This window comes from Falco peregrinus, chromosome 4 (genome assembly GCF_023634155.1).
Source record: "Falco peregrinus isolate bFalPer1 chromosome 4, bFalPer1.pri, whole genome shotgun sequence".
NCBI lineage: Eukaryota > Metazoa > Chordata > Aves > Falconiformes > Falconidae > Falco > Falco peregrinus.
In genome coordinates, this window is record NC_073724.1 from 98,096,838 (window position 1) to 98,239,373 (window position 142,536).

Consider the following 142,536-nt stretch of genomic DNA (forward strand, 5'->3'; position numbering starts at 1 on the left):
CATTTCTTCATCTGTTGAGGTCCCTGTGAATGGAGGTACAACCAACTGGTCCATCAATCCCTCCTCCCCATTTTGTACCCTCTGCAAATTTGCTGAGGGTGCAAGTTCATTAATGAAGATGTTAAACGGTATTGGACCCAGTATGAACCCTGGGGTACTCCACAAGTGCCTGGCCTCCAGCACAACTTTGTGCCACTGATCACAGTCCTCTGAACTCAGCAGTTCAGTTAGTTTTCAGTCCACCTTACTAGTCACATATCTAGCCTGTACTTCATCAGTTTGTCTGTGAAAATAGGCAACTAAATTCAGGGTAAATAAAGGCCACAGCTCTCTCCTCATCCACCAGTCATCTCATCTTAAAGGGCTACCAGGCTGGCCAAACATGATTTTACTTTCATAACACTCATAAATCCATGCAGACTTCTTCCAGTCACCTTGATCTTCTTCATATATTTGGAAATGGTTTCCAGGATTACTTGCTTCATCATCTTCCCAGGGATTGTGGTGAGGTTGAACAGCCTGTAGTCCCCAAGATTTTCTTGCTTTTCTTGAAGATAGGAGTGATATTTGCTTTCCCCCTGTCCTTAGGAGCTTCTCATCACCACAACCTTTCAAAGCTATTTGAAAGTGGCCTTGGAACTACATTAGCTGGCTCCCTTAGTGCTCGTGGTTGCCTTCCATCAGGTCCCATGGACTTCTGTATCTCTAGTTGGTTCAAATGTTCCCTAAACTGGTCCTCCTCCAGTAAGAGTAAGTCTTCCTTGCTCCAGATGTTCCCGTGAGTCACAGAAGCCTGGGATTGCCTTACCAGAATGACCAGGACAAAGGCAGTATTGGGTACATCAGCCTCTTCCACGTTCTTTCTTGCTGGATCCCCTCCCCACTTCAGCAGCAGGCCCATAGTATACCTGCTGATATATCCATAGAAGTCCTTCTTGTTGTCCTTCACATCCCTCATCAGATTCAACTCCAGGTGGGCTTTGACTTTCCCAACCTCATCCCTGCACATTCCCACAGTGACTCTGTATTCCTCATGGGTGACCTGCTCCTGCTTCCACCTCTTGTGTTCTTCTTTTTCATGTTTGGGTTTTGTCAGGACCTCCTTGTTCATCCATGCAGACCTCCTGCTGCCTTTGCTTCATGTCCTGCATGTGAGGATGGACCATTCCTGAGCTTACAGGAGATGATCCTTGAAAATCAACCAGCTCCTGGGGACCCCTCTTCTTTCCAGGACCATAACCCATGGGATCCTTCCAAGCAGCAATCTGAAAAGCTTAAACTCTGCTCTTCTGAAGTCCAGGGCTGTGGTCCTATCCTTTTCCCTGCTCACTTCTCTCAGGATCTTGAACTCCACCATCTCATGGTTTCTGCAGCCAAGGCTGGCCCAGCCCTCACATCCCTGACCATTTCTTCCTTGTTTGTGATTCTGAGGTCCAACATATCATTTCCCCTTATCATCTCTTCAGTCATCTGTGGCAGGAGGTTATTGTCAGTATACTCCAGAGATGTCCTGCTTGTACCCTGTTGTGCCTGTCCAGCAAAAACTGGGGTGGTTGAAGTCTCCCATGAGGACTAGGGCCTGTGAATGTGCAGATTCTTCCAGTTGCCTGAAGAAATTCCTTTCTTTGTTTGTTTGTTATTTTGATAGAGTAGCAAGTATTTAAGCAAAGATGTTTTATTAAGAAATTACTTATATCCATTCTGCTTTGCTTTCAGTCATTTAATACAATTTTCCAGATCTTTCATCTTTAATGCCGACGTTCTCCAGAGAGGAAGGGGTTTGGAAAATTTGAGTAAAATTGGGTTATTCCTGCTTGAAAATGGAAAGCGCACACACCCCACCACACAAGTTTATTTGAATCTTTTCCTGAGCAGCCTCACAGCAGAAAAGAGAGGCAGCTGAAATTTGGCAAAGACTTGCAACCCCCAGAGAAGATGCATCTTTCAGTACTCCGGTAAGAGTACTGGATTCAGCACTGCCCAATTTTGTGCCCACCAGCAACCCACTGTCTTTGTTTTGTACAGGTTTTCCTTGCAGCGTCTTTCATATTAAGGAGGCCTATGCTGCATGGGTGATGGATGCAGAGCTTAGGACATGGCCAGCAAACCTGTTGTCTCTCTCCAGGTTTTCCCTTCCTCTGCTTGCTGAAGTCTCTGCTTATTTGCTTGAGGCCTTGGTTCAAATTAAGAGTGCACCGATGAGTGGAGAGAGGTAACTCCAGCCTAACGATGTCTCTTCCTGCTCCCGCTCTGAAATGCCTCCTGCCTTCTCCTCCTCAGTACCTCCCAGCTCCATTTTTCCTATCCATCCCCAAGCTTCTTCCCCTTGCACCATGAGATGTGCAGCATCCTCTAAACAATGACAAGTGCCCAGGAGATGCAGATGACCATCATGGTGGCATTGGGAAGAAGAAAGTGAATTCAGCAAGGCAGGGACAACTCCGCAGCACCCATCCCCCTCCTGCTTCTCAAATCCACCTAATCCCTTCTCCAACCCCATGTGGTAAACCAAGGAAATTTTTTGGCCAGCCCTGTAGCCCTGGGGCTATACATTGCACATAGAGCAAAATGCATACAAGATGGTGGGGAGTCTGTTAGATGTCCACACAAACATTATTTTTACACCATTGATGCACATGGCCATCTTAACTGTACATTTAAAATAAAGAGTGGAGGTAAAATGCAAGTGCTGGCTAAGAAATAAAACTTCTATGCGAGGAGATTGAGTTTCAAGTGGTTTGTTGGAGGGAAAAGCCTGTGGCTGGCTGTGAATGGCCAAATGCAGGACAAGTGGCAAAGAGCCAGGAGAAGTGAGAAGTGCCTGCAGCGTTTCACCTAAAGGACCACCTACGTGCGCCTTGTGCCAAGTGCTGTTTTGCAGATGGGGTGGAGACAGGGTGTAAATAAATGAGTTACATAAACCACGCAGAGTTCATGTATGAAAAACCAGTGATGCTGGATGTCAGCTGAGCTGCCATGCAGCCGGTGGGGCTGCTGTGTCTGATGTCTCTGGTAGGACTCAGCTGTGCTTTCTAGGGCATCTGTATTCTCATTTAAGCCATCCTGTCCCCAAGAACTCAACGGAGAGCGCAACCGGTGGAGACTCTGTATTTCACAGCCACTTGCTCTGTTACAGGAACATTTCTGGCATCCTTCTGACCACAGGCTCATCAGTGAGGTCCAAAGCATCCCAGGGAACCTGGCAACCAAATGCCTCGATGAGAAGAAAAATCGTAGCAGTAGCGCCATTAGGCATAGGGCTGCTGCCATCTGTTGGCTGAAATCTCATGGGGAGCTGGGAGAATCCTTGAACCACTGGTGCTAAGATGTAGATCTACTGAGAAAGGATATTTTTAATGATGAATGTGATGTGATCATGTTTTATATATTGGAAGGGGGGTGGTAAAAAGATTTGTCTGCATTATTACATTACATACTTGCTGCCCTGTATATTGGTTTGAGTCCTTTGCTGAAGCGTAGGGTCAAAGCTTTAACTTTTTGAGCTGTGAGTCTACAAACATTTCTTTTCGCGGCAGTGCCAGCTTCAGCAGCTTGTGCTGCTAATTATTCGAGGCCACTCCACAGCTGAACACCATTTTTGGCACAGGTCCATAGACCAAACAAGCAAACTGATATGGACTGGGAATAACCACTCCACATTTTTTTTTTTTCCTGCATAAGTTTCCAAGACACATCTGTATGTCCTCCCACAAACACAGCACAGCTGAGTGAGGAGGGGCACCCGCAGAAGCTGCTGAAAACCTCCCTGCTGCTGTGAGAAATTCCTGCCTGTGTCATCAGGGCTTTCAGCAGAACAAAGATCTGTGGCCACTTCCCACTGTAAAAGTTTGGGATGAGCCTATAACATGACTGTTCCATAGGTCTCTCCAAAGGCTGTAGCTGTCCAGATTTCTGCCTCTCTTCCTTCCAAGCCCAGAGCAGCTCAGAATTCACATTCACTGCCTGAAGCTCTTCCCTGTTCTCTGGCTAACCGTCACAGCTACGAACTGTCACAAGTAAATCCTATAGACTGAGCAGCCCTGAGCGATAAGTGTTCACCCTTCAGCTTTCTCCACAGGTCTGCTAAACAAATCTACACATACCAAACATTTCCAGAGTGAAGTGTTTCCACAGTAAGTGCAATTGAACCTGCAGTCTCCTGCATTCCCAAATGATCTGGGTATTAGTTGTTCACACTCACATTAAACATCCCCAGCTGTAGAGCAATGCCTTGTGGTGTCCTCTGGGCTCTCCCTGCCCACCTTCTCCTCTCTGCACTCTGCCAGGCTTCACTTGCAGCTACACATGACCTGCCTGGTAGCTCACACCCAACAAAATCTCTTTCGAGGTTCAGAAATAGCTACTGAACATATTGAAAAGGCACGATACATACTCTGGGATGCTTCTGGGCCCTTTCACTGGAGATGTGCATGGGCAGAAGCACCAAAATTTGTAGCTAAAAAACATGTCTCTTACAGGGTTGCCAAAGTTTGGGTTTGACCTAGGGATGGGTAGGGAGGGGGGCAGTTTCCAGATTTCTTTCCATGTAGGTTGAGTGGAAAGTGAAATAAATCCCTGAACCTCTCCTTGTGACTCCCGCCGACTTGGGTAGATGAGAGATTCTTCCTCACACATGATCTGGCAGTTGTTGCTCCTCGCGCTACTCCAGTCACACTGCAGCCAGAGGTCGCATTTCTTCTGCAGTGTGACCTGGCTGGTAGGCTATTGCACTAGTATTTCCCACTAACTTCCAATGGTTGAGGCACATTTTGAAATTTTAGGAAGTTCATTTCAATTTCTGTGTGAACTTGGCAGAACTGCTGGAAACTAGATGGAGAAGAGCCAATTCCCCCAGTTATTTAGAACTCCAGCTGAACTCTTGCTCAAATTGTAGGAAATACTGAAGAAAGACTCACATGCTGGAAGCGTGCCTGTGGCTTTCAGCAGAGATTTAAAGGAGAATTAGCTGGCTAGGGTAAACGCTGCCTTACTCATTCTTGTAAGTCACAGCTCTTAATTCTTATTTTGCTTTTTGTGCAAGAATTACAGGCTGAGGGTATGTTCTTGTAATAAGCCAAATAGATGAGTACCTACAAGGCTTATCTCAAAATTGTCAATAGCCTAGAGACATATACACGACGGTTATGACAACAGCGATAAAGAAGAGATATTGGGCCATGATCATCCTTCTCCAAGCCACTGCTCAGTTTCTGGTTCATTCCTTCATTCAGTTTTGCATGCGGTCCACCTAGCTCTTTCCAAGGCAAAGCCCAGGTAGGACCCTGGTGAGGGCTCACTACCCATTATATGAAGAAAAAAATGTATCTAAAACTATTCTACTAACAGTTTGATCATACTCCCCCTAGTTCTAGTTTGTGGGCTATGGTGAATAACCATTCTGAATTCACCGCACCCATCGCATTCATGATTTTGCAAATGTCAGTCATAACTCCCAACCTCCTCCTCACCAAAACCTTGTTGGTCTCTGCTTACAAGTTATTTCATTACCATGACCGTTTTAGTTGTCCCTCTCTGCCCTTTCTCGAACCCCATCCCATCCTGGAGAGGACATAGCTTAGCATCAGTGGGAATGTCTTCCATGCGGGTTATGCAGTGCTGTTCCCTAACTCAAGCCATAGTGGCCCTGTATGAAGCGTGCTCCAGCCTCTCAATCTCATGGGCCACCTCATCAGAGAAAAACTTGGCTGTTCTCATGCACTGCCCTGACTACATCTTACTGCACAAGTCTCCATGGGCCACCATGAACCCTAGAGAGAAACTCCTTCCAATTAGGTGAAAATTTATGACAAACAGAGGTGAGTTGACCCCACTCATTCCCTTCTATGTACAGAGTGAAGTAACACACAAAGACACCTAATGGCATAAAGAATAGATTGACTTTTTACTCTGCCACTGCCCTTCTAAGAGGACAGAGGAGCACAGGGCAGTGGCCGCCGTGTCTGCTGCTCCTCGAGGGATGCTGTGCTGTGGCTGCAGCATGGTGGGGACAGCTGCCCAGTTTGTGAGGCAAAGGATGGGTTTGGCTGTGAAGGAGATTTTCTGGGGTGTCTCACAAGGTAATAACAAAACTAAAACCCAACAGGCAACAGAAATGAAAAAAAAAACCAAAACAACCAAACCAAAACCAAACCCCTCCCAGGGCCAGAAGAGCACTCAGTGGTTACCGAAGATTTTTCTGGTAAAGAGCATGACTAATGTTTTTCCTGAAACTCCTGGCCCCTTTCCAGCAGCCAGCCACCTACTGTCACCGTTTGACAGCCCTGCCATGGCTGTGGGGGAGCAGCTGCTCCCCAACTCCCCTCAGTGAAAGCCAGGGGCAAGTGAACCTCCTGCCAGCCAGGAAAATCAAAACGTTCAGTTTTGCAGAGTCCTCGGGGCTCTGCTCAGCCCCAGCCCCTACATGGGGCATGAGTGAAATCTGCACAGAAAGCAGCTGGCCTGGACCCTGGCAAACGTGCCTGTGCAAGCCCACGCCAAGAAGGTCTCCTGAGGGCTGGAGGTAATGCAGCGTGTGGCTGGGGTGCTGTGAAGGGGGATGCGTGTGGCCAAGGCTGGCTCTCCGGCTCCACAGCCCCTCCGCTTTGGGTGGAATTCCAGCAGAATTGCCTTCTGTGCATTTGTAGAAGTGTTGCTATGGCCCTTGCTGCAAGGCTTGGACCCGATGGAGAAAAGAAAAATGTGGTTATGAGGAATAAGTGATTTCTTATAGATTGTTTTTGTTTTACTCAACCCATAAGAGTTTGGGTTTTACTTCTGTGATGCAAAATACGTCCATCCTTAGAAGAAGCACAGAAAAAAGCAATGCCTGTCTAGCTACTTTACTGTTGGTACTTGCTGGTGGTGTGCCAAAGGTCTTAAGGTGGACAAAAAGAAATTAGTGTCACTAAGAAATAGCTCTTGCACATAATCTGTGACCCTTACCCAGGGTCAGAGCTGAGGCACAAGACGATGGGCCCGAAGCCAGCGTCTTTACTTGTTCTTGTGTCCCAGGTGCTTAGGGACATGGTTTAGTGATGGACTTGGCAGTCCTGGGTTAGCGGTTGGACCTGATGATCTTAAAGGTCTTTTCCAACCTAAATGATTCTATGACACAAAAGTGAGCCCAGTTTTCACGAACAAGGTCAGGTGTACCCAGGTCCATGCTGGCTATACCCAGTCTCTGCCATGGGATTTAGTAATGGTCACAGGTCTTCCCTGCCCCACGTGCTGGAGCTCCATCAGCTTTAGCTGACAACAGCACTCAGCTGGCATAAAGTGGAAACAAGTGTAGAGAAAACACAGGCTTTTGTATCTTCTGGGTCTTCTGAATTTAAATTTCTGTTTACGTAAGAGTCAGCCTGCTCCTGGACAGATTTTGCCTTGCTTGCTGCACCCCCAGCACATCCCCCAAGGAGATGTTAATTCCTGTGGGCTGCAAACTTCATTCCCTAAATCAGAAGAGCAATTTCATCTAACTCAAGAGAAGAGTGGAGACAGGGAGAGGGGTCAAAGCTGCAGGAGGGACTGACAATGGGGTGAATTAAAATGGGGCCAGATATGGCTGTGGTAGCAATGAGGGGCAGCAGAGCCCTGCTGACATGATGCACAGCGTGTGCCACGCCAGGCAGCAATAATGGGGTGGGGGAGAGCAGCAGCCCCGTTAGCGTCCCACATCCTCCCTCCCGTAAATCTGCCTCCAACTGACAAAAGGCAATGTGCTCATCTATTCCCAGTGCTGAAGGTGCTTGTCCTTTCATAAATCTAACTGGTATCTATTTTCCTGTCTGGACTCTAGCTGTGCAATGTTTGGCCACACCAAGAATGAAATGGGAGCAGTGTACATTTCCAAGAGGTAAATATATTGCTAATGCTGCTCTGTTTTCTTTATCCCTCACTTTCTTAGATGTTTAATACGTACCTGCTAACACCAGGTCCCATGAGAGCTCAGTGCTGCAATAGCTCTCTCTGCCTTCTTATCTTCGCCTTCCTAGAAGGACCTTCTGAGGGTATTTCTAGACGTTAACCAACAGTTCCCCTGCAGGGCTTGAGTTTGCTGTTGGGAGTCACTGCTTTTCCTTCAGAGTGCTCCTTCAGTGGAATAACATGGTCTGCTATAGCTCTGCCATAGTTCTGCCGTACCTTAGCATTCACTCAGGACAATCAGATGCAGTTTAGGACATCTGCATCATTTCATGATGGGTTTCTGCCCTGTGCTGACCCATTTCTCTGTAACCCCTTTTGCCTGTGTGTTTCTGTGTGTGAACCATCTCCACTATAGAGATACACACCTATACATATAGAATAGATGTATTTCTGGTGAAAGACAGGTCTGATAATTGCATAAATAAAGGAGTATAGGAAATGGAAATAAAATCAATGTACCCAAGGAGGAAATAAGTGAGTCACTGATATGAAATGCACGCTACACTACTGACAGGTGTTTTAATATAGCCTGTGAACAAGGGATTTATTTATAAGAAAAAAAGCTAAGACAAAACCTCAGAGTCTAATTATTTACCCAGCTATGCAATTATTAGTTATAAATCGCTAAAATGGCTGAGAAAGTGTTTGGGGAAATGCCAAGTCTGGCTCTGTGTGAAATGCTATTGCTAGGAACTGTGTTATTCCTACCGATATATTATGGCCAAAGACATCAGAGACTTTCCATTTTCTGGGAGCTCTGCCTGTTTGCAGCAAGAAATGTGCTTTCAGTGATGGCTTTAATATCATGTTACAGGCTCCGGCCACACAGGGGAGGAGGAATGGAGGTAGTTGGACCTTTCTGGATTAAATGTCTATTATATGGTTGCCAGGGACAACAGGGGACTGGGTTTAATGACCCAGGTGGTCCCTTCATATTCTGTACTCATATCCTCTGCTATTCAAATGGTTCCTTGGGGATCTGCCTGATCAAATATGAGCTGCACTAAATCCTGAGACCCGTTGGAAGAGCATTGGCCTAAGTGATACAGTATGTGCTGAGGCAAAGAGGAGTGTGTGTTAGCCAGGCTCAGCTTATCCTACCCTGGCCCCAAGGCTACAGTGTTTGAGACACAGGATGGTGACAGGTCCTCAGGAGCAGGAGACACAGCTCTGCTTCCCTCCCAGCCACTGCACAGGGGGGTCCTTTGCTAGAAGCTGGCACTGGCTCTGTTTCGATGCTCTCTGCTCCTTCCACACAAGGCACACCTAATCCTGGAAGGTTCCTGTACCCAAAATCTCAATGTCACTAGACATTTCACAGAATCACAGAATGGTCAGGGTTGGAAGGGACCTCTGGAGATCATCTAGTCCAATCCCCTGATAAAGCAGCTTCTCCCAGAGCAGCTTGCACAGAGTCATGTCCAGGCAGGTTTTGAATGTCTCCAGAGAAGGAGACTCCACAGCCTCTCTGGGCAGCCTCTTGCAGTGCTCTGTCACCCTCAAAGCAAAGAAGTTCTTCCTCGTATTCAGATGGAACTTCCTGTGTTGCAGTTTGCACCCGTTGCCCCTTGTCCTGTCACTGGGCACCACTGAAAATAGCCTGTCCCCATCCTCCAGACACTTACCCTCAAGGTATATTTTTATATTGTATACATTTATGTATACAATACATTTGTATATATTTGCCAGTAATAAACTCCATAATGTAACCAGTAGGGTCTCCTGGCATAACAAGCAGGGTACCAGTGCAAGAATTTTGGCTATATGCCATAAATTTAGCTTTACCCACATAGATGGTGAATATAAAGAATGAATTCTGTACCCTTGTATAGTTCCCACAGGGCTATAACACGACTATACACTGATCGTAGGGGTATCTTGCGCATACACCCCCATATTTCTACTGTGATTTATAATGGAAGACCAAGCAACTAGGCCAATAATCAACTTTAGATCCCTTGTTAGTGTAAACATGTTAAAGTAGTCAAGCATAGGAAAAGGCCAGCTAGCATTTGCCATCTGGGTTAGAAAATCCCAGACAGCAAAAGTAGAGGACACTGCTATGTTGGGAATTAAAACTTATGAAACCTTGCCCAATTGACATTTGCCGTGGCTCATCGCAGACAGGTTTGAACTAGGTTTCCAAAGCTGTCCACATATAGATGCCTCCTGGGATGTGCAGCCTTCCTAGGCTTGCTACACCTCCACTATAAAACAAAGAGCTGCAACACAGGCTGCACTGAAGAAAGGATTGCTGAATCACCCTCTGTGTTTTCTCAGCCCAGAAGGGAGGGAGGGAAGCATTAAGGATCCTGCCAAATGTTGCCCTGAGTCACACTTCCACAGATGCTGCCACTGTGTTTGTGCTGGCTATTCTGGAAGCATGCATCTGATCTATGTTTGCCCTGAGCCTGCATTCGGTGGCATTTTTGCTGAAGGAGGCCGAGCACGGGATGCAGTGGGTGCAATGGTGCAGGCTTCAGGTGCTCTGGGTGACACCGCATGGTGTATGCACCGTCTCTAATGCCTTCTGCCTGGCTCCCTCCAGGGCTGCTCCTGCCGTACTTTATGAAAAAACCCTGGGTGAAGGTAACACATAAATGGGGGGCTCCAGCCTGCCATCCCCACCACCTTCTGAGTGTCTTGTGCCAGCTGCAGTGGGTCCAGCAGCATGGGCTGGCATGTGCAACCAGTCCTGCAAGTGGCAGTTCAGACACAGCTTGACTTCCTTCTCACTCCAGCCCCCACGTAACAAGGCAGTCTCAGAGCAGAGCTGCTGCCACTGCCTACAACGCTAAATTTGTCCTTGACAGCAAAGATTCAGGGGGTCAGCACCATGTGTGATGTGGTCTAGGTCCAGGGAAAGGGTGCTGAGTACCAGCAGTGACATGCAGCAGCAGTGGAGGGACCTCAGGATGGGAGTAGTGATGTTTGTCTGTTTGGGTCACCTTTCCGGGGTGTGAAGGATGGAGAGATGAGAGGACAGTCGCTGAGAGATGGCAACCTCTGCACTCAGCGGGCAGGTTGACTCAGAACATGTGAAGTTGCATCCTGGAGGTTTTGCCCCATGTTGCTTTCAGGTGACAGCAATACAGGAGGTCAGGGCAGGTTTTGCTTGTGTGAGGTTCCCCAGGTGGATTAGGCATGCCACCGGGTTGCTCACTCAGTGGGGTGCTGCTCGATGCCACCGCTGGCCCCAAGACCTGTCTCCTCACCCAAGCCACAAGGAGACTGTTCACACCTGCCTCGCTGCTGTTCCTACCCTTGGGGCAGCAGCTGTGCGGAGCTCTTGCACAAGGACCCTGCCTTGTTCTGGGCTGGCAGATGGGTCCTCTCCCCGGGGAAACGTTAGGAGGAGGATAGCTCTCCACTGCAAGCGCTGGAGCAGGCTGGTGACATCCAGGCTTGAACACTGTGTGTGTCTGATGGTCACCTGCTGGTGGAGGGAGAGAACAAGCCCAGCTATGGTTTTAAGGGCCTATGGACCAATCTTCTTTCATTTTACAGTGCTGAATTTTTCATGCTACACTAATAAATCCCACTTGTACCATCCTATAGTCATTTGCTGAATCGTTTGAAAAAGGAAGAGATTTGGCAGGGGTGTCCCTTAATTGATCTGCAGCATGCATCACCCCACCTCAATGGAGAGCCATGGTGCACTTTGCAAAATTAGCTGGGAGCAGAAATTTGTCAAAATGTGAGATCAGCTGTACTGAGTCAAACCAAAAATTCTTGTTGACATGATCCTGCCCCTGTGGCTGAGAACAGACCCCTGTGAACAGGTGTAAGCACAGGGCAAACACAGCGATACTCCCCAAGCCTCCTATGACTTCTGGCTGCATTTAAAAGCAGCATTTGAACCCGCACAGGATGACACCACTGTTCTCAAGTCCTAACACCATAACTAGCCAGGCACCATCCAAGTGCAACCTCAGCTACACGGAGCCATGCACAGCTCATAGCCCCAGACAGGCTGTACCCTTCCCACCCTGCCATTAATGCTGCAACAGAGCTCTCAGACTCTTTCTACAGACCGTTGGTACCCACAGGAATGGGTGGTCTTCTGCTATTTGAGGGGGTGGAGTGGCCCAGGGACAGATCTGCTGGGTGCTGTACCCAAAGCAAAGGTGAGGATGAGACACCAGGACCAGGACTGGGAAAGAAAAGGTTGGGAAAGCACAGGGAGTTAGGAACCGTCTCCTTCCAGTGCCTGCAAGCTATCAAACGTGCTCAGTGGTGTGTGAAACTGCAGCCTTGTCGTGTGATGTGCAACTTCAGGTCTCGACTTTTGCTCGCCACTTACTGTTTGTATGGTGAGAGACTCGACCAGATCCCCTCACACACCCTTGGCAGTGGGAAAGGTTAACCCAGGGCAGCCCGGCACATCACGCAGATGTCAGCAGGTCTGGAGTGCCCATCCCCGCATCCCCCAGGAAGCGCACGCCCCGCACATCTGCCCTGTGCACGGTGGGTGCCAGGGACATGGCCCTGGTGGGGTTCTGCAGTTTCAGATTAGGATGTTGGGCACAGCTGGCAGCTCCTCAGACCACACAGTGAGGGTGGGGGGAAACCAGAATGTGTCACAGGGGATCTGGGGGCGCAGAGGGAAGGAAGGGGAGGGGTGATCCTGCCTGCTGGAGCAGCCCACCATGGAGTGAGAGGTGATGCAGGACACTCAATGCCTTGGAGGCCAGGGCAGCCTCTTGCAAACATGTTTTACAGCGAAATACTGGAGCTAGGTACTGCTGAGGTGCAAACACGGTAAGCTTTCAGCTCCGAGCTTGCAGTGTTGGAGAAATGCCAGGCTCAGGGGGCTGCATGCTGTCCCACAGGGAAGTGGTGGCTCCGGCAGGATGGGGACTTGCTGGCACCTCATGGGAGAAAACAAGGCACCTCGCCAGGGGGGCTGGGCTGTAGAAGGGTAGGGATGTATCACTGTTTATCTACCTTCCTGCTTTTAATTTCTCTTCTTTCATAAAAGGTTGTTTCCAAGATAGTGTGGCTTGTGTGTGAACAGGAAAAGTTCAGCTTTTGCCAGGGAGCTGGAGCTGATGTTTTTTTAGCAACCTCTTTAAATTTGAGCCCAGATTGTGCTGCCGCCAGTAAAGCTCAGTCAGAAGGGTTACATTCTCCTCCTTCAGGGAAAAAAAAAAAAAAAAGTAATAAAAAAATGTCCAGCCCATGTTTGAGAGTACTTTTTCTGAAATAAAGCAGCCCCGGAGCTGTTAAACCAGCAGTGGGTGGGACAGGCAATGAGTGGTAGGGGTATTGGTCCCTGTGACATGTCCAGGCAGAGTTTCCTGCTGCTATTTTCTATTTGTGAGCTGTGTTACTAGCATGTCATGGGTGACAGCACATGACATGTGCCCTGTCAGAGATCTGCAGCAGAGACTGCAAGCTTGGCAGAATCCAGATACATCTTTTCTGCACTGCATGGGATGCTGTGTCAATCCTACAGACAGCATGAGCTGGGTGTTGGCTTTTGGGTGACTGTGATAACTTGGCATGAATCAGGGGAAGGAAACCTCACCCACGTAGGAACGCATCAGCACAGCATTTACGCTTTGCAGAGGGGAAACCCCGCAAGCTCCGCAAGTATTTCTGTAGCAGTCCCTGCTTGTGGCACTGGGGATCAGGGAGCTCAGATGGGTTAAAAAACAGCCAATAAATGGGGAACAAAAGGTTGTTTTCAGCCTGGCTCACCAGTCAGCTCTGCCAACAAGCATGTTGACTGGATGGAGAGACGTGGAGGGGACACCAAACATGGAGAAGGATGAATGGGTACAACTGGCACTGAAGGGGATGCTTGGGAAGCCTGATGGCAGCAGGGAGAGTGGGCAAATGGGATTTGGGAAATGAGGTCAGAGCTGAGCTGTGGGGTTATGCCATGAAAACTGTGATTTTCTGCTCTTCAGCACTGCTTCTGCTGAAGGCACATGGAGCGAGATACCACAGTATTGTTAAACGTAGCTCCGGACTGAGCTGTAACTTAAACTCTGATAAATGACTGCCTGCTTTTGTTTATGGCTGAAGCTGCCTAGTCTGAGAAAAGGAAGTAATTCTGTCCACCAGCAAGGCTACGTGGTCCCCGTGAAGGTGAGAGAGCCCAGGGACAAGCCAGTTGGAAGAACCACAGCCCCACATCTGCTGGTGGGGACACGCCCCATCCCCTCCCATCTGCTGAGGGCAGTGGGAAGGCTGTCACCGCCTTTTGAAAAGAAATTCCTTTGCTGCAGCACCAACAAAAAGCATGTAGCAGCTGGCCAGGAGACATCATGCTGCTCTTCTTAATCCCAGAGTACTGAAGGGGCCATTGCTGGGTCAGACTGGCCCCCTCTGAAGTGCTGTGCCAAGAGCACAGAAAACATTGTTGGGGGATGAAGGCAGCGGTTGCACTCTGTGGGGAAAACACAGGAACAATAAACCAGCTATATGCTTGTATGAAGTGGCAAGTATCAGCGCAGCAGGTGGCAGCCCCTCTCCTCAGCCTCCTGAAGCATCCCCTGGCCTTGCAAGAGGGTCACGACACATGATCAGTCAAACGGCACTGCCACAACCGTGAGCTTAACTCCACTGCAACGCCACCACCCCTTTATCATTTTAGGTGCAAAACACACCGTTTGCTCTCTGCACCCCACGTCATGGCTGGCTCTTTGGTGTCCGGTCTCCTTCCCCTGGGGACAAGTGGGAAGCTCTCAGCGGGCAACACCCCAGCAGCTCAGTAGGCAGCCAGCACGAAGCTCCAGGAGCTCATCCGTCTGATGAAATCACCTCGCAGTATGAAGACCTTGAAATTGAAAAGTTATTTATTCCTCCTCTAAAGGGAAAAACAGCTCACTGTGGAGGCTGTTTGTCCTTTGGGGTAGGAATCTCACTTTTGCCAGCTTTTGTGTCTCTATGCGCTGGCTGGGAGCAGTGAGATGCTCCGGCAGGCAGGAGATGGAGCAGCTCTGATGGTTTCCTGCCCACAGCCTCCCTCTGGCAGGGCAGGTACACGGCGGGGCAGGAGTCAGGCATCAGCCTGAGCTGTTCCTCTCCACAGGACATGCTTTCCTGGGGTTCACAACAGTGCTGCTAAAAGCAGCTCTTCTGCTGCAGCCAGTTATCGGTGCAGAGGCTGCTTCTCCATCCTAACCCCCCCAGGCACCAAACTGCCTCCAGAGAAGCCACAGCTGAGATGTCCTGCGCCCTCCCTGACGACCCCAGGGACAGCAGTCTTCATCACCCAAAGGGACTGTGAAGCTTCTACATGTCCCGCAGGTGCTCTGAAGGGACATCATGGCCTCCGAGGTCCTTCCTTCTCCCAGGAGGCTCCATGACCTCTGCCAGCATGCTGGTGGGCTCTGCAGCTCACAGAGGGGCTTTTCCATGGGAACACTTATCCTTTTCACCCTGGCTGGGACATGAGACCAATTTTAAACCACCCAGGGAATGGTTTTACCACTATTCACATTCTGTACTGCCCTTTCCTTATCAAGGGTGGATTATTTCCAAGGATTCCCTGCATGGCCTAATGCTGCTGCCGCTGCAGTCTGCAAAAGGCACACCACTGACTTGGGCCAGTGCTCAGTGCCTTGCAGCATTCCACCCTGACAGGGCATTTGAAAGGTTTCTCTGAATGTTAAAGCAGCTGTTCTGCTAGGAGAAAGTAATCCCAGAGCAGGTGAGAGCTGAAGAAGCTGCCCAGGGCCAATCTTTGCTCCCTGCCAGCAAAACTGCTCTCCCAATCCTGAGATTCATTTGGAAACTTGACTTGGCACAGACATGACTCAGATCAAGCTGATACTGCAGAGGCTGATTTTTCAAGTTCTGGGAAACAGGGAATCTGGGAAATATTGCAGGAAACCCTTTGTGGGTGGTACTCACAGATTTCTTACCCCACTTGGATGTTACCTGCTTGGTCAGATCCTGTGCTAAGCGGGGCTGCTCATTTGGGATGGGTAGGATAGAGGTTCCGCTCCAGGGCTGGGCCTCCCATGTGCCAGAATAATAAAAAATAGCATTTAATAGCAACAATGCATCTATTCAGAAATGTGGATGCTGTTGCATCACTGTCAGGCTTCAAACCTCAAAGAAACAGCTCATCCCACAGCCAGAAGCACCGGTGTGCCAATAGGGCCAGGTTTCCACTAGAGGGTTGTAGTGCTGTACAGAAGCGATGCGGTTACTGTAGCAGGAATATTGTATGTACTCCAGGCCTTTGTCAGCAGATCAAAAGCATCCTGTGACAGCCAGGCTTCCAGCAGTCTCTGCAGTCTTTGATGCACACAGCCTGCAAGCTGCGAGAGGGCTGGTGCCTGAGCAACCTGCTTCCCTGCCTTCCCTGAAAAGCCTCTAGCATTCACATGACTCAGCACCTTATATATATGTATATATATATTCTTTTATATATATATATCTATACACACACAGGTATAGTAAGTAAACACACCATGTCTATGCGTATACACACGCAGACAGTATGTTTGTGCACCTGGGATTTTGATGCATGGACAGTCATGCAGCGTGGCTGTGGCATGCCATGGCAAGGAACTGGGGCACTGCTGATGGAGCAAAGCCCACAGCCTGGCAACACAGCAAACGGGACAATTAGCAGCATTGGCACAATCAGCAGGATGGGAAAGCGATAGCTGTTTGCATACAGCCTTGGGTCGCTGTGCGCGGCACCAAACGTGGGTGCGGGCCCCTAGAGCTGGCAAGCCAGCCTTCAACGGGAGAAGTCAGAGGGGACCATCACTTCTACCACCAGCCATGTCCCCATGTCCAGTGCAGCTCAGCAGGTCCTAGTAGGTTCATATGTATGTGACCCCAGTCTGTGCCCATACATCTTTTACAGTAGCATGTGTATTTTGACATATGGACATGTAGAATCACAGAACCACAGAATGGTTTAGGTTGGAAGGGACCTTTAAAGGTCGTCTGGTCCAACACCCCTGCAATGAGCCTATGTTTGCAGCTTTCTGAGTAGCTGGTGTGCAAAGTGCTGGCAGCTGTACTACCCAGACCAGGGTGGTTTTACTGCCGAAAACAACAACTGGAGTTGTATAACACAGCGGGGAAAGCCCAAATAGCACTGACGTTTCCTTCCCTTTGCAGAAGGAGTGGGAAGGCAAATGCAGCCACAAGGCTTGCCTGTAACATGGGAAACACAGCGTGACGTTCACAGAGAATTTACATAGTGATCAATTTATGTGCCACCTGTTTGCCAGATACTATCACCATTTCCATTTATAGCTAGATGGAAAATAGATTTTGCCTACATTTTCATCTCTTTTGTTATCAGAAAGGCTTTGATGAAGCAAATAGATATCCCTGCAAAATAAATGATTACAGGAAAAGATGGAGCTTGGTTCCCTCAGAAGATGACCTGATCGTGCCTAAATACAGCTGTGTAGAAAGCAACCATCGAGCCAACAGAGAAGCCTATGAGTGCTGAGATAGATCATTTGACCCAAAATAGACATTTGAATCCTCTGCCCTTTATAGCTGGCTGGAGGAGTGCCTCCTCTCATGCTAGCAGGGGACATCAGAAGGAGGTCAAGTGAGATGCTTCTTGCTATAGAGGAGAAAAAGGCACCAGGGGAGACACTCAGCTGCCGAGACCTGCAGGGTGGACACATAAGGTTGGGAGAGTCACCTCCCACAAGCGACGGTCTCCATCGACAAGCCTTAGACCTCTGGGAGACCAGGCTGGCTGCAGAGCTGGGACTGTGGCGCTGGTGAAGCATTTCCTCCTGAACCGGGTGACATCTGCGGTGGCAGTGTGAGGCTTTGCTGATATCAGCAATGTGGAAGAGCTCTGTAAGTCCTGGCCACAGGGGTTACTCCGCTCCTCCTGAGGCGCTGCCATCCCTTGGGCTGACCCCACAGGGCAGAGGGGTGGGGATTCACCACCAAGGATGGGCAGCTGCTCATGAGCTGTGGAGGGAGAGAGTGGCAGAGAAGTGTGGTGTGAAGGGTTTGGAGTGTGTTACCATCACTAGAGATGGAGGGGAGGGAAGGAACGTAACTGCTGTACCCAGGAATAAGGTGTGTCTGCAGCTATAATTTAGAGGGTTATGTTATGTTTTTTTGAATTACCTATTCTAACCAGTGAGAACATTTATTAGCTAATCATGGTGCAGTACATAGGTTTATTACTAATCTCTCACATCTAAAATTCCTGCAGAAGATTAAAAACTGAGAAACGATATCTGTTATTTCAGCAGTGCAAATGGACAGGTGCAGAGGAGAGCAGCTGTGCACAAGCACCTCTGCCCCATCGGGCAGCAACGAAACCCACCAGCCTTGGTGTGGTACAAAGGCAGGCGGCGTTCTGTGCTTGCTTTTGCCAACAACTCTGCAAACCCTCTTCTCACATAGCAAGGAGTCTCTGTCCCTCCCAAAGGAGTCATAAAATACAGCTTTATCCATCCTGCATTCAGTAATCAGACAGGCTTAAGAGCTTAAGAACTCATAGGGTAGCAATGTTTAAAAAATTGCACCAGCCTATTTGTCTACCTCGGTTCGCTTCTCCAACCAAACCACTCCTCGGTACGGACTTGTAGGGGCACATTGTTAGTGCCAGAGGAAGAAAATTGAATTTGCTAATAGAGAGGGAGTTGTTAAACTTGCGTCCTTGCGAGGCTGTGCCCAGGGCAATTAGCAGCTTGCACAAAGAGCCAGGCACTGCTCCTCTTGCTGCGCTCACCGGCCAGCTGCTGAGCCATGGGGCGTCAGGATCATGCAGCAGGCAAAGAAGATGGGATCAAACAAATTTCATCCTTTTAAACTGTTTTATTAAACAAAGCCAAGCAAAACAAATCCAACCCCACTGTCAATAAACCAGCTTCTCATTTACGCAAGATCCCTTTCCACAGCTCTGGGAGAACAAAAAGGCTGAAGTGCAAATGAGATCAGTGTCAGGAGCATTACGCACATGAATATTTATCAAGGAAGACCAGACAGGGACCAATTTGCCATCTTCCTGCAGCAGCAGGAGCTCAGTCATCAACAAGTGGGAGGGAAATGGTAGGTGAAGAGGCTGGTCCGTGTCTTTGTGTGGGCAGGGGCATGCAGGATGCTGGCAAGAGGCTGTGCCTGTGCATGAGGATAACTGCAGGAGTCATCGGTCAGGGACGATTCTGAGAGGCTCCTGTGTTTGGGGACTAAAGCTAAGTACAATGCAGTTATGAAGCAAGCATACAATGCCCCAGTCATGCAATCAGCTTGTAAACTGCAGTTTAAAGAAAAAACTCTAAAGAACTAACTGGAAGTTGTTACCATTCCTTGGGCACGCTGAGTGCTCACGATAAATCTTTTTCCTGAAGGAAAAAGCAAGGTTAAATCAAACTACAAAGCCCATCAAGCATGAGATTTACAGCAATCTAAAAGGGTTACAGGTTCATTTCTTAAACAGTTGAATTATAGCTGCTTCTGGGTATTGATACATTAGCCATGCTGACCCTCTCAGTGCTGCAGGGAGCTAGGGTATGAGCAGCAACGGGGAGATCGCGCTGGTTATCGTTTTTATATGCATTTCAAAGTCACTTCCAAAAAAGAAGACGAGGTAGTAGTTGAGTATTCCAGCCACGGACATGAGGAACAGGAACAATATGATGCGCTTTCCAAACAAGTAACCAGGAGTGCTGAGGAGACAGAAAGAGTGGAAAGCAAGTCATTAACATACATCACCTCACGGGAGAAGTCCTCAGGCTTCGGAGTCTGCTGTTGAGACCAGCTGAAAGACCTCAGGCACTGAGACAGGGGGGCAAATTGCTGCTCTGTCTGGCATTGCAAGGCAGCTGCAAGGTCTGAAATGCCATTTTCAGGATGCATTTGGGTCTGGCTTTGGCCTGCCGTGCTCAGCGTAAGCTGCTGCTTGCTAAAGCGGCTATTCAGAGGGACTTGTATGTTTTCTCAGCCATCACAGGCTGGGATGACCTTGTTCCACATGTGTGTAATGAGCTTTATTAATAGCAAAGGATGATCTTGCACAAATAGTAGCACGAACATGCAAATTTGTGTGTTTGCAGAGGCTGTGGGCAGAAGCTGCCGAAGCAGCCGCTCCGTTCCTGCAGCTCCCCTGACCCCAGTGCTGCTGCACGTCTCCCACAGCTCTCCCCATGCACCCAGAAGAGTAGGGCTTTCCTGCCCTACCCCATGCAAGCACCCATCACAAGCAGCACCATGAGCTGGCAGCTGTGCCTGTACAAGTGGCAGCATCTGGTTCTGCTGCCATTGCATCCCAGATTTTGCAAAGAGGCACTGCAAGTCCTTACCTCTGAGTCCTTTCCCCGAGGTAGCCCACAAAGTACTTCTGCCTCACAAACAAGTACATCAGGCCAGCAAAGGCAGCAGGAGCTGGGTAACGGGTAAAGCAAGGTGTTAGAAACCCCAGCCCAGGTGTCACTGTACCTAATGTCCTCACCTGCTGCCTGGGCCAGACTGGGAAAGGGGAACCTGCAGCCCTGGGTTTCAGGATGAGCTCTGGAATCGGGATGGAGACCTTTGCATGGGAAACCAAGCACTTGCCTTGCCCTCGCTCTGACTTTTCTGAAAACTTTTTGGGTATAATACTGCACACAGCTTTGCCCAGTGCTGAGCACACACTCGTCCCTGTCAGAAACCCAGTGTGGGTCACGCTGGGCTCAGGGAGGAGGGTGCCAGCTCAGGCACTGTCTTCACTGGAAAGAAACAGCAGCCAATAGATGCGCTAGTCTAGGAGCAGGTAGAGGACAGCACTATGGTCCTGTACTCATTTCTGAGCCCAAAAAAAGGGGCTTTCCCCACTAATCCTAGTTTTCCCCAGACCTGCAGGGAAAAGCCCCCTTCTCCTGGTCAGGAAACTTCTCTTTTCCAGAAAGAATAGCCACAGACCCCAGGAAAGTACTCAACTTTAGGTAACCTCAAATTGCATTCAAGGCGATCATATTTAGAAGTGCAGGTACATACTCCTGGGCTGCCCTCAGCACTGGGAAGGGCTGGCAGCTCTGGCAGTTTAGTCAAATGAGCCCGTTTTGAGTCCCGAGGGTGAATAATGTGGCATCCGGCATCCAAATACTAAACCCTCCACTAAAAACCCAGGGATCTCACCTGTAATGCCTGTATGGGAATTGTCCCTGGCCTGGACTGTCCTGAATCATGTCTGGGAACACATCTGTTGGCATAAACCGTGCCAGGAGTGTGCTGCCACTGCCACCGCATATGTAGCTGCAGGACAGACGGGGGAGACAGGTTCCCCCGCTGCAGGAGGATTTGGTCCCTGGAAGTGTAACCTCCAAAGCACCCACCATCCCTTGCTGAAAGCGGTGCAAGGATGAAAGGAAAAAAACCCTAAATGAGTGTTACCTTGGCTGCAGAGAAGGCCAGCGCACCAAAGCACAGCGAGAAACGTAGGGTACGCATGTCCGCAGTTCTGGCTGGGAAGGAATTTATATGACAGAGGTCAGAACACAGGAAATAGACACAAAATCAACATTACACCAGCAAAGAATGGTGGGGTGTGAATTAGGGCTGTGCTAACACCATTGCAGGTGGGTTTTTACTGCGGAGCGGTGGGAGGCCCCTGAGCTGCCCGCAGCAGGCAGCTGCTGGGGGCTGGCTGGCATGTCCATGCCTGAAAACCGCGGCTGCCTCACCCCCGGTCTCCTTCCCTGCTTCCTCCCCCGGATAATGGATGCCTTTGTCCTGCCCAATGAGGCAAGCAAACCGTTCCACACACATGCCTGGCACCTGCGAAAGCTGCTTTCCTCCTCTTAACAGGTTTGATTATGGCACGTGTATAATAGATGCCGTGTGCTTTATTGGCTTGGAAAATACTCGTAATTAAGTCATATTAATCAAGTTATTGGCATTGAAAACTGCATGCGACCAACAAAAGGAGAATCACACCACAAACATGAGCATCTCACAGAGTTAACGTGTCTTTGCAGGGGAACAGGAGTGGTTTCCAGCTGCCTCGTCCAGTTGGCAATGCTGTCTGAGGGGGAAGCACCCTGCCCTTGGCAGGGGTTGCACACTTGTGAAGGGCAGCACTTGGACATTCCATCCAGTCTCAAGCACATTTTCAGTACTTCACGGGTAATAATAAATATTTTATGTTCTTTTCTTTCCTGGGTTGGAATCAATTTTCCCCTCTGATCTTTCTGAAGGGATGTCAAAGACAAGAGGTACAAGTGTGGTGGAGAAGTGGAGAGCCACGTGCTGACCGAGCTGCCCAAACTGAGGGGTTTGTATGAGCTTTGCCACCAACCTGCTCCTCAGCAAGCTGGCACCTCTCTGCCAGCTCTTTCCTTTTGAGATGCAGTGCCCTTGGGAACATTGGCTGTGCTGGTATCACGCTTCCAGCATTAGCTACTGCTGGGTGAACTGGTTCCCAAATGAAGGGCCATGGTACTCATCAGGGCTGTAAGTCCAATATAAGTATGGTACGTGATGTCCAGAAGGGAGCTGGGTTCACCATATTGGAAAACCATGGGTCTGAACACAGCTGCAATGCACACAGCAAGGGAATGCAGCCAAAGCCTTCATCTGAGGGCATTTGGAGCCCACCTCTGGACGCCAAAAGGGTTTGTATTAAACCCTAACGAAGAGAGAGACAAACCCCGCTCTGCCACCACCGGCTCCTCACAGCTTGCCTACTCACTTGGCAGTGTAGACGCGGTCAAAGGCAGAGGATCCTGGCCGCTGGAAGCCCTTGCCGTTGCAGTGTTTGCTTTCATGCTCCACTTTGCTAGCAAAAAAAGCTGTTAAAAAACACAAAGTATTCAACCTGAGATGTAACTTGGAGTTATTGCAGAAGCTGGGCTTTGTAGGCTCAGCTCTATTCTCATGAGCATCCAGGCTGGATGGCAGGAGAGGAGGTGGGTGTGCAGGGGTGCAGGATGTGGCCAGCATGCTAGATCTGTCACCAAGGTATAATCGAACCCTCTGCACAAGGGTGCAGTGCGATGTGACCTCAGACATCCCCACATGCCTGTACGTGACTGGTAGCCTGCCCTCATCTCTGAGCCCTGCTTCATTCCCACACGGCACTTCTGGCAGCCTGCACCTCTCTCTGCTGCAGAAGTACAATCCTGACTCGGCCCTTTGAGCCCTCAGTGGGGACAAAGCTTTCCAGTCAGAGCTGCCAACCTCAGATCTCAGCCTCTAACAGAGCAGGGAGACAAGGGAATCTATTCTCTTTTAGTGATACCCATTTGCCAAACCAGGGACATCCTGCAGGGCTGCTCTATTTTCCAGAAAGGCCCATTGAAAACCTGGTCCTGAGGGCTGACCTCGCTCTGCCCATCTTGTGTGTATCCTCCTTTAAAGCAACAGTGTTGTGTTAGGGTGCTAGCTGTCGCAAAAACGCAGCACCTCAAGATAATGTGTCATATGCTTGACAAACACATTTTATCTGATGACACCAAACCAGAGACCATTAAATCATGTGTCTAAATACACCAGACAGAGCCCCAACAGGCTACAAGCTGCAAGCTTTGTATTGTTGTGCATCCCATCTCAGTGTACCCAAATCACCCTATGGTTTAGAATATTAACAAAAGTTATATATAAAAGATAACCCATCAGGAAAGATGTTATTATAGCAGTAGAAATGTGACTTGATAAGCTGCAGGATTTCATCCCTGGAATGTGAAGTCACCTCTTTTATCCCCTTACTGATGCTGTAAGTATGTTCTTTGTACTTCCATTGCCTTCACTACAAGCTACTGAGTTTTTTGCTTTCCTAAACTGAGTGATTCCCTAGGTACATACATTCTTTCTCTGGAAAAACCCACAGTGCTGGAAAACCCACAGTGCTTTAAGCCAGCGTCCCCACCCTGAGCCAAGCTACAGACCCTCCCACTGCCACCAGCACGGAGCACTGGTTGGCTCCTGGAGGACCTGGCCCTGGGGGACCCGGAGCCAACACCATCCAGTGGCACAGGCACTGCAAGCTCTCAGCATCTCCACCTGCCCACCACCCCAGCCTTTGGCATGGGGTTATTAACCTGCTCAGAGGGTCTAGGAGGACCTAGTTGAAGAGGACTAGGTTGAACAGCATTGTTTTGTCCAGTGCAAAGCTGCAGTGATGAGAAACCACTTCCTGCAGGTCTGGGACTGCATGGGCTCACCGGGATATGCACAATACCTTCTCTCTTCCTTTTAGCATGTATGTGAAATTACTAGAAGATGCCACAGCTTCAGAGAAAGCCGAGAGTAAGCTATATATACATATATATATAAATCTCACCACTGCAGCAGGTGCTGCCACTTCCCAAATGCCAGCAAGCCACTGCAGAGAGGCTCTGCGATGCTGAGAGCCATCAGGCTGAACACAGACATGTCCAACATGACAGCTGTAACCAAGGACAAGAGCTTGGAAGTGCCAGTGGTGACACTCCAGGTGCACAGCATCTAGGATGAGAGCTGGGCAGGCCTGGGGGTGCTGGGTCTCCAGGGAAGGATCTGGCTGTGGAGTTCCAGGCATCTGTCCTGGAAGCTTTTGCCGTCTCTGATACGGTGTATGGATCCTGGGCCAAAGGACTGGACAGTAGGGCAAAGGCACGGTAGGGTTATCATGTACACCCACACTGTGGATGAGGAACAGGCTTTGTCTCACTTCAGAGATACTGAGGAGTAAAAGCTGATGAATCCTGAAAGCTGATGAATTGCAACATCTTTCTGATGCAAAACCAAAACCTAAAGCTAAAGGCATGACTCAGTGGCATCCGGCCGCAAGAGTCATTCTGTGGGATATGGAGATTCCCAACCTGAAGAAAGTGGCAGTAAATAGACATCAGACTGGGGCAGCACCACAGCCCACCTCCAGCTTCAGGAATAACAGCATTCACCCAGACTATTTTCTAATCCTGCACCAGATGCAGAAAAGCATACAAACCCGAATTTGCATCATATTGACTTCATGTACTTAAAGACAGTTAAGCTGAAGCCCAAATGCTTTGCTGAACCAGAGCCATAGCAAGAGTTCAGTACAACTGATGTCCCTTGACAAGCATTTCTACTGCCTTAATTATTGCATTCATTGCAGAACTGCATGTCAGTATGGTCTTTCTAGACAGAAATCCTGGGAGAAGGAAAACAGATGATGCAAGGTCTGAAATCATGGCTTAGGGCTGTGTGCCACTCGTGCTTGGCATGCTAAGTTCTCTGCCAAGCATCGTGCTGCCTGCTTGCAGCAGTTGGGTCAATAATCTCACAGACAAATTTCCATGAGATAAAAGCGTGTGTCAGGCTGGAAGGCAAATGCCCAAGTTTCAGAGTCAGAGGAGAAAACCCTGAATATAAAGCCATTTGTTTAAATAGCAAGAAATATATATTTGACACATTCAATTGCAGTATGTGCTGTGATCTCAATGTGCCATATTCTGGTGATGTCACATGCTGTGCATTTACCAGAAAACAGTATTGGGGTAAACGATGTGGCATTTAGTGTCTATGTCGAAACTAAACCAGTCTGCATCTTTTTTTTTTTTTTTTTCTCCCTTGCAGCCAGGCTTGTGTTGAGGCTCCCACCACTTCCCCTCTCTGCAGCAGCCCAAGAATAGCCCATTTCCTAGGACCAAATGTGGACTTTGCACTCAGTGGGAATCTCCCATTTGTACCAAGAAGCCTTCACAGGAGATTTTCAGCACTTGCATCAGCCCCTCATCCCAGTTCTGACTCTTCTTGAACCTGGGTAATATCAGTGCAGCTGGGGCAAAACTCACTCCCTTCTCAGTACTCTGGGCAGAATTTCCTGCTAAAGTGATTAAGTATTTGTAAGAGATTATGATCAAGTTGAAATCAGATTTGCACAAGAGAGAAATTTGAAACTTGTTGTATTATTTAAAAAATGCTGAAGAACAGTTGAGACTACAGAGGTCTGAATAAGAGCTAAAAATGGAAACTTCTCCCTTGCAGGAAATGCGCAGTGTTCTTAGGACCGCAGTTAATTGAGATTAGTTGGACTGTAGGATGTGGACATGTGGGAATACAGGAGATCTGCCTGTCCACAAATAACCCAAACAGAATCCTGCAATGAGTTGACGGAGTTTTGCCCCATTGACCAAACTCTGTGCAAAGGTCTGAGCCACCGCAGCGCCCCGGGGCCCTGGCCCCTGCCCATGGCGGCGGGGTTCCAGCTGGAGAGCAGCCTTGGCGGCCCACATCAGGGGCTTCAGCCAGGAAAGGAGGTCTCGGTCCTCAAATCAAAATACATATTTTCACAGGGTACCCCAGTATATTAGTCCTTTCATTAGCTGGCATATGTACAACAAATTCACTCTAGAATAGCACAGAGTAGGACCATGTCACTGCCAAGACACTGCGACAATGGCATGCAAAATCACATGCTTTGAAAATAATTTCCAAAGCCAAAGTCATGCCTAGGCACACTTACAACCAGAGGTTATCTAGCCAAAGATCAGATCAGCATACATCATCCCGAACTCTTCCCAGCTCCCTTTTAGCCTTTAAATAAATGCTTATTTTTGTCTTACCATTCTGGACAACACTTATCAAGGTGACAATGGCGAGCAGGACAACGCTTCCCACGGTTTCCTGGTCCATTTTGCAAGCAGGCTGTCGGGGTGGATGTTGCAGCCTCGGCAGCAGCTCAGCCCTACGAGCACAGAAGGAGGAAGTGAAGGTCTTTCTTATCTTGAATCATGAAACACTTCCTATGGCTTCACAGGAGAGTGGCAGCACCCAGGTGCCTGTCAGAGCAACACAGCCACAGGCTCGCCCGCTCGCTCAGTCATCACACACAGACGAAGCCCAGAGAAACAAGAGATCCTATGTTTGTGATCTGAGAGGGTCTATATTGTGGATAGGTATCTATTGTCCTTCCTGTACAGGAGCAGAATAGCAACCTTGATATCTAAAGTATGCCTGAACATTTGGCTAGCTGTGTGCAAGAGCAGAAAGGCTGGAAGAGACCAGCCAGGCTGTCATGGCATTGCCTGCAAGTGCCCGACCACCCCACAAGTGTCTGGGAGGAGAAATAACTTTGGTGAGTCTCAACAACACTGCTGCTCTCAGACATGTGTCCTCCCTAGTCACATCTCCATCAGCCTCGCCAGTGAGGAGACCCCAGGTCTCCAGGTTGCAAGCAAAAAGGCCTCCAGGTTGCAAGCAAAAAGCTCCTGATCCATCTGGCGTATTTAAACAGGCAGTACACAAATGCTGCGAGCATCATGGGTGGGCACAGAAAACCATCATTCATTACCAGAGATAGATCCTGCATCCTTCCCCCTACAAATAACTCCCTGGAAGACAGTAACAGCTGCCAGCATTCGGCATTTTACAGGCTCAGACTTCACAGTTGCACCCCAATTTTATCAGTCAAAGCCCAATATGGCTGAAGATAATTGCTGCAGCATGTGCACACCTCAGTGCTGACCCTGTGGTGAAGAAGGCAGGGAAGCACAGATTGCAGTGTTGGACGGCTGCAGAAAGTCCCGCAGCTTCTGTAAGATCATTGGAAAGCATCCTCAACCAAAGTGTATATCACTCGCTGACCCTAACTACTCTACTCTCTTTTGCCCATATTCTGATGGGGAAAAGCCTTATGGAAAATGCTTACCTTTAGTAGGGATTTAACACCAATAGAAGTAATATTTTCACTGGACAGAATCCTGGACAACTTTTTTCCTATCTGTCTGTGTCTACTCTGCCACATACTACCCAGAAGGTCTGAGTGCCACCTAGCATCCAAACCGTGTCCAGATAACTGGTTACCTCTCTGGATGGGACACAGCCTGGTAGAAGTTCCCAGCGGGAGCCAAGCTGCAAAATCCATCTTGTTTAACGAGGACATGTTTACCTGCAACAGTGTTTTTATTCAGTTTCTCTACCATGCAAATTATTATCATCTGTACTATTATATCTGGAAAACTCTGAAGTACTTTGGGTACAAGCAAATATACAGAAACATGCTGGCTGAGAGGCAGGCGATAAACATTTCGAGTGGTGACCTACTGTTAACTTAACAGGAAAAAGCTGTCTTTCTGGGACACCTTCCCTTCCCTGCAGTCCATGCAGACATGACTGTGTGAAAAGCAAGGCCATAAATAGTATCTAGGTTTAGAATTTTAACTCTTGGAAAATTTGCTTTAGGGGAAAAAAAAAAGCAAATAAAAAACAACAAACCCAAGAACAAAAAAAGAAGTACAATAGCACTTTGAGAATGCTTTTATTTGGACTGAAGCTCTCTTTGCCCCCACAAAACAGTCTTTTCTTACTTGACCATCAAAGTTTATGCTTTGTGGTCTACTAAGCACAGAATCGTAGCTGGTATTTAAGGATGGTATTTAATTCTAAGCTACTACTAATCTGAGGAGGAAAACCCATCACCTAAAGAGTGGTTACACAATTAAGCCAAAAGAGGAATATTGTCCAAGCAGATACCCGTTCTGTGACTGTGAAGAAAGGACCTGTGCATGGGCTCGGGCAGGCAGGAGTGAGCTGCTGATGGGAGAGGGCAAAGGAGACAGCACAGGTCCTCAGGGTATCTGCCGCAGGACCACTCCTAGTCATCCTCCCACAGCAGACACAGATCCTTCTCTTTCTTCTGCCTGTGTTATGCTGGTGTAAACCTACCAGGCACTTGCAGCTTGCTTTTGATTTACAAGGGGCAGTAAAAGCAGATGAGCCTGATCTGAGATCTGCTCCAACTTCCATGAAAATGCACACACTTCCCTGCTTTCAAAGGCTTCCTATAGGTGACTTCAGTTTGGCAGAAGCATCATATTAAAGGGGGTAGGAGTCAGGCTGCTAAGGTTTGAAGTTGCCATAATGCAAAACAAAAACCTGTACCAGGAGTTTATGCCAGCGGGTTTTCGAGCTGGCCAGCCCAAGCTTCCAGCCCACAGCCCATGTGCTTGCCAGGTTGCGAGGGCTGAGCAGCTGATGCCTTCGTTTTTTCTTCATCTCACTCTTTTGTTTTCCACATCTTTGCTTTGCTGCTGCTCAGCACCTCTTACATCATCCTTATCCCTGCTTTGCTCTTCTGCTCTGCCCCTTCTGATTCCCCCCATCCCCTGGCACTTCTTGGCACCAAAGGACCCTCCGGCGGCACTGGCGCTTTGCTGGAAACCCAGCCTGTTACTGCTTTTTGCCAAGGCTCGCTCCAAAGTCACCCCTCACGTATGCATAGAGGAAAATAGGGCTTCACCCTCCTCCATGCAAAACAAACCCCCATGACATCAACTCCAGGGCTTGCTAAGCTGATTTCTGGGTGTGCAGGGGGAAAAAAAAAGCTTTGCCAGTGAGAATCTGTTTGGTATGGCTGCTGTAAAATAAGAACTGTGGCGTTTTGGGTGTTTTTTTTTAAGTGCAACATCACTCTGAGGGTTTTCCTTAAGGCAAAGCAGAGGAAATCAAGAGGGTATGAGAGATGTAGAGGAAGTTCCATCTCTTTACTGTGGCAGAGCAACACTGTTGTAAGTATGGTGGGACAGAGCAGAAATCCCTTGCCAGGAGTATTATCTTTTCATACCCCTTAGGAGTGGCATAGCTGCAGGATGGAAGGAGGTTTTGGCAATTTTTTTGGCAATTTGGGGGATTGCCTTGGCAAGGAAGGGCTAAGGTGGGGCCAAAATGAATCTGTGAACAGCTTATGTCATATCTACACATCATATTGTTCCCTCTCCCTGAGACCTAAACATCTGGGTGGCTCTTGCCTCCTCTTCTTTTGCGGGATACACACAAGATCACTGTCTCAGTCAGGCAAAGTTGGCACCACCATAAAACCCTGTCCACCTGGTAGAAAGATCAGTGCAGGACACCTCCATCATATTCCACTTGGCCATTTGAAATAATGGATTTTTCTTAAGAAGATAAAAAATAAAGGGGGTGGTGGGGTGGTGGTGGTAGACACCTTGGGGATCAGTGCCTGCATCAGCTGTAAGCCCCAGTTGTGGTCGGTGCTCTCCAGGCACAGGTAATTCTGTGCTTCAGCAGCTGCTGTCAGACCCCAGCCCTTCTGCTTGCTGTATTGCTGTTTGACATCTACATCGTCCTGTCTGAGGGAGATAACCTTGACACAGTGAGCCATGAAACTCATGAAAATGTGCAAAGCCAGCGAGCTTTTCCAGTTGTGCTGCAAGGCTTCCCACACATTAATCTCCTCCTCTGGAAATCTTGAACAGCCAGTCAAAATAATCCTTTTGTAGAATTGCTTTCGTACTGAAGAGGAAAGGACTGGGAACACAGATCTATAAATATCTTTTGGGATGTTCATCTCTCCTCTCATGCATGCTGCTCAGTGCTTGGCTGCAAGGACTCCAATGAAAGTGCATCTCCTTGTAAAATAAAAGCTGCTGCTGTGAAGCTCCCATATACAAATGTCAGGCGACACACAGCCATCATGCTTTATCATAAATGCAATGGGACACGAGCCTCTTGAACTGGTTGGTTGGTATTAGCACTGTGCTTTGCAAACTTAAAGCACCACAGAACCACCAACTATATAGTACATCTACATAGGCGTGTGTGACTACCTGCCATCACGTCAGTCTGCTTCAGCATCACATCCTCTCCGAAGCCTGACAAAAACCTGAAGGAGAGCATAAACAGAGCTGGAAACGTGAAGTGCAACAGGGCACGCTGCAGCTTTTTAAATGCTGTCTGCATTTTGCACGGCCAAGAGAGTGACACCATGGAAGCAATCAGAGCACTGCCTCAAAAACCCATCCTTCTCCACATTTCCCAAACTTCTTCCTTTTCATTACTGCCTCCACACTCCATTTGTACAGGTTCTGCTCAAAACACAGCACCTGAAGACAGAGCCCATGGTCCCCCCGGTCCCTGGCACAGCCTCCTCCTCACGCTCCGCTCCGTGTCTCGCCCACTGCTCTCCCGGCTGCGTTCCTGCCTCTCCGGCGAGCCCTGTGTGACAGAGCGTGCGCGCCGGGCTTGACGGCCCCAGAGCAGCTGTTTGGGTTCATCTTTATTAAATTTCAGCAGGTTGAGCCTGGAGAGGAGCTGCAATGTAGTGAGACTAGTTTGAATCTGAGTCCCTCCAGCAAGGTGCTGGAAGCCCGCCTCCAGCTTGGGCATGCTGGCAGATTTGGTATCTTCCCTGCCATCAGGAGACCAAAGGATGGAGCGGGGGCACAGGACAGCACCTTCTGAGGCCTTTTTGGCAAAGCCCAGGAGTCTCCCAGGAAGCTATTGATCCGTAGGGTTTGAGTGGTGCCCGGTGAGTGGCAGAGCCACCTTGTGGGGATCTCCTCTGTCATCTTTCCCTTCCTTGCTCCCAAGAAGCAGCTTCTCAGCAGCCATTGTGCAATGGGTTTGCATGGCAAGGTTTTGGTAGCAGAGGGGCTACAGGGGTGGCTTCCATGAACTTTGTGAGGTACCTGCCGGCCCATTTCTCCAGCCCACCCTCTGGATAGCAGCTTGACCCTCTGGTCTCACAGCCACTCCTCTGAGTTCTCTGTTGTCTGCAAACTTGCTGAGGGTACACTCTGCCCCATCATCCAGATCATTAATTGAGATGTTGAGGAGCATTGATCCCTGGGGTACACCACTAGTTACTGGCCTCCAACCAGATCATGACACTGGCCACCACCCTCCGGTGGTGTTCAGCCAGTTTTCAATCCACCTCACCACCTGCTTATCCAACCCATACACCAACGGATTCTCTGTGAGGATCTTACAGGACACTTGGTGAAGCCATACTGACTACTAACAATTTCTTTGTCCTTGATGTGCCTGAAGATGGTCTCCAGGATGAGCCGCTGTATCACCTCCCCAGGGATCAAGGTGAAGCTGACTGGCCTGTAGTTCCCTAGGTCATCCTTCTTGCCCTTCTTGAAGTTGGGGGTGGCGTGCTTTCTTGGTGGCAAGTCCTTGGGCACTTCTCCCAGCTGCTATAATCGATCCAAGATCATTGAGAGTGACCTTGCAATGACATCTGCCAGCTGCTTCAGCACTTGTGGGTACATCACATCAGGGCCGACAGACTTATGTACGTGTAGGTTGCTTAAGTATGCCCTGACCTGGTCCTCATCCACCAAGGATATGTCTTCCTCACTCCAGCCTTTGTCCTCTGTCTCTGGGACCTGGGATTCCTGAAGGCAAATTACACTCCTTTGGCACAATTTCATTTTCACAACTCACATTGGCTGTCGTTTTCACCTTATTACCTTTTAGGTGGCTGCGAATTGTTTAAAAATTTGTTTCATAGAATTTTCAGAGCTGAAGGGAGGCTGCTTGGGCAGCAGATTCCTGGGTGTTCCCCTCCACTCCCCTTGGAGATGTTTCTTTTGCCATGGCTCATTTCTGTCAGTGTTCTCACTATCCATCAGCTCCTGCAAATCAAATTATCAAAGGTCTTTCAATTTTGTGGGATGAATTTTGTCTTTTGTTCCTCGAGTCTGTGGTCACAACTAGTCCTTTTCGTATCGAGATTGTGGAAGAAAAGGTGCTGGATACTTTGGCCACGTGTCAATAGGCTGATGCTTGGGTTTGTGTTCCTTGTCCTTGGTGTATGACCGTGGGGTTTCTGCTTGCCAGCACCATGGTCTGTTGTCTCAGCACGAAGCTTTCAGGCTCTCACTCGCAACTGTCCCACCAACAGACCAAACTTGGAACGCTGTTCCTTTTCTGCTTGTCTGCTGCTCGCCTGTCCCTTGCTCCTGCGGGAAAGGCCGCGGTGACAGCGCGGGGGGTGGTGGGGGTGGGTGGGAGGTGGTGGTGTTCATGTTCTTTAGATTAAAAAAGCAAATCACCCCCAAACCCGGTGATTGCACCCCCCCACCCCCTACCCCCCCCGCCGCCCAAGGCGCTGTAGCACAAGCCGCCGTCCCGCCGCCGGAATGCCAAAGGGACGGGCGGGGGCGCGCCGCTTCCCGCGGGGACGCGCAGCCACGGCCCCCCCCAAGCCCCACCCCGGCCGCCGCAGGGATCAGGAGCGGCGCGGTGAGCAGGCTTGCCAGCGCGTCTCTGTGGCGCAATCGGTTAGCGCGTTCGGCTGTTAACCGAAAGGTTGGTGGTTCGAGCCCACCCAGGGACGCAAAGCACCACTTTTCAGGTGCTGGGGTCTTTTTTTCTCCGCTGCGAGGCCGGTTTCGCAGCGGCGGGGTCGTATTATTTTTTGCCTGAGTCCCTCGTTGAGCCCCAGGGCCTCGTCCGCCGCCGGGAGGAGTGTCAGTGGCTGCTGCCGGCGCGGCGGCTGGGGTGCCGCTCTGTTGCGCGCCGCCATGCTCCCTGCGCCCGGTCAAGGGGCGCTGCAGAAAAATAGGAGTCCAGCGGAAGTTTCCGTAGTGTAGTGGTTATCACGTTCGCCTAACACGCGAAAGGTCCCCGGTTCGAAACCGGGCGGAAACAGCATGTATTTTCTTTCCCTACGTCACCGCGGCTTTTGGTTTTCCCGGTTCCGCCTTGAAAACGCGCCAGCGGCCGTTGGACGGAACGGCTCTGCACGGCGTGGGGGAGGAACGGGACAGCCCCCGCGGGAGAAGGCAACAACCGACCGAGCTGGGGCTGGCGGGTCCGCGGCGGGGCTGGGTGCTGATGCTTCCCCCCCCCGCACACGCTTTCCCTTCGCAAACACTTTCACCCCGTCTGCCCGGAAGGACGGCCTCGGGGGGGACAACTGAGTCTCACCTGACACGGTCTGAACGTCATCAGAAAACTTGGGACAAAACCTTCGGAACAGTACGGGCCCGAGTGGGAGCACTGTCACCGCTTGTCCCCGAGCGGCCATAGGCGTGGAAGAGCGTTTGGTGGCTTGTGCGGGACCCGCTGGGGTGCTGGCCGCGGGGAACGCCAGGTCACAGTCACGTCTGCAGGGCTGCAGCACAAAGCACTTAAAAACTTCATCTTTCCCTAGCAAAGAGAGGCTCCAAGTCAGAGAGAAGAAAAAAAGCGAGCCGGATGCTCACTGAAATAGTTTAAAATGGTGTCTTAGAAAATCCAGATGCACAACTTCTCCCAGCTTTCCCCATGACTTCAGTCTCTCCCTCTGCTACACCAACAGAAAAAGCCAGGCAGCAAAGACATGGATACAGAAAAATGAAACAACCTACAGAAAAAGGTAGAGTTACAGCATGGGAGAACTGTAAAACACCATTTAAAGGCTCAAGTACATATTTCATACAGAAAAATTATGCGCCATCTTCTCTTTGAGCCAAAGTGGTTGAACACAAAGTCCACTAACGGATATAAAATAATTTGGGGCTCTCTGCTTCATCTAGCATTCTCCATCTAGCATTTGCGTTGGAAGGTTCTGCACCAGGACCAGCTGCCAGGACCAAAGTTCCATTTTGCTGGAGAGGCAAGGGGAGATGCTTCCTTGCCAGGTACATCCACGGCAGGTTTCCAGTGTATTGCCAACCCTTATGGCTCATGGGTTATTTTAACATCCTGCCTACTTGCCCTGTTTCTAAACTGGAAATCCGGGGACAAGATTACAGCTAGCCCAAACCCTGCCTTGGGCATTATAGAAGCCCCTGTAGATGGTCATTTGCATAAAAGAGTAATACAGACCCATGTCCAGGGAGAAATATCTCACGAGGGTTTATTTCTTCGGCCTCTCTAGAAAACATAAGCTGGAGGCACCTGGCCCCCAACAGGTAGGGGATGCCTTATGCTCCTTCCCCAGCACTTGCTCTCCTTCGTGAGTCCCGTGGCTCCGCCGCGTTCTCCTGTGCTGTGCTGCTTCAGCGTCTCCCTTGTACACAACCACACTGTGTTTGTGCATAGCAGTGCAAAACTAAGCATGCTGCAAACTTCATCAGCCTTGTAATCCTGTTAACCTTACTCTCTCTCTTGCTCCGTCTGCACACTGCCTCAGATCTATACTTAGACTGTAAGCTCTTCCACTCCGAGACTGAATCCTGGTGGACTTTAAATCACAGTGCACACTTTGAGCTGCATAATCTGCTTGGAAGGTTAACATGCTCTGCTCTGAGCACAAAGGGGCTCACATGGAGAACAGCAGCTGTTTAGGTTTGCAAGAGGAACACAGACAAGACATGATCACTCCCATTGATACACTGTCAGAAAGGGAATAGTTATTTAAAGCAGAAACCAATGCTGGCAACAGCCACCCATGAAAAACATCAAGATCAAAATCAGATTTATAATCAGCACCACAATGAATTTTTAGGAGTGCTCCAGCAGGTACACAGCTAAAAATCCATGCAGGCAGCTCCCTTGCAGATGGGCTGGTTTATTGTAGGCAGGATGTGAGAAGGCGGCCCTTTTTCCACCCCTGTACTTTGATTAAAAGTGTTTGAACATATGAAGCAGTAAGATCTGAATCAGTGCTACCTCCACCACAGAGCTGATTCTGACCTACAAGCTGTAAATCTGGTAGTGCCACAATTGTGCCTTTCCCAAATCAGAAGACACAGACTGACAAGATCACGTGATGCAAGAAGTGAAGAACGTGTAAAATACAATGCCTTGAACTGCTCGAAGCCTTTCCAAAAGGCTTTTGGAAATTTACCCTATAACACTGATAAAACCTCCAAAATACAGTGACTAACTTTTGCTCACTAATCGTATTTGCTATATGCCCACCTAGTGTATTTCTTAAGGACAGAAAACTAATACAACACTTGGTATTCTCTTTATGGCAACTAAAAAGTTGCATTTTAAAACTATTCTCAAAACAGGAAGTCCAGTAACCACCAAATTCCAAACTGTTTCTTTGGTCATGGGGTCTTCATCCAATCTCAGCTGAATTCTCACTTGCACAGGATCTGAGGCAGTAAAAAAATTACTGAAACAGACAAATCTGCACAGCATCATCTTTAGTTAATTATTCCAGAAAAAAACAGACAGCAAAGAACTTGCAACCCAAGAGATTTAGTTTCAGACTTGCTTTAATCTCAAATACTATTTATTTGCTTACGCAGCTTCTATACATACACATACCCATGCTGTATCCCACACGGCTGCAGACAGAGGACTCCTAACACCAGTTTGCAGAGGTGCTGCCAGTGGTGACCAGATTCTTGCTTCTCTCTAGGCATATATGCATAGTGGATGTGCCCCCATCCCCTTCTCTGCTTATTATAGTCCTCTCTCTTATTATAGGCCTTACCACCAGGACTCGCTCATCTTCTCTTCTTCGTGTTGCCCTACGCATTCTGCATCACGCCAATCCCAGGCTTGCTGCTTTGCTCACCCCTGTGTGTGTCATGCCCTGAGCCACTGGTGAAGGAGTTTCCACCTCACAGCTGCAGGCAGCTGCAATCCAGTCGGTCACAGATGGTATCTACACTTGAAGACAGCTCCCCACTGCTTGGGGAAACCTCTGCAAGAAGCAGTCAAGGTTGGAGGACACACTGCGCTTTAGCGGTTTGCATATATAGAACCCACTGGTTGGAAAACTCTGCAGAAATATCCTATTACCCCTCTCAAGTCTTGCAGAGGCACCTGTTTTATTCACTGATAAATCAAACTGTAATTTTAGTCACCTTTTTTTTTTTTTTTTTAAATAGGGGAGTTCAAACAGGCAAACATTTCACCAGCAGTATAGTGGCACTACATTCAGAAACCATTGATTTGTTCTCTGCTGTAACGTTACCAATTACAACATCTAAAACAAGGGAGCTCAAGTTCTTTACATAGACTTATATTTCAAGAATTAAACCCTTCATTGTCTGAAGTGCCAGTCCGATAAACTGGTACATAATTGCATCAGAAACAGCATGGCAAGGTGAGTTCAGTGCTACTGACAGTTTATCGAACTTTTTGAACCTGGTTCAAGCAACCCAAGACCATTTAAATCTGCAGTCAATGCCTTGTAGTAACAGTTCTGTTCAATTGCACCTCCTGGAAGACTAAGACTGAAGACTTCATGGTTTGGACTTGGGTTCTAAAACAATGATAAAATGCAGAACACCTCTAAAAATGGCTGAAACAAGGACTTGCTGATAAAATCCTTGTTATTTCCAAGTGCAAGAAAAATGTACAGCTAATCTGATTTAGCATATAATACCCTCAGCTCTGTGTCTAGCTAGACTCACAGCTAGCAAAACAAAAGCTATACAAACCAGAAACACCAAGATGTGAATTGCTCTGCTTACTCATTGCTGTCTTGCTACATTTTCCATTACTTTCCTTCTATTGACCTTGCCTCTCCTTGGCATGCTCGTATATGGACGGGGTGCACTGCTCTGGTTATGAAAAATTGAGTAACAACAGTAATAGGTGCTAACTTACAGTTAACTTTAATTCTTAGAAACCTTTCTTTTATTAGTGAATTTGCAGCTATTAATAACTAAAAGTCACATCTGATACTTTTTCTTAGTGCTGCAAACTCTGGCCCAAATCTTATTAATTTTACTTATAAAATAACCTGGCTCAGAAAAATATTCTACCAAATTATATTTTCAGTTACTCAGGATCAAAACTCAGTATATGCCATAACTTCAAATAGGAAAATTTCTACCTTATATCCACCCTTCCTTGGATCTGAGGGGTGTTGTGTATACATCAGGGTGAGCTTGTAGAACAGTAATTCCAAAAAGAACAGAGTCTCTAACAGAATACCAGGCTTGAGTTTAGTGTTGCAAATGATCTTTGTATCAAAGGATGCAAACATACATCCCTGATCACAGAAGGTACCTTTTTTTTTTTTTTTTAACATCAGACAAACTAAATTCAGGAGCTAGGTGATCCTGTAAAATAAATCACTACTACTTAAATAATACTTCTTACACCATCACATCATCAAGACTACTGAAGTTCATTACTTCTCAAACTTGGTAGAATATGGGTAAGTTTTCCACATTAAAAGCAGCAAAAGTTAAGACTCATAGGAGCTTTGAATTAAAATCATCATTATATCTGACAGCTAAAATAACTGCTTCTTAGAAAAATAAAATGCATTAAAACCTTATTTGTCTGCTACAATAAAATTTTAAGGAAAATAAAATACCACAAATATAAATTGTTCAAGTACAGCCAGTGTGCAATTAAATCAGTTAGAAAATATAATATAATAGTGCTTTGCTTCAAAATATACATAACATTGAAAATTACTTAAAACCAAGAAACCGAATATTTACCAAGTTTCAAACAGAGTTTCATCAAAATGAGGTAAATCTATGTCACCTGCCATTGAGCTTGGTCCTGAAATGAAAAACAGGTCTTCAAGGATATCTTCCCTTGTAGGACTTTCAAAGGCAAGTTTTTTCACACTGGGTTTGCTTATTGTATGAAGTTCCGAATTACTGTCCTTTACAGGACTGTAATAATTGTGGTCCTTGCTTGTCATTGCTGCAAGTGGCACACAGGTCTCACCAGACACTGTCATTGCAACACTGCTGTCCACCATTTCCATATACATACATTCATCTTCACTTTTTTGAGCTTCTAAGGAAGCAACAGTTGAAGTAGGGGACAGTAATTCCGCCAGTATTTCATCACCGTTACTATGGCTAGTGCACCCTGATACAGAGTTTGCGTTAAATTCAGATTCATTATCTGCAACACCAATCTGATATTGCAGTTCCCTTAAAAAGCTCTGCAATAATTCACTGTCACTGTGAGATTCAGTCTGTGGTTGGGTGCTTACATCTCCACTCACAGGTTTGTCCTGTTTCGTCTGTTCCACTGCTAGCCTGTCCAGTGAAGCCAACTTCTTCTTTTTAGCATTAAGTTTTTTCAACAGTTTTAGGCGAAGTTTTTTTGTTTTGTCACTATCTGACTCTTCTGTCTTCCCAGAGTTAAAGCTAGGTGAATGGAACTGAGTGACTTTACCTGAGGTACCCAATGTACTTCCTAACTTATTCCAAGCTGGACCTTCAAGAGTGGTATGACTTGCTCTTGGAAGACAAGTGTTTTGAGAAAATCCTTTGAAATTTGATAACGGATGAGTATTACTGTTCTGAGGAACCACTGAATTCGGGATCTCAGTTGATTTGTTTGTACCTCTGCTTTGAAATCCACCAAAGTTACTTGCTCCTTTGACTGGCAACCACACTTCACTTATTTTTTGCATTGAGGGAGTTTTGCAACTTTTCTCATTCTTGAGAGCTGAGGCACTTGAAGGCATAAAAGAATTATTCTTGTTTAATAATTTCTTTACCCAGCTTCCTACAAATCCTCTTTTTTGATCTTTGCGGGAAGGCTGAAAGGAATTATTGGCAGCAGAAGAATTGGTGACCTGAGAATTAACTATGATTTTGCTTGCATCTTTCAAGTCGGGTGATTCTTGTGTAGTATTCTCTACAGTTGAACACTTCTTGTTTAGTTGTAGTTGTGAATTTAATCCATGTTCTCTGTTAGGTAAATCAGTTCTGTCGCCTGTTCTTCGAGCAAGCAATGAGTCAGGTGGGTCAGGGTCATGTATTTTGGGCACAGGAGTAGAATTTGCTGGGTTCAACTCTTCTAGAGGTAAGCAAATGCTGGAATTTTCATATAACATGCAGTTATTGCTCATAGATAGACTAGCTCCAGCAAACTCTCCTGTACATGGAGCATTAGGTGAAAAAGCTGATCCCTGCTGTTGCAGTGTGACTGTTTCAACAACAGAGTTATTTCCCACCATCTGTCCGTTCAGCAACAATTTACCTTCTGAGTCAACTTGAATTTCTTCAAGCATCAGTGTTACAAGATCATCATGTGCCAGATTTTCTAAACCATGATGAACAATACCTTCATCCTCAGCTGCCTGCTGCTGTTTCTTATCTGGAGTTCTCACAGAATTTTCTTTGTGATGTTCTGCAAGTATTTTGTCTACAGTGTTACCAAAACCACAGTGTGACGCTGTGGAATTTGACGGTACATTATTAGGAAGAAAATCTTCAATATTTTTACTCTGGAATTGCGAATTCTGTTTTTCTGGCACACGGAATGTTTTCTTTTCCCAGATAACAATATGAATCTCTGAAGCAGGAACTTCAAATCTTTTATGTCTCTTGCAATATGGCCCCTTTAAATCATCACATTCAAGCCAAGTTCCTGAAAAACAAATAGCAACCAGTGTAGAGACTCAGAGACTTAAAATTTAAGTCACTACCTCAGATACTTGTCAAATATTTTTATTAACCCATTCCCCTGACAAGCAGAAAATAAAGAGTTTTTTTCTCCATTCTTTATTACATCAGAGAAAACCAGGATATTTCCACTGTAAAAAAATCAAACACAAGCAGAATTTCCAGCAATATTAATACATCAACCAAAAAAACAAAGCTAAGGGGTTTTTTTTGTCTGAGCTAATGATGCCGACATCTTGTCTGAAAAAAACCCACAGCCCTGAGGGAAGAACCATCTCTCAAATTAAGTTTCTTTGTGGACCTTTACATTGCCTGGCTGGGAGGCAGGCAGTTAAAAAGGAACTGTTCCTTTTAATAATCTGCCTCATCATCTGCAAATTGTTCATAGATCATGAGCAAATATTTTACAGCTTTAAGAATTTTAAAATAGATTATCTGTGAGGTACAGGATATTCCCAACTAGGCATTTCCCAGCGGCTCCCTCTTCATATTTAAACTCTGGCAGTATGATTTAGACAATTTTCATGTTGTCCCAATGCTTGATAAGACTGCACTCCATTCTTTCTACAAAAGCATGAGAATCAAAATACCAACTTTTCACCTTCACTGATTATGGAGTTCCCACTAATGGTATGACCATCGCACCACTAGTAACATTTCTAACACGGATTTGTGCCTCTCCCTGCCTCCTCAGGTGCAGTACTGTTCATAAACGAAAAGAAACTTAGTTAATGCTGGTAGTTTCATAGGTTCCCTCACTACCAGCCAAGAATGGATTAGTAACTGGCTTCAAAATAACCAATATCATTTGTCCCACAGCCATGCTCAGACAGTATTTTTTAACTTTTACAAAGTAATGAAGAGAAAAAACTCTACCCAAATAACTTTTGCCAGTGAGTACAGTGTAGGACAGAACGCTGCTGAACAAATCAGTTACACCAAACTGAAGCCTTCACCCTGAGCAACAAAGTTCCCACAATTATTCACAAAATTTTAATATGAAGTTTATAATACAGACGGAAGAAATCCTTGATATTATAAGATGGACTGTTGAGACTATTGCAGTAACCCATAACACAGTATTTGATATAGACTCATGAAGTGTTATAATAGAATTTATGTTTCTTACCATCCGGATTCAAAGACCAGGTTATGAAGTGCTTCTTATCTGTTTGGTACTGAACAACACATGTTATTTGGTAGGTGTCTTCTTCAAACTGAAATGAATAGTTCTTCAGGTTGTTAAGTGGCAAGCCTTCTACAAAATGTATCATTAATATTGAGGGTACTCTAATAAAGAAACAATAAAGAACCAGTTTATTAAAACGAAACAGTAGCAAAAGATCCTAATGAAAAAGTAAGGCAGCTCAAAGAGTATGTGGTTCCGCCTTTGCTATTCTGCTTTCACACTGGACTCTTCAGATTGCACAGTAGTCACAGGATAAGAATGCTCCAACTGGATATTCTATTTTGTTACAGATTAGGGGAAAAAACCCAACATCACATAAGGGATTTTGGTCATTGGGAAGTGGTGAAAAAACCCAGGAGACAGCTGTGGCATAACCACAGTAGGAAAGGACATTGTTCCCGAATCAAACTAGTAAACAGATGATCAAACAGCAGTTTTACCCAGCAATGGCAAGGGTTGTGAAAAGGCTGACACTGCATATCAGTTGTCTATATTTACTACTTGGTATTTTTGACCTGGCTCAAACACATGTGCTGGTCAGCATGTTAAACACTGCTCTATGTTTCATGTTTATTAAACACTATTTGCCATTTCAGCATTTAAGAACGATCTAGAATCTTTAAAAGTGAGTATTTATCAGAGTCTAAAGTTTAGCATCTCTGTAAACCCAAGATAATAGTTTGGTTTGGAAAGTGATACGTTCAATAACTGAAGTCTTAGAATTTTATGTATTTTATTTTCAAGTTCATATATGCAAACTTACTTTTCCAAAATCATCTGTCTTCTTTGAGATCTATCACCACAGTTATTACATGGTCCAACATGAATAGCGTTAAGTGGATGCCAATCAGCAATTATATTTGTGAACGTTGTTAGTGTTTTCCTACATCTGGACACACACAGAGAAAAAATAAGTTTAGTTGCTGATCAGAAAACAATAAATATACACACTTTGCCAGGAGAAAAAAAGTTATTAAAACATTATGCCAAAGCCAAATTCTCTTCATATTCATGCCATTTGTGTGAATTCCACTGTGACTGCATCACGTCCAAGTCAGCACTGAATTCAGTTCTGCCAAACAGTATCAGTCATCATTTGTTTTCAGCAGCTCTGTGGCCTTCAGTTTCACATTATTTGCTCTTTCTCCCTTAGCATGTTACCTTTGTTTCCTTTCCAGCATAAGATAGAGCTTGTACCAGGATCCACGTAATTTACTAGCTAATACAGAATCTCAAGGAGAGAAGGAAGCAGTAACAAATTACCTCAGAATCCATGTTATACAAGGTCTAGCTTTCAAAAACCAGTACATTCAGAGCAGAGATTACACAGAGGTTATATTGTATGAAAATACAATGTACGGGATATTAAAGTGAAATAACATAGTTTATTCATTCATTAGCCCCAGAAAGGACTTCCTTTATATTCAACGTAAGCTATTCAACTTTTAAAGAAAAAACAGTATGTAACAAAGCCTCTTGAACACATCCTATTAACCAGGACTACACATCGGCTGGCAGCGTAACAGCATTAATCGCATCTCACTTGGGGATCTACAATTTTATTGTATAAACCTAAGATAGCGGAAGGAAACAGGTGTTTTCAAATGATGCTAGCTGTCTTCTGAAGGTGTCTCTCTTTTTCTGATGACTCTAAAAGGAGTCTAAATTACTAGCTTGTACCTGCAGCTACAGAGAACTAAACCAATTCTAAAGAAATTCCTTCCCTGTAATACTATTTGAAAATAGGTAAATATGTATGAGAATCTGATTTTTTTGTAATCCAAATGAATATTACAGATATTCTTCAATAGCAAAAGTGTACTAGGACTATATTCTTTAGAACTGCAACAATATGTATACTCTCAGCAAAATATCAGAGTGACCATGACCAGGGACTCACACAGTTACCTATTATTTCTTTCTTAATTAAGTGATAACATGGTTTCCTAATATATGACATAGCAGTAAACTATTTGCCAATGCTAGCCTAAAAAAAGTAAAACTTCACCAGCAAGCTTAAGCTGTACAAAACCTGGAGATCTGAAGAAAGCCAACTATTATATGCAAATTTTAAAAGTGTAAGGTAGAACAGTTATATAGAAGCTACTTAAATAAAAATCTCACCGGTCCTGGTATTTGTAGCCACAACATAAACATTCAAACTTCCATGAGAAAGAATGCAAGAATAGTTTCTCAGCTTGTTGATCCAGTCGTAAGAGTAGAGGGAGCGCAAACACTGGGCTCTCCTTCATACCTTCAAAGATGGGGCAGAAAAAACAGCCACTGAATATTTGAAATCAGCTTGCAGTACTTCAGAAAGGAAGATAAGCTTAGTGCTATGATTTTCATTCCAGTTATCTGTTCAAGGCTGTACTTCTAATCCTCACAGCAAAGGGACTGATCCATGTTATTAGGTTGTTACCAATGATGATTTCATGACTACAGCATAGTTACAAAGATGAGAATATGCTCTCTAAAAAGTCAAAAACAGTCAAGGGACAAACCAGCTGATCACACTGTAAAGTATATGTATGTCACCAATAAAAACAAATGTATTTGCAAACTGTCTTGTATGCATCTGTACACGCTTATTTTTATGTACTGACATACAAGGCTTTACATGTAGAGTTTCCTGAAAGTAAATACTGCGATACTATGCTAATTACTTACCCAATTCACACTTAAGCTGAGGCTGAAGCTGTGTAAACATTCTGTTTCTGATTTCACTGAGGTAAGATTCTGCTTTTGGAAGAACATCTAAAGAAAAAAATACATATGCCTTCGTGTATTTATGTGTAACATCCCCACCCTTTCATACACGTGCCTAACCCTAACATGCCTCATACATACCCTAACATGCACTCATTCTCTGAAAACCGGTGCCTTTCAAACTGATCCATACTTGCTTAAAACTGTTGGTAAAATAGCCAGTGCTTGGTATTCACAGGTTTGAAAATTAGAGAAGAATTTACACAAGTTGTCGACATTTTACTGCAGCCTGCTAACCAGTAATTACTCAACCTGACAAATTATGGCTAAGAGCGTGTACCAACAGCTAGATAGTAACAACATTTAAGGATAGTGTAACCAGACATTACAAACCCTGGAGATTCAGAGATTAAGAGTGGATTTTAAAACGTAAACATTAAGATGAAGAGTCCAAAAATTTGCTTACATGCTTTCTAATGATGTTATACAATTCATAACAAAACATTTAAATGTATTGTTCCAGATTAAATACTGATTTCCTAAGTCAGCCTTTAAAATAGTTTTAGAAATACTTTGTGTGCTTTATGTATCTTATTATGTATTTTAAATTTACTAGTTGTTTCTACACAAATGCATTCTTTAAATGCAAGCAAGAATAAAACTTCTACTACACAATCATGATCATAACGTACACAAATTAAAGGAAGGATTTAGAATAGCTCTTGAAACTAATACTTATAAAATCTATCTATATATAAAAAGGTAAAAAAGTTTCTTGCATCTCAATTGCTTTTGATTGTTTTTAAGAACAGCTGTATGTAAAAGATACTGAAAAACTACACAGATGGGCAGAGTAAACATTACACCTATTCTCCACAACAGTACTCTTCATCCAATCTCCTATCCACTGTTCCCCAAATAAACTAACTGGGTTTGCAGCAATGCCTGGAAATGAAAAAGTTTAAGTTATCACAAACAAGACTATATTCCAACACTCAATATCCCCATTTAAGGGTTCTTGCACACCAGAGCTCCTTTGCAAATACAGCACAACAGAGGAGAAAGAAAAACATCTGAGACAGGCTCTGTGATGGTAGAATGCTTCCAGGTAATAGGCTGGAAACCTAAAATCAAACAGCCTGACTTTCTGGCAAGCAGATTACATGAACTACTTCAGAATCTTTTGGGGAATTTTTTTTTTTTGTTCCCCTCCAAAAAATAGTATGTCTTCTCTGCCACAAGGTGGATTAAACAATTTTTGATACACCTATTGTTTTTCCCAGAAAAGATATTAATTTCTTCAAGTTATCTGATGCTGTTCTTGGACTATAGTCTATATATATTCAACCACAAACTTTCCCTGGAATGTCTGTTGAAAAAAAATAAATCATGAAACGTACCGGCTAACCAGAGATCTGTATTAATTCTCTAACAGATGATGACTTAGAAGTTCAGACTTACGACACCAACAGGCCAGGTCAAGAGAACTAAGAAAAACACGTCTTAGTTTAAGATTCTTAAACTGAGTCCACAGCACAGAAAATGATCAAAGGCCGTACTAGTAGATTACAGTGTCACATCCTCCTCTGACTCCAGTTGTGCTGCCTGGAAGGTTGCCCCCAGCTGCTCATCACTGCCCCAGTGCCTGGAAGTTACAGTCCTTGAACCTATTAAGCTGCACTTGTGAGCACTCACTAACCCTTTCCAGACAAGGTTCCAGAACCAGGTTAATGCGTTTGCCTAATTTTGACTGAAACATGTTAGAAAGCACTATCACCCACACCAGAGCTTGTAGACCTCAGGGAAAGCATTCCTTCGAGTGCAGCTGCAGCCAAAAGAGAACATATGTTCACAGCTTTACTATTTTTGGTGTGACAAGGCAACTGCCCACTTATAAAAGGATATAAAACACAAGAGAAATTATTTTGAAGATTAAGATTAGAACAGCATCTTAATATGTTAACCAATAGAGGGGAAGGAAACAGGGTAAGGCTCAATTACATCATCAATTTGCAAATTCTCTGTGTGGGATATGACCCAAAAAAACAAATCAAGAGATGCTTAGTGTTTGATGCCTTCAAAGCGTGCCTGTTTGCCCCAAGAAAAACAATGTATAAGGTTACTAGGATTCTGCTAGATTAAGCACTCCACATTGTAAAGTCACAGTAATGGGTTGTAACTCATTTTTTTGTGATCCTGAAATAGAAGGAGGCATATTTAAGTGCACTGTACTAAATTCCACATATCTGTAGCAGGTAAGATCACTCTGAATACGAAGAAACAGCAGCTAAATTTACTCACCTTCTACTTTACTTCTTTTACAGGTATTCAGAAGCACAGTTGCTTGATTATAGTTTGTTAAGAGTTTCTGGAGTAAACATTTCTCATCATTATATTCCTCTGCTAGAGCACATTTTAATGTTTCTAAGTGTGCTAGTGCCGACAAAATACAATCTAACCAACAAAGATTATGTATGTTTCTCCACTGAAGACATAAATCTGTGTTATTAGCAGAATCTTTATCATCTTTGAGCAAAATTTCAGACGTTGTTGAGAAAAGTTCAGAATTTGGCAAGAGTTGTGTTTTGGGACTAGAAGTCCTAGGCGGACTTTGTTGATAGCTGTTGGTGTTGGCAGTTTTTTCAAGATCTGCCTTCTGCATGCGGGACTCCACATTGTTACTAGGTTTTTGCTGGTCATTTTGTAATACATCATGTAGGCTTGACTTGGGAATGCATAAACTATTCTGATAACATCTGACAACAGGGTCTGTATTGTTAGTGTGCTCAACTGTTACCACAGTATTAGTTCTTGATTTTTTTGGATGTGATTCAGAAGGAGAACAGTCACTGACATCACACAATTTCCTTTTCTTATGGACAGATGGAACTTGATGATTTTCTGAACCAGCAGAAATAATTATGCTGTTTAATGGTTTATAGCCAAGTGGATAGATACACTAAAGGAAAGAAAGAAAGTTACAGTGAGATCTACATAGCAATTTCAGGTGTACAGGAGCTAAAAATGTATATACCATACTCTTAAAATGGAATGTAAGACTTCTGGAAAGTGATATTTTAATGAAATAAACACATAAATTCAACATATGTATGACAGGAAGACTGTTTTTTCCAACTCCTGTCTTATAAGCAATTGTGAAGTAAATATATCAGTAGTGATCATCAACACTACTTCTCCAGTAAAGGCTTCCAACCCTTGAAAACCACCTAATTTTACTAAGGAGAGCCCTCTTCTCTTATTTTGCTAAATCCATTCCTCTAGGCTACGGATTTGGCATTATCATCAGGTGCCTGAGACACCACTGGCGCCAAAACTGGCAGGGTATCTTTCAGGCTAGCCCAACACAGACCAGGTGTTGGCAGGGTCTTTTATATATATGTGGCTAGTCTGCAACCAGAATATAGTCAAATCACTATTACCAATCTCCAGAACAATACTATGATTATTTAAAAGCAGGGAAGGATGGGAAAAGCAACTCGGAGACCCACAAGGCCTAGTCTCTACAAGGGCACCAGTCCATATGAGATTGCTACACCCTCCCCATGTACACGGAGCAGTGAAGAAGGGAGAGACAGCAAAACCACAACTCAAACATTAAGCAGCACAGAAATCCAAGTAAAGTTAAAACTTAAAAGGGGAAAAAAGGAAAAAAAAAAAAAAAAGAAAAAAAAAAACCCACTGCAATTATAACAACAAACCTATTCACATTACCCAGACATAAAGAAGGGAAAATAGGAGACTCACATCTGCAAGAGTCATGTTTTAGTTACCTGGATTATCAAATTTTCACCTTACTATTCTGATGCGTACACAGATTTATTTAGTATCATTTGTGTTCCCTTGTTGCATAAGGGAAACTCTGTTCATTCTTATCTACTCTTTTTAATTCTTCAGGGTAGCTAGCTATGCCTAAACAGTGCATTTACACAGGTTAGTTACGTTTTTGTCTGTACACAGGCAAACATCATCCAGCATATGGACTCAAAAGGGTCCAGTTTCAACAATCTGCTCACCAACAACAATCTTAAACTTAAAAGAGGTGTAACTGCTGAAGGTAAAGGCCTCTGCACAAACAAACAAAACCGTTAGTGTAATACCTGAGGATTTTCACAAAGAAGAATGGACTCTTGAAAATTAATGCGGTAAGTCCGTAAAACTTGGATCTGGCCCTTCTCTTTGCAGGCTGGACAATACTCACATGCAGTTGTTTCCACAGGATTACAATTCTAAAAAAAAAATTTTTTTTTTTAAAAAGCAGCATAAATTTATGTATTTCATGTATTATCCCAACATAAGACATACATCTATACCAAGACAGAAAACCAGCGTGCAACTTCTAAGTATAATACCTAATAGAATTTTAAAGAGTAAACTAGATTTTTTAAATATTTATAGGATATATTTTTGTATGCTAGTGTTCTAAATAAATTTATATTTTGATTTTAATATTCAAATATTTAATAAGGTATCTTTAACAACACAATTAAGCAACTTTTCGTTCTACTTGAACTGAACCACAGGATACTTATCGCCAGGGAGCACAAGCTCAGATCTTTGAAACACAAATCAGTTTTCACAGGAATGCAAACAGTCATAAAAATAGTGCCATTAAAAAATCATAGGCACAGATTTACTTAGAATAATCTTAATCTTTCGCCATTGTTATAGATTTCCGTGGAAAATAATTTTGAGAATTTTTTTGGTAAAATTAAGACCAATTAAAAATCTCTCAAAGCAGAGAAAAATATGAACTTTGCACACATGTAAAACAAGTTTCAACTGACTTTTCCCAAATACCCCACCATGTGGAGTGTCGATTTCCCTATACCAGTCCCTTCTCCAATCACTTGCAAACCATTTGTAGTCTTCTGGGTATCCATCATTCTGAGCCACTGGCTAATTTATGTCACTTGTAACAATGTCATGACCACTAAGGATTTTTCAAAGACTCCTGAAAAATAAGAAGTGAATAAAACAATTAAAGAAAAATTAGATAAATTTTGTGGGAAAAAAATACACCAACAATAATGCAGCCTGCACATTCTGTGAAAATGGATTCAGAAGAGTATTTTCTTCACTGAAAATATTTACTTTCTAGCGCAGATTATGAACTCAAAACTTTAAGTCACCTAACAGATTTAACAGCTTTAGGCCTTGAATTTGCAAGCTTATCTACGCATTGCTTTCTACAAGGTCTCGCATATTTTCCAAGTGCATTATGCTTTACAGAAACATCAGTGTTTTGCCTGAGCATCTCAGCTTACTGCACCTAAGCCTCAAAGAAAGAACTTGTTTAAAAATGGCTACAATAAGATCCCATACAGTTATAGATGGCTGCTGAGGAACATTAAAAAAAAACAAAAAAAAAACCAACCCACTGTTGCATCTTTCAAAACAGTGAATTCATTGCATAATAAACTATTAAAAGTTTATCCTGCAAACATTGCAATTTTTAACTACAGAAGGGCATCCTGCTGCCACTGCCACTTTTTTGAAACCTCTAATGTCATTTTAACAGGGTTACAGACTTCCTAGCAAACTAAAGCTCTTCCACAGTTACCATTGCTCTATAACTCCATTGCATATTTTACAAGTGACATTGAACATTCTATTTCAAATGATTTCTCAAATTCAGGGGGAAATTTTGCCTTTCTCACACATCACACATGCACAGAGACACATTTATGGAGGACAACTTCAGTAAGAACCAGATGCACGTCAGAAGGCATATCCCTAAGTCCACTCCTTCACTGGCACTGAGGCTAACTACACCCTGAATCAACCAGAAAAACAGAGATTTAGAACTACAGGGATCCAGTTCTGCTCCTGCTGACTTCAAATGGAACTAACTAGAATAAATACATCTCTCTAAGATGTAGGACATAATTAAGGCAAGTTGAATTGTGAAGTCATCAATGTAATATCTTTCAGCCATGACTGTTCCCTTTTCATCACTTTCACTGAACAACATCCTCTCCCACACCATGATGTCCTTTCAACCCTTTCTTACACTATAGCACTAACTCAGATCATACTTCCTTTCAAAAAAAGAAATTTCCCAAGATATTCTTGGAGACCTGTGTAAATACCAGTTCAACCCAAACTGTTTATAATACTGGGCAAGGATTGACCCTATAGAACTGAACAGAATGCTAAAATCCAACAGAACATGAATAAAAAAAAGAGCACTAGGAAAAATTTAACAACTCATTTCAAATCAATCTCTAATGGCAACTAAAGAGAAAGTCAAAATGAGATGATAAGGACACGTTCAATGCATTCAGCATTACCATGCTGCAGCGTACAAAGATACCCTGACTCATAAAACTAATGGCCGTAATGGAAGGTAAGAACATAAAAACATCAACCCACATGCCTTAGAGCGCATTCTTAGTTTTCCAAGTAGAGTTGGAAGATGTGCAAGAAACACCATGGTCCCAGACTCACTCAAGGTAAAAATTAATGAATTAGCTTAAAGTATACAAGCTTGTTGGACTATAAAGGAAAGCCAAGCTCCCCAATTTTTCATGCAGTGGCAACAGTACTATTACACTGTGACTCAACTCTCTTACCGTATAATAGTCAAGTGAGCACCTTGAGTTTTTTTATACAATTTGTGCAGATACCAACCACACTAAAACACTGAAAAACTTTACCCTCCATTCTATAGCTAGTAAAAAAAAATGCCTCTAACTTGTTCAGGGGACTTTTACTCAGTTCCTTGGCCTGAAGCAGTCTCAGCTGTCCAGAGTAAATAAAATACATAGATCACACAACTGTAACTCCAGGCAATTTCTCACCACACAAATACAACACACACTGAAAGGTTAGTAACACTAACAACCTGCAGGTTATTCCTTTTTAAGTATGCCTGCGTTTTATAAAATGTATTTATTTCTTTGCAGGTCCCCATTATACCTCTCAAAAGGAAAGCAATTTTTTTTTTTGGTTATGTTCTCTGTTACTTCTGCTCTTCTTTTTATCATTTAAATACTGTTCTGAGATGTACGATACCTCCCTCAACTATTATCACCCAGCAATAGTACTATAGTACTGGCGTAAAGACTTTTATTGCACTTTTGAATATAATGAACATTTAAAAAGTATTAATTGTCCTTTTATTTCAAGGACATAAACACAACAAGCAAATAAAACTGATCTGCCAGTACTAGATAGGCAGAGTTGTACCAAGTGGCCTGCCTGTACTTTGCAGTATTTGTAACATTACAGCAAGTTATTAGTGAACTTTGCACAATGTACAAAAATTGGGCATCAGATCAACAGCTGCCAAGAAAAACAGACAATTAAAAGACTGCTGTATCAAGTACTGAAACAACCCATTGTAGCAATGTGTAGTATCCGTATTACAGATGGGAAAGCACACAGGAATGTGCTTTCAAGCTTACAGAGTCACATTTAAAATCATTTATGCTACTTTCCTTCTTTTATCCTGGATACTTGAAAAATGTAATGCAAAATATGCTATGGACCTGATAAAATTACTAAGGCTATTGTTACGTTTCCTTGAGTAGAGGAGTTGATCTAATGGCTCACTGCTGCAGAATAGGGAGGTCTCTCTTCTCTTCTTTCTCTCCCCCCTACCTTCTCTGACAGCTCACATCCTTATCAGACTTTCCACAAGCTAAATGAGCTCACAAACCAGCAGAAACGTCAGTAAAGCACAAGTTTTTCTACTATTCTAGTGAGTTAAATTGGCCTGTGAGAAGGTTCAATGAGCTAAAGAGCTGACAGGGCAGAAGACAGAAGAGGGGAAGGACTGCAGAGATATGGGTTTGATGGATGGACTGTTAGATGGCTAAGGAATTGGCCGCGTGGCCACATCCAAAGAGTTCAATGTCCCAAGTAGAAACCAGTAATGAGTGGCGTCCCTCAGGGGTCTGTATTAGACCAATACTATTTAATATCTTGATCAATGACATAGAGAGCAGGACTGAGTGCAACCTCACAAGTTTGTGGATGACACCAAGCTGAGTGATGCAGTTGATATGCTATAGGGAAGAGATGCCATCCAGAGGGACTCTGACAGGCTAGAGAGGTGGGCCAAAGCGAACCTCATGAGGCTTAACAAGGCCAAGTGCAATGTCCTGCACCGGGGTCAGGGCAACCCTCAGTATCAATACAGGCTGGGAGATGAAGGGATTGAGAGCAGCCCTGCAGAAAAGGACTTGGGGGTGTTGGTGGATGAAAAACTGGAAATGAGCCAATAATGTATGCTTGCAGGCCAGACAGCCCGTCCGACCCTGGGCTGCATCAAAAGAAGCGTGGCTACCAGATCAGGGGAGGTGATTCTACCCCTCTACTCTGCTCAGGTGAGACCCCACCTGGAGTCCTCGGCACAGGAAAGACATGGACCTGTTGGAGCAGGTCCAGAGGAGGGCCACAAAAATGTTCGGAGGGATGGAGCAATTCTCGTATGGAGAAAAGCTGAGAAAGTAGGGGTTGTTCAGCCTGGAGGAGAGAAAGCTCCAGGCAGACCTTACTGTGGCCTTTCAATACATAAAGGGGGCTTATAAGAAAGATGGAGAGACCTTTTACCAGGGCCTGTAGTGACAGGACAAGGTGCAACTGTTTTAAATATTAAGAGGGTAGATTTATACTGGAGGTAAGGAAGAAATTCTGTAGACACTGGGGCAAGTTGGCCATGGAAGTTGTGGATGCCCCATCACTGGGAATGTTCAAGGCCACACTGGACACGACTTTGAGCAACCTGATGTAGTGGAAGTTGTCCCAGCCCACAGCAGGGCGGTTAGACTTCATTAGATTTAAAAGTCCCTTCCAGCCTAAACCATTGCATGATGCTGTGGTAAAAGGGACCTGGACCTTTTCATAATAGTAAGCTGTACCTTGTGAAACAGTACCTTATAAATAAAAATCAGTTACAAACTGTAGCAAGCAGGTGACAAAACACTGACTACATTACAGTGAAAAGAACATCTCCCCTTTGTTCAAAGACTAAAAAGAACACTTAAAACTGGCCTTCTTGTAAATCATCTTACAAGTCTTCTTTCCTTCATCAAGGGGATATTGAAAAGATGAAAAGAAACAAACAAAAGGAAAATATCCATTGCATTATTAGTCACCTCTCCATTCTTTATACAAGAAGAAATTAGACTATGAACGTTTTTCTGTATCTGAGGTCATAACCATAAAAATTCAAGTCACAGAAAAAAAAAATTACAATTTTGGCTACAAAATGTGCTCCATTAAGTGCAACTATAACAAGACATCACTGCTGTTACAAGGTAACTCTCTCTACTGGGCAGCCTGTAACTGCTGTGCATAACTGCAAATCTCTTTATGTGGAGGCAAACACAAATTTCTTCCCTGCAAGATGCCTAACCCAACCTAAGGCGAACCAGGATAAAACTGATGCTCACAACGTTTGTTACTCTGCTGTTCTAAAAGTTTCTTCTACAGTCAGTCTTCTCTTAAACCTTTTCATATTTAATACGTGTATGACAAGGGACAGGGACTACCCGTTTCGTTGACAAATCATTCCGTCCTTCCGGAAAAAAAACAGTGAGCAGTGTGGGGCAAACAAAGCCTGAACTAGTGTAGCGTATTACAGCCTCAGCTATGAGATGGAGGATTTCAGGAAGGGACCTGGCGCAGGGGGGCCAGCTCCCACCCAGGGGTCCCCGCCTGGTGCCCCCCGCCCCCGAGGGCGCTGGGCTGCCGCGTACACCCGCGGGGAAACGGCCGCCTGAGCCCTCAGCCCGCAGCCAGAGCCATCCACAGCTAACCTATGTTAAGCCTGTGCTCGGTGCACGTCTGCACATATGCGTGCACCCGTGCCTCAGCGAGCGCGCCTTCCATCGCACGGCGCTCCCGGCCAGCGCCACCCGAGCGGAGGGACCGCACGCCTCAGCCGCGCAGCTACTGACATGAAATACTCAGTCGGCATTCGGAACCCGCAGGGGCCCCGCTCCGCCGCGGAACGGGCACCCCGCCCCCCGCCAGAGGGCTCCAAGCACCCCGCCGAGCGCCGCGGCCGCCCCTCCCGCCGCCCGGCCTGCCGGGCCCCGCTCTCACCTGCTAGCTGCTGCCGCCGCGCCGCCGCTCCCGGTCCCCGGCGCCGCGCGAGGCACACGCAGCCCCAGGCCCGGGCTCCCTCGGCGGCCTCCCGGCGCGGCCCGCACCGCTGGGCACCGGCCGTTACGTGCCGCCGTCGCCCCGGGGCGGCCGGCACCGTAAAGCGCAGCCCAGCCCACGCCGCCGCCCGCCCGGCTGCTGCGCAGCTTCCGGCGCGTCCCCGGCGCCCCACCAGCCCGCCCCGCCCCGCCAGGCTGCCGGCAGGCGGCGGAGGCGGAGCCGGGCGGCGGGCGGGAGCGGCAGCGGCGCCCGAGGTACCTGCCCTCCCGCCTCCCTCCCCGTGCGGGGCGGTGGGAGGGGACCATCCGCGCCGCGGCCCGCCCGCCTGCGCGAGACCCCGCCGCCGCCCGCCCCGGCTCCCCAGCAAAGGGGCGACCCGAGCCTGGTGCCTCCGCCCGCCGGCGGGGCGAAGCGCGGTGGCCGGGCCCGGTGCAGCTCGGCGGCGGGCGGCGGCAGCCCTGCCCGCCCTGGGCCTGCGGCCCCCCTGCCCCGTCGGGCCCGGCCGCTAACGGGGGGCCCCGCGCCGCCGCCTCGCAGCCGCGTTCCTCCTGGTAATGCCTTTGCGCGTCTTGCTCGGGCCAGGCAGTCGATGACTAACTTGCAGTTCACTGAACACGCTTAAAATCAGCCCCCGGGTGCGGTTTAACCTCGCCCGAGGTTCGGTACCTCGGGTCTCACCTCCCTCCTAGCGCCGAGAGGCTGGTTCTGCCGGTCCTGCCTCTCGCTGCGGCCGAGCGCAGCTCCCTTTAGAGAACCTGTTCTCTGAGGCTGCCCGGCCGCCCTTTTGGGATGTTTCAGCCTCAGGAGGCTGAGGTGATGCGGGGCGCTGGGTCTCAACGAGCGTTTCTGCACCAGCGGCCCCGCGGTGCGGCCTTGGAACCGTGCGGGCCCCTCTCCCGCCAGCTCCCGCAGGAGCCCCGGAGCCCCGGCGTGTAGGTCGGTGCGGGCTGCGGTGCGGGCCAAGCCAGTCCGGTCCCCGAGGCCCGGGGTTGGCATGAGTCAGGAGATTGCACCAAAAATGCCTTCTCTTAGCGCCTGCCTCTGCTTTGCTGACTCCTTACTCTTGGTTGCATTTTTAAAAAGCGTTTAGCATTACATGATTTACACCGTGAAATAATCTGTTAGTACGATGGCTCCATTGTAGCGTCCATCATCTTTTTGCTGTAGTTATCCCATTGTAGCATCCATCATTTTGTCTTCTTGCTGTAGTTATTCCATTGTAGCATCCATCATCTTATCTTTTTGCTGTAGTTATTCCTTTAATTTGTACAGCAGTGTTCTGAAGTTTTTGAATTGATGTTTGAGGGTATTTTGCTCAGCTGGAGCAGTTCTGAGGAAAGATTGTAATTTGTGAAGAGTGCTTTTTTTTTTCTTTAAGATTGATCTTGAGTTTTGATTCATTCATGCTTTCATTGTGGAGAATGTATTTTTTTCTGTGTACTTTGATCAAAAGTGTAAAGTGCTTTTTGGTAAGTTGAGTAGGAGAAGGAACTGATTTGCTCTAAAGCCATTGAGACTGGTGTTTCTACATACTCATCAAATGCAGTGTGTGTATTTAATCTCTTTTTTGGTTCCTCTGACTGTTAAAACATTCAATAACGCAGTCCGCTGAATGCTGTTAAGTAGTTTCATTAGGTAGTTGTATGTATGCAAAGATTTTTTTCTCGTGGTGTTTTAGGACTTAGTATTGTGATTTTAGCCCTAGTAATACTTACTCATGGTTAAAATACAGTATTTGGATATACAAAAATTAATATATGCTCTGTTTATTAATTTCAATAATAAATTTTTAGCTTGTTTTCATCGTAGTTTAATTTTTTACTTTTTCAAGGGATGGCTAGGGTTCATTGTTTTGTTTTTGGCTTCCACCAAGCATAAGCTTTTGTTTCAAGCATATACTGCCTAACAGATGATTATTAGGCGTTTGCTTGTGTGTGTTTGTGCTCCACAATGATTAAGTAGACATTTTTCCTGCTTGTTAGCATGGACTGGCTTTGAAGAAGGTCCAGTATAGATTCCAGTTCTCTGATCCATTGGAATTCATGACTTGAAGCTGTTAAGATTTTTAAAGCGACCTAATGCCTCCATTTTCTGTTTTGTCTTCCCCCACTCCAGCTTTTTTGGTAAGTTAACTTATATTTGGGAACAGGTTTTTTAACAGGGCCTGTAGCAATAGGAGAAGGAGTAATGGTTTTAAACTAAAAGCAGGTAGATACAGGCTAGATGTAAGGCAGAAATATTTTTACAATAAGGGTGGTGAAACACTGAAACAGGTTGCCCAGAGAGGTGGTAGGTGCCCCATCCCTGGAAACGCACAAGGTCAGATTGGATGGGGCTCTGAGCAGCCTGATCTCATTGAAGATCTCCCTGCTCATTGCAGAAGGCTTGGACTAGATGACCTTTAAAGGTCCCTTCCAACCCAAACCATTCTATAATATCAGGTATTTTCTATATACTGTGAAGTAGCACAGTATGATTTACTGGTATCCCTCCATTTTCCCACACTGACATTCAAGTTAAAGAAAGGAGAGCTTGGGCCAGAGAAAGAATCCAGATCTGAGTTTTTCCATGTGCTTTAGAAAGAGAGTTTGCATGTTGGCAAAGGAAAAAACCTGAAATTTTTCATCTTGCAGTAAAATAGAACTTTGTTTGGCCTGAACAAAACAGTCCTAAAGTAATAATTACTACATGATGCAAACTCCAGAGTCACCAGGAATTGGTTTGGGTGTTCCAGATGTGGACTGGTAATGACTTTGGGATGTAGTTAGACTGTTACTTGCTCAAACGTTGTTTTCTCCAGCATGTTGTGTCAGTGTGACTATATTTAGATTTGACTAACAATGTATGAGCACACGACTTTTTTCTGGTTTTACTGACTTCCATCTTTACCTTTTTAAACTGTTTTTTCCTAACATAGGAGGAGTAGAGGGTTTTCTGATACAATTTTTGAAGCTGCTTTGGTTCAGGCAAATGAACATATGTATCTGATTTAACTTTCTGAATCAGGGTATCCTTTTGTTGCCCTCTATTTTCAAACATAATTTGCCAACTTTGAGATTACATTGGCAGTAAAGACTTTAAAACAATTTAAGTATGAATTCATTGTAATTTATTATATTTTTAAAAGGTGTATCTGAAACGGGCACTTTCCATGACTGAGTTCTATTGGCATGTACATCGTGCATGTAGTATAACAGGAAAAAACCACTCTTCTTTTTCTGTTAGTATGTTCAGATATGGAGGAGAAAACATAATCATATAGAGGCTCCCCCCAGCCCCCAAGGTGAACTCTAAAATGAGTGTTGTTTAAGGCATCATACACATGTTGTTTTCAGACGGTAACGTATCTGTACCAGGAATCGTTATCTGGAAAATGATTACGAGTGTTGGAGAAATAATGTTCAGAGCATATATTTAGAAGATTGTACTCAGGCTGACAACATATGCTATTCATGCGTGTCTTCTAAAAATATTTTCCCATGCAAATTACACACCCGTTGGCTGCTTACTTCTAACCAGATTGTCACTGCATGATGGTCCCTGAGAAACTGAATATGGAGTGGGAGGTACCAAATGAAAACTCTTGCTCTGAAGGTTTTGTTTCTCAGGTTTTATGTTTGCTTGGCTTTCCTTCTGCTTTTTCCAAAAATTAACAAAAGAACATTAAAATTTAAATTTACAAAGTGCCGTTTTGGAAATGTGAAAAGGCTAAAGTAACTAATTAATTATATCTATACTTTTTTTTTTCTCTGTTTAATGCTCAAATTCGTTATTAATGTTCTGTTAAATATACCACAAGAAAGCTTATTAACGATAATCTCAATTTTGATAATTTTTGTGTGTATGAAGGCAAGATTACTGTGATGGTAAACTTTTTTGCTCTCCATAACTATTTCTAAGTCCACAAACTACTAACATTACTGATTTTGATGTATACATGTAGTATCCTTTGGTTTTTGCATTTTTGCAAAGACGGGGATATCTTTTTTTGAGACAAGTTATAAAATCGGTAGCTAAAACATGAGGCCAGGTTCTTTTCTGTCAACCACTACTGGTTTAAACCCTTTTTTCTGGAGTAAAGCCTCTTATATTTTTATGACATTTCCCGCCCCCTATTTTTTTGAAAATAAGTGCTACATTGTTTCTCTGTTATGGGGTCTGTATCATTGCCAGAACAGGAGAAATCTATTCACTGCTCTGAGTTAGACACTTTTTTGAATTTTTTTTTTTTATTAGTTCTTAGAAGTAGCTCTTATCTTGCCATACTTAACAGGAGCAAAGAGATTGCTACATTGTAGCAAAGAGAGAAATGCAACACTTTAGGCCTGATGCAGTGTTCTCAAAAATCATTGCAAAAATTTCCATTTGGGAATTGTAGCTGGCCCTCAAAATAATTTTTCTTCATTTTCATTCTGTTCTTTCCGTTATTTTACCTCCCTGTCCTACAGCCCATAGGCTTCTGACTCCATTCCAGTAGGGAACGATAGCCAAAACTTAATAGCTTTTGTGTTTTCAGAAATGAATTATTTTCAGGAATATTTCTAGTGGGAAAGTATCAATGTGAAATGTTGCTTCAGAAACCCATGTAAAGATGGGTGATGTTTGGTATGATCATTTTTTTTGTATGATCACTGTTTTGTGCACTTGTGTCCTTAGGATTCTTCCAATAGTTCGGTTATATTCCTGTGGCATCACGGTGTTGCATTGCTATGCTTAGTGCAAGTCAGCATAAATAGAAAATACATTTTAATGTTGATAGAAGAAATTGAATGGGACCCAGCATGATGTAATATAAGAACAGTCAAACAAAATTCACATCTCCAAGGGCAAAGATCTTGGCTAGCTTGATTAGGATGGTAAGGACTTTAAAAACTGATGTGAAAGTTTGGAGATGCATTGGTTGAAAGACATACAAAATAAAAAGGTTTACAGCAAGCCAAGTGTTTTGAAATTAAGTGAACAAATCACAGATAGTATTTTATGCCCAGTGATATGGTTTCTGGTCTCATACTGGTTTTTCTTTAATTGATATTGTTCTTTAAAGGCATGTTATATTTGACTCTCCTTTTTGTTTGGCCTTTATACTGGCTTTCTGTTCTTCTGCATGGAAGTCTGAGATTTCTAAGGTTGCGGGTGTTTTTCTTTGTTGTGATTATAGTTTTAAGTGATTGACTTATGGCAGAATTCAAAGACATTTTATCAGTAAGGTGATTCATTAGTTTTGAGAATGGTGATGTTCAGCAAGAGCAAGCTTGAAGACAGTGCTTTACAGGACTTGGGAAAATTGGGATGATGTAAAATGTGCTGTTTCTCTTCTGTGTGTATTTATAATTTGGAATTGATTTCCCTTTTATATCTACACAAGTATGCAATATTTGATGTAACACATGGCTCTTTAAAAAAGGATCTAATGGTTTCATTCTGTTTTCAAAGTAACTTTGAAGGCTGGCTGTTTTGTTTTCTTGAAAGTAAGTGGTAATCAAACATATTAAAGTCAAACCCTTGTGACTCTCGGAGAAAGTTTCTAAATACCTTGCCTACCAAACTAGGTTCAGATGTTAGTAGAACAAAGAATATTAAGTAATGCACTTGCTGTCTGAGAAATTAACCAGTTCTTGTTATTGTCTATGACATGCTTCAGGATGTTTTTCTTGTATTCCAGTTTCTGGTACTTTCAAAAGGAAGGAATCTCTTTAAGTAAACTGATTCTTTGTTGGTAAAATGGCAATTCATACTGAGAAAGAAGAAGGAGCAATGACATATTTCATGAAAAATTTAAAAAGCGACAGATTATCCATCCTTACTTGTCTAGTTAAACATATTACTACCCATCCATCAGAAACATTTCCCTCCAGTACTTAAGACAGTTGAGCTAAACTTTATCGCTGTTATCTTGTGGTCCTTTTCTTATTTAGTCTTGGATTTTTTTTGCTTTCTATTATCACATTCAAGGGATTGTGTAAGGATGCTAGTACTGTTGTAGCCATTGACACTATGCATGAGCTGAAGCTCCTGTTGCTGGCATCTCTCTCTAATGAGTGCTGTGTAAATGCAAAGAACGACTAATGCTTATTCTGAGGAGTTTAAAAATACCTGTCCCATCTCTTCTTTCTTCAATAGCCAACATATGGCATACTTCCCTTTTTTTTTTCACAGAATCGCAAGGGTCTAGATAATTTGCTAAATTTGGTGGTACCAATTCTGTGTAAACTCAAAGCATTTGCAAAATTTTCCTGTTACTGAATTATCCTTTGGTGTTTTGTGTTTTTGGTTGGGTTTGCTTTTTTTTTAATGTCTGAAAACATAGTATCGGGCATGGTGTTAATGTGTATTTGTGAAACAGCTAGTAAACTTGATGGTATGAATTAATTCCTTAGCAAAGGTTAATCAAAGAAAATTATTTGACTTTATGAAGTATATGACATAGATATTTTTATATGTCAGTTTTTATTTTGTGGTGGTGCTGGAAGGCCACATCATGATTGAGTTTTGTTATGCTGGTTACTGTAAAAATGCATGTGGTTCTTCACTCTTAAAAAGCAAACATTTTGGGCCTGAAGACCATTATCCTTCTGCAAATAAATAAATAAATTAAATGTTTAAAAAAAAAATCCCCAAAACTGTTTGTAGAGCATTTTTCCGTAATTCTTAGGTCTTGTGTTGGTGGAGGATGTGGGGAGTGGATGGGGTGATGATGGTGAGGACAAAGAAACTATTACATTGTTTTTTTCCTGGAGCTTAAAATATCAATAGTTCAACTTCTAGCTGAAACCAAATATTACTACCTTTCTGTTTGCTGCTATAAATGTATTTCCCCTCTCATTCTCGTGTGTTGCATGTGTTGGAGTGTTAAATGCATCTAATTGTACGTCCTTTTCCCTGTCAGTCTCTCAACCTTTCTTTAAAATTAGAGAGAATATATTGCAAAGCTGTGATAATGTTCAGTAATTCTTCTACATAAAGCATAATTTTTACCTTTGCCTTTAGAAGAGAAGGGAATGGCTATAATTGTCCTTTTCAGTCTAATAATGCTTTTTCCAGAAAACACCAGAAATGTTATTAAATAGCCACACTGGTAATTTTCATATAACCTCTGGTGTGTTAATGCAGAAGTTTTTGAGGTGCTGATATGTCATCTGTATACTGATGTCATTCTCTACGTACAATACAGTATAATTGATACTCACAACTCTTTTTGTTGTTGAGTTTGTTTGTTTTCTAGTCAGTTACCAGGAAAGTAGTTTTGCACCTTGGCCAAAATTCAAAATCAACTGTCTGCTTTTTATAGGGCAGCAGCACCTAGCAAGGTTTGGGCATATCTGTCTTTGTAAGACACCATGAGAGCATCTCAAAATTCGTTCACTCTTCCCTTGAGCAAGGTGCCAGAACAGTGACTTGTTACTTCATAGTCAGGTATTGAGCTTCCTGTCTCAACTGGAATGCCAAATACTATACTACTACACAAGGTTACCACAAACATGGAAATACAATTAATTTTGTCTCAAGCAAGTATTCTTTAGTAAAATTTCACTTTCTAAAACACAGAAGCAATATAGTTTGGTGTTAAAAGGGAACTTAAATATTCAGTGGACTCAATTACTCAGCTTTATTAATCAGAAAAATACTAAAGTGTCTTGACAAAACTGAAAAATAAAGATGTATAAGGTGGAAATTTTGCTGGTGATGTCAGTTTGGGGATCTGTCTGATCTCATTTTTGGCTTTAGAATTGCTTGCTTGATTCTTGTCTCTTGTTGCCTCTTACCTGCATTGTTCAACCGTGTCACTTTCGTGATCTGTGGTTGATGCATGTGCACCATCATGTGACCTAACTTCTGCCATTTATACAGAGGTGGGAAAGTTTGCTGAGAGGTCCAAATTTAACTATTTGGGGGGATAATTAAGGGTAAAATTCTGGGAGTATCCTGTACTTCAAAAGCTAGTATATCAGGACAAACAGGGACAAGCCCTCTAGGCAACCAGGCATACCGCATGGCTATTAATGAATCCTTGGGGAAGGCATGTAAATAATGTCTTCAACTATAGAATTTAAAGGGTTTTCAGCATATTTTTTTAAAATACTGGTGTTTAAAGATGTCTTTCAGATAGGCCTAAGACCAAGGTTATCAAAGCAGCTAAAGTTAATTTATTTCTTTCTATATATCCTGCTGCTGTTTATTTCTTGTTGCTGTTGTTACCACTTAAATAGCATTTTTATGGTTTATAGTAAAGTGTCCACAATAAACAAAAATGACCATGAAATCCTAACAAATGAACAAAGTGAATACAAATATTATGTTCTCTTTCAGTTCTATTAAATAAGCTTAATTTTAATTAGAATGTGATGTATTAATATCTGAATTTATTTACTATAGCAGGTAATAACTGTTTACTTAAACTTATTATTTACAAGATGAGTTTTTCTTCTCTATTTAGTCAGTGCGTCAGAGTTTATGTATTGCCACATAACATAGATAAACTGTTACTGTGTTTCATGCTTCAGAACAGAGGGATGTTACTGGGTATAAGGCAAATTTCTTTTGTAGTTCAGCTTGTGTGGATGGGTAATCGTGGGTTTATAAAGCATTTCAACTTTTTTCTTTTTACGTTTGGATTGTTTCAGTGATTTTTTTTTTTTTAAATTAATTAGCAATACTGCAACATATTAAATCACTTCTTCATGCATGAGAGAAAGGTGTAAACTTCAATACAAATCCAACATGGAGATCCTTATCAGAACAAAATAAAACTGCAGTACTAAAGCAGAGGTTCCCAAAGTTACTCTGCTGAAATTCAGTCACTGGCATTGATGATTAAGGGATTGTTAGTGCCAGTGGTGTTAATTTCTCTGGTTTTATAGGTGTATCTCAGAGCAGGACCTCTATCCTGAATTAATCAACTTGTGAAACACCCATGAAACCAGGACCCAGCTGTGCTTCCTGCCTCACTTACTGGTTTATCATCCCCTACTTCGTTCCATCCTGTTCTCATGTATCAAAATCTACTCATGTACAGCAGGCTCACTTTGAAAACTGCTCTCAAAACGGTATCTGCTTAAAAGATGTTTACAGTGAAAGGGATGTATGATACTGATTACAGGTATAGCTGGGAAGTATTATAATGTGCCACACTTAGGAATAACGTATGGCAGGTAACTGGTCCCACAGACTCTTCTGCAAATGAGTAATCCTATCAAAGGCAGTTGAGTGCATTTAATTAAGGATTACATGCGATTAGTGGTCTGCAAGGTTAAGAGTATGACCTGTATCATTAATAAGTATTCACATATTAATGCTGCTTTGAGCAGAAGGTTGAGCTAGATGACCTCTGAGGTCTGTTCCAACTAGAATGATTTTATGATTATCAAACTTGTATTGTGGAAATAGATATTTCAGTTATAAAAACTGTATTTATTGAATAAACTAAGCTCTAGCAAATCATTGCAATTATTTTGCCTATTGCATCATGTTGTAGCATGGAGTTGCAAATTTGACCCAAGTTTAAGATCTAAACCAGTAAGAGAAATACAGCCATGCTTTTTTGTCTGTTGCATTGGATTATTTGTAAACAGTTTTATATCAGATTGAAATCCTAATACAGGAATTCCTTCCTAGCATACAGTTGACTCTGTTCCAGTTCTGGAACTAGCCCACAGTAGAGTGCCTAGATATTTGATGCTTTAGGTGCAGTTGAGACATGCGAATGGACTTCAGCTTAGTCTGCCTGATTCAGGTACCGCTAGGACTGAGATTACAGGAACAAAGGCATCGGAGCAGGTTAGCAGTCTAAGAAAGGCTTGAGGCCCTAAAAACTTGCCAAAGTTTTCTCACTGAATGTGGGAGGGCATTTTTATATTTAAAAAAAAAAAAAGCCCTAACCCACCATGACCCAAAAAACCCCCAACCCCCCCCCCCACTGTTAGAATATACTGTGTAGATTCTGCATATATGTAATGTCTAGACACAACAGTCTCTTTATCATTATTTAAGACATTGTATTTTGATTAACAGTAGTATGATCCTTCTTATTAAGATGTGCAGGGAATTCATATGGATTTCCTTCCTGTGTCTGGAAAAAATTTGTACCTATTGACACCCCTTTAACTGTTCTCATTTATTATTGTTAATCATTTACTTTTAAGCAAGAAGGTGGTGATGAGGAAGGAAGTCTCAAAATTACTGGCTGTAAAAGGCCACTCACTTTCACATGCATGTGAGCAGAAATGTTTTTATGTAACCTTTTAACCCTACCAAACATGTGAATTAACCACAGTAACAAAGTATAGTTGTTGTCATGTGTTATTGGTAGCAGCAGATTTCACGGAAATACTTTGTATAGTATTTCACAGAAAAATTTTCACAGAAATATTTCATTTGTATGCTTTTATTTAAAAAGAAAAGGAGGATGGTAACATATTAAGTAATGTGTTAAGGGCTTGATGGGTCTCCTGGACTTTTAGGGAGTGTAGAAAAAAACTAACAAGAGGTCCTAGGAAGGAGCAGAGTGATTTCTTCATGCTAATCCTCACTGCAGAGATGTTGTGGACATTTTATTCTTTTCAAATAATGTTGATGGGACATTATCTGATTATGGGATTAGAGAATCAAAAGACTGAATGCTAGAATAAAGTGCTAGGGACCCCTAAGTCATGATGACTTAATTAGAATCATTCATTATTTGGTTCTAAAGGATGAAGTGGCTGGTCTGCTAAGAAGAATGCATCTTGTTAGGATGAGATGCTGTGCCAGAAAACCAGAATCCATCAAGTGTTGTATGTACTGTACTTTTAAACTGAACACAAAGAGCAGATCTGGAATTTGCAGACCAAAGACGCATGTTTTAATGCCATGTAAGTGGATTTGAATACTAAATGGATAGTCAAGTAGTTCTGTGAACATAAGATCTAACAATACCGAGATAGTTGTATCTTAGTACAAGCTGCAGCTGGGGTACTTACTATGTGTGTTTCTTACATATGTGTGTGTTCTCTAATAACACGGGCATATGATGCAGCCTATACTTACTTCGGGCAGTTTGTGAGCCAGTCTTTATCCGCCTGCAACTGTAAATGAATTTTGAATCTTCCTCTTTGACAAAACTGTTTCAAATCAGGTAGTGGATTCAAAAGTTAGAATCAGACATGACCTAGGCAGATACATTAAACAGAATTAATCTTTTCTGTCTTTAGCAGTCTAAACAATGATCTAAGTTTCTTCTGTTGTTAGGGGAAAAAGACACACATGCCCACATATATCTTCATATACTTGCATACTGTGTGTAGTTCCTCCCACCTTCTTAGATTTACAATGTATGGTCTCTGGCAGGAAACTGTCTCTGTAATCCAAACAATTTTGGTGTGGCCCTACAAGCACTCATTTTTGGTGCAATTGTGGCGATGGTGAACTCTGCTGCAGAGATGGAAAAGAAAGTTAAAGCAGTCCAAGAATACCCTGTGGTATTGCCCTGTCAGTGGCAAAGCTGTAATCTACCTTGTAATTTACACTTAGGTGAATAACGGTAGTTTCTAAAGTGCTGACATTTGTAGCTGCACTTAGCTATGTGCTCGTTTCTCATTTTCCCTCCTGCTGTATTAGCACAGCCATTTGTGTCGTTATGCAGTGACTTGGATCAGAAAATTAATCCTGAGTTCAAGACAATTCTATGGCAAGCAGCAATTTTTAACCCAAGTTAGTTCTTCAATATGGTATAGCGAGTGGTTCCACCAGCAGATACATCTGCACAAATGAGGTTGTAGCAAGCAGCAGGAGGGTCATCTCTGTTTGAACAGGCATTTTTACCAAAATAGATGTTCATCAAATTATGCCTCTAGAATCTGTCTTAGAAATGATCAGTCTTGTCCTGAAATAAGCACTCACAGTTAAAATACTGTATACATTCTTAAAATGAGAGAAAGTTGTGAGAAAATTGAGGGTAATCTTCTCAGGCTGGATATATTACCATAACAATGGTAGATGTCATTCAGTATTTGCAGTTACAAAATAATTTACACTGGAATTAATACCTTGAACTACCTGAAGATAATTCTAAATTACAAGTAAATGCTCTGCAAAAAGGCATGTGTCATTCTACATGTCCTGGTGGAAACTTCTTTGCAGTGTACCCACTGTAAAAGAAACAGCCCTAAAATTTATTGAAATGCTGCTTCACGGTAGCATTAAATGGAAGTCCTTTACCTGGGCATTTCTGCTCAAATGAACTGTCCATCTGGTTAAATTAAGTAATTTGTACTTAATTTATCAGTCAGTGCATGTACGTATCCTCCGTGTGTTTTTAAATGCTATTGAAAAATGACAAGTTATTGAAAGCTAAGTATTTTCAGTAAGTTTACACAAAATAAAGCCGCCGTATTTCTTGCTTTCAGTTCAATTTCTTCAGATGATCTGTAAATTTTCAATAATGGCAATACATTCATTCTGCCATTTGGAGGAGCCTGTGCCACAGAATAACGATCTGAAGAAAACTCACTTATTTGCAAGGAAGTCTTCATTTGGGAAATAGTAGTGATGCAGTTAAGAGGTGCTTTGTCAGGTTCAGGTAAGTACTTTTTTCTTTGTTATTATTTAAATTACACTTGGTTTTGGTAGGCTGGCATTTCATTTAAATTAACAGACATGCAGTGTTATGTCAGAATGTGGCAGCCTTTGTGTTGGTCATTTGACATGGAAAGTATCTTGAAATGAAAAGGCGCATGCAGTAGCACGCATGCTTAGGAGATGTGTGGAGGGAAGTTGTCTGGAAAATTATTTTAGCACAATTTATTATCTCTGGAGTACTTGTTGAGGATGGAGATTATGATGTTCGTAATGACACAACTCTCTTTTGCTATGAGTTCTTTCTCAGAGTTTCTTATGTATTTATTTTCTGAATTCAGTATTTTGCTAAGCCAGAGTTGTTTTGGATGCAAGTGTTCATTATTAAGTCTCAAATCATTCAGGGGAAATAACAAGAAAGTAACGGTCAGGTATTCACAACTTGGAATATCTTCAAATTTTCTATTTTAAAAAAATCAGCTTTTGAATCTTCTGCCAGTCAGAATTTTTTTCTAAAATGGATCCTTAAATCTTGCCATGGTAACACTGGATCAGGATTTAATTTTAGGTGAATGGTTACTGTATGTTGTGTTTATTTTTTTCTAGACATTCAATTATTTTTATAACATAATAATGACTTCACAGCAGAAGTTGGTTCATAGTCATATTCTGCATGGGAACTGTATGCAGTATACATTCAATAAGAAGTGTTAGCAGTAGAGTAATAATAAAATTATGAATATTTAAATAGTACTTGAATTTCATTTCCCATGTTCTCATTGCAAACTGTGTGTGTGTGTGTGGTGTCTCTCACTGGCTATGAGCTTGGTGTTCTAACCAGTGGTCAAACAAGTGATTAATTTGAAAAAAAACACAACTCCAACCAAACTGCTTCTTATCAGAAAGGCAGAGTACAGTTTGTCAGCCTTTTCAGTGGTGCACAGAAATCTAGATCTTTTTTTATGTCAGTGGTGCACAGAAATCTAGAACTTTTTTTATGATACCTGTCTACTTTTTTGCTAAATTACTGGATCACTTCTATAAAATATATCTTTATAGATGCATATATGATCTGAGGAGCCTTAACATTACCATTTGTCTTGCTAAAAATCCTACACAATGAGAAGTACTAGATTTTTCAAATTGAATACTATCATATCTTTTGGGCTCAGAAACTGAGGATTCTGTTTTGCATGGTTTTGTGCACATGCTTAGCTACTTATCAACGCCGTCCTGGTACAGTGCTGATGCCTAAGAACTTCAGTGACATAGAAAGAACAGTACTTTTACTGTAAGCCTTTATTTTGTCCTCTTACACTCAGACAAAACATGAAGATACTGTTTTAAATAAATGCTTTATAAATGTAATGGATAATTAAAAATCAGAAACTAGTCAAGTAAAGCTTTTTGAACTGTTAAGGAACTGCAAACAGGGAAAGCACTAGTGAAAAGGAGGCTGTTGCTTCAGTGGAGTTTTAAAAGTTGAAATGCATTTCAATGAAATCATCACAATAGATAATTCATTCTGGAGACACTTCGTAAATTTTCTAGTATTAATTTGCAGTATGAATACTATAAATAGTGTCCACCAGATAACAATTTTAAAACGCTTTTTTATAAATGCTACAGAATAATAAAAACTGAGGGCTTTGATGCATCTAACTTTGTTCTTTAAGGATATTAAAAATAATATTTTTTAAGCTTATTCCTGTTGGTGTGTATGGATTCTGGCTGTACATGAAGTCAAACCTTATTGAACACAGTTCCATAGAAGCCAAGGTAGGACAAGAGTAAAACATAAAACAAGTTTAGTATTATTCAATAATAGTGCTTATGATGTGTATAATATGGACATTGAGAACAGTGAGTGTATTTTTTTTCTGAATCTTTCAGCAGAAGTATTACTGTTCCTAGAACAACCTCCTGTACATAGACAAAACTGGATTTTCCTCAGTGTCCTATATCTGAAGAGTAAGAAGGTAAGGTACTTGTGATTATATTATTTCAGCAAGCAGTTGAAAGTAATTTCAATTACTTTTAATGCACACGAATATACAAAAATACTTGATTTGTCATGCATCAAGAAGTCTCAAATGGTTTATATCAGTTTCTGGTTTTTTTTTTTTCCATTTTAACCCCACGGGTGGAATTTCTGAAAATATTCAGCTCTGCTTTTTAAATGTGTTTTCTGTGAAATCAGTGAGGTGACCTGAGTGGGAATAAAGGTTGGTGTATCTTTAGTGAGACAAAGTTAAGTCATCACCAAGTGATTTTAAAATCCCATCCCTGAAATACTAGGTCTCTGACATTCAGTAGGATGAGAATCTCTGAACAGGCTGACTGCTGGGGACTCTGAAGCTGCAGTTCAGGTGAGTAACTTCTTTGGAGGAGGAACTTAAAGGTTTCTTCTTTATAAATTATGATAATTAAGTAGCAAAGGGTGCAACTTAAACTATAAATATTTTCCACTTAACATTTACATTTAAAATAGATTTGTGAGAGGATTTGTTAGTTACCATTTGAGCATTATATAGTAACCTAACATTTCAGCAGTACTGTTTCTGAAGAGGACTTCTTTACCGACACAAAACATGAATGTCTAGTTCTATTCCCAGCCACATTTTTATCTTGTTTTCCAACATGTAGCTATGAGTGTGTAGCTAGTTCAGCTACCGCAATTTCCATTTTACAAAGACAGAGATGTCTTTTGGTAATGCATGCATAATTTAGAAGTAACAGTTTCTGCATGGAGTAAGTGTTGGGGACTCTGTTCAGATCACAGGATTAACTTGGTTTGTCTCCTGCTCCAGCTGATCCAAGGAAAGGGTAGTTTAGTTGTTTGTGTTGTGACAGTTCAATGTAGTTTGTAACCTCGAGCCTTAAAGTCACCCAGAACTGGTGCTATTCTACTTTACGGCTGCTCTTTGAAAGTATAGTGGTGCAGCAGGTACTCCTGCCTCAGTAGTGGAGACAGGGAACTTGGAGAGGAATAAGGTGTGCAATAGGAACAGGAACTGCTACGGCCATCTCCAGTAATCTGTCCTAGTTTATCACCCAGGGTCCTCTTTCATTCTCTGTTTTGGTGGGGGGTGGGAGGAAAAGGTGGAAAATAGTTCTGTAATTGGTAGAAAAAGAGCAAGAATTTTTCCTGTTTAAAAAAAAAAAAACAAAAAGTTTTTCCTCTGCATGATAGGGTTTCAAAGAGAAAACATTAAAGCTTTGCAGATTTTTTTAAGACTTACCCAGCTTCAATTATAGACTGACTTCTTCGCCTTCTCCAAAAACAGAAAAGATACTGTAAAAGATCAGTATTTTGAGATCAAGATCAAGAATAAAAATGGAGAGTATTTTAAGAGAAATAACAAATCAAAGAAATGCATGTATTACCTTTTAAGAATATTTAACTTCAGAGAACCATTAACATCGATGAGATATTTAAGGTATTCTATGTTTGGTTCTATAAACAATATAGACTGTGAGAGAACCAGGTGCATCTGAAGTGGATTATCTGGTTTAAGAAAGTAAGCAACGATTCCCGCCAAGCAATTGGTTAAACTAAACTATTAAAATGCAAGTGTTTTCATAGTAGCTCTCAATTTAAGTAAGTGGAAGAAATATTACATGCTTGTAGTAAGTTGCACGTTTCTTCAGGAGTGACGAAAAATACAGTAATTTTTTTTTCTCCCTTCACCCCCCATCCCGACAATTCAGTAATCCCTGTAATTCTTGTCATGGGTATACTAAACAACTGGGGGCAAATTTCTGCCCCTCTTGAATTTATAAAGTTACATAAAATCTAAGCAACGGTTACAAGAGTTCTTGATAATTAAAAAAATTAAATCAGGAGACAGCACATTCAGTCTTAGAGAAGTGACATATTTTAAGAGACAGTTTGTATCACAGTAGGTAGGTATGTGCCCTTAGCACTGTAAATTAGAAGCATGGTACCCGAGTAGTATATAATCTGTGCACCTGCCAGTTTTTGTGCTTAATGCATTAATGTATTAGTGTTATGGAATACCTTTGTTCCATTCCTCTTTAGAACACAATTAGCTTCCTCTCCCATGTCTCAGAGAGACATATTTTGCCTTGTTCTTGGAGCTTGTAATCCAGGAATGTCTGAGAGAGGGCTCGTTGGCTGAGAGCTGATGTATAGCTTACCTTATGACTTAACAACCATAGCAGGACTGCATACCACCACAGCACGCTATGGAGGTTTTGGTTCCCAGCATCATGACATTTTTTTGAGAGCAGGCCCAGAAATCTGTTGCCTTGATCATCAACACCCAGCTTAAATACTGTCCTCTTGGATCCTGCCATTTCAACGTTGTCATCTTGAGCTGGTTAGTTGCATTTTTGAAGGAAGGAGATGCTTGCGCCTTATCTGCGATATGGCTACGGGAGTTTCAAGGTTTTCCAAGAGAAGATATCTCACTCCTGACATCCTCACCAAGAAGAGACGATGAAACTTATGTAGTGCCTAAGATTAACTTCATCATCCTACTGTGTAGTGGCTAATTGTGTATGTTATGGACTACCATCTTACAGGATACAAATACTGTACTTGGTATCAAATGAGAGCTTCAATCAGTACATCAGAGGGGGATAGTTAGTGACTTGAATTTCATTTTGTGCTGCTCTGTGGATATAGCTGTCATTCAGAGACCTGGCTTTGGGATTCCAGACACTCATTAATTTAAGGGGCAAAGTATTTCAGTTTGTAGATGGATGAAGTGCCCTCTGCTTTGGTTTAGTAAAGACCGTGGTTGGAGACTTATCTTTTTGCTAAGTTCTACCAGTTGTTTTCAGGGATGCTTCTAGAATTGATTTACTCTCTAGTTGTCGGTGACCATGATTCTTTATGCAGGATCTGTCTTGGCACAGCCTTCTGCTTCTAAACACCAGGTGAGGGTGTTTTCTTTAGAGTCTGACCTGTTTATGCTACTGCTTTTTTTTCCTTCTCTAGTTTTAGAGACAGTGTCTTTCGTTGCAACTTGCTGTGGACTAACTTCCTATTGGATCATTTAATCCTGGAGACATCAGTTGTATATGTTCCCACCCTCCAACCTTGTTTATCTGACTATCCTTCACACAACAAAGGGCAATGAATAGAATCTTATATCTTTTAGGGGCAACATGGGGCCAGAGGCAAGTTTTGTGTGGCATGAATTTCCTAGCCATGTTTTATTTAGCAGGATATCTATATCCAAGATTGATCTCACCTTAGTAATAAAGAAAGGAGGATCTCTGAGGATTAGAAAAAGAATTGTGGCTGAGGCACTTGGAGAAAAAAAGCTTTGGAATTTTCAGGAAAAAGAAGCATTTTCCTCAGTTTTCCCCCTCAGTCTATTGGTAAAAATGGCCCATCACTAAAAAATTCTGCATGTTTCAAAATCAGTAGTGAAGTTGAACTGAAAGTAAAAAATTACAGTATTGCATCCTTCAAGATGCTTTCTGTAAGTAACAAATATTTTAGATGAAGTTACATTGTTACTGAGTTTCATAGCATTGAGAAATTTCAATTCCTATGTGTAATAGACTACACTTACTGGCAGGTCCTTAAAGTGCTCTGTTAACTATTTGTAATGAGGTAATCTTTCTATACAGAGATGTCATGTTTGTTTAACAATATTTTCTGTATAAGTATGCCCTCTACATTTATTTATGACAGGATGCTACTATTACAAGGATTGTGTTTATTTTTATTTTCAATTTTTTTGCTCTTGCTGAGGCTGACCAACTAGCAAACAAAACCCTCAACTTTTAAGTACCTCTGTTTGCAATACAGATCCATCCCTAAAATTAGAACAAGTTTAAGGTCTAAAAATTAAATATTTTGTTATTTTTTTTTAATAACTAACATACCCATCAGTACTTTCTATGTGCTAGCTAGGTTATAATCAACACAATTCTTATTTTTACTGAAGCACATAGAGTTTGCCTCTTGATACGTAAGTTACTATTGTAGATATTTCACTTCATCCAAAGATTTTTGGGAGCAGCGATCTTATTTGTAGGGGAGAGGGAGACAGGGACATACAACCATGCATATATACGTTTATCTTGAGTTTGTTTTGGAACCTATTGTAAAACAAGTCATAAGTAAGGAGGAAAATGCATTCTTGTTTTATCAGGTGATTCTGATGTCTCAACTCACTTGTCCGGGAGATACCATTCATAGTGTCCTAAGGGGAACATGCTGGTTAAAATGTTATGGAATACTTGAGGAAGCAATTAAATTTTGTTCTTTTAGAAGCAAAAAGGTTGGGTTTTTTAACAGTGCAGCATGGATTTGCAGATGTGGTTTCAAACAACCAAATAAAGCACAGACAGTGGTGGAATTACTATTGTGCAGCTAAACTAAAGGGATTTTGCTGGACAACTGCTTGCCTGTTACTGTCATTGGCAAGTCAGAGGTAATTTCCAAAGCTGTAGTCTGGCTGAGGAGGAGTAATTGCTTTTATGTGTATTTTTTCGAGCCCAAACACACGCTTTGTTTTTACAGTGTTTTTACTAAGATTCAAAATTATCACAGCATTGTTGCTGAAAAAAAGAAGTTATTTTTAAAAGAAAAAGTATTATGAAAAGAATAGAGACACCTGAGTGGCAGGCAGAAAACTCGTCAGCTGAACTCCTGACAGAATCTGGCAGAAATTCAAAGTCTGGTTTGTCTCTAGTAATTCCATTATCACTTCAAATGTTGATGATGATCTGGGAATTACACAGGAGGGATTATTTTTTAAGGCAAGAAGTAGTACTCTAAAGCTTTGCCTGTGCTGGGAATATTGCAGCTATCTTGCAATAGGTAAATGGACTATATCTGAGATACTAAGCTCTCTATCAGATGTTTTGTTACTTTATCTGTACTGGCATAATTAAAGCATCAGCCATCTTTCCCCACAGTGTGAACAGAGCTGTATCAGTATAAAACTGTATATATATTGGCAGCTTATTTCTGCATAGAAGCAAACAGCCTAGGAGGGCTGGCCTAGTTTCAGAAATTGTTTTAAATTACATTGCCATTGCTATGCCTGTATGAACTATTTGTATTGAAGACTTTATACCAGAAGAAAGTGACTTCGTTCTAGGTTATTTACCCTTATCCATAGAGCCCCATAAGAAGTTACACCACTTCAGTTTCGTAAGTTCGATTTGCCTTTGTGGGCAAACTTGCCCTTTACACAAACTTACGTTCATCTGTGCTACAAGACATAAATGGTGAGTGTTTTGACAATAAAAATGCATCTTCCTTTCTGATATAAGCCTAATCTATTCAGTTGATACTAGAACAAGTGCAGTTTACTGTGAATGGTTACAGTTATTTCCATCTGGCTGCATGCACCAGAGCCTATAAAGCAGCTGTCCCCAACCCAAATCCTAACTTAACTCTGTTTTTCAGTATAGAATGCAATGTTTTATGTACTCTGATCAAACTTTCAAGTGCTGTTTTATAGATGAGTGTCTTGCCTTGCTTTTCTGCTGTGTAAATGAATCTTGTCCAGTGTGCGTTACCTAAAAAAGAATTAAAAAAGTTGAAGTCAGAACATCAGAACTTGGATCACTTGCAAATAAGGATGATCTGGACCTGCTTGTTTTATAAAAAGATACTGTTGAGCAGATTCAGATGATTCCCATTTTAAAGCTACGGTGAGGGAGAGACTGATCCCATATTAAATGGTGGTGAGGGGATTGTGATGGGGAAAAGACTGAAAATCAGTATAGCCCTTCTGTTCTTAGCCTGGCAGCAGTAAAGAAAGGACCTAGTCAGAGACTAACTAGCAGGAACAGAAAGAGCCAAAAGGCCGGGACCTTTGACCATTCAGAGAACATTCACTGGCTTTAATTAGCTGTTCACTGTCCTATGCCCATTGACTGTTTCACCCTCTTTCTGTCCATTCTACCTGTCTTCAGTCCTGCTTACTTCATATGTTTCCCCCCACCCAATCTGTCCTCCTTACTCTGTATCTCCTTCCATTTTCTTTGTAAGCAGAAGCCACCCTGAAGACAGAACTACCCTTACGTTTACTACAGTCGTGCTGTTTGTGCTCTGTGTGAACTTACCCCCATGCTGTTTTATCTGTTTAGACTGTTGGTTTTTATATGATCGGGCACGTTTTACTGTTCTGTGTTTATGCGCTGCCCAGCATAATGGAACTTCATTTTCATAAGTCCTTAAAAGACCTTAAATATGATTAAGAATAATATTCATTTATCCTGTCTTTTTATAAGAAATTATTTCTAGGCAAATGAGTATGCTTAATGAAATAAGGCATATGAGATGTAACAGGGTAAGAGGACTGTGCTCTTGCAGTTTTTCTATAGGCGAACTAGACATTTAAAAGTATAATTGTTATAACTGTGGTTATATTACAGTCCAGCATAATATGATGAATGTTTCAGAATTAATTTTATATTGACTATGCTCGCATTGCACTTGCAGTGGTTTGCAAATTGTTGGTTTGTTTTCCTTGTTTTACAGCTTTTAAATTTTCTTTCTAGAAACCATTTTGGTAGGTGTGGGTTGCTTGTCAGAAATCCATTCTGAAGCCTGAGTGCAGGCAAGCAGGGTACTAATGATGAATATGGATGGATATCTCAAGGACAACAATGGATATGGCATCTTCAAAAGCAATGGCGTTCTGGTAAGAATCTGCATGTGATTTATTAAACAGTACATGATAGCTTACAGTAAAACGTGTTTGTATGTGTCTCCGAAGATTTGTCTGATTGTTTAATGAAAATTTCTTCTAAAATTTGAAAATAGGAGGATTGCTCTGTACCATGCAGTATTTTAAATTCTGAAACTATACAACAACTTTAGTTTACTTAGCAGTGACTTCTTGCATATAAAAACAGTTAAAGCATCTTTTTAGAAGTGTTATTTTAGAGAAGTAGTTAGTGGCCATTTATGGTTCACTGTTTGTGAATCTATTTCTCTGAATACTTAAAGTGAATATTTTTTAACAGCTTTTTTTCCACTCACAGTATGTTATAACTAACCTCAGGAGGCATATTTCACCACTACACATGTAACTATTCTAATGGGCATTGCATCCGACTTTTCAGGAAATATGAAACACATGTAATTATTGACAATTAACCGTAGCTGGGAACTTTTAATCCTTGTATAGGTTTAAAAAAAAAAAAAAAAAGTAACACGGCAGCATGCCAAGTTACTATACTGGTACAACTTTGTTGGAGGTTTTACACTATTTAAATCTACCAATTAGAAAATGCAAGTAGAAACACCAGTGGAAGTTTTACTATAACTACAGTATAGTAGGAGTGGTTCCTTCTAATTTAGTCTTTGAAATAGCTTAGGCCAACAATTCCTTAAGCAAAAATTCTTGTTTTCACCAAAACCAATTCTGTTCTTATCTCTGCATGTACCGACTTCTTGAAATTAACAAAGAACTGGCACCACTGGTGGTTGGTATTGCAGTGGAACTGTTCTGGTAACAGCTGGCAGTTCTTAAAGCTTCTTCTTAAGGATATTTTGAGATCCTGGGTATGCCTACACTATGGTAGTAAAGAGCAGCACAGAGACCGAGTGTTCTTCTGGTGCATGAGTTTCACAGTTGATGTAGCTCTTCCAGCAGCATGCTACTTCCAGTGAAATTAGGGTTTTGACAGACCTCAGGAAGTCTTAATTTTCTCATACTATGCTGAAAGCTGTGGTGGCTCAGGAGCTGATTCACAAGCAGATTAGGCATTAATCGGATAGACTATGTTGGTCAGAGGGGTGGTGGTTAATGTCTGAGCATGGTAACAGCGTTTGGTCCACTGCGTGCCTGTGGAGGCCTTAGCCCTGCTGAGAGGCAAGGATAAGGAGCTCAGACAGATCATTGTGCTAACACAGATACTTCCTGTGGGCACCTGATGAGAGCAGCAAAACTGTGGTGTATCCTGGGGGAGAGGAGGACCAGCCTAGCTGACAGAATCTAGTTGCGCTGTACTCAGTTGCACAGTATAGACATGCACCATAACTTAACAGCTACCTAAGGCAGCATTAATTCAAAGAGAGTATCCTCACTGAGATACTGGAAGTACAGAAAATGCATGGTAGATGAACTCCTGAGAGGTCTGTGGGCAGACTCCAGAGGCTTGATATAAATGCACGTTAGACATGAAAGAGTTCATGTAAGCAGTCTCCTAATTTGAAATTAATTGGTATGGAATTGACTAATAGTGACTTCTATTTAATAGCCCTTTCTGCAACACTCAGCTTTTCATTTTTACTTTTTAGGTGGGTGGGAGATAAAATCTGGCCCTCAAAGTGCTATGCACTCATTCCAGTGCCAAAAAACTGAACACAAATCAGCAATTGTAATGTAAGGACTAGGTTCCTCTAGTTGCACTGGACAAGTATGTATGCTAGATACAGGAATATAAGCTTAGATACCTGCTTAGATATATTTATAAGTAGATTTTAAAGCTGCTGTGATTCTGTAGGCTATTGTAGTAACTTGGGACAAGGAATTTAGGCTGCTCACAACTTTTTTTTTTTGCCAGGCTAATCTTTCACTCTGGTTCATTACAGGCGAGCGTTTGGTTATTTATTGGAGCTGTTTACATTTTAAACCAACTTTTTTTTTGGGGGGGGGGGCGGGGAAGGGAAGGTGAGCTCTTAGTTTTGAAACCCCTCAAATTCTGAAAGGCAAGTTCAATCAAGAAAAACCTACTTTGCAGTTTCCACACCATAGAAGTATCTTATATGGACTTGTAGTAGTTATATAAACCAAAGCTGGAGTGTCTTTTTCTGTTGATCTTTTCTAAGGTGACTGTCCTGACTGGTATTGTTTCAAATAAAACAAGTAAAAACAAGGGATTGACTTGTAAAAGATTTGACTGCCATTTAGTGTTTAATTCCTCTTTTGTTGAATCATTTTTGTGATATTAACTTTATTTGTGACACTTGAGTTTTCCCTGAGGAGAAAAATATTATAGTTCTTTCACAATTCATTAGTTTGTGGTTGTTTCTGTTATGTTGTTTCCAAACGGAGTGACTCATGTTAAATGAACATGCCAGCCTAAAGGCATGTCCTCAGTATGGCAGCCCACAGTGAAACCTGATGCCATTACATCTGTGTGTGTATATATATATATATATAAATCTGCAAGATGCTCATACCCATTTGAATCCTTGAGTTCTGTGCACATTGGACATGTGTGCTATCAATTACTTAATGTACTTGCTTTCAAAAAGCTGTGTTTTACCATGTCTGGTTGCTCTTTTTAACACCATTGATTTGCTGAGTTGGTAGGCTACATCTGTCTTGTGAGCGTAAGCTGGAACTGAGAAACAGTGATTTTTCAGTATTTTTTTTTAATAAAGTGGCACAGTTTCAGTGTATTAATTTATTGACTGTTTGATGAGAGGCTACAGAAATATCTTCTTTGCATTGCCACCTGTGCATTTTTTTAATGATTTAGACAGATTCAGAAATGCTTTTATTTTGGAAGTTGATAGCACAGATCTAATGCTCTCCGTGTTGTGAAAACACTAATTGGAGTGAACCAGCTGGCTGCTGGCTATTTTAGCTCTCCTTGAATTTTTACTTTCTTACCAATTTAAATTTTCCTCATTTAATAAAAATGTGAAAGACAAAACAGATTTACTTATTCACAACATGTGACAGAAATTACCACTTACATTACAGAAGCTTCATACTGGAACGCTGCAAGAAGCAGGTCTGTCTGGCCAGGGGTTGCAGTCCTACATTTCTTTGGTATCTATAATACAGAGACAGACATGCACCCACAGAAGCAAGATGAGAGAAAGGCTTTTGAAAAGCATGGGGTGTAAAATTTTTCAGATACTCTTTTGAATCTTTAGGATGTTTGGGTTTTTGCATGCGCTATATAGTAGTATTAACTCTAAGCCTGCGTTGATTTGTTATTAAAAATATGCATATAGCTCCAGAAATTTTGTTCTCTGGATTACAGACCTGTGGTTTTGAAAGGAGTAAAACAGATTGCTGTGATAGAATAGCTACAACATAGCCACAGTTCAGGTACTTTGGCTTGTAAATAAGTCTTGTTCTGCCATGCATAGTATGTAGTGGAGGAGTTTATGCCAAAGTAAACAGATTTATATGAAAAAGTGGTCTTCCCATAAATGTTTCACATAACACTACTAACAGCTCTATGTTGGGTGTGAAGTTTTTCTATGTCCCTCTTCATTTTCAGGAGGAGGTTGTCAATGCTCACCTAACGCTACTTCCACTGATGTGGAGCCTGTCTGTCCATCCCTTGTCCAGTCTGGGCTGCAAGACTGCAGGCACATTAAAGAAAACTATGTGCAGCTATTAACAAAGTTGATCACAATTTCCACAGGAAACACTGGAAGGTAATAAAAGAAGCCATTTCAAACCTGTCTTTAATTCTAGCACCCCAGACCAAGTCATCTCGGGTCACTTAAAGATGTGTCACTGAAAGAGTATAAAAGGTATAAAGATAAAACAATACTACAGTTCCATCTTCCAGTGGTATTGAAGTATTGGCGAGGAGAAGGAGGTGGCAAAGCGAAAATACATCAGAAATCGCTGCTGTGGCCAGGCTGATGTGTTTGAAAGAATGGGGTGTAGATGCAGTGTCTCTGCCCTCCTGTACAGCTGTGTTTGCCTTTAATAGACCTAAGTAGCAACAGCAAGCCAGAACCCGGCCATGCTGGTGTACCCCACATCTGCAGGTGTACAAGCTGCCTCACCAGACCATATTTTCTGCAGTTTTCCCTGGTCTGAGCCTTTGGCTTGTCCAGATCCTTCCTTTGTTTGCTAGGATCCTGGAATCTTGCTCGTGTATGCTACAGCATATACAATTTTAGCCCTGCTCTCGCTTTCCCACCTGTTGCAGAGGGTTTTTTTATCTTTCCAGGGCTGTGTGATGAAGATGCGCAGCTCGGAGGTTAAGAGTAGGGACCGAGTGCTGACGGACCTAATCGGGGTTTCTTATAAGCAGAGCCAGGTTTGATGCGGGGTGCCGAAGGTACTGACCTTCTGTCGGACCCTTTAGTCCTCTTCTCCCGGCTGGCGGTGTCACCCGTGGCCGCGCGCACGCGGGGGTGCTGCACCTCGGTACGTTCAAGTGGCCGCAGGTTCTTCTCCGTGAGATCGGTACTGGCGTCAAATGTCGCCGTGGGCAGAAAGCTCTCCCCGTTCGGGTGAGCAGGGCACGGCCCGGGTGACCGCAGTCGGCGGAGGCAGCTGCAGCAGCGCCGGCCGGGGAGCGGCGGCGTTAGGACCCGGGCGGCCCCTCCCCGGCGCTCGGGAGACGCAGCTGCGGGGGCCGCGGCCGCGCGCGGACCTTGGCCGGCCGCGCCAGCTGCCGCCGGGCGGGCGGGCTCCGCGCCCGCTCCCCATTGGCTGCCCGCCGCGGCGCGCGCGGGGCGTGGCCGCCCCCTGGCCCGCCCCCTGGCCCGCCGGGAGCCCCGCGCCCGCCGCGGCCTCTGTGCGCGCCGGGGCAGCCCTGCGCGTCGCGCGGTGCCTGGCCGGGGCAGCCTCCCTGCGCGGGGCGGGCTGCCGCGGGGCGAGCTGCTCGGCCCCGGCGCCGGCCTGCGCGGCGCGGCTGGGGGCTTCCAGCCAGCGGGCTCGCCTTGGGGATGCCCCCGCGTTACGGCAGCGCGGGGTCGCCGTTGCGCGGTTTTCTGGGGCAGGTGAGGGCACGCTGAGCTCCGTGGCGCTGGGAACGGGCCTCCCCCTGCAACGCTGGGCCAGTGCTGGAGCGGAGACACGCTCCGGCTTAGAGTTCTTGTGCACCTCGGGAAAAGGTGCGTGAATGATTGTAGGCAAAAGCATTTCTAGTCGCAAGAAATATTTTGTTCATTTCGGGAAGGTAATTTGCACAGCATGCGGACCAGATGATAAGCACAGTCTGACAGGTTACCGTGTGAGTTGAAGTAATTTTATTGCTTTGTTTATGGCAGTTTTCTTTTGTGCATATATAGGGTAAACTTAGATTTTCCTTTGGCAATACGGTGGATTGTGGCAGATGTTCATGTTCAAAAATAAGCTTCGTTAAAACCAAAAAATAATAGTAAAATATCTTCCATTTAATGCCTACACGACATTCACGCTATGAGACGGGAGTTCTACTCTTACAGCAGCTATGTATCCTGCTGAACTTTGTAGTTTAATATTTAAAACAAGACGTTAAGAATAAAAGAGTACTGATCATTAAATTAGAATTGAAGTGGAGCAGAAGCTGATACATTATCTGACACTTGGCTTCTGTAGTGCCTGTCACAAAGTAATGGCTCCCTTAAACTGTACATTAATCATCAACAAGAAGTCCTGAAGTGTCTGTTTCAGTCCAGGAACTTCTTATTACCAAACAGCTTTTGTACCATTGGAATGCACAAAGAAATGCATTTAACAAGGAATTCCTTCACATCTAAATGAGGTTAGTTTACACCTTCTCCCCCCGAGTTTAGTTTATTGTAATTGCACACCCTCTACTTGAAAAAAGTGCATGGGGCAACTCGGCAGGTAAATGTACAGTTAAGTATATTTCAAGTTATCTATATTCAGTACATATTTTCAAGCATATAATAAAATAGCTTTAGAAAAGCAAAAGGTCCCTTCTATTTCAGCAAGTGATCACTATTTGTCAGTGGGGTGTGTTACTAAAATGATCACAGGCAAAAGCTATACAACTAAAAGGTAAATCTAGCACGTGGTAATTCTTTTACTCACAAATTCACAGCCTGTGTGATCTGCAAAACAGAGAGTTAAACAAGGGGAATACATTTTATATTCAGTCTTCCTGGTGGTGAATGGTCTGCTGCTTCCAGAACATAAATGAAAATTTGGGTTCAGAAATTTTATGTTGCCTTTCTGCAGCCTGTGGGCTTGCTTTTGTGCCAGATAGCTTCTCTGTCACTGTGGACAGTAAGGTCTTCTCAGACCCACAGCTGTACATTGACTGAAGTTCCCTTCCCTAACAGAACCGGTACCTGTGCCTACATTGAAGTGTCACTGCACTGAGTTTATGTAGCCCTTTAAATTTCTCAGTTTCTTATGTAGCTCTTTAAATTTTGTCTTGGTACCAACTGCATTTTCTTTACCCAAGAAAGATTTCCTAGGTAATCTTTCTGGTTCTTTGTGCTGTCCGTATTACTGACCTTTCAAGTCTTCATTTGCACCCTGTATTGTACTGTGTGATGCTTCAGCCATTTATTTCTTGGGTTTACCTGACCCAGCCCCTAAGCCATGAAGTCCCATCCTTGCACTGGCAGTGCTGGCAGCTTCTCCTTCCCGTTCCCCCACTATGCCCTGCTCCCAAACAATGCTATCTTCTCTTTACCTTCCCAGAAGCAGTGGAAAAAATTCAAACAAAATATATGAAGCCCCATCCTTATGCTCTCTTTTGTGTTTTTTTTCCTTGCCTATCTTAATAAAATTGAGACTCTGATCTTTGAGAGAGAATTTTAATTTTCAGTATGTCTTTGTAGTGACTAATACAATAGGGTAATGTGTTTTCTAGTGTGTGCTGTGACAATATGCGTTTCAAACTAAAACATGATCTAATCAAGATAACTAAGCAGTATAGTGGTGGCATGCTTAAGAATTAGTGCTTAAACTATTTCTAGTTTCCTTGCTTGTGAGTGATCAGTAAGTAGTCACTTTTGGGGTGCTTTTTAGCAAGATATGTGATGAGAATCCCCATTAAAACAATCGTTAACAAAAAAACAACAACAACCAAAAAAAAAGGGTAAGGGGAAAAATGTTCAATCTCAGGTCTTTGAAAAAATAGACAAACTTTTTAGAAGCTGGATGTGATTGAAAATCAGGAAAAATATATTTTAGGTAGAACTTGCAGTGATGGAGAAAATGAGTTTATAATCATGCTGATTTTTGTTTTTCATGTGTTTGCCTTTATTGCTTACATAAAAGCTTAATGTGTCCAAACTTCAGTAGTTTCAAAATCTTGTAACTATGACTATACTGTTGTTAATGAGCTAGTAATAGTGTTTAATTCAAACTGTAGGAAGAGTTACCGTGAGATTGTGAGTAAGAGTTCAATAATGAAATCAAATTGCTATTCCTTTTTTTTAATTGATAGGAGTGGAGTTACCATATTGGCTTAAACCATAATACAGTTTCCTGTTTCACTGGTAAATATATCCCAATGCCTCAGTTGATGTTAACTCTAAATAAATTTCTTCCTGATTTCTTTATGTAGTAAAGGGTTTGATTTTATACCATTGTTGATAGGGACATTGTATTTATATTAATAACTGAATTTCCTTGATAATCAATATGAATAAATTACATATGATGTGAAAAACATTTCTTCTGATCAGTTTTGATTTTCCACACTTTGGATGTTTCTCTGTATTTTTTTCTTGTGTTACAAGGTAGCAACCACAGAAATGTCTGAGCTGCCCTCTCTAGAGCAGTTGTAATTTTTTTTATGTCCACATATAATGCTCTTGATTTTAAACTTCCTAATTTATCTTTGTAGGATCTTTTTAGTGTTTATCACTGTTCACATTTGAGCCCTTTCCAGTTCTTTATTATCCTTTTGGAGAAGGGATGACCTGTACGTCATGTGGAGGTTTTTCTGTTAAGGTCACAGTATTGATTTTTATAATCTATTATACCGGCTTTCTTCTAATTCTCCTCCATTGTTTTAGAAGCCTGATTTTAAAAAAATTTTTATTATTATTATTATTATAGCAGCATATTGAGCAGATATTTTCACTAAACTGCTGAAGTGGTCCTGAGGCCAAAGCATCTTCTGTTCTTTCCCGTTACGACATAACTGGTCTAATGAAAAATTTCCATTAAACAGAGGCAGTTGTACCACCTCCGTTGTACCTGACACTGGCATTCAGCTGCCCCAGTGATCCAGTGCATGGAACTACACCATTAAAAAAGCAATCCTAGTCCTACCAGTAAAAGGTTGATTTTTCTCTTGGTTTGCTCCCTGAGCAGACTTACCAGTGATGGCTGCTGTTGCAAGGAGAATAGAGGGGCACATGGCAAAGGAAGGAGGAGGGTATGCAGTGATCTGTGTCAGATCAGTTTAACTGGCATAAAACTATGCAGAGTTGTAAAGGAGTGTGAAGATTGGTGTAAATGCAGGATGGATGAAAATGTATGTGTAAGCATAAGGTGAAAGAGCAAAACAAAGGGTTAAAGAAATGGCCTGTACTGATAATGAAAGACACTTTTTCCAGGACACCATTCCCAGCAGTGTCTGTGTGCTACAGCACAGATGACTTGCTAGTGGAAGACCTTGCATCCTAACAACAAGAGGATGGCGACAAGGGTGTAGTATATCACAAACATTGTTCTTTTTTCCTGTTAGCCAAACAGGAGAAGAGGCTGCAGGCATATATTTCAGACCTATATTCCAAACAAGGAAAAATGGACAATGGACAGCAATGTGGCCTAAGATTTATGGAAGACGAGGTAAGCAAGATCCTGAGGCAAAGGACTGTCTTGTCACAGTTGATGATTTCTGAAAGATATCCTAAAAGATCTGCTAAAAACCCTAGGGTTTTATTGCTAATTAAGAACAACTCCTGAAATGGGGTGAGGACATCAGTTAATAGCTCATGGCCCTTGTCCTCTGTTTTACATGGAAGTTATCCTGGCCAGGCCATTTGGACAGGTAAGTCTCGGTGCTTGTAAGTGAGCATACGAGTGTGAGCATTTTAAATCTATGGGAGAATAAATGTCAGTGGGTAACGTCAACTTATCTGGAGATTCTGTAGGTAACTGTTACCTTCCCCTTGCCTAACACATTGAGTTATATTACACTAAGTTCCCTACAGTTCTGCCTTTAATTTGAAACTTCATAAAACACAGACTGTTTTCTCTTGCATTTATTTTAGTGTGTGTTTGTGATTTGTCATCATTTATACTTGGCGTTTTTGGGGTCCGCATTGTGCCATGACTCCAAGTAAGCTGAATAACTGCAGATTTTATGCCGTGGTACTCCCCCCACTTTCTGGGTGACTAACAACTGTACCACAACATAGGGCCAAATCCATTCTTTTGAGACACTTTGCAGTTAACTCTTTGCCATTAATGGCATTTATTATAATGAAAACAATTATTTAATCCAGTATTTCGCCTTGTTTATTCTCATCAGGTTTTAATCTATGACTGTCTGCATCTTTGTTTGTTTGTTTGCTTGAGGAGGATTTGTTTTCTTACTTCAGGCTTTGAAAGAACTTCTTTTCTGTTATCCAGATGAATAGATCCAGAGCAAGAACTAGATCATCATCAGTAGTAGTTGTTCTATTCTGTTTCTTTTGTACGTGATGCCTAGTATGACTTTGGCTTATTGTTTGTACTAGAATTAGATTTCCAAATTTGTGTGAGACTCCTTTTTAATTCAAGTAACTTCTTGAAGGTCATTGTTTCTTCATAATGTTTTATTATCTTTTTCCCAGCAATAAGCATGTTTTTGGGGACTCGGAGATTTTCTTAGCATGTAAGATATATCTAGGAGTTTTGCTTCCTTATTTTGGGCTTTAGAGACCTTCTTCAAGTTACTGAAGTCTCCTAAATACACCCTAAATACAGGGTATATTTAAAGTTCAGTAAGTTTAACAGGGAGAAGTGTGCATTGTGGGGCATGAACTCTTTGCCTATATGAAGGGATTCCTTATATTTCTAAGTTTTACCAGTCTTACATTTTACCTTTTTCTCATTGATTGTTTCAGAAAATAGCTGATGACATCTGTCACACACATGACAAGGGCTTCCACAGTTTGTTTCTCCCACCCTGCTTCCTCTGCCAAAAATTCTGTATGCATCTTGGATCCACATATACCTTTCCATCACTCTTATTCTCCCTTCTCTTTCACTGTGTTGAATTGTCTTGAGGATTTGCCCATCATTGGTACTGGGGAGAAAACAAGCTGGTGCCAGCCATGAATGCATTCCAGCTCTTTGTTTTAGGATTAGGGATTTTAGAAAATACAAAGTAGAATCATAGCTGTGCATCTTCTACCTGGCATGTGTGCATAGTTCTATGAAAATTACATTATCAGGTACTGTTTAATAAAATGCTGCATGGCATTGTAAGACTGTTTTTTTTTATTACTGTAAAGTAGTGCTGTTTAGACGTTGAAGTTCCTGTGATGCTAGGCACCACACAAACAGGCTGAAAAGATTATCTGCAGTCCTAAATGTTTGCAATGTAAATAGTTGAAAAGAGTTGAATATACACAGATGAGAAGGGAAATACTTAGGAGTTGAGGGAGAACATTCATATTTCAGGCATCCAACTCATGTACCTAAATCAGAAGACTGATCTCCCTAGGCCATTTCCACACCTTACCCAGAGACTCCTTCAGAGGACAGTTTGGAATATTTTAGGCATTCCTTCATCAAAATTGTTCTCAACAGGAGCCTCTTTCCATTTACCGCATAGGAGGATTCATGTCCTACATCCCACACTTGCCTACTTCAGTTACTTAAAAGTAGGTGGTGTGTATATACCTTCTTATCACACATTTTGCTCATAGGGGCTGTAGGGGCACCTTGGTAAGCTGAATTTCAGAGAAAGCTTTGAAGAACAGCAATGCGAAGTATGTTTTCAGATATTTAAGGGAATTTCCCTAAAGTGTAAGGTGTAAAACAGGAAAAGGCATGAGGTGTTTGTTTGAAAATATAACGTGGGTGAGAGAAGAGCTGAATGACGCTAAATGATGGGTGGGAGATAGGAAGGGAAGAGATGCAAGAAGTGCCTCTGACTTTTTTTTTTTAAAAATAATTCTTTTTTTTTCCCCAGGAAAAAGTGGGGGTTTTGAAAGTGTTTTAGCCAAACAGAAAATAATAAACAAATCAGACAGTATGATCTAACGGTCTTTTCAGCTTTATGTTTCATGAAAATTGGCCTAGCTTCAAATGCCAGCAAACCACAGCTGTCTTCCTGATGATGATTAAGGAACAATAGGTGTGGTGGTGATAAGCAAGGACGAATGGGCCTTGAAAGTGAAGACAAGTAACAGATCTTCCAGGAGAAGTCAGGGAGAGCTGTAGAGACAGCGATGGGTTCTCTGATCAGCTAGCAAAAGGGTATTTGCAGCAGTGTTCTGAATGAATGCGAGTGAGATCAGGCTGTGTTTCTCAAATGCAGAGAGAAAAACATTGCTGAATCAAAGTGTGATGATGAGGGTAACCTGATGGAATGCTTCAGCTGATTGAAAGAATTAATACATCTTGGAAATGTTGTACTGAAAGTATCTGCAAATTACGAATACGAATCTTATGGTTTGTAGTAAATTTGGGATCTCAGGTGATGCTAGAATTATCTGTCTGAGCAATAGGCAGGATGACTGTGTAGCTGTGCAGTGTTGTGTATGTCACCAGCAATTAAGTCATTCATATGAAAACCTTAAAGATCTGTCCTCAAATACAATTGTATTGTTTATTATTTGGAGTTCTTTGCTCCTATGATTGCTTCCCAGGTAATATTTCTTAGAATATTTCCCTACCTGCCACTAAGGACGGGATGTTAATTGTTGAGTTTGATTTGTAATGTCGCAGTGGGGTGCCTAGCATGAAAAGGTGTGTGTTGCATTTGCAGGGAAAGCACCGAGCGTTTTATTTGGTTTATGGTATTAATGAACACCAGGTACGGTAATTTCTTTACAATTAAATTATGAAGTCAAGTCCCTAATAACTATACTCCATAGTACTTCAGTAATATAATTAATTGGTTCAGTTCCTCATTCTGATCCTGCCTGATGATGTAAGAATCCTCCCCAAGAGGAGGAAGCTTTCAGTTTGCTTGAGGCTTTTATAGCCAAGTCCTGTACCAGCCACAGCCATCCTTTCCTTCCCCCTTCAGCATGTCCCAGAGCTCACAGGCTGAGAAGAGGGACTGCAGAAAGGGCAGAGGATATCTGCTCTTAGCTAATTTTCCACTGGCGTATAGTCGTGTGGGCATGGTAGCAAACAGGTGAGAATTAGAATTGTTTCTAGGCCTTTCTCACTTAAACCAGAGATGAAGCAACTTTAGTATCAGGGAGGCATAACCCGAAGTAAAACAAACAGCTTTTTATCTGCTTTCTTGTTATTTTTACAACAGATACATTTCCACCAGGGTTGGAAATATAAACGGTTCATGCATTTTTGCAAAAGCAAGAAGAAAGATTGTCTTAGGTGTCTAGTAGTTAGATGTCCAGATTAAAATAATGAAATATGTAGTATGCTCAGGGAATAGAAATTAAAAAATTGCCTATCCTCAGAAATGTGACTCTTTGGAAAGGAATTTGATATTAATAGCACTTCAGTAGTTTCAGGTTTTTCAGAGAAAGAGCAGTGATAGCCAGGTAAGGCAGTAAATGACCTTTTGCTTGCTAAAAAGTGTGAATTTGTAAATTCCTGAGTAAACACACTTCATGGCATGCCAGACATCTGTGGGCCAAAGGTGACATGTGTCTGTGGGATCCCGGCAGCTGGATGCTCACAGCTGGTGGGGAGAGATGAAGCGGGAGGTCAGGCATCCCTCTGCTCCCCACTCGCCCTGCGGCTGGGACCTCCGCCTGCACACGGCGAGGCAGGACCTGCTGAGGTGTTCTTCCTTCCTTCTGCCCCAACATGCTTACTGAACAACAGCCAGATATTAGTATGTAACCCTCTTGAGATAAACCGACCAAAATATGACACTATATTCTAAATGTGGTGTTACAGGTTCTTTATTATGTACCAGTTTCTGGCATGCATGTGGTATACAAGTGGGAATTCAACAGTAAAGTGGAGATAAAGATTTTGGTACCTATCCTGACCTAACACCAACACTAAGAAGATGAAACCATTACTTTCTCCCACAGATTTTGGAAATCATACCTGCCTTGCATGTCCATGAATTTCCTCATATATAAGTAATCTGAGTAAAGTCAGTGTCTCGTCTCTGCCAAAAGGGTATCTTAATGTCCGAAGTGCATATTGAATAGAAAATTTTGTATATAGAATTTTTTCTTGCCTAGAAATAATAGCAATTTGAGTCTTTTTACCTCTCAGTCAGTGCTATTGACAAATCAACATCTCTTTCAATGAATTTCAGGTGTTCGTGTCCTCGCGTATCTTGGAATAATTTTTAAACTTATTTTATTTTATATGAAGGATCTTGCTGCATCTTAAGCCGTCAAGTAGGGGATATAAAAGTAATCAGAGACGGTTGATTCTCCTGAACATTTTTTTGGACAGAAAGTGTGTTTTTATTGATTTGTCTGATTATTTGCTGATCTCTGAAGACCTAAGTGTACTATAGTAAAGGAAAGAATGGTATCATACTCCTGGACAACCTGATAGTATTTTTGGTCTGGCTAGCTCAAAGAGGTAGTACTGGTGAAGGTGCAAGGTGCAGTGACGTTTACAGGCCTGGTGAATTGGCCATTACATGCTCCTGAGCTGACAGATAGCCACAGGAAGGTCATAGGTAGAGAGAAAGCATGGACTCCTTCCTGGGGTGGATGATTAACGCTGCTGCTGAAGTTCAGATGACATGATATTCCATGGTGTAGCCTGTGGTTCTGTGTGCTTGTTCCACCCTAAACCTGATATTCCTGTAGTGTCTTCACTGCTGCTGTCACACATCCCTGTTGTATTAAAGCCTATATTTCAGTTGGCAAACCTCCTTATAAAGCTGACATTTTTTTGAGACAGTCTATTTTCTCATTGGCAATTGTATATGGTACTAGGTGCATGCTACTGTGGGGTTTTATTAGTATGGCAGGGAGAAACATCTACATAAAAAGTTACTTTATCTGACACGCTGCCAAGCTAGAACTTCTCACAACCTTCAGATAGGCATAACAGTGAAAGGTTTTTTTATAGAAATAATATTACTTTCTGTCAGTTTTACAGTGTTTTAAAATGTGGTAAGATTATCTCATTTTAGTTTTGCCACCATGTTACTAAGAGGCTAAAAATCTACACATCTAGATGAAGATCAAAACATCACCTTTATTGATTTTTCAGACCACAATCTTTTGTTTAAAATAATAAAACAAATTATATATACATAAGAAAGAGTGGCAGCATGCAGGAGGTGAGCAAACCCACTGCAGGTACTCGTATTTGCCTGAAGGGGAATATGGCATGATCAATTAATGCTGTATAAAGCTCTTGATGTCAGATACCACTTTAGCCTTTCCTGTAGCTGCAGCGTTTTTGGTAAAAATGTAAATCTTGTAATGGTCTAGATACTCAGATTATTTTTCTGAGTTTTATTTTTCACTAGTCTGGTGTCTTTTTAGAGGTGTGCGTTGTGTTACCTGATTTCACCCTTCTTCTGTTTGCGTATTTAGGCCCTAATCCTGCCACTGGATTTGTCCAAATGGATCTCGATAGCCATAACCATGGGGCCTGACTGAGTTCATGGGACTCTGGATGACTGCAAGTTCCTACTCTGAAGATCTGATTGTAGGCCTGAACCTAAATTTCTGTTTTATTCCCCTGTCTATTTGCTTCTAATTCATGAAAATTATCCTGCCAAACAATACTGTATTTGAATCTCATGCGCATCTACTTCAGTAGCATTAGGACACCATGTGCTTGCAGCGTTGTCAGGCATCATCAAAATACTTCTGTTGTCAGGTGCCAAAAACTCACGATTGATGTGATTATTGTGTAATATTTTTACATTCAATGGCTTCCTACCTAAAATGGACATCATCACCTGTGTTTTCAGTCATTGTGGTATCTGTTTAACTCAGATTTTGAAGTCAGAATAACTGTTGGAGCTCTATTCAAGACATTTTAAAATATGCTGATAGACTTTTTTTTTTTAATTTTGCAATGTGCAAAATTTTGCAATAGTAGCCTGCTATTACTGAAATCTTTCAATATGATGATACTCTGTGATGTAGACCAATAAAATAAGTAGGAAAAGGCATTAACTTTTACTAGCTCTTCTGTTGCTTTTCTATTTCTGTGGCTGTGGTTATATGACATACTATATAGCTGAGAGTGAGGATATTTTTATTTTTGTGAACCAGAGAGTATCTTTTGTTTACACTGAGTGCTGTTCCCTGTTCTATTCCATATGACCATGCTGCAGTTTCACTGAGTAATAAAGTTAAATAGCTCTGATAGAAGCTGGAAAGGACTTTGCAAAATTGCATTGAAAATAGAGTTTGAGAGGAAGAATGGATATGTCCCTTCCTGTGCATGCTAGTATTTATACTGTGTAGACTTTTTAAAGCAAGTATATAGCAATATAGGATAATTAACGGATGAAAAGATCCAAAACTTTCTCTGTATATAGAGAATCAGAAATACCTTTTTTTTCCCCTTTGTAGGCATATTACAATGATATCTAAGAGCTTCACAGTATTTGGTGAATTTTTGCTTATTCCCAAAACAACAGAAAGGCACCGCTGTCCTGTTTGACAAGGAGAAAACCAAGCCACTCAGTCAGTCAGTAGGAAAGTTGATGATATTAATTGGGTTCTCCTGCCTTTTAAACTCATGCCTCCAGCTCCATTTCCCCCTCAAAAGCCAAAGCTTCCATTATAATCAGCTGCTTTGCATTTCTGCATAAAAGGCCCAAGGTGTTTCAGTTTGGACTCCCAGAAAATGAGGAAGACAAGGTTGGTGGCCACCTGCCAAGGTACTTGGTCTGACTGGCTCCTCATTCACAGAAGCCGATGGCGAAGGCAGAGGCAGAACTGAGTGTTCCTGTGTGGCGTTCAACTGCCTTAACCACATGCCCATTGCTCTCTTCCTGTAGTTGTCTGTCTTGTTCTCTGCACAACTTCTAGAGCAAACACATATACCAACCTATAAATAATCTAATTCGATACAGAACCCTGATTCACTTCCTGAGCAGCGTGTGTCCTGCACACACAGGGCGGCCACAATCCTCTGGAAAAATTCAGCAGAGTGGATGAGGGCAAATATTAAGGCTATTAAGTATTTAAACTTTGCAATGAAATTGTGTTCTTTTAATGTAGCTTATTATAGCTGTAGCTTGAAGTATTTTTAATAAGAAACAAGAAAAGATGAATGCTTTTAAAACTGGTTGTAACCGTTTCCCTGTCTAGCATGTGAACGTGAATATTCAGCTCGGTGAAATACAGAACATCAGCTGGTAGGAGGCTGGCCACCTCGAGGGAGGAAGGGAAGAAGACTGGGTAGTAAATGCACAGGTAATACCCTTAAAATACAGTTTGCTTTTGAGTCTCAGGGACTATTTCGGGAGAGTTTACCCTAGCTTTTGTTTTCTCTTCAGCATTCCCAGCTCAAGAAATTAGATCCTCTGAGTTTCTTGTGCAATAGATGTTTGGAGTGTATGGTGTGTTGCTATAGTCTGCTAATAGGTGTAAATAAAGGAACGGAAAACAAAGGTGGGATTTTCTCTTATCTGTCTTCTTCCATTAGTCAGGAAGAGGAGGCAGTCCTCAAGTCTTCATGTTTTCTCCCAGATGAATTTCAGGGGCGATCAATACAATCCTTGAGCTCAAAACAGGTAGCAAAACCTTTTATAATAGAAAATGTTGTACTCCACTTGTCCCTTTAATCTTCTTCCTGGTCAAACTGTAGTAGCCTGTTGTGTTTGTAAGCTACCAAGAATGGTGTGGAGATTCCAGTGCCAGAGCAGTGGTGTTGGGAATCACAAGCTTACCTCTTTATGTTTTATGTTAGACTTGATTTTGAGGTTTTTTTCCGGATAAATCTTGCCAGACCATAGCCCAGCTCTCAGTTTTTATTAATGTTCTACCTTATCCATGGGTGACACCTGATATTCGGTGGCCAGACTAGTCATTTGCTATGACGAAAACAAAGCAGCCTTATGCTTTGCTTTTGCATGTTTTCCTCTGGGTTTTGCAGTCTTTTCCCACAAGGAAGGCAGCAAATTCAGATGGCCTGTAAACAGCGCTGGAGATGATACTAAGATATACAGGTAGTTAGGAAAATTTTGGTCAAACCATTCACTGAAATTCATAAAAATCAAAACACTTGTCAGTGGAACTCATGTACTTTTGCATTTTGCTGTGAAGAAAACAATAAAACACTGCTTTTAACACTTGTTTTTTAAATAAGGATCAGTTTTTGAATTTTCACAGCTATAGGGAAATTGTGGGAGCAGGAAGTGTCTTGATAGGGTAGAATCATCTTAAGCTAGTATCTCAACTCAGCACTTTGTATCGTGAAACCATGGCCTGAAACTGCTGCCTGTCATATCATCATCGATTTATTATGTTACTTCATCTTACACATTATTTGTAGTTGTTTGGTTGGGATTGTTTGCTGGGCTTAGTTTGTGCTTTTTGGGTTGGCTGGTTGGGGGTTTTTTTGCTAGCACTTAATGTGAGTGAGCCCTGATCCATGACTTGGCTTCCAGGTACTAGGGTAATACAAGTAGTAATCATGTGTGCTGCTAAAAATGTTCTACCTTATTTCCATTTGCATTTGTTTACCTACAGCTTCTAGTTATTGATTCTGGTTACGCCTTTCTCTGATGGATAAAAGAGCTCTTTAGGACTCACTGTTTTCTCCCCAGGAAGGTGCTTTTACCCTGTAATCAAGTTACTGCGCCTTTTTTGTTGTTGTTTTTGTTTGGTTTTTGTTAAAGCCAAACTGAGTGAGCTTTTTGCGGTTCTCATTATTTCTTTTCACCTTCTTGGATGAGTTTTGGGGCTCTTTTCTATCCTTTCTCTAATTTTTCTATTAAAAGAGAGACAAAACTATTTTGCTAGTCACATATACAGCAGTGAAATTGCTTCACTAGTTACCCCTGTGTTAGTATGGTCAGAATTTGATGTTTTTGCAAGGTCAGATAAAACAAACAATTACTTTATATAACTTCAGCACATCTGAGTGTGTAATTATTAGAGGACAGAAAAGGATGGACCATTTTAAAAACATTTAAATGCTTCATAAACTTCAAAAGGGCTATCAAATCATCCAGAATGGGTGTGCAGGAGGGATTGCAGAAGTGTTTGCATTGAGGTTTTTAAGGAGATAGAAGTGAAATAAAAGTAATAATCTTAATTGTAAAGCCACAATAATACAGAAAACCTTAAGTGCTGTGGATAACATGGTAATATGTACTTTCCAAAATTTTGTAGCATTGAATGCAAAATCTTTGTTTGTAACAGACTAGGCAGGCCACTGAAAATAGAGACTGTGAATGGGCGTGCACATATGCATCCCTTACATCCATTTAATCCCATAAGTAGCCACTTGCTTATGTTCTGCTGTAATAAAAGAAATAACATAGTATTAAGAATTTCTTTTGTTACAAAAGCTGTCACCATGAAGTCATGTGTGAGTTCCAACAATCAAAATCCATAGCTTGAAAGAGGGTCTTGGAATTTTTACTGCTTTAGTATTTCTTAACAAAGGAGTGGCTGTTCGTTTTGATTTTGATCTGTACTTTAGGACAAGGTTGAGTTAAATTTACCCTAAGGAGACTAACCAGATGCCTGGTCAAAGCATCTCAGACTACCCAGTGACTTTTATGCATATCATGCATATCAGCATCTGAATTGAATCTGCATCCACAGATCCGCACTTCTTCCTTATGGAAACAATCAGATTTTCAGTAAATTGAACTACAGGCTGTTTAAAGTCTCAGTGCTGCAGATCAGTTTAATGCAAGTTTGTCTAACATTGTCTCTTACACAAATTTGATGTCACCAGGTTGACTTTCTGTCCAAACTGTCTTGCTTTTTAACTTTGAAAGGAGTACTCCTTTCTGTTTTGGCAGCATTCCCTCAGTGAAACTTGGGGCATATTCAATAAGGAGCGTAATTTGTTTCAGCAAAATTAAAGTTCATGGAAACATGGTAAATGAGGAAAAAAAGGAGAATTAAAATAATGTAAAAGACTTTAAATCCTCTAAAACTCCTGAAAAAGGAGTAAAGGCAAATAAGGACAGAACAGAAAGCCAAATGGCCTCTGGCTAAGAAAGTACTAGTCTAAATAGGTTTAGACTACAAGTGTGTGTTAATGAAAAAGTTAATACTAAGATTTTGGTAGCAGTGGGTGACTTGGGCTAGAAGATGTCCCCCTGCGATGATGAGCTCACAGAGCCCTTTTCAAAGTGACTATCTGAGAGAAGTGGGCATTCCCTTGGATGCCTTTTGTTGTCACAGGTTTAGTTTATATAAAGTTTGTAATTTCTTACATCCTAGGTTGCCTCAGTTTCTTCTCCTGAGTCTCCCAAGTCCTGGAATAGAACACTTAAATAAAGGGAGAAGATGGCACTGGGAAAGAAGATGGTAGAAGAAACAGGATGATTATCATAGCAGCTGGAGACAGTCTCCGTAAGAATACTAGCATGACTTCATTTCTCTGAACAGTCATTTAAGAGGTGATCCTCCTTCCTGAACCAGTAATAAATTGGGACGGCTGCATATAATGGTAGGTGTTTGATCAATGCAGCATCCACTGGAGTGTAACATATACTGGATAACTATTCTGGCGGTGGGGAGAGTGGAGGGGTGGCTGGCAAATTATCTTCCCATGAAATAATACTACTGATAAGTATTTGTTGAGCAGGTTCAGCTGCCACAGTGCATTTTCCAGCTTCTCTTTGTACAGGAGTATGGGGGAAAGAAGAGAGAAAGGGGACAGAAAGGAGAGAGGTGAGGAAAGGATAACAGTTTTTTAAGACTTCCTATGCTTTTCCAGGATATGTTCTTTGCCCTCCTTAAGTGATTCACTCTGATAACTTGTAGTACTTGTAATCTTCCTTGAGCACTGTATCTCATTGGGAAGTGCTGAATATGTGGACGATTCCCTGAATGAATGAGAAACACTGAATGAGAAACGCTCCATTGTCTACCCTTGCATTGTTAGGAATGAGATGAACACTACTCAGGGACAACCATACACACTTGGCTGTATTCAGTGGAAGGGAGAGACTGTCAAACTATGCAAGTTCCTTTCTGAAGCTATGAGCTAATGTTTATTTCCTCCAGCAGTTCCTGTAACTGCTTGCTTGCAGTGTAGACATCACAGTAGATCCTGTGTAGTTTCCAGATAGTGGTATGTGCTGCATCCCTTATTTCTTTGGACGTCAGCATCACATGAATTCATATTATTTTCCTGTTCTGTGGAGATAATACTGCTAGGATTTCTAATATCGGGGACTGTGTTGGTGTTAGTTGTCTTCTACATATTCAGAAGCAGATGGCTTAGCCTGTGTTGCAGATATGGATAGAGTCCTGTATAAAGCGTTAGAGTACAGATCTGAGTGATATTTGTATATTGTGCATTTTCAGAAAACTTGTAGGTAAGAGAGTAGTAGCTCTGTTCCAGCATTATACCTGGCTCAAGGAATCTTTCCAATCTAACTTGAGGCATTGAGGGCTATCTAAAGGAGTCCTGAATGTGAGGGAGCATATCTTGTTGAGTCTTTTGGGCTGGATAAAATAGGAAGGAAGGGAATCTGAGATATTTTTCATCACCTTAGGCCTGGCCGGATTCTGCCTGTTCAGATGTAGAAGTCTAATAGTGGCGTCAGCATCAGAAGCTTACCTGCTACTACAGTGGTCTGAGGGAGGCTGTGTTTAGAGAAGAGTGTCTGTGAAGGTGGACAGTAGCATTTTTGGTTTATTAGAAGCAGGTGATATCTCTTATCTTGGTGGTAGACTTGAGTGTACAATCACATAAATGGTCTGGAGATTTTGGGGAGGGACTGAATATTTGATGCAATGTTTCCAGACAGTTGAAGAGGTAAGTGGATGTTGCACTGCATGTTGTGCTCTCAGCAAATCAAACATCTCAACAGGTCAATAATTTCAGAAATAGTGCAGTTCTAGAAAAACATTCCTTGAACTCCTTTTTTCTGTTGAAGCTGAACACAGTTCCTATCTGTCTGTAACTCAGCATTGAGAGCTTCACAGAGACATTTAAAGAAGTTATGTAGGAATAGGATGCTAAAGGAATCACATGTCATAACAGTAAATAATTTCCATCACTGTCACCATGAAATGGTTACTTTCTATACACATTTTCACTGTAAAAAAATGTTCATGGCATACTGATCATCAGAAGAAAAGTCAATACTGATGTATCTTCAGCAGGTTTGCCCAATTCATGAGCTGAACAGTGTAGGTATACACTTTTGCTATGGAAATATGTTTTCTTGGAAGCTTTACTATTTATCTGTTAATTCCTCAAAAGCCTATACAAATGTAATGTTGACCATTCTATGTTGAAGTGCTTTGTAAGTACTGACCCTGATTTAAGAATGTATCAGCTCTAGAAACAATGGAATTGTCTGCAGGGCTCACATGTCAACAAAAATCAGCTGGTTCACACATGAAGCCTGGTGAGGAAATTACCGCAGCAGCATGGGTGCCATCCCTGCTCCCTGACTGCCTCTCCCAGACCACTTCCTTCAGTCAGCTGAGGTTACTTTGCGTGGCTGCTACTTGTCCGCAGTCACTGCTTACTCGCCCATGTAGACTAGCCAGCCACTCATCCACTCATCCATGCTGAAAGGACAAATGGCTGTCTGATATCTTGTTCTCTAGATAATTCTCACTAATAGAAGAGAGCCAACAATATATGCAGATTACTTGATGCAATCTGAGCAAATCCAGCCAGAAAGGTGAAGCGGAGCACATTCCATGCATTGTTACTATTTGCAGACATGCTAAGTCTCATTTCTTTGTGAATGGGGTCTTTCTCCTTCGGAAATTATTTTAAGGAGCTATTTGGCAGATTCCAAATAAGACACCGGAGAAAAATATTGGTTGTAAGTCTGCATCTAATAAGCAACCGAGAATTGTGTTCATCTGGGCTGCATACAGGCTGGCACTGCAGCCTCGGCACTGCCCGAAAAGGGCAAATACGGCCAGTGCTTTTTCCAAAGGTGCTGCGAGCAGCCTACCCGCTGGATGGCTGAAAGTGTTCAAAAGCAACAGTGACAACCTAAATCACCAGCAGCTCCGTCATATGTACATGTGCCTCGGTGCCTTGTCTCTGCAAACGTTTTGCTCTTGTTTTAAGCTGAAAATGTAACATTTTCGGTGAGAAAGGCTTTCAGGTCTTGTTAAAAAATACCTTAATAGTAGCTTTGGATTTGACTAACAAGCTAGGTTTATTTGTGCCATTTTCACTGTAATATTACCTTAATTTTGACTAGAAGAAACAATGATCTCATTCCTTGGGAGGGAGGACAGAGTGACAAAATCTGGAGGTCTAGTGACGACACTGAATCTCTTCATTGTCAAAGTGAGCTATGAAATCATCTGCCTTACAGCCAAAACCACTGGGGAGTAAGTAGCGTCCTTCACAGAAAGCAAAATTTACAAGGGAATGTGATGGCATGGAACAGCAACCTTCTTGTCCCAGGGGAAGTGTGCTGCCCTGCATCCCATCTCCTGCATCTCCTGGAATTGATGCAAGTTCCTTTTCTCATCTCCGTCAGCAACCACACCACTCAAGTGGGCGCAGACTTCCCAAGGCGTGGCTCTTTATATGCTGTGACTTCCTTGAAAATTCTGCTGGAGGAGTCTCAACCAAGGTGTTTCACAAAGTTGTTTTGAGAGCTGGGGAGAATGAGATCCCCGCTCTGCCTTCTCCCTCTTGACCAGGCTTCACCACTGACCAGGTGGGCTGTACTTGGGATTCTCCATACTTGTTTGTCTTTGCTAGAAGTCTTCAGCTGTGAGCTAGACGGGCTGATCTGAAGTGACATAATTATTTTAAATAGCGAAATTAAAACTCTGTTTTCATAATTCAGTTAGAATTTTTCAGTTCCTGCTCAGCAATACATTGTCTAGAAGAACAGTTCTGTCTTTGGAGAGGCCTTTCTCTGTTATCTCTAAAGAAAATGGAAAACAAAAGGATGCTTTAAAAAAAGGTTAAGAATATACAGCTGGTGTTTCCATCCAAGTTCAGCTTGCCTTGCATGGAAAAGAAGTTGAACCAAACAGCTCCTTACAAACATTTCCACTAGTTTTCAAATAAGTAGCTACAAAGGATATAGTAAAAATTGATATATTTGAAAACATCTATCTAACAGAAACCATAGTTTTACTCATGCTTTGCAATAAGACATCCAATCTGTGTGACTTTTCCCAAAGTATACTCCAGTTTGCAAAACAACAAAATTACTAAATAGGGATTTTGAAACTCTCAGCGCAGCTACATACTTTTTTTTTTTTTTTCTGGACCAGTCATGTTGGGCTGTTATGACCCGACTATTCTGTAGGCAAAGCCTCTGTGCATGAAGTCAAAGGTGGCTCATGTTATCCAAGTGATCTCAGTGACTGCACCTGTCATGTGGAGTGTAATTTAAAACAGATTTGGACTTCAATAGGGTTTGCAGAAGAAAGCATGTTTGTAAAGTATCAGAAGGGATGTGGCACAGCATGAACAAGAGAAGAAACATACACTGCTTCTGTAAAAAATGCTACTGTCTGCAGCCAATGAGTAAATTCTTTTTATTTCTGTCATCGGGGACTGCAAAAAAAACCTTGCTGGGATATGGAAACCTGTACAGGCCTTAGCATGTAACTTAGCAAAGATGAAGAAAAACCTTTACTGGAATATGTCATGTAATCAGAACCTTCTCAGTGCTCGCCTTTTACTAAATTGTTGGGTCTAGACAACAGCTGGGAATAAATGCCTGCCTTTTCCTTCCTTTCAGGTCTGGTTTTCACAGAAGAAACTTTAAAGAAATTCAGAATGTGCAAAGCTATGAGCTCCTGCACACTAGGCCACATAAATGCTTGTGCTTTTTACAGTTTTCCTCTGCTCCATATTCTGTGGAAAGGTTTAAAATTTAAGGCACAAACCAGCCAAAAAGAGACTTTGCTTGAGACAGAAACATTAGTGTTCCTTACTATTCCTGTGTTTTCACATGATTTCAGGTAGCAGAACCGCTGTCTTCATGTCTCTATCGGGACTACTTCACAAATGAGGCAATTTTAGCATTAGGGTCATTGACTTCCCTAAAGCACCCCACCTTGCCGAACAATTGATAATTGCGTTAGAAGATTTGGAATTTGTTTGCTGACTCACCAGCAATGTCTTGAAAGAAGCACCAGCTTGAGGAAGCAAAATGTTAGGAGGCAGCAGTCATAACCAAGCCGCAGCAACTGGCTCGGGCATTGGATCCAGAACAGAAATTACCAGATTCTGGATTAATTAAGGGTATCAGATGAATACTAATACAAATACTCTGTCAGCAGATGTGTAGAAATGCGTATGACTTGTGGGGCCTGTTCCTCAGCTGTGAGGGACCTGGTTAACTTGGGAAGACTTTGAGGAGAGATTGATGTTTTCTTGTATGGGAGAATTGCCAGAGGACAAGGGTAGAAAGTGTGAACAACACTCAGAAGAAGCCCTGGTATAATACTTCTTGAATAATAAAGTTGCCCTGCTGTATGTTCAGATGCTTACTGGGAGGTGGTTTACATCTTGTGACGCTAAACAGATCTCAGCTTAATATATGTACTGACAGCTTCCTAAACAGGAACCTATTACATCCTATATAAAACCTATATATTTGTTCTGTGGGACTTAATGGTACTATGCACACGAGAGTATTGAAAGTAAGCTAGTGAGGAGGGAAAAAAATGCAATTTTTTTTCACATCGTTCAATATGACATAAATGTCAATGTGACACTGAGACCAGCCATTGATGTGTGGCACTGTGGGTTGAGACGTAAGTGTAGAGTGTTGCTGCACACCATCCAGTGCGGTAACACCTCTAACAGATCAGCACCCATGGCCTCTGCTATGAGGCTTGCTCATTTCAGATTGACTTTGTTTCTAACAGTGTCTTATAAATGTTTTAGAAATACCACCCCACTTAAAGAAGGAAGAACGAGCACAAAGATTTGTCCAAGGGTCACCAAAAAGTAAGTCTGTGGCAAAGCCAATCTTTTGCAGCCTCTTCTGTGGCTTAATCCCCAGAGACAAACCAAGCAGAGCGGCTGCTTGGGTGCATCTCCACAGGATTATACTGTGACTCTTCTGCTGATACAATTAAAGATTCAACCCACCTAACATGGATGCAAGCAAGCAGAGAACTGAGCCATCCCAGCATATAAGTGTCTGCGGTGAGCTAGTACTAGTATAATTATATTGGTTTCTTTATAATCACATTTGTATCTAAAGAAAGAGGAAGGTATTTTATTGAACTTAGGCCTGTCTGCACTGGAAATTGGTACAATTGTGACTTGAAGATGTGGGTCTGACTTTTTTTTTAGTTCTTGGTATTTGTACAGTTTTCCATTTGCATAGGCCTAAAGTTAATAGACTAGTATTGTCTTAAGTTTCTCTCTTACTAAGAACTGGGCAAGTAGCGTTGGGCTAAATGAAGAGGTACACAGTATTATTATTCTTGGATTTAGGGGCTAGTTTTGCTTGGGACCTTAAACACAACTCCCTAGGATTCACTTTTCACTGTAGTTAATTCCTGCTACTGAAAGCTATTAGCCACGGTCCCAGTAAAGAGAACAGAGGCACTTTATCAATTATTGTCAGATGGAAATACTTTAAATTTTATTGTTAGTCACAAATGTTCACATGTAAATAGCTGATTTTGACAGCCTACCTAATTATCACGTTTTCGTAAAATCTTCTCCTATCCATGAAGTTTTGGAAAGGTTTCTGGTCTGGCACGTGAGGATTTGTCCTGTTCTCACATTTAGGTGGCCGACAAGGCTTTTAAGCATTGTACAGGCCATTTCTTAACATTACCTGCTACTCACATTGCTAGCGTAACAACAGTTACAAGGTAAGAATGGTTTTTAACATGTGCACCTGTATACAACTCCCTGCATTCCAGCGGGTGACTCGGTAGGTGCATTGACAGCGCCTTTGGGGAAGGTCAGCAGCCCCGGGCTCGTGCGCACCCGTGAAGGTAAATGTAGATGGCAAAGCGGATGTAAAGGGTATTTATTCCTCGACAGTCCTCTATGGACGATTCGCACAGTGCCAGCGACTACAGGAAAGTGGGGAGAGGCACGGCCGGGAAGGACGTGGGGGGACACGGCCCAGGCCGCGGCTTTTCCCCAGCTCAGCCGGGACGTGCGGGCTGGAGCCCAGGGCCGCCTTCCAGGAGCGTGGAGAACCAGAGAGGGGCTGCCCGGCCGCCCCTGCTCACCCAGGGGGTGGCTTCGAAGAGAGCCCAGACCTTCCGATCCCCATCTTGCGGAGCACTGACCCATTTCTGGGGAAAACCACCAGCGCGCACCTCCCGCAACACCCCCAGAGCTGCGCACGCTGCCGCAGGCAGCGCCCGTGTGCCGGCCCGCGCCGTGCGACGGCTGCCGCCGGGCGAGAGAAGGCGGCACCGGCGTGCTCGCCCCCGCCGAGCCCCGCTGCGCCCTGAGCCCGGGTTCCCGCGTCCGTGCTGCGGGGCGGCGCTGCCCGGCGGGGAGGTGCCGCACGGGGTGAGGAGGCACGGCCGGGGCGGCCGCAGTATCGCTCAGCGGCGCCGGCGCCCTCGTTCACCCCGGGGCGGCAGGGGCCGGGCGTAGGGGCCTGCCCAGGGCGGCACGGGGACAGCCCCGGGGGTGCGGGGGCACCGGGCGGTGCGGCGGCGGCCCGCGCTCCTCGCAGGCGGCAGCGCGGCGCCGAGCCGCCGCCTCGGAACTCTGCATCCCGCCGCCGCCCGGCTCCCTCCACTCACTTTTATATTTGCGCGCCCTTTCAATCCTCAGTGACGTGTCCCGCGCCGCGCCCAATCGGCGGAGCTCTCTGGTCAGGACAATGGAAGGGCCTCGGCCAATCGGCGCGGCGGCTGGCTTGGCGGCAGCCAATGGGGACGGGGCTGTGTTGAGAGTAATGTTACCAGCGCTGAGAGTGTGAGGAGGCTGCGTATCGATCCCGCTCTCACAGCCATTGCGGTGCACCGGGCTACACAGGGACCCAGGCAGCGCTGGGGCCGGGCGGGCGGCCGGTGTAGCGTCTCTGGGGCTCGGGGCCGAGCGAGGGCTGCGTGCCGACTCTGACACGGGTGAGTACGCGCCGGGGCCCGCCGGGCCGGCCGGGCGCGCTCGCCCGCCCGCTCGCAGCCGGGCGGCGAGCCGGCGCTGGCCGCCGTGCCGCCGCCGCTGCCTGGCCGCGGAGCGTGGGGCAGCGACGGCTCGGGCGCCGGCACACAAAGGCGAGCCGGGCTGTGCCCGGGAGACCCTTCCCGGGCGGCGAGCCCCCCGGCCGGGGCGGGGCGGGGGCGCCGGGGGCGCGGGCGGCGGGCGACTTCGGGAGCGGGGCGGCGGGAGGGAGGCAGACGGGCGAAGGAAGCCGCCTGAGCGGGGGGGCGGGGAGCGGAGGGAAGGGGGGGTGAGTGAGCGAGCGGCTGGGGGGCGCCCGCCGCGGGGGGCGCGGGCCGCGCCGTGCCCTGCCGTAAGCCGCTTACGGTACCTCGCCGTAGCCATCGCTGCGGCGGCGGGGCAGCCGGCGGGCACGGGCGCGGCGAGGCGGCGAGGGCTCCGGGCGGGCCGCGTCGCGCTGCCGGCCACCGCCGGGGCGGTGAGGAGCGCGGGGGCAGCGGGGCGCGGGCCGGGTTGCCGCTGGCCCCGCGGCCGCCCGGCTGTAACATGGCTGACGGGAGCCGCGAGCGAGAAAACAAGGCGAGCGGCGGCGGAGCAGAGAGACGCTCGGGCGGGCGGGGGCGCAGTTCGGGGGAACTTTTTTTTCCAGCCGCCGCCGCTCGCTCGGGCACGGGGCCCGGGGCCGAGGGGCCGCGGAACTCGGCGGGGCGCGGGAGCGAGCGGGGGTCCCCGCCGGGGCTCTGCCCGCGCCGCCGGGGCTCGGGCGGGCGCTGGAAGCACGCCGGCCCCCCCACCCCCCCCGCTCCCCCCGCACCCACCCACCTCCCCCCGGCTGCCTCCCGCCCGCCCTCCCCCGGCTGCAATGGCTGAGCGTGTGCGCCAGGGTAGCGGGCGCGCTCACACAAAGGGAAGGGAAGGGAGGAAGGAGCCATGTTCTCTGCGCGGCGGCGGGCGCGGGCGACGCCAGCAGCGGCCATTCCGCGCCGCCCGGCTCTGCCGCCGCGCCTCCGCGGGCTGGGGGTCGCCGCCCGGCCTCGCCGCGGCCCCTCGGCGAGGGTCCCGCGGCCTGGCCCGCCCGCCCCGCCCGCCGGGCTGCGGGGGGGTGGGGGGGAGCGGCTCGCTCTTTTCAGCGCACAAAATGGAAGGAGACTCGGCGGCGGGTGACCTCCTCCGCCAGGAGCCTGCGCCATGGCGGCCGCTCCCGCCGCCGCCACCGCCGCTGCGGCGGCGCAGGCCGCGCCTCGCCGGCCAGGCCTCATGGCGGCGGAGAGCGGGGCAGGCCTGCGGACGGCGCGCCCCGCCGCGGGGGGCCGGGGGCGGCGGCCGGCAGGGCGCTTTGTCCCGGGGCTGCCGGCGACGGCCGGGACCGGGGGTCGCCGCCTGCGGGCGGCCGCCGGCCCCGCTGCTCGCCCCTGGGCATGTGCTTGCGGGCTGCGAGCCTTCGCGTGAATGTAAAATAAAATTTGCACAGCTTTTCCCCAATAACGGGACCGGTCTTTTTTTTCCTTTTTTCTTTTTTTCTTTTTTCTTTTTTTTTTTTTTTTCCCCCCTTCCCGCAGGTCTCTTAAGGGACTTGAGAAGTTTTTCTCTGTCCCCTCCGCAGGGGAGACGTCCAAAATGGCGGGAAGGCGGCTTTTAAACGCCAGCTCGCTGTCGCAGCGCTCCGGTGGGGGTGCCTGACCCCCGCCGCCCCTCGGCTCCGCTGAGGCAGCCCGGCCCGGGGCCGGTGGGCAGTGGCCTGGCCCGGGCCCGGCTGCCGTTGGAAACGTCTCCGTAGCAGGCAGGAGCGGCTCCTGCTTCTTCAGTTCTTGTTTACTTGATAGAAACTTCAAACCGGACGTGTTTAGTCACACAGCAGAAATCTGTTTCTGTCTGTCCGCCAAACCGATAGGAAATACTGCTTCTGTGGCCGTACAGCCAGGCTCTGCGTCCTCCCGCCCCCCCCCCCCCCCCTTTTTTTTTTTAAATACTCTTTTTCTTTTTTTTTTCCTCTTTCAATTCTTGCTGAAGAGCAGTTTGTCAGGGTGCAAGTGGCTTCTTCCAGGGAGCTGAGAAGAAATACTCTGAATGTCTGATTTGGGTGTGAAAGTTCCAGGAAGGTATTTTTCATTCCCTCTGAGTCCCTGAAAGAGTCAGACAGTCCTTGCGCTCAGGCTCTGCTAGTCATATGTAAATGTCATACTTTTCGCGTCCCTGGCTTGGTTATAACATGTTTTACCGTGTGCGGTGGTTCATTCCTGTATTTCTAGGTATACATACAAAGAGTAGGCTTTTGCAGTGCACATAAAGCAGAATGATAATATACAGCGTTAAAAAAAATAAATAATTCTTTTGTAAACGAGTGCCCAAGGCCTACAGGGGAGTGGGATAGAAACACAGGCTGTAGGGGAAAAGGATTTAGTAACCCAGAAGGCCGGCTGAGACAAGATACGCTGGTGCATTTTTCCTCCTCAGAAAATACAATTTATTCTTTCAAAGCATACAATATATTTATCTTTATTCCAAGAATACAATTTATTCCTTCCAAGCACACGATTGATACACTAGCAATAATCACAGAGTACAGTCTCTGCTGCAGTAGTTGTCTTCAGGTTGCTTGGAAGGGATGTTTTTGTTTGCAGGAGACCAGAACTGCATGTTTTTAAGGCCCTTTGAGATTCCAGGTTGCTTGCATTTGGTCACCTCAAACATCGGTGACAGAAGTCTTTGGTAAATTTTCCAGAAGAGAAACTTGTTCCCACTGTATGATTTTGGAATACTGCTCCCATGGGTCTTGTTTGGCATGGTCCTTTGTTGTAGCTTACTTTCCACCTTAGTTTGTAGAAACTACAAGTTTTAAGGGTTTGTTGTTTCCCTCCCCCCCCCCCCCCCCTTTGTTACAGAAAATCATCAAAAATGGGCAAAGGCGATCCTAAAAAGCCGAGAGGTAAAATGTCTTCATACGCCTTCTTTGTGCAAACCTGCCGGGAGGAGCACAAGAAGAAACATCCAGATGCTTCAGTGAACTTTTCAGAGTTCTCAAAAAAATGCTCAGAACGATGGAAGGTAGGAATAACCGCTTAAAAGAAGAAAAAACCCGCATAACCCTAAATGACTGCTTTGTGTGAAATGCTATTTGAGGTTATAAATTGTTTAAAAGTTCAGGTTTTGGATAATTATGTAGTGCAGTTGTAAGTTGTGTTAACTGCCCATTGTTCTTGCCTTACCTTTAGCTCCCCCAACTGAAATTTTGGAAGTGGACTTGGTTAGAATCTTAAAAGACCAAAATCCTTTTGAGTCCCTTCCAACTTGAGGTACTCTGTGATTCTAATTGCCTTTCAGACTATGTCTTCTAAGGAGAAAGGGAAGTTTGAAGATATGGCAAAGGCTGACAAGCTTCGTTATGAAAAAGAAATGAAAAACTATGTACCACCTAAGGGTGAAACAAAAAAGAAGTTCAAGGATCCAAATGCACCGAAGAGGCCTCCGTAAGTAGATTTCTAGTTCTAGGTTATCTTGTTTGGGATCATCATACTGGAGCATATCTATAAAATAAATGATCATTTTATCGAGGCTTAGAAGCTTCAGAAATAACAAGGCTACATGATCTTCCTGACCAGTGGCATAAAGATAGGTTGAAATTTCAGTTACGAATAGCAAGTTTTTATTTTTGGGCTGGCCCACTATCAAAGTTGGAATGTCAGCCATTGCAATTAGATGCGGAAATCTACACTGTGCGGTTCTGACTGATTTTCCCAATTTCTGTTAAAGGCATCATTCTAGTGTAAAGAACTTCAGGCCCTGCTCTCCCCACCTGTTGGCTTGAGCAGAATTTTTCATTGGCAGTCCATGTAAAATCAGAGGCTTTTGCACAGGACGGGTTAGAGGGCGGATTTTGTGCAAAATCAGCTTGGAGAACTAAAACTTCACCCACTATGTAAAGACAGCTGACTTCAGGTTCACCTCCTGCTAGACACCAATACTTTGTAGTGATACATTTTTTGTGTGTGTTTTAAATAGAGTTGATGCTGAAAGAAATGGGGAAGTTCCTGTACCAGTAAATGGTCTTATCTGGGCTGATGCCGTCATCTGGAAATCCTGATTTTTAACAACAAATGTTGCAGCTTCTGTGCCTTTAAACAATTCTTACATAACATCTGCTCCCCTGGTATTATTCACTTACTCTCTTTTTGTTGAGATTTTCTTTCTTTGTATGTGGTATATAAAATTTGCTCTGCTGGGGGTCCTGCCAAAAATGGGACTAGATGTGCAGCATTACTTAAGAGACAAGGATGCATTAAGTTTTCAAAGTAGTTTGTTCGAGTTTAATACTTTCTGTTGTAATTAACATCTGTCTCACTTTTAGGTGCTTTTCCAAAACATTCTTAAGAAACTGTAACGAGGGTCACAAAACTGTCTGTTGTGGTAAAGTCCAAGATTAAAATTATCATCTAAATTATCTTCTTTTTTTCTTTTTTTAAAATTTCTTCCCTAGTTCGGCTTTTTTCTTGTTTTGCTCTGAGTTTCGTCCAAAAATCAAAGGAGAACATCCTGGTCTGTCCATTGGGGATGTTGCAAAGAAACTGGGAGAAATGTGGAACAACACCGCTGCAGATGATAAACAGCCTTATGAAAAAAAGGCTGCTAAACTGAAGGAGAAGTATGAAAAGGTAACACTGACGTTTATGGAGATCATTTGGGGGAGGTCAAGCCTCAGTTTAGATGTTTCTTCCCTTCTCATGTACTCTGATGTTGCAGATTATAATACGCTAATGACAAACTTCATTGTATTTGTTGGAAAATACCGTATAAGGGGGCATACGGTTTGTTACTGTAACATTAAATTGCAGTCCTTTGTGTTGAACTGTTTGCATTCATCTGTAATTCAGGACCATTAATGATGGTTTAATGGATACCATGGTGTCTGCATTGTTATTAAAACCATAGGTCACAGCAGTATCTGAGTTAAGTTGGTAGTGTTAAGTAACGGTAGTAAAGAATGAATTGGTTCTCCCTAATTTTGGAGTTACTGATGAGCATCCCTGAACATTAGGATAATTGATACACATAGATGCTTTTTACAGGTTATTCTTGGGATAATGTCAGAACACTAAGGAGATGCTAATTTTAAACGTATTTTTTCCTGTACCTAGTTTGTGTCCATCTCCTTTCTACTAATTAACATAGTTAATAATACATGCGGAACAGCATGTCACACAATTTCTTGAATTACAGAAGCTAAATTCCACTATTATAATTGGAGCTGTAGAATCGGGTTGTGCACACAGGGTAGTGTTGCTTGTGTTTTTACTTCCAGGGGCAGATTCCCATCCCAAAACCAAGGGAGGGGAGGGCATGCATGTTCGCATCCCCTGATGATGCTTTATGCACTTATAGCTAACGTATAGCAATCTGTATCAGCCACCTATAGCTAATGTTTACCATGTTGATCCATTTGTGTGCCGTGACCTTCCTCTGTGTGTTTCTCCTGGTGGGAAACAAAGCGACTTTAAAATTGTAGTGAGCAGGGTGGCCCCTTTGGGTCCTTATTATGTGCTGGAGAGGCATTACAGGGTCTAGAAGCTTTCCCACATTGTCCTTCCTATGGAACTTAAACTCTTCAGCGTGGTAGTTGGTTGTATATGCAGCCAAGGCGACTCTGAGAGTTTTTATATGGTAGAGTTATTAATCTTTATTCCCAGATATTTTAATCTTCACTAGTACTGTCCTTGTTTCGTACACTTACAAATGGGGTTTTAAGGTGCGGTAATGTCAGTGTTTCACTGCTTGGCCTTTGACTTCGTGACTGTTGTACCTTTTGAAAATCTCATGCTAAGCTTTAAGGGAGTCTGAGGGAACTGAAAGATGATTTTATTACTGAAAGTGACATTTACTGGGTGAGGAATATTTGAAGATTTGGACCATCTACATAAAAAGGTTGACGTTTCTCTGTAGCTGGTATGTTTCTGTCTTGTAGATCATACCTAGCTAATTGTTTTTGTTATTTTGGCACAAAGTCAGGAAGTCTAACCACTTTTCTGGTTTGGTTTTCCAGGTACAGATTTGATTTCCTGGTAACAGGAACTGAATTTTGTGCGTTATAAACGACTAGAATAAATTTATTGCATGCAGAAGGTGGCACTGTCTACCCTTTAATCAAGTTCTTGTACCTTTTATTTTGTAAACTTGAGTTAGGCAGAATTCTGTATAACTGCTCTTCACTGAGGCATAACATTGTGAATATTAGGCCATGTCATTGTAATGTGTTTCAGATGGCTAATTACAATTTTGTACCTTAAAGGAGGATTCTCCTGTGCACTTCTTTAGGCATTGTAGAAGGTAGGGCAAGAAAGGCACCTTAAGAGGTCTCCCTACTTCATTTCCTTATGGGACAGTGGGCTCAGCTGTGCCTTTACCATCCGAGGCAGTAGCTTTTCCAACGTGTTCCCAGAAGCCTAACAGTGGCGATCCCTCAGCAGCAGTAAGCAGTGTGTTCCGGCGTCAGTATCATCTCTATGTTAGCAGGTTCCCCTTTCTTTGGCATTGGGCCTCTGTTCACCTTGTAGCTGAACAGCTCCCGATCCTGCCCCAGTGGATGTGGAGAAGGGGCAGATACATGGGTGGCTCTGGTTTCACAAGTACCATTTGGAAGTTGCTCAGAGCTCTTGGCTGGTTAAATCTTTGAGAGATTCTTCCTGCTTTTCTCCTCCAAGGATATTGCTGCATACCGGGCCAAAGGGAAGGTTGATGCAGGCAAAAAAGTAGTTGCCAAGGCCGAGAAGAGCAAGAAGAAGAAGGAGGAGGAGGAAGATGAGGATGAAGATGAAGAGGATGAAGAGGATGAAGAAGAGGAAGAGGAGGAGGATGAAGATGATGATGATGATGAATAAGTCTCTTTTAGAGCAATTTCTTTCTTGTCTATAAAGCATTTAACCCCCCTGTACACAACTCACTCCTTTTAAAGAAAAAAAAAATTGAAATGTAAGGCTGTGTAAGATTTGTTTTTAAACTGTACAGTGTCTCTTTTTTTGTATAGTTAACACACTACCGAATGTGTCTTTAGATAGCCCTGTCCTTAGTGGTATTTCAATGGCCACTAACCTTGCCTGGTACAGTGTGGGGGTTGTAAATTGGCATGGGAGTTTTAAAGCAGGTTCTTGTTGGTGCACAGCACAAATTAGTTATATACGGGGATGGAGTTAATTTTTCATCTTCAGTTGTCTCTGATGCATCATAAAAATAATTGTTGTTCTGTTAACTGAATACCACTCTGTAATTGCAAAAAGGAAAAAAAAAAAGTTGCAGCTGTTTTGTTGACATTCTGAATGCTTCTAAGTAAATACAATTTTTTTTATTAGTATTGTTGTCCTTTTAATAGGTGCCCTTGAAAAATCACACTTTTTCTTTTCTCTCTCTTTTCTTTTCTTTTTTTTTTCTTTTTTTTTTTTTTTTTTTTTTTTGAGGGGAACTCATCTTTTGCTTTATTGAATGCCCTTATGGGATCACGGGAATATTACTGTTTTCATCTTTCATATAACCAGCTGATAAACAAAGCTTTGATCTGCATACCCTGCATAGTCATGATAGGGTAAGAAAAATATATAGGCATATGATCAAAGAATATTCTTCCGTAACTGGAAACAAAACAAAAAATTTATTCTCAACAAACTGCTATTCGGTCAGATTTTTGTGAAATGTAATGTTCTATTGAGTTGCATGAGTTTACCAGTCTTGGACAGTTGAGAAGTATAGAGTTCAATTTTACAGAAATGAAATGCTTTGGGGGGAGGGCGGGGAGGGAGGGAATGTTAAATTTTGTCCTAGAAGGACCCATAGGAAGAGTGTATGTCCATCCAGTGTAGAGAAATTTACATGTGTGACTCTGTTACCATGTAATGGAAGTTGTATTTGTAAATCTCTGAACACTTGTGAGCGATGAGCGTACCTAAAAATGTGTAAAGTTAAAAGCATGAAATTACCATATTATTTTTTGGTGACAGGTCTGGTGATGGCCACGGGCTTTATACCATGAAACTCTCCTGGTAGCAAATGGCCCACGAGAAATGATTTTTCTTTCTAAGATTTCTATAAATGGTACCATTATTATTTGTTAAATCTATGTAAATTCATATTTGTATTCTTGAAATTCTAGTTTTAGCCCTTTAAACAAAGTTGTATATTGTCTCAAATTGAAAATGAGATAAGATGTATTTTTCCTGTTAGGTTTTATACCGCACTCTTGATGTTTGCCCATTTTTAAGTTAAATATAGCTGTATGGAAAAGTACATTTTATTAAATTTTGCATTAAAAAATGAAATGTTTATGGTATACCAACAATGTCTAATTTGGTCAAATACAGTTCTCTTCCAAAACCAAAGTTAAGGGTTTTTTTGCATACTTAGTAAAATTTCAAGTGCTGGCAACTGTTAACTATTTTCACATATACCTGCTTACCAGTTTGGGGGACAATTTGGCAGTTTTGTGGTTACAAAATTATGGTTCTCTTAAGTGCCAGTGTTTAAAAAAAAAAAAAAAAAAAGCATTCTTGTAATTTTACACGCTTTTGTGATGGAGTATTGTTTTGTTATACAATTTTGACTTTCAGATTCTTATTTCAATTTGCATTTATGTATAACTTCAGGAGAAATATTGAACATCTGAATCCTGGATGATACTAATAAACTAATAATTGCAGAGGTTTTAAATACTTAGTTAAATGGCTCACTTAATATCCTAAGGGTGGGGTTTGGGGTTTTTTTTGTGTGTGTTGGTGTTTTCAGATACATCCATCCCTGCTTTCTGTTTCAAACAGAAGAACAATGCTGTTCACTAGGTCTCAATATAGAAAGCTTAGGACAGATAGATTTTTGTATTTATTTTTTTTTCTCTTTTAAACTGGATATTGCCCATTCAGATGCCCATAACTGATTACAAATACATTTTCTGTGCTGAAGGGTTTTTCCTCAGGTCATCAGAGAAAAGTAGACACAGGTCTTGTTCTCGGAACAAATATACTTAATGAGATCCCTGTGATCTTGTGCCTTTATTCTTGGTGTTGACAGAAGTAACCTAGAGGATTCCGCTGATCTTGGAAGATGAGTAGCAAGCGCTTAGCCAGCAGCCAGGCATGGCGTTCACCTTTATCTTTCGGGTTAACACATTGATAACAAAGAGCGTGCTCAAGGCTGAAGAGGGTAGGTAATACAATAACGATAAACGCTGCTTGCAGAGGAAAAGCAGCCCCAGTACTGTGCTGCAGAGGCTGGTGATGGCTGGGAGGTGTACCAGAGCCTCTGGGGCTCTCCAGGAGCGGCCGTGGGTTTCTTATGAGCAGTTGGTATGTGCTTGTAAATCGGCTGAGCTTGCACACCTCTATGGGACTGAAGTCTTTGCTTGTGTCTTCTAGAAAACTTCTGACATGATGAAACCGCTGTTTCTGGAGGGGAATTGTAGGAAGATTAATTCTTTTAAAGTAAGAACTTCTGGGCATTGCTGGAAAGGACCTGCCTGGTCCCCTGCTGTCGTCCTCTCCCCTGCGAGCTCCACTGGTTAAATAATCCTCTTGGTCAAAACTCTGGCTGATACTTGGCACCAATAGGTCAGACTTTACTACTACAAGGTTACTTGATACAAGGTTGGTTATTGCTGACGCTTGAGTCTGCCTTGTGATCTTTAAAAGTGCTTCTTGCTGAGGGATAATGAACAGTGAAATTACAACTGTTGAGGCAGCGGTTCCCTGCAAGGGAACTGGATGGCATTGGCATTGCTGTCAAAATGAAAAGCATTTCCTAGGGCTTTAACCTTCACATAGATGCTTGATGTAGAGGGAAAAAAGGCTTTTCCTGGTTTGAAAAAAAACACCAAACGGGGATGATTTGGAGAGAACTTGCGTGTTAACAAGCAGTCATTACGGTATCGTCCACGCCAAACGAAGCCGTGCTGGTTTTATGGTTTATCTCAAGTTGGTCCTGAAAGGAGCTGCAGTTGTAGCCACCTGCTTTCTAGGCATGCTCTGTAATTTGATGCTGGTTTAACAAAACGTACGGACAGCATTCGTATCTTCTGCTGTGCTTTCAGTGTCACACCGGCTCTAGCAAAAAGTTGAGCTTATTTAACAAAATGTTTCTGTTCAGGCAGACAGGCCCCTGGAAAGCTGAAGTATCAAGTGGCTGAAAAGATTTCTGCAGCTTAATTAGGGTGATGCTGACACTGAGCCCCTTTACAGCTCCTTTCATGGGTGTAACCAGCCCACTGAAAAAGAAAGGGCCGAGTAACAGCTGGGTTGAGGCTTGCTAGAAAGCGGGAAGATGGGTTTGCGTGACCCTGCCAGAAGAGGAGCTGGGCGGACAGCAGCCACAGCACTAGGTTCTCTAGATGGGTGGCAAAGCCAAGCTTGAAAAAACGCTTTCCTGATTTTTGCTAGCCTAAAGGTTAAACCTACTAGTTAGAATAAACGTTCCCGTTGCGCCTTCCCAGCTATGCCTGACAGAAGATCAAAGGAATTAAGTTGATGTGCTGCGTTGGGTTGTAATACGTTATTCAATACCAAGTCTGTAACAGAGATGTGGCAAGATACAAAGACAGTGTTTAATACAAGAGATGATTAATTTTCACCGTTTCCAGGCTCTGCCAGTAGTAGCTGACCAGCTACAGGCTTTTAGGACACTAATGTACCTATCATTTTATTAATAACAGTAAAACACCAAGTATTTTCAAACAACGTTCCTTCATCATATTCTTTAGCTGGTCGTCAGGCTGTACTTCACTACAGATTACGGATCTGTGTCTTTCAGGGGCTGCTTTAGAAGAAAACAAGTGTGTGCAGTTTTCCTTTGGCAGGCTGTGACATGTTATTTTAGCCCCTGAAATACATTAAGGGGCGTTTTACAAATGAGCTAGTCCAATGCAGTGCCTAAACGTGGGTGTTATTGATAAAACTTTTCCCCAGACTTTGCTACTGGATTGCATCCTACATCTCAAAACCACTTTGAGCTGGTATTAATTTAGTCTAGGATAGGTTTGCTTTAAATGAGCACCAGCCTTTATTCCAAAAGAATGTCCTTGTAGACAAGCTGTCAGACTTTCTTCTGGTGTTTGAGTGAAAAGATGGGAAAAGTAAATCTCCAAGAGTTTTGTATTGTTTTGCAGAAGTTGTATTTTTATTTTGTATATGTTGTGCTTTGGCTTTTCTTTAGACAGTACTTCCAGCAGAAAAACAAAGATGGATTTTTCTCCACAATGAATTTGTTTTTAAGAATGAAGATCAGATTGCTCTTACGACTGCTTCATGCTGTTGAAAAATACAGCGTGGCTTCTGCTTCAAGAGCACCTAATTTTGAAATCCATCTTGCTGAAGCTATTGCTATTAGAGGTGACCCGCAAGAGAGACAAGCCTTCCCTTTTGCCACTTTATGATGGAATAAAAGACTTGGCTATAAATAAGCGTGGTCTACCTGTTTGCTGCATCAGAAGCTCAAGCCTTCACTGCAGCACGAGTGCTCAAGATCAAGTTAAGCGGTGAGATGGCAGAGCAGCAAGGAGCAAGCAAGATGGGCAAGCCTGGTTTTTTTAGCTACACCTTTTAAAATCTTGTTTATATTGTTAAAACATTTGACCTAAACGATGAGCATTTGTCACAAAGGAAGTTCATCCTAATGGTTCCAACAGCCTTTCATCTATTAAGGTGGCAAAAGCTCAAATCACACATTTCTGACCTCCCAAAAGTTCTTCAATAAAACCAGGAAAGACCAAATGCTACAGCTTGAATGTCTGGAAAGGACCCAGCTCCCCGCACACCTTACAGCAGCAAGAGGTCACCATTTAAATGCTTTTTGCAAGATGCCATTCAAAAAATCAGGCTTATCGAGGGGAAACCGAGGACACATGCTGCAATGTTTGCAAGTGCATTTGTTACCAAGAATAAAAATAATGTTTTCAAAGAAATGTTTGGGAAGAAATTCCGGCCAAGGTACAACATCCTTGACACCTCCTACTCCTTCCCAAACGTGAGAAATGGAAGAAAGCGCTGCAAACAATACCTTTATGGGAAAAGCCTCCCATGCCGAAGTGCTGGGGGTGACCACACTCTTCCTCAGCCCAGCCCAGGGGGAACATGCCTGTCCCCTAAACTCACACCAGCCAGCAGCACTACAGATGATGCAGGCTTGCAGCAGCGGGGGGGGGGGGGGTACCGGTGGCAGCCGGGGGACCCCTCCTTGCTGCCTGCTCACTCCTGGTCCTGGGGAGACATTGGGCATGAAAACTGCCAGGAGGAAGGATGGCGCTGAGAGGCTGGCAGGCTCCTGCCCACGGCTGCGCCATGCAGAGCCTAAGTGGCAGGTGACTCCAGGGCCAGGGGCTCCATCGAAATGGAGATGCAAAGGGAGCAGGGCAGTGGGCTGCAGAGGGGGACCACAGGCACCAGCCCAGTGAAGGCTACGCAGTAAAAAGCAAAATCACGACACTCTTCTAAAAAGAAACCTCTCAACTTTGTGTGGTGATGATTCCTAGAAGAGAGAACTTTCTTGCAAAACGTGTGTTAGTAAATAATTGAATAAGTGACTCATGTTTTATTATCAGACTTGACTGCAGCGGCGCTTATGCTCGTTTTAGTTTTGTTGACACGTTTCTACTGAAGCCTTCCAATGAGGAAGATGCCATGAACAAGCACTACATTGTAAAACAGATACTGGAAAATGCAGGTGAGGACTGATCACAGCCTGAGCCTCTCGGCACAGGAGCAACTTTAATGCCAGGTTTTGGGGACAGGAGGGTTCGGCTTTGCTATACCAGCCGCCGATGGCAAAGCGCTGGTGGGTTTCTGCTCCAGGAGACTGACAGGCACAGCACCCACGTGGGCATTTGGGCATTTTGCAGGACTGACCCTTTGGGTCCTGCCCCGGACTGATGGCTTGTTCCTGACTTGCACTCCAGGATGTCCAGCTGGCTCCCCGCGGGAGGCTGCCAGAACCTGCCTGCAGTAGGGACCCCCCCTTGCACTGGCCTGGCTCGGCTGCGACTGAGCCTCCTTCCAACACAGCTTCCTTTGAGGTGGAAGAAGGAAATGATCTATTTTGGGGAGCATTCATGGCAGTTGTTCAGCAACAGCGGCACCACCTCGAGTGCTGCACACTCCGCTTCTGTGTGGGAGCACCCAGGCTCTGCCTTCCTGCCTCTGCCAGGGGGTCGCCCAGCAGTGCCCCTGCCCCCTCCTGCTGCTCCAGGGAGCAGGACTGAGTCTGGCTCCCCCCTGGCTGCTGGAGGTTGGATCCATGCTCCCCAGGTGGGACAGGAGGCTTGTTCTGCTGCCCCACCACCCCCAAACCATTGATGCCTTTCCTGTGGTGCTTGGGGATACCCACCAAAGCACACCTAATGCCGGGAGCAGCTCCCGCCTTCCGCAGACCCACAAAATAGGGGGGGGGAAACCATAATGTCGGTGTTGCCACAGGATGCAGCATCCTCAGGATGTGCTACCATCTGGGATTGGTGTCCCTGCTCCACCAGCCTCGACACTGCTCTTTGAATCCACTGCTCCTACTGACACGGGTTTTTCTTTCCATCTGAATCATTTAATATGACTTCAGAGCACAATGGAGCTGTGATTTTTTGCGAAGCCGCCAGCCTGCAGGAAACAGAAGGTCTCTGAATAAAAGGGAGGCTCTTGTTACAACTTCCCTCTTATTTACTGTTCCCAATAGCAGAGAAGTAAAAAGACAATGAATGAAATGGAGGATTAATGACGCGTAGCGCTGAAATATAAACACGGAGACTGCAAGTCCCAGAGCACTGCTCCAAGCGATGGCTTGTACCTGCAACACGCAGAAACCTCACAGCACTGGGACGTCCTGGGTTTGACAAGAATGGGGAAAAGGCAGAGGAGACTTGACAGGCGTTTTTTCAAAGGTAAACATACAAAATGTGAATTTTACAAGGACTTTTCTCTGTCTGTTTAGCGCTCTCAAAACTGGAGTTCAAGTTGATATCCCCAGTGCTCAACCACTGGCCCACAGCTTTTGCAGGGGAAACTCCCTTTCTCCCGATTTTTTGGCATTCATTTTAAACCCATAAAAGTTCAGGACAACTCCACCGTCCCACAGAAGGCTTTTTAAAATGCTTCAGAGAGAAACTACTGTGCTGCACAGTGAGTAGCTTTGCTCTTAAAATGGGTTTGGGGCGCTGGGCTTGCTCCCTTCTGCTCTTGCCCTTGGGTTGGTATCCAAGCACCTATAGATTACTAATCGTGGTCCTTATTTTTACCTTTTTAACCAGACATTTACCTGCAGTTGATTTCCAGCTGTAGATGTATTCACACCAGCCTTTGCAAAGGTGTTGAGCACTTCAAGTTAATTGGTAATAAATTAACCTTGGGAGAAGCCTCGGCAGAGCCACGACTTCAAGCAGGCTGTTTCTGTGGGGCCAGTTGTGTGCGTACAGCTTTGTGAAGGTCTTCAGTGAAGCAAAACGTAGGAAACGGGAAAACAGGAATGCGTAACACAATTCAAATCGCCTGAAATGTCTTTAATAAAAGGTTGGTTTGTATATCTGAATATCTGTGCCTGCCAGGTAAGTAGTGCTGATTTTTCTGGCTTTTAGATGCTGCATTTAATGTGAGGGTTGAAGCGAAATGGAGAGTGTAATTGTAAAAACTGATAGGGAAGCTGCTCCTGATCCTTATTCAAAACCTCAAAATTTAAACTGTTCCTTTTACAGTTCTCTTTAGAAAACATACATAAAAAAAGTTAATGAAATTTTATTTGGGCTACCTGCAATAATAAAATTCAAGTGACCTAAGTCTGAAAATACCATGATATGCCTGGAAGTGAATATAAAAATCTGGAGCATGTGATATAACTAAGGTAAAAACCAAACTCAACTGATGTGTGTTACCGCAAGACTTGGAGGATTACGTGAGTAGAAGTCTAGGTGGGCAAAGCTGTGGTGCTGGCTCCCTGCTCGCTGCTGTAGGGCCCCTGCTGAGCCCTGCCCAGGCCCTGCCTTGCCTTCCCCTGCCCAGGCTGGGCGTTTTGCAGCTTGCACGGCGCCGTTCCTTTCGCTTTCTCTTTCTTCAGGGCTGTGCCGGATGGGTTGCAACAACCTCCATTGATCGTTTACACTGTTTGCATGGAAATTATAAAAAAAAACCAAACCCATAATGTTTTTAATATTAGATTTTTTAAAAAATACTGCTTCTAAAGCTATGCTGGTGCTGCATTAACTTAGTCAGTGATACCCTATTACATGCCCTTTTAAAAATACTTTTCCATTAACCTCTCAGCTGCAGCTCCCATATTTAAACTCAGTGGGTGTCCCCTGGCCGGGAGGAGAAGGGTGACCCCCGTGGTCCCACCGCCCCGAGCTCCTGGTGCTCCAGCCTCCAGGTGACACCTCCAGAAGCTTGATTTGCTGACAGTTCCCTGGTGAGGAAGAAGAGGTGGGGCAGAGATGCCTGGGGTCTCTGGTCAAAGGTATGGGTGCTTCCCGTGCAGGTCCTTCACTGCTTGCCTTTGATTTTATTTATTTTACGGTAATTAGTAATAGAGAGGTCCTGAGCAACCCAAATGTGGACAGTCTTTGGAGATCCAGATAACAAAATTTGGGAAGAGTCTGGTTTTTCCTCCTTCCACCTGTTAGAGCCGGTGCTGGAGGCTCTCAGTCGGGATGGGGGTTTGCCACTGGGCCCTGCTGGGTCTCCTGTCTGGCCATGCTGCTATGGCATCCTCTGAGCTGGGGGGACCAGTCCTGTCCTGGCATTATCCCATGAGGATGCACATGTTGACAGCCTTGCGAGGTCATTTGAGCTGCGTGGCACTGGTCAGCTAGCCAAGCCACGTGCTGCCAGCACAGCCAACTGCCAACACACGTAAAAGGACATTTTTCCCAAAAGCTGGAGTTCCTCAAGGCAGTGAAATACTTAGACTGACTGAATAGTTGGTTGCTATAAGAATCAAAAAACTCTGCTCCTTCAAGAAGACTTACATCCTACAAAAATTATTTTCATCGCGTGCCGGTGAATCACAGCGTTCAGGAGGAGCCCTGACCGCAATGCAGCCAACTCCAAGCAGGTGCTCTGGGACCCGGAGCTGCAAAATGTTGCCTAAACCAGTGGCACTACCGGGGGGCGGACTGGGGCGTGAGTAAGAGCGCAGGGAGTTTTTTCACTATATGTCTGATGAAAGTCCCTGCGTTTCACATTTCGTTGCTGTAACTGAGCTGCCAGATTTAATGTGTTCGATCTCCAGGGGTTGATGGAAACTGCAGGGATGTTCGTGGTGCTGGATACCGAGGGAATTGTCTTGGCCCCCCACATCCCTGCTGTCCCCATGGCCCCATCATCCCCATGGCCCCATGGGTGGCAGGTGTGGATGGGGGTTCTGTTCATCCATGGGGCTCCTTTTGGGAACCTGGGACACACCTCCTGCCCACCTGCTGCTCATCCCAGCGCTACAATTTTGTGGCAGACTAGTCGCATCCTGCTGCTGGAAAATGCTGCTGGATCCCAGGGTTTTGGACCTCGAGGACAGACATCCTAGTGCTCTTACAGGCGTTATCCCTGGGGCTGCTTGAATTTACAAGAATGCAAAGAAGTGAGCTCTGAATATAAACTGAAATACTTCTATTTCATATAATAATGCTAATAAAGAAAGTGTGCTAGATTTTTTCCCCCTTTCCTCCCCAGCTTTCTAGTTGCAGCGCATCACTAGCAGAAACTCAATGAATCTTCCTGATAAGAAGATTCCCAAAGTCTATAGGGCATTGCCTGCTTTTGGACTTGTTTGTTTGGTTGTGACTGCTCCAGCAAGTCACCTGGAAGTTCATATAATCACCGTAATACAATAGATATTAAAAAAAAATAGATTATATCTTGTTATAAAGTCTGAGGGTCTGACCCTGCCAGGGTCCTTGCAGGCTTTATTCTCTCTTCCAAGGCTGCTGGACACTGGCCCCCAGCCAGGAACCTTAAACCTCACCCCTCAAAATGAAGGGGGATTTCTAAAAGGGAAGCTGTGTTCTCAGTGCCTTGGCCGGCTGGGCCGAATAGGAGTGCAGGGAGAGGGGCGCAGGTTGCTGTCCCCTGTCACAGCCACCCAGCACCCCACGCCTCTCTCCTCCTGCGTCCCCTGGGATGACACGAGTAATAGGAGCTGCACACGCCCGTGACGACTCCCCGGCATTCCGGGTGTTTGATCCCAAGGAAATCGTCAGTGAGCCAGGAAATGTCAAGATTACATCACAGGCAGAATTTTTTTAAGTCCCTGAAAAAAAGTTTGTTAAAGCCTGCTTCTCTGCAGCATGATCCCAGCTGCTTTTGTTTTTGCTTCACATTTCAACTTTACGGGACTAGGCAGGCAAATCCTCCCCCCAAATATCACTTTACGTTTCTCTCCCTTTGATTTACAGCACCTTTGCTCGCCATGGCCTCGGCACTCGCTGGGGCTGGAGTCCCTGCTTTGCTGGGCCCCTGCTGAGGGGCAGATGTGTGGGATGCCCATGGGCCGCATCCTGCGGCTGATGCATCCCATCGCTCCAGCACCCGAAGCCCCTGGCTGAGCGCAGGTGTTGGGCCTGTGGGGATGCTGACTGGAGTCCAGTTTGCCCACACTAGGAAAGGACGATGGGGACATGGGAGCAGAGCCACCAGCTGCTTCCCTGTGCCTTTGCTCATGCTCTGGGTGGGCGCCCTGGGCAGCCTGACAGCAGTACAGGGAGGTACCGAAACCTCATAGCAACACTGCACCTCGTTATTCCACTCATTTTGCAATACTGTTAAGGAGCATCCAGCAGAGTATGTGACCCACACATGTTTAATTTCTTTTACAGTCTCTGTTTTGATATATGCTGGATGTGTTTTTATAAAACAAAGATTTATTGGAACCTGGAATTTTACAGCTTTAAGGTTCAATTGAGTCCAGATTGTGAGTTTCTCCTTTTGGAAGAGGAGGAGAAGGTTTAAAAGAGCCCAAAGAAGCGTGTTCTGCCTGTCGCAGTCGTGAAACTCTAGGCCAAGGATGACACCTTTTTGCTTAACTTCTACTGTAATGTCAAAGCAAAAATTTACCATCAAATATTATGTCTTCCATATGCGATGCCCTGCTGTAGATATAGATCACATCAATTGTGTTGGTCTTCTTTCTTTTAAGTTATTATCTGTGCCATAAGAAAGCCAGGACTCAGTGTGGAATCCAAGGAGGAACGGCAAGTCAGCACAAACCCAAATCACGTATAATTAATGGTAATGTGTCTTCACTTAAAAATGTGCGCTTGCGCTCTTGATTTTTCTTGTAAAAACACAGCGATGCTTTTGCTGCCTACGATGCTCAGGAAAGCAATGTATTTTTAAAACACATTTAGAGCTGCAGGAGTATCTATTAAACACATTCCATGTATTTATATAACATTAAGCATAAACCAAAGTGTTTTCTTGTACGCTAAACATAGCTCAGTAAAGACTAACATCTGCTCAGAGGAAAACTCAGCTCCCGTTTTGTACCAGAGCAAACCTGAAGTATGCTCTGGGGATCTGTCCAGAGAGGTGGTAGACGCCCCATCCCTGGAAACATACAGGGTCAGGCTGGACAGGGCTCTGAGCAACCTGATCTAGCTGGAGGTGGCCCTGCTGATTGCAGGGGTCTTGGACTAGATGACTTCTAAAGGTCCCTTCCACCCCAAACCATTCTGTGATTCTAAGAAGTAACTCCATTGTCTCCTGCAGTTATTTTGCCCTGTGGCAAAGGTCCCTGTACCGTGTGGGTTTGAGTGAGAGAAGGTCGTATGGGCGCCTGCTCGTTGCCCTGCAGAAGTTGAAGGCAAGCAACACTGCAAGAGAATAATGAAATGCTGGTTTTCTGATTCACTACCTGTGTCAAATAGCCCTAAGTGCTCTGATAGGAAACAACCAGCATCCAAGGAAGCAGAGCCCAAGTCCAGCTCTCTGGTTACCACGACATAGGTAAACAAACAAGTTTATCACAAGTGATGAGGGCATCGTGCCAGTTTCAGTTAAAAGAAGAAAAAACCCGACCCCAAACCAACAAATTATTACAGCATGAGGAAAGTCCTGAATGAAAATGATTGTTCAAGCGAACACCAGAAATATATCTTGTCATAAACTCAGGCCTCCACATCTGCTTCACCACCAGAGGATTCTTTATAAACAGCCTCTTTAATTTTATCTAACAGCCTGTTCGCAGACATGCAGTCCAAAAATACATCTCCTTTTCCTCCTCGCACTATCCTGAGCTTGGCAGGGCACCAAACATGAGGTTCAGCTCCTAGTTCAAAAAAGCCCTTCTTTAAGCATCGACTCTAAGCTTGATTTAATAAAAACTCTGTCCAGCTTCCTCCAGGCAGCCCTAATGGGATGCAGAGCCCTGCACCTCTCCGGGGCTGCTGCAGACCTGCTCCATGTCGGATGGTAAGACCGTTTTATGGTGAAATGAAATTGCATTACCCTGCAATGGAGTTGGGGAGCAGGCTGGTGTTTTCCACAGTGCCTTCTCCAAGGGTTACAGAGCTTTGCTTTCTACTGCGCCACCCTCCAAAAATGGGAGTGAGTGGGCAGCATAGGAAAAGTGGCGCAGAAGCTGCAGCAAGGGATGCCCTCGTGCCGCCTGGTACCCAGACCTCGAGCAACCCTGAGGGATGCCCTGGTGCTGCTGGTATCCAGACCACTCTTCCACTGACCCTGCCTTCCCCAGGGGAACGGGGGGAAAAAGCACCAAGACCCCTAAAATGGCTTCCAGCTCCTGAGTGCCCGGGGAAAAGGTGCATCTGTCACGTCCCCAGTGTGGCACTGCACTGCCGAGTGCTTGTAGGTGCTTCTAAAGGAGAGACTGGGCAGCCACTGAAACAAAAGCAGTGTTACACTGGGGCTTGTTCCCGAACAGTCCCCCCAACACCACTGGAAGGACAACCACCTTTGTGCCTCCTGACGCTGATGTTCCCAAGCCAACAGCGATTTTCTGGCTGCTGATTGCCTGGGAAGGCTGGAAGGGTTATTGGCTGCCTTGTAAACCAGGGCCAAAATGGTGATGCTACCCTAGAAGATGAAACACCTCCTTGCTGTGAGGGCTGTGCCAAATTACTGGCCCAAACTTACAAAGAAATTAATGCAAGAAACACCACGTACTGTAGGATTCACCGCAATGCAGGGTTTAGTGCTAATTAGCTGGATAATTGAAAACATTTAATAATTATCCCATTTGACAAACCAAGGCATGGCTTTCAAGCCCTGAAGTTTGTGGTGGTAAATAAATATTAATGGCCTGGTGCATCTTGATGTCCAGGGGAAGAGGGTGTTTAATAGTTTCTTCTTATGGTTCAGTTGTTTATTTAAATTACTTGGAAGCTAAACCAGCAGCAAACATAACCAGTACTGGGGGGTGGGGGGGCGGGGAGGGAGTTAATAATAAGTAGATTTTATTTAGTATTGCAGCAAAAGATTAAATGGAGTTTCCTGAGTGTTCAGTGAGGCAGATCCCATTGGCAAGACGCAGAGCCCCCCCCCTGCCCAGAGCCCGTCCAGTCACTTCGTTGTGCTAATGGAGGCGAATTAGCAGTGCAGCTGTGAACAAAAGGGAACGGCTGCTTCTGGCACAGGGTGCTGCAGGGACTCTCTTGGCTGGTATGGGGGATGCTGGTGGCATCCTGGGGTTTGTTGTCACCTCCCGGGAGGGATTTGCTGACTGGTCCTTGTGGCTGTGCCAGGGCAGCTCAAGAGCCTTGTGCTCCCCAGCTCTTGTCCCCCACAGTAGGGAGGGCACTGGGATTTGCTGGGGTGGGGGGCTTAACGGTCCCTCCAGTCGTGTACCCCCTTCATTCAGGTACCGAATTTCCCTTTACAAGGGATGCTGACATTCATACGATGATGCCTTACTGGTCTGACCTTGGCTGATGCCTTTTGGCTGAATTTCAGCTGAATATTTGGGAGAAACAAATTGAAGACAGGTAATTGCAAGGGAGAAGCGGGTTTAGCTGACATGCTGCCCAGCTGTGAGCCACAGTACACTGGTCCTTCCTTTAATGTACTACAACAGGGACGTAATTCAGTTTTAAATTAGACGGCATATATTGGCAATCTTGCCGTTTTGTAAACCACATTTCAGAAGGTATTTTACTTATACAAGCATCCACTCATTAGCTGTATCAAAATGCTAATGATATCTGGTGAAGGCCCTGCAGGAGCTACTGCCATCACTGCATTTCACATCTCCCTAGCACAGGTTCAGATAACCCCAGCTGCCGGGCACGCATGGACCTTCCTGGCACCTCTTTTTTTGGCCAGTCCCATGGCTGGTGGGTTCAAATGGAAAAGCTGCTTTCAAGTGAAGAGACCCAGAGGGATGCGGTGGGCAGGGGAGTGGGAGGCAGGCAAGCACAGGCACCTCTGCCCAGCTGATGGATCTGCTGTCTTTGGAGAGTTCCCAAAGTCAGCTGGATGAAGCCCTGGAAAACCCCTCCCCTTTCTAAAGCCCTTTCAGCCTCAGTTATTCCACCTGGAGCTTGCAGGCAGTGACAACCTGGCTCTGAGCATCCCAGCTTTCACCATATGGGATGCTCCTCGAAACCCCTTCGGGCAGAGATGCTGAGAGCCTTCTCCCAGCAAAGCCTGGAGGAACTGTCTCGCCCCGGCTTGTCTGATGCTGTGGATGGAAGGAGGGCAGGGAAGAGGCTTGAAAAGGTCACACCAAGGCTGCAATTTCCAAACCAGTGCGAAGGAGCTGGATGCCTTGACTCTCTCCAGCTTAAGCACTCCCTCTTGGCTGTTAACAGAGTATGCCGTAAATTTAGCATTTCCTTTACCTATTCAAGGAGAATTTGAGGGAGTTAATACCCAGGGGAAATCTTTTTGCCTGCAGTGGCTATTCTTCCCCATGGGTGGCGGGTAGAAAATTGCAGCTTGTGGGCAACCTAAGGCAGCGTGGCCATAAAAGCAGCAAAAGCTGAGGAAGGGAAATGCAGCCTCAGATGAAGCTGAGACAGTAAACAGTGAAAGAACACTTCTGAGATGTCCACAGGTTTCCTGGATTCGTTTCTTTCCTTTCCCAGCATTTTGCTGAGCACTACAGGATTCAAGCCATTATTATTTTAAGAAGTTTTTTGGCTTTTCTGCCTGCAAAAATAGTCATCACTTGTAAATTGAAGGCATCGCTGTCTTATCTGGTCTGCAGCCAGAGGGGCTGGAAGCAATAGAAGAAGTGTGAACTTTCTCCTTCATCTCAGAGAACATTAACTTCAAAGCCCAGCCATAAACTTTCAGATGTAATGACTATTTGTCCAAAAGAGAAACACATCAGCTTGGTCAATGACTGAAAGGTATAAAACACAGAGGTTACATTTGCTAAACACTTGTGAAAAATACATGGTTGTAGTTGGGTGCATGGAGGGGTAAGTTATTATTGAGTTATTTGGGCAGGCAGACCCTAGGGGGAAAATCAAGGTTTTCATGGGTTGTTGTAGGTTCAGCATCGAGTGGCTTCTGTCCCCGAGGAGGCTGGTCTGCCGTGTCAGACCATGGCCCAGCGTGCCTTTGGGTGCAGACATTTGTCACCGAGCAGGGACCTTGCAGCTGTGTTGTCAGCCACACCACTCTGACACTTTTCCTTCCATGTCTCCTTCCAGCTGCTCAGGCAAAGCACTTAGGACCACCAGCACTTTCTCTTGTGTCCTTGCTTGAGCTGCGTGAGCACTGACCGGTGGAAAAGCCTCTGCTGGGTGCAGCCGCCTTGCCCCCCAAGCATTGCTGAGCTCCAGGGCGCCCGCTCCCTGGGGGGCGATGCAGGCAGCCCAGCAGTGCTGAAACACCCCAGCAGGCACATTCAGAGATTTCAAGACAACTTCAGTAAGATTCCCCAAATCCTTTTTTTTTTTTTTTTTGTTTTAACATGCTTTCCATTTTTCTGTTGAAAATTCCCTGGATAAAGAGACTAAGGTTGTCTTTTTGTTTCTGTGGCTTGCATATGAGGAATCTGGGGGGAAGAAATTTTCTATTATGCTACTTTTTTCCACGGGGTAACCATTGCACATGTCCTGCCTGAGAACATCCCTTCGCCCCTCAGCCGTTAGGGCTTGCATGAGGAGCCCGGACCCTGCCCTCTTCCTGGGTGCGGGTGCTCTGTCCTTGTGCACAGCACACAGCATCCAGGGAGAGCACTTTGTAGGATTAATCAACTATTTGGTGAAAGTGCTGTTAAAAGAAGTAATTGGGAGGACTTGTTGCTAGGGATCGGCTTGCTGGGGCTCTGGGGCCTGGGGCTGTGGTCCAGACCTGTGTGATTCCTGCCTGAAGATGGAGAGAAAGAAGTGCTGAAGTATGAAAAGAGATCTTGAAAGGTCTGTAACATCTTCTGCCAACATCTTTTTTGAATCAGCTCTGTGTGAACAAGCAAGAGCCCAGGAGAGCCATGTCATCCTTGCAGAAGAGCTGGCCTTACTGGAGGGCAGCTCCACGTGAGATGGGGGATGGAGGGCTGCCACCACTGCCACAGGAGCAAGATGTTGGTGGGGCTGCTGGCTGCTCCATGGGCTTCACCAGCATCTCACTTTACCCTTGCTTGTGCTTGCATGTCCCCTCATCCCCCTGTGAGGCACTGAAATGTGAAAACTCTGTAGGAACCCAAGGAGCAAAACTGAGCCCTCCTTGCTCACCATGTATGCTTAGGTCCCCAAACCTCTTTTGGAGTGGATGGAGCTGGTGGGGTGCACCGAGGTCCTTCACCACACAAATGATGTTGGCAGATGATGGCTCAGCTGCTGAAGACTCTCCCTACCCTGGATGTTCTCTGGTCTCCAGCAGGTGAGTTACCAAGTGGCCTTCTCCAGGCCAACCCCTCTCCTCCTTCAGCATCCCAAACTTAGCTCCTCCCAGCACCCTGGGGAACAAGCCGTGGGGACAGCCGTGGAGGGCTGGGCGTAGGGGTGGCAGCAGGGGTTGAGTTGGTGTTCTGGAAATGTAAAGCACAACCATATGCTGAATCCACTTTGTCACTCTCCTCCTCATGGCACGTCATCTTCTGCCCCCCTCGCCTTGCTCTCAGTGGAGACCTAAGGATAGCTATTAAGAGGGAGTGGTGGGGCAAGATCAGCAACAGGGGGGGCAAATAAGTCATTTCTTTTGAGGTACGGTTGGCCCTACCCAGGTAAAACTAATGCAATGCCAGCAGGTCCTACATTCAGAAGATCCCCATGGGTATTGCTGGAGCACAGTGCTCAGTTTCTGCTGTCATGCCACTGCTCAAGGGAGGGCAGGCAGCTTCTTGGCTCCTTTCGCCCCTGTGCTTTGTAGGTGTGTTGTGTCTTTAAACCTGGTCTTTGCAAAAGGATCCACTACAGCAATCCCCTTCCTGTGCCTGAAGTGCCATTTTCTGCCTCCACTTGATCAGGACTTGGGCTTCAAAGCACACAGGGAGCAATGACCTGTTTTATTACATGGTCATAAAGCAATGGCCCTTTCTCTGTTTCTCTGTAAATAATAAACAGTAGTTATATTTGTAAATGGAGACCTGCCAGAGACTTTGAGTGTATGAGATGTGAGATTTACTCTGAAAAAGGAAAGAAAAACCCAAGAATCCTGACAACTTTCTACCTGGCTGTGCAGCTGCGCTGGAAAAGGTGCCCTGTGAATCAAAGGGAACCCGCTCCTGTCCTCCCCAGGTGCCACAATGCTCCATCTATTAGACCAGATATTAGTTATCAGGCAGCGATGTGAACAAATGTGAACTTTGCTTTTCAGGTGCTGTGAAAGCCAGCAGGATGCCAGATTAGATTTAGGAAAACATCTATGGATCCATTGCCTTCTTCAGCCTTGCACCATTCCTTAAAACCCTCTGTTGCTCTGGATGAAGACAGAAGGCGCGGCTGTGGACAATCACAGCTGTAGAAGCATAATTGCAACTGCTGTCTGAGAGCTGTTTAGTGTTTCTGATAATCCTTGAGACCTGCAGCAAATGAAGTGTTCTGGGGCAGGGATACAGTACATGAACAACTCTGCAGAAAGACTCAAAAAACCCCACCTCTGACCTTTTGGTGTTTACATTTCACCGAAGGAAAAGATGCTCTGAGCACAAGCGCAAGTTCAGACTGAAGCCCAGATTTCCCATTTGGATTTCAGGCATTTGGAAAGCCTCTCTGAGGTAAGCCCTGTACCATGGCTTACCCTAAAGGCTGAGATGCCACCATAATTCAGCTCTCAGCCTAGTCACCGGCCAGCAGCCACTTCACCACTAGTCCATTGACACCAAATCCCACCAGTTCATTTTGTACATTCGGAGGGGTGTTCAGCTTCTGGGGAGGTAATGGGAAGGTGACAGCAGCGAAGTCTCATGTCAGCGTCAAGAACAACTGTGTTTCAGCAAAACCTCCCTCTAAACCTCATACACTGCCTAACAGATGGTACATCTGTTTCCATTTCCAGGATGATCTCACTAATCACTTTTTAAGAAACTAGCATTCAGAGTTAATCAACATGAGCTGAATTACAGTAAAGGTTCCTACAGCAATGGAAAAATCCCGTGCAACTCCCTTTCCCCAAGTTATCCTCTTGGATAGCTGGGTTTATCCTCTGCCTGAATTCTGCCCAAAGCCTTGTGATCCCTGCAAAGACAGGGCTCCTCTCCAAAGAGCTTCTGCCTCTCCTGGGTTTTTGTCTATTTGACAAGGCAGATCTGCCAGGGGTTGATTTTTCTGTTCAGTAGTCAAACTAAAAGCTCAACAAACATGATATAGGTCAACCCCAAAAGTCTCACAGGAATGGAAGGGTGGATTCCTAAGGTGACCTCATCTTCAGCCACAAGGCTTATGAAGAAAAGCTATCATCCACTATGATCCACTGCCTACAACTTGGGCTCAAAGCACTTAAGATGCCAGTTCAAAACCCTTCTGATTCTCATACAGAAGAAGATTTAAAAAAAGGTCTCCCAGAAGCAGTATCACACCTGGTGTGCCAGGCAGCACTGGAGGCATGCTGGGGCGGGAGCACAGCAAGGCAGGAGACCTGGCAGTGCCTACATTGCCCAACAAAAGCAGGCCAGGGCAGAGTGGCACTGCTGGGCTCAAAGGCATGGCACCTAGAGCTTTCCCTCGAGGAGAAAATTTGTCGTGGAAACAGCTACTGGGAGCAATCCAAACACGAGCTTCAGAGTTAGTAGAATCCAGCAAAGAATGAGCAGGAGTCCCTGGGGCTGGAGTCCATCCCCCCTTTGCTGGTGATGTAGACATGCCTGCCAGATGTGCCTACACCACCAGAAATTACTCCCTCAGACGACTCACGGGTCCTCATCCTTGATTGTCCCCATCGTGTTGGTTAGCACATGCCTATGCTCTCCTCTACACTTGGACAAGCAGCTCCCTCCAACTGCCAAGCAGCACTGCTCTGGGCATAGCTGCTCCTGGGACAGCTTTCAAGTGCCTCATGGGCAAGCTCTCCCTTCCCTCATGATGCTCCTCCAGCATGGTCCCACCAGCTTTCCATCCTCCAGCTCTCCTGAATGCTCTCATGCGTCATTCCAGGGCATGCAACACACTCTGACTGATTTACACTACGGAAACCCAACACGGGTGAGCTATAGCATCGTCTTTATTATGCCGATCATTTTGAACAGAGATACCCTTCCTTAGTTCCATAGGCACAACACCCAGAGCCAAGCTGAGCTGGAGTCAAGTGCCATGTCATGCAGCCAAGGCCAGCAGGCTGACCCTGAGCAGTGTGGACACAACCGCTCTCAAGCACTACCTCCTGGCTCCCAGGCCAGCTCTCTGGGGCAGGCAGTTGAGCCTTGTAGATATTCCTGCTCCATCTGGTCCAATAAACGGTATAAATAATTTATATAACATTAAACCCTGGGCAGGAGGATTAGGAGAGCCCTGTTGCAGGCTGTCCCGCGGTCTGTGGTTTGGCCAGAGTCTTAAGATGTAGCACGTGTCAGCTAAACCCTTGCTCCAGCTGAGGCAGAGAGGGTGTCCAAACCTCTCTTCCCAGTGTGACTTGTCTGGGCTTTCTTCTGCTATCCGCCTCAAAAAAAAGTCAAAAAAGGCTTCTCTTTGGAAATATCAAACCAAGCCATTTTGATATTCCTAATGTTATGGGTTAAATCTGATGAATGTATTTCACACCAACTTTTTTGGTCAACCAGAATTGTGCTTTTCAGTGAATGAACTGTTCTTCAGAAACCATTGGCTCTGCTTGGACCCCTCTTCCCACTGCCAGAGAAGATGGCAGGCATGTTGTAGGTCATACTCAGTGTATGGATCATCTCTCCTCTGGCTCTCATGTAGCTACCAGCTGGTCCCACTCTCTGCCAGCTCTTCTGCTTGGAGACACCAAGCTTCTTCAGTAGTCTCCATCTCTCGTTGTGGGCAGCTTCTTCCTTACCCACACCTCTCCTGCTGCCCTCAGAATAGCCACGTAAGGATTTGGTTATCGAACTTAATTTCCAAATTAAGGATTTTCAGCTACTCTTATTGATGCTTCTGTGTCCTTGCCTTCAGGATACAAATCTTTATGGTTCCATCAGGTTATAACATCTATTGTCTGTTATATTTTAAACACCTTCTTAGGGACAGGTACAAACACAACAATGGTAATTTTTGCTATCAGGACACAGCAATGGATCTCCACAGGTGGCTTAGCTGAGAATAGCCACACGTCCTCTGAGGACATACTACTTGACCCTGATTTTTTTTTGCTGCCTCCATCAGCATACCCACCAGCATCAGTCAGCAGGGTTCTACAAAGCTCACTGGAGCCATTAGAGGCTGTTAAATTGGCAGCCTTGGCACTTCAGGGCAAGAGCTGCCTGCAGGAGGTGAAGCCACATGTTTGTGGTTGCGGTCCTTTTAAAGCTGATTTATTTTACAGGAATTTCATGATGTGCAGCTGGCAGCAGCAGCCAGCAGCCATGGCAGCGTCCAAGCTCCACTTCAACATCTTCAGAAAGCCTCTGGGGCTGGCAGGGGACCCCTGGAGCCCTTTGGAGACCACCTAGGTACTGCTGTGGTTGAGGATGCTGCAGCCTCCAATGGGGGCTGGCCATCTCCTTCAGTGCCAGTGGCCTCAGCCCACGTCGAGCTCCTGAAGAAGGGTGCAGCTCCACAGGGTTGGGGCTGAGGGACACTGGGGACTTCCCACCAGGATCACAGAGATGCTCAGCCACCCCAGCCCCCCAGCAGCACCAGGAGGAGGTGGAAAGTGGCAGCAGTGGGAGACTCCCTCCTGGGGGGGCGGCCAAGACCCCCATCTGCTGACCCAGCCTTGCATCTAAGGATGTTTGCTGCTTGCTGGGGCTCTGGTTCTGCTTTTCCATGAGGCCACCAATCAAGCCACCAGGGCAGACCTGGAGCACATCAAGCATGACTACATGTCTCTGGGGGCGAGGGCCAAGGGCATGGGGTCCCAGGTGTTTTTCTGCTCAATCCTGCTGCTGGTGGGGAAGGCCTTCAGGAGGAGTGGATGGATCCTGCAGTGCAACTACTGGCTGTGCAGCTGCTGTTGACAATGGTATGGTTTTTATAACCATGGGACCCTCACTGAGGATTCAGAACTGCTGGGGAGGGATGGGATCCACCACACCAAATGAGAGCACCACCACCACACCAAGTGGGCTAGCAGGCTGGCCAGCCTGCTGGCGAATAACTTGAACATAGGAACGATGGAGGAGGGAGTTGGCAAGTGAGGAAGTGCTGGATCAAGTTGGCAAGGAGAGGGTTCAGTGTGATGTGTACAGGAGAGACATCATAGTCAACAAATCAGGGCTGAAGGGATCGAACCTCAATAATATGCACAGAGATGAGGAAGTGCCTATGGGAGAACTTTATGGTAGAATCTCTCATTTCTCTTCCAGGAGATCAGTACGACTGGGTATCTTTCTGAAGTGCCCATACACTAATGCACACAACATGAGGAACAAACAGAAGAAACCAGAGGTCTGTGTGCCATTGTCGGGCTACACTCATTGAGATTATGAGTCGTGGTGGAATAGCTCACTGCTGTGGATGCTGCCAGGGATGACTACAGGCTCTACAGGAAGAAAAGGCTAAGGCAAAAAGCAGGGAGTTCCCTTGATTTGAGGGAACAGTGTGAAGGCATGAAGCTCTGCCTTGGATTGATGAAGAGCCCCTTGAGAGTTTATGGGCCAGGAGAAGTGGGTAGACAAACATGGCTGACATTGTTGTGAACATATTCTGTAGACCACCTGATCAGGAAGAAGTAGTTGAGGCCTTCTTGAGGTGACTGGAGGAAGCTTCGTGTTTGCAGGATAAGGACATGGGGGACTTCAACCACCCCAATATCTGGTGGAAGGTCAACACACCACGGCACAAGCAATCCAGGAGGACTCTGGAGTACACTGATAATAACTTTCTGATGCAGGTGACTGAAGAGCCAACAAAGGGGGACAATCCGCTGGACTCAGAATCACAAAGAAGGAAGAAACAGTCAGGGATGTGAGGGCTGGGGTGGCCTTGGCTGCAGTGACCATGAGATTGTGGAGTTCAGGATCCCAAGAAGAGAGAGCATGGCAAGAGCAGGACCACAACCCTGGATTTCAGGAGAGCAGAGTTCAACCTCTTCCGATTGCTGCTTGGAAGAATCCCATGGGATACAGTCCTGAAAAAAGAAGAAAGGTCCAGGGGAGCTGGCTGATTTTTAGGGACCAGCTTCTGCAAGCTCAAGAATGGTCTATGCCCATCAAACAAAGGCAGCAGGATGAACAAGGAGGTCCTACAAAACTCAAACACAGAAAAGCACACAAGGGCGGAAGCAGGGTCAAGTAACCCTGGGAATAATATAAAGACACTATTGGAGTGTGCAGGGATGGAGTTAGGAAAGTCAAAGCTCACCTAGAGTTTAATCTGGTGAGGGACATGAAAAGCAGCATGAAGGGCTTCTACAGCTGGAAAATGTGGGCCTGCTGCTGAATGAGGAAGAGGGGACCAGCTCATTCTGGACATGGAGGAGGCTTAGGTAGTGATGGAAGGTGGTTGGGACAAGTCATGTTTTTTTGAAGGGGAATCCATCCTTAACCAACTTGATAGCCTTCTATGATGACATGACTGCCTTGGTGAATGAGGGAATAGCAGTGGATGTTGTTTATCTCAACTTTAGCAAGGCTTTTGACACTATCTCCCATGACATCTGTGTAAGCAAAATGACGAAGTATGGGCTAGATATGTGGACAGTGAGGTGGACAGAAAACTGGCTGAACTGCCAAGCTCTAAGGCTGGTGATGAGTGGCATGAAGTCTAGCTGGAGGCCATGCACTAGTGGAGCACCCTGGGGTCAGAAACGGGCCCGATACTGTTTAAAATCTTCATTAATAACCTGGATGATGGGACAGGCTCTACCCTCAGCAAGTTTGCAGAAAAGAAGGGAAGGAGGGCTTGATTCATCATTTGCCTGTGCCGCCATTCAGTGGGACATCAACTGGCTGGAGAAACAGGATGACAGTGACCATATGAAGTTCAATGAAGAGGGAAAAAACTGCCCCTCAGAAGAAATAACTCCATGCACCTGCACACACACTGCGAGCTGACTGGGCTGACAAGCAGCTTTGCAGAGAAGATCTGGGGCTGCTGGTGTCCTGGTGGACAAGCTGACCGTGAGCCAGCAATATGCCCTTGTGGTAAAGTAGGCCAACAGCCTCCTCGGTTGCGTTAGAAAGAGTGTCACTAGCAGGTCAAGGGAGTTGATCCTTCCCATCTGCTCAGCACCAGTGAGGTGTTCTGTCCAGTTCTGAGCTCCCCAGTATGAGAGAGACATGGACATACTGGACTGAGTCCCTCGAAGACGATTAAGTGATTGAAGCAACTGACATATGAGGAAAGGCTCAGAGAGCTGGGGTTGTTGACCCTTGAGAAAAGAAGGCTCAGGGAAGATCTTATCAGTGTGTTTAAATACCTCATGTTGGGACAGCGTAAAGAAGATGGAGCCAGGCTCTTCTCAGTGTTGCCCAGTGACACGACAAGAAGCAATGAACACAAACTGAAATACTTTTTCACTGTGAGAGTGGTTGATGAACAGAAGAGGTTGCTCAGAGAGGTTGTGAAGTCTCCAGCCATGGTGATACTCAGAACCTGACTAGACACAGTCCTGATCAGCCTGCTTTGGCTGACCCTGCTCAAGCAGGGGGCTTGGCCCAGGCAATCTGCAGAGGTTCCTTCCAACCTCAACCATGCTGGGATTCTGTGAGATTCATTTAAATCTCCAGCATAAAGCACATTTATTTTCAAGTATTCCATCAATTCTCACCTCAGTACAGGAAAATTGGCTTTCAAGCCTGATAGCACATTGAACCTTTATCACACCTGTGGGGCCAGAGTTTCAGGAGAGCTTTAACAACCCAACAAACCCAACAAACAAAGTACAAAACGTGCCATGCAAGTCAGATGTTTCTGGTGCAATAACTATATGGTTAGAAGTTTCTCTAACAAACCCATTTGCTGTCAGGATGAAGTGGAACCAAGTCAGTGGTATTCAAGTTTATAGAAGTCAATTTTGTAAAATGCCAGAAGGAGTTACTTAGTGCCACCCAGTGTTGGTAGCTAGAAAAAGGAAGGTTAAATATGGTTACAACTGGGTGTAGCCTAGTGAAACAGGGAAAAAAATCCCTGCTTTTACTTTCTGTATTGGAGTGAGTAATGCCACAGAAGCTGTGAAGCATTGAGGTCCAGGAGATAGGTGTCCCGTAGATGAAATGCAGTTTAGCTGTTTTGTCAAAAAAAAAAAAATTCTACCTTTTATATTCACTTTTCAAAGCAGGTGACCAGTTTGAGATTTAGGTGGCCCCTTTTGTCACAAGACTCACTCCTCTAGTCTCACATCAGTCTAGTGAGAAAGTTGTGCTGACTTTTCTGGTTAGGTGTTCAGGAATTTAGATAAGAAACAATTGTATAAGAGTCTTTTCTCTCCTAGGATGAGTACAGTTAAAAGATTACTTCTTTTCCCCTTTATCTCAGATGCTGCATGTGACCTGCCTTTTCCTTGAAGCCTTTTAAATTATACAGGACCTCACGTGTATCAGACAGGGAAATACTCTCCCAGTTATGATCTTTCGATACCTGAATAATTGCACTTATGCTTTTGTCCTTCAAAGGACTACATAAAGCCGGTTAAATGTCATGGTCCTATTTTACAGACATGGAAACTGAGGTACTGAGCAGGTACCGTCCTCCCCATCACCGCGAAGAGCTGGGTCCTGGCCAGGAGGGGACGGAGGGGACCTGGAGCCCAGAACCTGAATGGGAAAAAGGGGAAGGGGAACGCAGGGCACTGAGATACCATGAACCCACCAGATGTTGCGGGGGTGAGGGGGCCCCAGAGTTGTGGTTTCACCTGTAGTAGACATGGCAAAGAAACCCTCCTTCTAGCATTTTTGGCACCTTTACTCTGCCCTGAAGCAGTCTTGCTGCCCAGAGAAAAAAAGACAACACTGTTTTGAGCAGTTCTCTGCTGGTTGTTTATTTCAGCCCATAGAAGACAGAGCAGAGGGACAAGGAGAGACAGACACAGGATTTATCTCAGATTGCTACAACAAAGAACCAACGGCAAAGTGAAAGGTGGTTACCCTCTGAAACATCACGACGTACCACGCTGGTTATCCCTGTTTCTGGGTGGGAAGGGTCCCTACTGGCATTTTTACCTTTTTCTCCCACTCATGGAGCCATCTCCCAGTCACACAGGCAATCCCTTGGATTTGTGCCTGCCGACAGCAGGCTTCCTTTCTCACCTACCTTTCACCGAGCCCTGGGAAACAGGCCAGGCAGTGCGGCCGCAGGTCATGTGCTGAAAACTCCTCTTCTGGGGACAACTCTTTTCTTGCCAGTCCTGTGAAGTTCCTGGAGGACCTGGGAGCTGGGCTGGGTCTGCTGGCTCACCTAGGAAGACCTTGATGTTCATTAATTACATCTGCGTGTCTCACTAGGGTCCCACATGTCCTAGGTGCTCTCCACAGCTATGCGATTCGCAGTCCTCCCACAGACCTCACAGTTCACAACTCAAGGCAGAAAATCACTAATTCCTTTGACAACTGCTCAGCCCCTGCCTTAGGAATTCATCAAAAAGACAATTTTCCCAAAGAGGGACCACAGGACACAGTGACCATAGAAAGAGTTGGGTGGAGGAAGGAGACCAGACAAATACAGCATTCATGGGGAAAAAAAATAAATACCTGTGTGTAAACCCCTAGTTAGCAAGGTTTACAAAGTAGGTTTACAATGAGACAGTCCCTGCTCCAGAGGTTTTACAGTCTGTGCTCCAGAGGTTTTATAGTCCCTGCTCCAGAGGTTTTGTAGTCCCTGCTATCAGGATGCAATAGCAGGAAGAGGAAAGGCAGAAGCAGGAGACCTGGGAGTCCCCACGTTACACAAAGCAACTCTGCTCAGTGTGCAGGTCTGAGGCATTTTTAAGCCTATAAATAAACTGGGGATGTTAATGATGCCATTAATCTGCGCTGGCTGCCATCCCAGCTATTTTCAGTGGCGAGGTTACCTTGCCTCTCCCAGCAAAAGTAGGTCTCGAGGGGAGGGCTGGGCGAGCGGCAGGGATGGATGCTGTGTGCCCGTGGCGGGGGGCACTGCCCTCGGTGGGGGGACACTGCTGCCATCCTTGGCTGCACACCAGGAGAAGGTGACCCAAGCACCAGCCCTCCTGGCTCCCGGCCTGGAGGGAAACACACGAACATGGTCATCAGGTAATAAATGATGGGGAAAAGCGGAGTGCTGCCAGCTGCAGAGGGAAGCGCATGGCTGCTCCTGCCCGCAGCCTCTGCGGCAGAGATGCTTCCTTCAGCTCCTGCAACAGACACCCCCAGTGGAGACCCTCTGCTCCTCTGGACCCACTGGGAGCCTGCTCCCCAACCTCTGCCTTTCCAATGACAGAAAGCGGCATGGCTCAGAGCTACAGGAGAGAGGGGGACCCCGGAGGGGACAGCCAGGGTGTCCCAGCACGCCAGACCAGGGTGAGAAGTGGCTGGGGTGCAGGTCCCTGGGGAGAACAGGGTCTGCCCCGAGAGAGCTTCTCATCCATCACTCACACCAACAGCCAGTGCTTCAGTGCTTCCCTCATAGGCAGAGAGAGAGAAGAGGTCCCTTACCTTTCCACCCAGGGGGAGCAGAAATATCATAAACTCAGACATTAAAACATGCTTTTCCTCCTTCCCACAAACACCAGAGGAAAAAGGAAAAAAAAAAGAGCTGGACGCATGTTGCTCTTCCATTCTTGCGTGAAGCTGACCTGCGGTCAACCTATATGCACCTCAACACATTCTTGACTTGTCATGTATGATAACATGACACAAGAGAAGTCCTGTCTCTGCTCTTCACTAAGGACTCACTGGGATTCTGTGAGCAGAGCAACCCCAGGACCACATCTGCCAGGGAGAACAGTGGCCCAAAATCTGCCCTCAGTGCTCACACTGTACCCAGAGCTGGTTTGGCTGTAGACAGCATGGTCCTGAGGTTCATCTTACGAGTGTACATGCTTCTGTTTATTTTATTATTTATTATAAAAAAACATGGTTTTGTTTATTATTTTTGCCACAGTACGCCAGGAAAAATGAATTCCTAAAAGAAAATGAAGATCACACTTACTAGAAATAGGTGCCTTGGAAAACCAAGTCTTCACAGTGCTTTCCTTTGACCTGCCTGCTCAGATATTCAAGGTGGTCAGATACCACCACTCGTGGTTAGAGAAATGAATGTTCCTGTACCACCAAATAATAATGCTGGCCAACCTTTTATCTTTTGCAACAAACTCACGAAGTTGAGACGTTCGCTAGGTAATATCATGGAAGTGTTATTCACACTCTAGTCCCAGGTGTCATTTGGCTACTGTAGCTATTGGGACTTACTCTCCTGAAGCATTCAGCAGCGTAGGACTTAGTTTCCTTATGTCATCAGAAAGCACCCCTTGTTTTTTGTTCTTTATGTTGTTTAGTGTTGTTTCTCAAATCTGTGGTACCTATAGTGGTCTAAACACCACTTCCTTATATCAGCTAGGAAAAATTAAGAGACATCTGGATGCTTTTCTTCCCTTAACAATGACATTTTGGGGCCAATGTCAGCAATTTCTCTGCGGAAGGTCCAGCCTTGACCTGGCTTACAGCTGACAGACAAGGAGACCGGTTCTCCCTCAGGAACTGCTATGAAAGGCATTTAATTTACTTTGCTCTTTTGACTCAATTATATCCACTGGACAATCTGAAAGCGTTGTTAACGCCATGTCTACCCTCTTTTAGGGGTCATGCAGCATGTGACCATTTGAAGGTTCATGGAGGCCTGGGTGGCATGTACGTAGCAGAAGAAGGCAAGGTGCAGTGCTGTGTATAGCCACTTTGGCAAGCAGAGACATACATGTGTGAAGGGGAGCTGTGGATTCATACATTGATGGCAAGAGCTGAGACACCAACCCCAGTGATATCCTGCTATGCAACGGAGAGGAGGTTTCTTTCCCACCTTACAGAGCCCACAGAGCGTTAAGCCATTTTTGCAATGCTTTTGCAAAGGCTCCTTCCTCATCCCTACTGCCTGGAGCTGGCACTTTGGGGAGTCTGTCAGCCCCATGCCCACCCAGGACGCTGCCCTTCTGGACATGCTAATGCAGAACAGCAGGGAGCAGGCACTGCAGCAGTTCTTTGGCTCCACAGAGGTGCCCGTTTGTCACATTTCCAGCAGCTTTGGCAGGCTTGGTGCAGTTATTATTAACTCCTAATCGCCACTTGCGGACTTTGCTGAGCGGTTGCTAGGATGTGAATTTATTTTTTTTTTTATCAATGGAATTTCATCACTTGGGTTTGCTTTGCCGTGCATTAGTTTATCACATTGAGAGATATAGCCATATAAATCCTGCTGGTATAAATTGGAGCAACATTAACCTCCCTAGGGAAGTGGGGAAAAAAGCCCCTCTAAATCCCAGTTTTACTGCTAGTATTCTGTGTCTGGAGAAACAGCATGTCCAGTAAGAAATTAGCTTGCAATTGGAATCTGGCACAAGATGCACAGAGGTACTCCAGGCAGACTTAACATTCACCTTGACAAAGTAATCAGCTTGTCAAGCAAAGGAAGTCACCGTGGCCAGAGTGGTGATGGAAGGTAACTAATACTCTCCATCTGCAGCATCAGGCAATTAAGGATTTAAAATCCTTCAAGAGAAGAGAACTGAAATGTTAGAGAAGAAAACATAAATACAAAAGTGAAGACATTAGCAACATGTAAGGCCCAGAAAAATGGAAAAGAAATGCCAGAAATGTTTCATATTGGCCCCAAATGAGTTAACAGTCTCAAATGAAGTGGTTAAGGCTTGTTGCACATGGTAAAAATACAGACTAAGCCAATGAAACGGTCTCAGGCTAGTTGCACAGAAGAAATTATCTTCCTAGAGCAAAAAAGGCATCTGTTTGTTTATCTCAGTTATGAAAATGTCCTTGTCAGAGGTTTGCAGTGCTGAGCTCTCTTTGGGCAGGTCGCTTACCTCCTCCCAGCTCCAGAGGAGACCTGTAAACCACTGCCCCCCGATACATGATGCATCCACCCATCCCAAGCAGTCATCCCTGCTCCTCCCAGAGGCACTGAGCTCCCCGGGTGGTCTCAGAAGACACAGCCCTCCCTCTGCCTGGAAAATCCTGCTACAGAAAAACAAACTGCTAGTAGTAGTAGAAGCAGTAGTAGTAGTCACTGGAAGAGATTCCTGTGCTCCCCTGAAGCCTCACCTGCAGAGAATCACTCTGGGCAGACAGGATTATATAAGAAGTGCCTTTAAGGGCAATACCAGCTAAAATCATTCCTTCCTGTTGACCCTGCTGCTCACTCACTCCAGAGGATGTCTCCTGCTGGTGCAGCCCTTCCTGGCACCAGGAGAGGAGTGCTGAGGATCAGGGCCCAGAACTGACCAATCTTAAATAAAATCCAGCAAAAAAGTTCTTGCTGCTTATTAAAAAACACCACAGAAAGGCAAAACCTAACTCAGGGAGTTCCCCGCTTGGCACACCGATGACAAGGTGATGCACTGCAGCTCAGAGGCAGGAGGGAGCAGCTAGAGCAGGGATGGGTACTGCTGCCAAAGGGTAGCCTCAGACTATGGCCACTGTTTCCACGTTTCCAAAAAGAGGGAGAGAAGGGTGACAGCATCTCAGATGGGCAACAGCTGGAGCGAGGTGGGAGAGCTGAGCCCTGTACCAAGACTTAAGGGAACCAATGCACGCAAACACTGACTGGCAGCCCCCGTGTCTCCAGGAAGGCCTGAGGACCCACACCTGATCTGCACGTTTCAGAGACAAACAAAAGCAGTGATTCATCAAATCAGTCATAGAAATGTGAAATTCTCTCTTGTTAATGCTGACAATTAACTCTTATATTTGCCTGGGAAAACGCGCCCTGGTGCCTTTCCTCCAGGAGGCTCGGGTACACAGCAGCGGGAGCCCACTGTTGGCTTCTGTAGGACCAGGATGATGCTGTGCTGGCCAGGCAAGAAAATGAAGTTGCTCCCCTGGTCCTAAGTGAGCGCTGAACAGACCATAGGATTCAGAAACACTGGAAATGACCATACCTATGTAGACCTGGCATTTAATTGTGCCCCTGAAGCAGAGAGCCTCCTGCTGCTGCTGGTCTGAATGGACTGCTTTAGCTAGTTTGTGTTTCTCAGTGTCCTGGAGGAGACATTAGACAGTTGTGAGATTCAGTCTCTAATTAGGTCCCTGTAGTGGTAAGATTGCTTCCTTTAGAATAGCTCAGTGGGAACTGGTACTTTATCCTCTCCATTCAAATTTTTATTTCTTTCACCCTTGTTTTCTCTGCAAAGCCTGGATTCTCCCAGACCACTGGATGACAGTTGCAAAAGCCTCTGACATTCGCTTTAAGGACATTTCTTTTCAGCTGCTTCACATTTCCTTTTGACAAGCTCTTCCAGCAATATTTACTGCAACTGATGAATTATCTCGCAGCTGGACCGCTTGCTGGTCTTTTCAATCCAGTGCCGTTCTAAATCTTGATTAGCTGGTCTGATTTTTAAATCTCATAGAACTGCTAAGTCCAAGCTGTCCTGTCACACACCGTGATGGGGAGATGGTTCCCGGTTACGCAGAGCAGCAGCCACAGGCTGCCTACACAGACATTAGGCATTTGGGGGGGCTCCACCTCTCCAGCAGGCAGCAAAACAACGGGTTATCCAGAGGAAGTAGTTCAGCTCACAGGGAAAGTTATTTAGATAGCTAGAAAAGAAAGAGTCTTACTAATTTAAGCGTATGTGAAAAATGATGCAATGCACCACGCACCACATTTCACAAGCATCTTGCACAAGTGATATTACACAAATGCACCTTTCTCCACATTTTTGCAGATCCTCTTTTCTGTTACCCGCTTCTGAGCATGTCCTTAGCAATGAACAGCAGTCCAAGGTTTCAAATTAGGATCCTTATTTGAGTTCTTACATAAGATTAGTCTGATTTGTTTAGATTCTGCCCTCTCAAGTCCCAAGATACTTGCAGGGTCTGCAGGTGTTTAACCGTTGCAACAGCGAGGTCATTTTTATTTTGCCAGCTAACTGTGGGGTTAGGCACCTGATTTTCAGTGATTTGACTTCCAATTCTAAAAATGTGGCCTGAAGGTAAGCACAAAACTGGGATTTGAAGCCCAGAGCCTGGGAACACACTAGGCATATCGTTGCCTGAGTTCAGGCTGAGAAGAAGGCTCTTCACTTGTCAGAAGACTTACAACAAAACAGGAAGCTATTAATATTAGAGCCTGAACTGACTTGAGAGTCAAACAATATCAAACAGAAGGTGTCTCCCCTTTTTCCTGTTTATCTCGCTGTTTTAGAAGGCAGGGGAGACAAAGAGTCAGAGAGTTTCTCAATTTGGTGCTACAAGGCAGTGAAATTGAACCAGCAGACTGTACATCTTCACAGTAAACATACGGCCTCTCTCTCCTCAAGACTTTAAAGCTTCTGCTGCACTTTTAAACAAATAGGCAACCGATTTTGAAATGACGGGGTGGAACATGACAAAAAAATGCAGTGTGATGGCATGCAGGAGCTTAGACAAAGTGAGCAATAAATGAAACTACAGGGGAGGGTAATAGGCTGGCTTGGTATAATTATCTTAGAAAAACACTGGAACTAAAGAACTTTCTCCTGAGAAAGTGTCATTTGATTTTTAATTAACACAGGTCATTAGGACTACAGTTCCATGTTGTGTCTGTGTGATGGTTTATCAAAGCAGGATCAAATTCCTGGCAGGGTTCTGGGAGGAAGCTCTAGGGTAAAGGCAAAATACCGCACGTGCAGCTTGCCTCCGCACAGCATAGAAATGAGCAAAACCTGCTGGATTCATGGCCCAGCCTCATCACACCCGCGCAGTAGATGCCAGAGTTCACTTAGACCTCTGTTTTCACTGCCGCCAAACACAGTATTTTCTTTCAAATCAGGACAATTTGAAAAATGGCCTTTTTTTAAAAGGAACTGGATGCAGTCCCTCCTTGAAAGGTGAGACTGAGCAGGAAAACCTGCCCTGAGAGCAGCTGGTGAGGGCAAAACCAGAGAGCCAACCTCTCAGGATGCCGGCTTGTCTGGCTGCTGGAGCTCTTCTGCGTTTCATCAGCAGCTGTGGAGGTGACAGGGCCAGGGAGCTGCCTTCCCAGCCTCCAGATTCTCAGAGCATTTCTCAAAAGACTCAAGTTGGCCTCAGAAAAACTGGCACTGAACAGGAAAAGGGCTTTTCTTTAAAAAAAAACCCACCTCACACTCAACACAAAGAGCAGGTATCAGCTCCCTTGGAAATGTTTCCTTTCTCTTGGAGGAACAGGAGATTGTATGTGAGGACTTCTTCTGTGGGCTTTTTAGCTCTTTCAGTTATTTGGAGGTTTGGACCCATTTCTTTTTTCCCATCCTATCTTGCTGAGCCACTCACAGCCACGTGACATAAATTCCTAGAAGCAGATAACTCCCACAGAGCCCTATGCCTCTCCATTTACACCAGAAAAACACTGTTTGTATTTGCAGAAGATTAAAAAAAAATAGAGGTGCCTCTTTCTTCTTTTCTGTCCTTGATAAGGCTTCACCTGCAAATGCAAGGCAGGAGTCACACTGTTTTCTTTCCACTGGCGTTGCAGATGTCAAGCAAAAACATCACAGATTTCATTGCTGCCTCAAGGAAACCTGCTGTAAATGGCTTGCAGGGTCGGTCCACCACCTCTGACAAGATT

The 142,536-nt window shown here is 44.3% G+C and overlaps 4 protein-coding genes, 1 long non-coding RNA gene and 2 other non-coding genes across 15 annotated transcripts; 4 read left to right on the forward strand and 3 right to left on the reverse strand.

The window, feature by feature from the left end:
- Positions 1–18,679: 18,679 nt before the first annotated feature.
- On the reverse strand, positions 18,680–26,621 carry ALOX5AP (arachidonate 5-lipoxygenase activating protein). The gene is made up of 5 exons (XM_005232047.4): positions 26,388–26,621; positions 22,550–22,649; positions 21,253–21,323; positions 20,184–20,265; positions 18,680–19,550 (listed from the first exon to the last, which is right to left on the reverse strand). The coding sequence occupies exons 1-5, from the start codon at positions 26,455–26,457 to the stop codon at positions 19,388–19,390; spliced, it is 486 nt and encodes a 161-aa protein (XP_005232104.1). The 5' UTR covers positions 26,458–26,621; the 3' UTR covers positions 18,680–19,387.
- A 6,213-nt stretch (positions 26,622–32,834) lies between these two features.
- Positions 32,835–32,908, forward strand: TRNAN-GUU (transfer RNA asparagine (anticodon GUU)). Its single transcript has one exon. It is a non-coding gene; the product is annotated as a tRNA-Asn (tRNA).
- A 241-nt stretch (positions 32,909–33,149) lies between these two features.
- Positions 33,150–33,222, forward strand: TRNAV-AAC (transfer RNA valine (anticodon AAC)). The gene has a single exon. It is a non-coding gene; the product is annotated as a tRNA-Val (tRNA).
- A 2,486-nt stretch (positions 33,223–35,708) lies between these two features.
- Positions 35,709–53,985, reverse strand: USPL1 (ubiquitin specific peptidase like 1). Of its 3 annotated transcripts, XM_055802776.1 has the most exons (9): positions 53,824–53,985; positions 48,555–48,721; positions 47,868–47,996; positions 46,051–46,708; positions 43,711–43,797; positions 43,165–43,294; positions 41,804–41,929; positions 40,981–41,141; positions 35,709–39,816 (listed from the first exon to the last, which is right to left on the reverse strand). In XM_055802776.1, exons 2-9 carry the CDS (start codon positions 48,651–48,653, stop codon positions 37,916–37,918), a joined length of 3,291 nt encoding a protein of 1,096 aa, XP_055658751.1. In that variant the 5' UTR covers positions 48,654–48,721; positions 53,824–53,985; the 3' UTR covers positions 35,709–37,915. The 3 variants fall into 3 exon arrangements, with proteins under 3 accessions (XP_055658751.1, XP_005232105.1, XP_013150394.1); XM_005232048.3 differs by lacking the exon at positions 53,824–53,985 and having other exon boundaries at positions 48,555–53,531; XM_013294940.3 differs by lacking the exon at positions 53,824–53,985 and having other exon boundaries at positions 48,626–53,530.
- A 150-nt stretch (positions 53,986–54,135) lies between these two features.
- On the forward strand, positions 54,136–94,537 carry LOC114010661 (skin secretory protein xP2-like). 7 transcript variants are annotated; one of them, XR_008747000.1, is made up of 7 exons: positions 54,136–54,434; positions 66,264–66,436; positions 68,326–68,411; positions 68,731–68,801; positions 74,932–75,074; positions 78,622–78,781; positions 89,711–90,726. XR_008747000.1 is itself a non-coding variant. In XM_055802778.1 (4 exons), exons 1-3 carry the CDS (start codon positions 79,561–79,563, stop codon positions 89,774–89,776), a joined length of 810 nt encoding a protein of 269 aa, XP_055658753.1. In that variant the 3' UTR covers positions 89,777–89,825; positions 91,448–94,537. The 7 variants fall into 7 exon arrangements, 4 of the variants coding, with proteins under 4 accessions (XP_055658753.1, XP_055658754.1, XP_055658752.1 ...); XR_008747001.1 differs by lacking the exon at positions 78,622–78,781; XR_008747002.1 differs by lacking the exons at positions 78,622–78,781; positions 89,711–90,726 and adding an exon at positions 76,945–77,027.
- On the reverse strand, positions 68,802–79,552 carry LOC114010662 (uncharacterized). Its single transcript, XR_003552238.2, has 3 exons — positions 79,428–79,552; positions 78,086–78,165; positions 68,802–73,944 (listed from the first exon to the last, which is right to left on the reverse strand). It is a non-coding gene; the product is annotated as an uncharacterized LOC114010662 (long non-coding RNA).
- Positions 94,538–102,052: 7,515 nt separating the features above from the next.
- HMGB1 (high mobility group box 1) lies at positions 102,053–111,059 on the forward strand. Its single transcript, XM_055802781.1, has 5 exons — positions 102,053–102,337; positions 105,257–105,419; positions 105,696–105,841; positions 106,849–107,023; positions 109,067–111,059. Exons 2-5 carry the CDS (start codon positions 105,270–105,272, stop codon positions 109,241–109,243), a joined length of 648 nt encoding a protein of 215 aa, XP_055658756.1. The 5' UTR covers positions 102,053–102,337; positions 105,257–105,269; the 3' UTR covers positions 109,244–111,059.
- Positions 111,060–142,536: the final 31,477 nt, after the last annotated feature.

Excerpts from the sequence above, each read along its gene's own strand:
- LOC114010661 (XM_055802778.1), top strand. The coding sequence starts at position 79,561 with ATGTCGCCGTGGGCAGAAAGCTCTCCCCGTTCGGGTGAGCAGGGCACG. Across the intron at positions 80,201-83,745 it reads CTTGTGCACCTCGGGAAAAG|CCAAACAGGAGAAGAGGCTG; the intron begins GTGCGTGAATGA and ends TTTTCCTGTTAG. Across the intron at positions 83,850-89,710 it reads TAAGATTTATGGAAGACGAG|GCCCTAATCCTGCCACTGGA; the intron begins GTAAGCAAGATC and ends TTGCGTATTTAG.
- HMGB1 (XM_055802781.1), top strand. The coding sequence starts at position 105,270 with ATGGGCAAAGGCGATCCTAAAAAGCCGAGAGGTAAAATGTCTTCATAC. Across the intron at positions 105,420-105,695 it reads AATGCTCAGAACGATGGAAG|ACTATGTCTTCTAAGGAGAA; the intron begins GTAGGAATAACC and ends ATTGCCTTTCAG. Across the intron at positions 105,842-106,848 it reads AATGCACCGAAGAGGCCTCC|TTCGGCTTTTTTCTTGTTTT; the intron begins GTAAGTAGATTT and ends TTTCTTCCCTAG.
- USPL1 (XM_055802776.1), bottom strand. The coding sequence starts at position 48,653 with ATGATGGATACCCAGAAGACTACAAATGGTTTGCAAGTGATTGGAGAA. Across the intron at positions 43,798-46,050 it reads TAAAAGAAGTAAAGTAGAAG|ATGTTCTTCCAAAAGCAGAA; the intron begins GTGAGTAAATTT and ends TTTTTTCTTTAG. Across the intron at positions 41,142-41,803 it reads AGACAGATGATTTTGGAAAA|AGTACCCTCAATATTAATGA; the intron begins GTAAGTTTGCAT and ends TTTCTTTATTAG.
- ALOX5AP (XM_005232047.4), bottom strand. The coding sequence starts at position 26,457 with ATGGACCAGGAAACCGTGGGAAGCGTTGTCCTGCTCGCCATTGTCACC. Across the intron at positions 21,324-22,549 it reads GACCGCGTCTACACTGCCAA|CCAGAACTGCGGACATGCGT; the intron begins GTGAGTAGGCAA and ends ATTCCTTCCCAG. Across the intron at positions 19,551-20,183 it reads CTCGGGGAAAGGACTCAGAG|CACTCCTGGTTACTTGTTTG; the intron begins GTAAGGACTTGC and ends CTGTCTCCTCAG.